The 137,969-nt window shown below is 46.1% G+C and overlaps 4 protein-coding genes and 1 long non-coding RNA gene across 8 annotated transcripts; 4 read left to right on the top strand and 1 right to left on the bottom strand.

Moving 5' to 3' along the window:
- Window positions 1-3,450: 3,450 nt before the first annotated feature.
- On the bottom strand, window positions 3,451-14,817 carry ZNF683 (zinc finger protein 683). The gene is made up of 6 exons (XM_082349183.1): window positions 12,943-14,817; window positions 8,998-9,122; window positions 8,155-8,359; window positions 6,102-6,796; window positions 4,866-4,994; window positions 3,451-3,865 (listed from the first exon to the last, which is right to left on the bottom strand). Exons 1-6 carry the CDS (start codon window positions 12,965-12,967, stop codon window positions 3,542-3,544), a joined length of 1,503 nt encoding a protein of 500 aa, XP_082205309.1. The 5' UTR covers window positions 12,968-14,817; the 3' UTR covers window positions 3,451-3,541.
- A 30,878-nt stretch (window positions 14,818-45,695) lies between these two features.
- LIN28A (lin-28 homolog A) lies at window positions 45,696-62,065 on the top strand. The gene is made up of 4 exons (XM_082349443.1): window positions 45,696-45,899; window positions 46,363-46,547; window positions 56,571-56,755; window positions 57,494-62,065. The coding sequence occupies exons 1-4, from the start codon at window positions 45,869-45,871 to the stop codon at window positions 57,708-57,710; spliced, it is 618 nt and encodes a 205-aa protein (XP_082205569.1). The 5' UTR covers window positions 45,696-45,868; the 3' UTR covers window positions 57,711-62,065.
- A 97-nt stretch (window positions 62,066-62,162) lies between these two features.
- Window positions 62,163-89,868, top strand: DHDDS (dehydrodolichyl diphosphate synthase subunit). Of its 4 annotated transcripts, none has more exons than XM_082349339.1 (10): window positions 62,163-62,269; window positions 62,996-63,111; window positions 65,176-65,292; window positions 67,676-67,818; window positions 70,853-70,969; window positions 71,817-71,918; window positions 77,402-77,516; window positions 80,010-80,117; window positions 87,556-87,795; window positions 88,512-89,868. In XM_082349339.1, exons 2-9 carry the CDS (start codon window positions 63,049-63,051, stop codon window positions 87,793-87,795), a joined length of 1,005 nt encoding a protein of 334 aa, XP_082205465.1. In that variant the 5' UTR covers window positions 62,163-62,269; window positions 62,996-63,048; the 3' UTR covers window positions 88,512-89,868. The 4 variants fall into 4 exon arrangements, 3 of the variants coding, with proteins under 3 accessions (XP_082205465.1, XP_082205467.1, XP_082205466.1); XM_082349341.1 differs by lacking the exon at window positions 88,512-89,868 and adding an exon at window positions 80,836-80,945 and having other exon boundaries at window positions 87,559-87,697; XR_014233103.1 differs by having other exon boundaries at window positions 62,164-62,269; window positions 87,556-88,250.
- Window positions 89,869-91,007: 1,139 nt separating this feature from the next.
- HMGN2 (high mobility group nucleosomal binding domain 2) lies at window positions 91,008-94,796 on the top strand. The gene is made up of 6 exons (XM_082349462.1): window positions 91,008-91,214; window positions 92,223-92,267; window positions 92,473-92,502; window positions 92,869-92,919; window positions 93,352-93,447; window positions 93,942-94,796. Exons 1-6 carry the CDS (start codon window positions 91,200-91,202, stop codon window positions 93,975-93,977), a joined length of 273 nt encoding a protein of 90 aa, XP_082205588.1. The 5' UTR covers window positions 91,008-91,199; the 3' UTR covers window positions 93,978-94,796.
- A 28,537-nt stretch (window positions 94,797-123,333) lies between these two features.
- LOC309608844 lies at window positions 123,334-136,184 on the top strand. The gene is made up of 3 exons (XR_014233110.1): window positions 123,334-123,469; window positions 131,300-131,371; window positions 132,149-136,184. It is a non-coding gene; the product is annotated as an uncharacterized lncRNA (long non-coding RNA).
- Window positions 136,185-137,969: the final 1,785 nt, after the last annotated feature.

The raw sequence follows: 137,969 nt of genomic DNA, 5'->3' as shown, positions 1-137,969 counted from the left end.
GAGACAGGGATGGGATGGGCCTGGGCCTGTATCAGGGCCAGAATACAGAAAAAGGACAGTACCCTAATAATTCAAAAGCTTGCCATTTGCTGAGGCCCACCCTATGCCAGGTTTAGCACTAGGTACCAGGCCTACATAATCTCCTTTAAGCCTCACAAATAATCCTAAAAGGTAGATATTATTGTCCTCATTTTTCAGGTAAGGAACTGAGGTCCAGAGTGGTAAAGTGACTTGCCTGGAGTCACACAGCTAGTGAGCCTTGGAGTTAAGACACTAGGATGGTATCACTCCAAAGGTTGGTTGGGCATCACCATGCTAATGGGGGCAAGATGAGGAAGTGCCTTGGCTGCCCCCTCCGTACACTCTGCCCCCCACTCCAGGCAATCAGCAGGGAGCAGAGGCCTGTGCCTCAGGGCCAGAGTCCCATTCCCACAGCCAGTGAGAACCAAGTCCAAGTGCACACATGGGATGTATCATCACGCTGGCCCAGGAGCATGCGAAGTCCCTACCCTGCTCTCCCTGTCCCTGACTCACCCGCAGCCCTGCCTCCTCTCAAGTGGGGAAAGAAAGGGAGGAGCAGTGCCATCTGGGCCTATAGGGCAGGTTCCTGCCAGACAGGGTAAAGGGAGGGGGTGTGACTTCCAGGGAGGGCACTGGCAGGGTGTGGGCACCCCCGGCCATCCAGGCTTCCAGGTATAGGGTGGCTAGGCCCTCCCCTCCTTTCTCTCTTTTGTGTGAGAGAGCAGCACAAACTCCTCCCCTCACTCTGGCCCCACCACGACTGCCTCCACTCCTCCCAGGGCAGGCTGGAGACAGCCGTGTCATGATAAGATCAGAACAAATTGCCCAGTCTCTGCACAGAGACACAAACACCCCGTGCCTGAGAGCACACGCCATGTTCTTTGCAGATACAGGGCCTGTGAGCTACTGGGGTCCTCTTCGTTATGCCCCTCCCAGCCATTCAGCCTGGCCACCCACAGAGCCTTTTCCCTTCCTCTCAGACATCAGGTAACAGTGAACCAGCTAGGAGAGATGTAGCAATTTGTTCAGGGTCACGTGGCCAGCGGCATCTAGGGTTAGGACAGAGCTCCGGCCCCCTGGCTTGCAGTCCCTAAATTTCTCCAAGCAACAGAGCAGCCCAGTGCTTCAGGATGTGGGCCCTGGAGTCAGACTGCTTAAGCCTGTGTCCCAGCCCCACCACTTCCCAGCTGTGTGACTGGGGCGGTGACTTAACCTCTCTGGACCTCCATTTCCTTATCTGACTCACACAAAATACCCGCCTTGTCTGGCTGCTGCGAGGATTAAATGAGATAATCCAGGTACAGCACCAAGCAAGTGACAAATAAAAGTTTAATGTTCTTACAATCTGAGATGACAGGGGGAAAACTTCTTCATGGCATTTAAGGGCGAATGCAGTGCAGTCTAAGCCAGCTCAGGAACCTGTCATACTCATGACAAAGGGACGTGAAGACCAGAGCTAAACTGGCCTGTGATGAAAGAATCAAAGTCCACAGGGGCAGGAGGAGCCACCATATTTGCCTTTCAACTATCTCTGGAGAGAAAATCAGGAGTTCCCTGGCATGCCACCTGCCAGACTTAGGAAATTGCAAATTTGTTGTAAAGTTTTATAAAAGCACAGGAACTTTATAATATAAAGTCCACATAACCAAAATCGTGGTACACCGACAGGTATATTTTTATGCTCCCAGACACTCATACAGGATATTTGAACATCAGGTACACTCCAAGACGCACACCCACACCCTTGGGCCCAGGGGCGCCCCGAGCGGCCCTCCTCCAAACCCCTCACCTATCCCGGGATCTGGCCTCCTCCGGTATCGGCTTCCCCTTGCACTCCCTCCGGAGCCCTAGCCTGGCCAGGCGGCGAGCCAGGCGGGCCCCCAGGCCCCCGCGCCGCTCGGCCATGGCAAGGGCAAGGTCCCAGGCTCGGGGCGTCAGGACACCTGACCGATCCCGGGCCGCGGGGGCCACCCGGATCCCGCTCATTTACAGAGAAACGCCTCCTCCGGCCCGCCCCCCTGAGCAAACAGCGCCCGGCCCGCAGTGCGGGCGCGGGGTGAGGACCGATCCAGATGCTGCCCAAGCCCCAGGGCAGGGGGTGCGCTCTGCAGGGGTCGTCCCCACCCCCACCCCCGCCCCGCTGCAGCTCTTGGCCCTGTCTGTGCTACTTCTTTAGGCCTCCGGAAGCGCCAGGGGCCCACTGGGTCCCGGTACTGGAAGCCTTCAAGCTGGGCCTGCACAAAGTAGGCCGGAAAGGAAGGTCCTGGGGCTAGAAGGGGCCAGGAGGCTGGACTGAGCCAAGGGTCTTTCCCGCCCCCCCGGAGAAGGAGGAGCTAGAACGCAGGGGCGGAGCCAGGGGCGGGAATGGGCGTGATTGGGGAGGCTAGCCTGATTGGTTGGCATGTTGGGCGGGGCCAAAAGGGTGATAGGTGGGCTTCGAAACTAGACCTCGATACTGGTGGGGACCGACGTTGACCCTGCCCTTACCCTGCCATGGTGGACCCTTATGAGAGTTCTCTCTCGGTCCTGGAGACCCTATGACACAGCAGGAATCTCGTGTGTGGGGGAATCTTCCCCTGGTGGGGAAGCCTATCCGAAACCCACAGGGATGCGAACGGCGATCCCTGCTGGAAGTTGGCCAGCTATTATGATTTAATAATGGCTACTGTTGTGATTATAACCTGGGCCTCCTGTACCCCCAAAGGGCAGTACCCTTTCCCACCTGATGCTACCTCTCTTAACTCTCGGGGGGGCATACCTTGCACATTGGGGGATCCTCTGGGACTGCAGGAAGAAAGACCATCAGGAGGGTCCCAGTTCCCCAGGCTCTCTGCCAGTTCTTCCCTGCCGGCAGTCCTTGTAGGACCTTAACCCCTTCCCCGAGCTTGGTGCCTCCTTAGCCATTTGTTCTCTGTGATGACTGCTCCTGACACACAGGGGGACATCTTGCTTGTGGGTCATGAGTGGACACTGATATCCTTGTGTTCCTGCCTCTCCCACAGGGAGCTCAGATCCTGGCATGTACAGAGGGAGGAGTATGCCGCACCTGACCACGGCAGGGAGTACCAGCTGAGGGAGCACGTAGCAACTGTGAGACAAGAACGTTGCAGGAAGCAGCAGACAGGCATCTGGGCAGGTGCTGGAACATCTGTTCAGAAAAGAGGGCAGTGTGTCCTGTGCTTGGCAGCACGGTCTGCACCTTGCAGCGACCTGGAAGGCTGGACTGTCCATCAGCGAGCTGAGATGGTGGGGCTGGTCCCAGATAGGTCCCAAACAGAGAGTGGAACTCAAACCCAGCCAGAGTAGATGGCTGCAGGCACCCACCCCACGCGGTGGGTAGCATAGTCTCTTCCTGGCTGTGTTCCCTGAATTGCCAGGTGGAGTGGGGTGTGAAGTCTGGCAAATACATGGTGACCTCCCCCTCCACTATTGAAGCTCTGGAGGCCTCAACTCATCATAGAGAAAATCCTTTAATTGCTCTGCCCCTGCCCCCTCCCCAGGGCAGTCCTGGCACCACTGCTCAGGCTGGCTGCCCTTGCTTTCCCCGGGATGCTGAGGACACCTTGACCTTGTCCACGTCCCAGTCTATCTGCCTCTCTGATGGGGCCACCACAAGATCTAGTGCCCCCTGGTGCCATCGGGCAAGGCAGGCAAGAGACGCCAGGGGCAGGTGGGTGTGAGCAAGGCTGCAGGGCCGTGGTGCATGCAGCCGATGGTGTAGCTTCAGGTGAACGTGCTGGGTGAAGCGACTTGGGCAGACACTGCACTGGAAGGGCTGGGCCCCTGAGTGCAGGCGCAGGTGGGTCTTGAGGTTGCTGGAGCTGCTGAAGCGTTTGTGGCACATCTGATGGGAATGGGCACTGGTGTCAGCTCTGCCCACCTGGTTGACCCAGGATCTCTGCTCCCCCTCCCCATCTTGAAAATACCCCCCTACCACCTCCCTGTGATGCAGGCCTGGAAGCTTTCCCCCCCATGATTCCTCCCTGGGACCCACAGTGTCTGGCAGATTGTAGCCAGTCAGAGTGGGTTAGTATCTTGGTTCTTTTACTCCCTGCATGACCTTGTATAGGTGACTTCCCCTCTCTGATCCTTGCTCTCCTTATTGTTAACATGAGAGTATTAATACCTAACCTCATAGGTATGGTGGACTGAATGAGATAACCACATAGAACCCTTATGCGTGGGGCTGCAGCTTCAGTGGGCATAATTAACATTTACTGGGAGCTGCTACATGCCAGGAACTGTTCTCGTGTACTAGTCTTCTCCAGGACTCTGGAGAAGCAGGACTAAGTACTCTCCTAAACGCAGAGGCTCAGAGAAGTGAAGCCACTAGCCAAAGCTCACACAGCAAGTTGGAGGCAGAGATTTTGAACCCAGGTAGCCCGGACTATAACCACTATGCTGCTTTCATTTCTGCCTCTTTAAAACAGGAAAAGAGTCTGGGCCCTTCTGACCTCCCAAGGGACATGGTGAGGCTCAAAGAGGGAGGGCGCTAACATGAGCTGATGTTATAAGTCGTGTTTATATACTTTACACACACTATAGCATTAACTCCTCCAACTATGCTGGGAAGTAGGCAATGGGTATCCCCAGGACCCCTAACTTCATTCTTCTCCCCCCACAAACATACATCTCTTTTCTCCCCTCCAGGCCCAGGGGGTGACCTCCAATATCACGTCCTGGCCCTTCCCTTCCACCTCCCTCTTCCCCCCAACCCTTGCCTCCTGTCCTGTCTCCACTTGCTCAGGATGGTTGGGGAATGGAGGCCACGGGTGCCATCCCCCAGGGGCCTAGAATTCTTCTGCAGCCTGCAGGAGTACAGGGGAGGGGGAGGATGGTCTCACCGGGCACTTGTGGGGCCGCTCCCCAGTATGCACCAGGTGGTGCTTCTGCAGGTGGGCGAGCTGGGTGAAGCTCTTCTGGCACAGGGCACACTGGAACGGGCGCTCCCCGCTGTGCACACGCAGATGGACCTGAGCCAGGTGTGGGAGAAATGCTGCCAACTGCCCAGAGCCCTCCAGCAGGGCCGGGGATCCTCTTCAAATCTCTACCCACATCCCCATAGGCACCAAGGCCTCTCAATCCCCCTGCATCTGTATCACCTCCCTGAAGGCCAATCTACCATTCCCCAGGATCCCCTCACTCTCTCTGCTGCCCTGCAAGAGGGGAGATGGCTGTGGTCAGCAGGCCAGGTGAGGGGTACCCTGTGTATGTGTGTGTGTGTGTGTGTGTGTGTGTATCTTGTGCAGTGCTTCTCGAAGTATGGTCCACAGACCCGCAGCATCACCTGGGAGAGTGTTAGAAATGCAGATTCTCAGGTCCCACCCCAGACCAGCTGAATTAAAATCTCTGGGGCTGAGCCTAGGAATCTGCATGTTTACTAGCTCTCCAGGTGGTTTGAGACTCGTTAAAGTTTAAGAATTCATGCCCTAGAGGATGCAGAAGGGCTGTTCTCCAATAACCCAATAACCGTAACTTTTCCTCAACTTCAGCAGGTGCCAACTCGCGCCTAGCTTCCGGTGTTTGCTGATACACAGAGATGTGCCCATGGTTGCCCCCTGCTGGACGATGCCTATAATGATGTTTACAGCACAGCGCTGATGTGCAGGATTCCACATGAAAAAGGCTGGTTGTCAGGTCTGTGGTCTAGACTCACTAAAATCTACCTGTTCCCCCACCTGAACGTCAAATAAGTAAACAAGAGGAGGCTTAACTGGGAATCAGAGAGGATGATTGCTCAAGAAAGGGCTTTGCTCTAGATGTTGAGAGACTGAGATCAAGACCTGACTGCACCATTAAATCAAGGTAACCTTGGGCAAATCTTTTCTCAGTTTCCCTATTTTTTTTTTTTTTTTTTTTAGTTTCCCTATTTTTAACTTAGAGGATTTCATAGACAGTCTTTTAGTGTGGAGAGGACTCCTCTCTACCGATGTGAAACTGAGGGGCCAAATGAACCAGCCAAGGTCATAGGCCCTAGAGGTTGCCCAGGCGTTCCTTCTGGCTGTAAGGTCCTTGATTCTAGATGGGAGGGGGGTCATTGAAGGATGCTGAGGGGAGCCACTGAGCCCAGAGGTAGATACCTTGAGGTTGGAGATCTGCCTAAAGCTCTTGCTGCACACGTTGCACTCGTACAGGATTTTGCCATTCTCTTTCTTCAGTGGATAAGGCAGCGCCGAAGAGCCCGCCTGGGAGCCCGGCGGGGCCGACTTTGCTGGAACCACCCAGCCAGCACGCTCCAGCCCTGTGGAGTAGGTCCTGGCAGCTGCAGAGCCTGGATTCTGGGCCTGGGAGGGTTGGGTTTGGCCAGAGGCTTGAGAGGCCCCTGGGTAGGGGTGCAGGGTCTCCCCCTGGGTGCTGGAGTGCCCAGCCTCATAGACATTCATCAGCAAGCTGGGCACAGCCATGGTGGTGTAGGAGGTGTTCTGGGGCAGCATGAAGAGGGGGGGACACTGCACAGAAGGTAGGCCCCCACAGGTGACCAGGTAAGGTGAGGGCAGGAGAAGTGGGTATGCAGGATAGAACGGGCGGAGGTGGGATGGGAATTCTTTGGAGATGGGGGTGGGCAGGGGCCAGGAGCAGAAAGGCAAGGGGCTGGGGCTCTTTTTATCTTGCCAAGGGTTTGGGGAAGAGCTGTTGTGAGGAGAGAAGGATGGGTGGGGGGACCCCTCGCCAGCTCTTTCCAGCTGGCTTCCCATCTTGTCCCTGCTCAGAGGGTACTTGGCTGTGAGTTTCTCACCATTGGAGGAGCCGGCAGGCCGCCTTGGTGGCTGGTGCCCTGAGCAGGAAAGGGAAGACGGTCAGGGCCGCACAGACTCGGGTAAAGTTCTGCTCTGCATCAACCTGCCTGGCTCGGAGCTGAGAGACGGCTCTAGCCTGCACGGCATCTCCCCTCTCTGGGCTTTCCTGGTCTGCAATTGCCCTTGCCAATAAAAGAGGCTAGAATTTGTGCAGCGCATAATGATTTCAGAGAGAGAAAACGATTCAAGAAACCTATTAGACGTACAGGTGGAGAAGTCAAGTGGGTAGTTGGGTGAATTGGTTTGGAGATTAATGGAGCAGCCTGAGCTGGAGACATAAATCTGGGTGCCATGGGCCCAAATGAGATCCCATAAAATGTGGTCCTAGATCTGCTGTGTCCAAAATGGTAGCCACCAGACACATTTAAACTGATTAAAATAAGTACAGTAAAAACTTCAGTTCCTCACTTGCACTAGCCACACTTAAAAGGCTCAGTAGGTATCAGACAGCACAAGTACAGAGCATTTCCATTATTGCAGGAAGTTCTATCAAACTGCTACTCTAGATAAAGAGAACATGAGAGGAGGGGGGAAAGAAGAGAGAGGAGAGGAGAAGAGAGGAGATGGGAACAGGGGAGGAGGCGGCTCTGGACTGAGTTCCTGAGCAGGGGAAGACTTAGGAGGTAAGTAATGGAGAGTAAGCAATGGAGACTGAGGTGCAACAGCCAGTGAGGTAGGAGTTAAACTGGGAGTGATATAAAGTAAAATACTAAATATGTATAAAGATTAAAAAGTAGATTGTCTGCTTGGGTCCTCATTTATTCACTCAACCAGCTTTACTGAGCTGCTTGACTCTGTGCTGGGGAAATAAAGGACACAGCAGCATGGTCCCTGCCCTCCAGGTCGAGTTGCATAAGGAAATGGTGTATCATAAGCAATAAATGTAGAACATAGGTTAGTGAGATTGTACTTTTGTGGAAGAAGAAACTGGCCTCCATGATGTCATGGAGCCAGAAAGGGCAGAACCAGGACTCCACCCCCGACTCCCTGACTCCCAGGGCTCCTGTCTTATGAAACAGGCGCCTCTAGCTCAAACGTTCTAGGCAGACAAAGCGCCACTCTCAATCCCTGGGAATAGCTACGCCTACACCAGATCCCATACCCATGCCTGAGAAAACCACTGCTCACCTCCTCTGCTCACCTCTGCTCACGTGTCACCACCTGAGAGCCCCTCGCACCCCCAGGCAGAGCTCCAGCTCAAAATGTGGCAGTAACGCGTGCTTGAGGCTCTGTCCTCATGAGTGACACTGGGTCCGCAATGTCTCTCATCCCCAAACCTAACAGTGCTTCCCACCTCCAGCCTCCACCAAGGTGCAGCCCCGTGCCCTGGGCTTACTTGTGCTCAAGGCATCCTCTCTGAGACCCTGCGGGGCTGTGCCCGGGGGTGCCGACTGCAGGGTGCACAGGTATACGTCCAGGCCCTGAGGGCAGGCCAGCAGGGAAGACCTGGCCAGTGCCAGTGGCAAGGGGCACAGCCAGCTGGCACAGGACGGGCCATGGGCATCCACTGTGTCTGGAAGTGGCCTGAGGGCTGGGAAGACCTGGAGGGCAGGGGGAAGGGGCTTGGGGGCTAGGGACTGGGAGTCCCCTGGGATAGTCCCTTGGGATGGTTCCACCCCTAGTTTGGTTTCCAAACGGGGAGGAGAAGCTAAGACCACCCCCCAACATACACCCACCTCCACCATGTCTGTCACTCAAATGGTTTCCCCTTCCCTCCTCCGCGTTCCCAAGGGACTTACACGTCCACCCCCAGGATTACCCTCCCCCTGCCCCAGAACCCCTCACTCAGCCCTGTTCTTCCTCCTACCCTTCCTTCCTGACCACCCTCAGACTATCTACTTGAATGGAGCCAAGGTGAACTGAGAGAAAATCCTCATCAAAGACTGTGTACCCCACAGGAGGGCCCTGAGCCTCCTCCCTCTAAGGCCCAGGTCACGGTCACACAGCCAAGCTTCCTGCATGGCCCTGTCCCTTCTCATGCCTCACAGGAGAGTCGGGACCCTGGGGCACAGGAGAGTCTCTGGCACTTCCAAGGGCACATTCCCATGATGTGCCGGGATAGGGGTGCTCAGGAACAGGGGAATCGAGGTCCCTTCAGATTTTCCCCCTACTTCTTCCTAACATCCCCACCTTCCAGAAGCAGCCTGGCCTCAAAATTGAGGATGGGACCGCACCTTACCTGATCGCCTTGGCAGAGCTGGAAGTCCGAGTGGGGGGACAGGGAGCCTCCTGTGCTCCCCAGGGGCTTAGTCTTGTGGCAACAACCCAACTCTGGAGCAGGTTCCCCCTTCATGCCCCCACTACCTGCTGGGAAGACAGGTCAGTCACAGGTGAGCAGTGAAGGTCCTCCAAATAAGAGCCTGTCTTCGAGGGCTGGCTCTCCCAGGAAACCACTGTGTGACCTTGAGTCAGTCACTGCCCCTCCTGGCCTCAGTTTCCTTATCTGCAAACTGGGAGAGTTGGACTGGCTGATGTGATAGGACTCTCTCAGCAATGACATCAAAGCCAATAATGCTTTCCTGGTAGGGGCAAGAAGAGGATTGAATGGAGACTGGCCAATCAGAGGCAAAGAGCAGAGCTGGCCTGATCCCCATCCCTGGGGAAGAGAGGAGAGAGGGAGGTCCTCATGGAGGTACTTCCAGGTGAGCTCAGAGATCTGAGGAAACATTCCAGACCTCCTCAGGGCCACAGGGAATTGAGACGCTATTCCAAGACTCTACCAACCTCAGGCTCCGCACTGAGGGGCGCCCCTGCCCCCCCAGCTCATCCACACAGCTTTTCTGGGCAGCTGAGGAAGCCCCAGTGTCCCGCCACCCAGACTTCCCAAGCTCAGCTTCCTCAGCAGGGGCGGTCTGAGCGAGCGGACCCAGAGTCCCCGGTCCTGACTGGGCTGACAGGAGGCTGCCCCGTGCCAGCTGTCTGATCAGCTAGCGCCTCACTTCTCTGCTGCTTTCACTGAGGGCCGCACAGCCCAGGGACCACGCAGCTCGGCAAGTGTCCTGAGGCCCTTCCCCTTCCCCTCCGTAACCCTCCTTAACCCCCGGTGCCCCTCAGAGCCTGGCAGCCTCACGCGGGTGTCTCACTCCTCCAAAACCCGGTCTCCTCTCCCTCTTCCCTGACTCCTCCCAACCTGCCCCAGGTCTCAGAACACCCCAGAAGGAGAGGCGGCCTGGGTGAGGCTCTTCACCTGGCTCGGCAGAAGTCCCCTCTGGCTGGGGAAGGAAGCAGGGGGGCAGGTGGGCAGCCAGTCTCTGTCTGTGTTTGAGTCTCCCGTGGGTGTGAGAGGTGACAGGAAGGTGCTACATTTGAAGTTGCCACAAATAGGAAGGGGGGGCAGGCAGGCGGGCGGGGGCCCTCCGGGACCTGACAAGGGCGAGCCGCCCACCTGCCTTTACCTACCTGAGACAACACTGCCAGAGCTTGGGGCCACAGTAAACTGGAGCTACTGGAATTTCAGTGTGTGGGCTGGGATGGAGTGGGGGTGGTTAACTCTGGCTCTCAGAGAACTCAGATGGCTGAGCAGGAGGGGGACAGCGCAGGGCTCAGAGGCTGGAGCTGGGGTCCTTCCGGGGAAGGGGGCCCAAAGGAGACAGAGACGGGCAGTGATGCTGACAGGGAAGACAGTGACGGGGTTGGCAGGGACAGGAACAGGCAGAGACAAGAGCAGGCAACATAGGGTGAGGCAGGGGAGAAAGCAGGAATCCGATCTCACACAGCAGGGGCCCAGGAGGCAGCGAGTACGTCTTCCTCCTCTTCGTCCCATCTCTGATTTCTCGGTTCTGGGGAATCCTTTCTCTAATTTAGATAGAATGCTGAGGCCCCCCCCTCTGGGCAAGAGATAATTCAAAGACACAGCAGAATGCTTGTAAGGCATGACTCGATATCAAAAGGGAGACCCTTTAGGCCAGAAACAGCTTCAGGCTGAGCAATTTCATCGTTCCTGTGAGCAAGAGAAGGTGCATCGCCCCCCGGCCTCACACAGATTCTGCCCGGTTGGTGTGCCCGCGGTGTCTGGCCCAGTGTGGCAGCCCCATCCAGGCCTCAAACTCCACCTGGCCATGCCACCCAGGTGGCATGGAATGCACAGGGACATCTCGAACTCCCCATTGTAGGCAAGGGGCATAGTACTCTGCCAGCTCAGCCCCTGGTCAGTACTCACTTCCACTATGGCCCCCGTCACGTCCTGTCGTAATCATTTGTCCATATAACTGACCCCTACATGTCTGTGTGTATCTCAAGGTCAGGGACCACTCTTTACTTATTCTTGTTTCCCATGTAGGTATTTGCCAGGTTTTTTGGATGCCCAGCATCTGGAACTTTCTCCCACGTGAGTCTGGAGGGAGGCAGAAGGCACATTCCACTATAAAAGCCAAAATGGCCACATGCTGCATTCCTACCTCCTTGCTCCAACACGTGATGCAGGCACATGACATGGACCAGACTGACCAGATGTGCCCATCCAGACTGTGATCAGAAGCCAGTGGCCCTGGGGCTTCCCTGGTGGCGCAGTGGTTAAGAATCCGCCTGCCAATGCAGGGGGCATGAGTTCGAGCCCTGGTCCGGGAAGATCCCACATGCCGCGGAGCAACTAAGCCCGAGTGCCACAACTACTGAGCCTACGCTCTAGAGCCCGCGAGCCACGACTACTGAGCCTGTGCGCCACATCTACTGAAGCCCGCGTGCCTAGAGCACGTGCTCCACAACAAGAGAAGCCACCGCAATGAGAAGCCTGCGCACTGCAGTGAAGAGTAGCCCCCGCTCACTGCAACTAGAGAAAGCCCGCGCACAGCAACAAAGACCCAACGCAGCCAAAATAAATAAATAAAATAAATAAAATTTTTTTAAAAATTAAAAAAAAAAAAAAAGAAGCCAGCGGCCTTGAGGTGGCAGGTCGGTGGAGCCCACTCTGTACGTAGACGGTGCTGCACCAGCCTCCAGGACAGCAGAGGAAAGAAAGGGGTTCAGAGGGTGTCCCCAGTCCTCTCGGGGCTGGTGCTGGGGGTGTGGTCCTGGGCCTGTTTTCCAAGCCTGGCTCTGCAGCCTTCCCAAACCTTCTCTGAGCTTCCCCAGCATCTTTTAAGTGAATTCCTCCTTTCGCTCTCTCTTCTTTTTTTTTTTCCTTCGGCCACACTGCGTGGTTTGTGTTCCCTGACCAGGGATTGAACCTGGGCCCCAGCAGTGAGAGCCCAGAATCCTAACCACTGGACCACCAGGGAATTCCCTCCTTCTCTCCTTAAATCCTCCTGAAATGGTTTCTGTAGCTTACAACCAAGAATCCTGCACTATACACGTCCAGAATAGATGAAGCGCCAGGCTCAGGTTGGAATACTCTGAGGATTAGAGTAGATGGCTACATTTACAGTTACTATGTGCCTGGCACTGTGCTAGGGGCTTCATAAACATTATCTTATTTAATCTTCACACTAAGCCTGTGTGGTTGGTTTTATTATCCCCATGATGACGGAACAGATGCTCAGAGAGAGTAAGCAACTCACTCAGAGTCACACAGCAAATAGCCAAGAGCTCTCTAGTGCCAACCCTCAGATTCCTCTGTCTCTTGGCAATGTCAGCCCACCCCCAATGCCACTCCCACTGCTTCATTTCTGTTCCCCATGCTCTCTTCCGAAGTGCCATTCCCAAGGCCCAGACCACCCTCCCCATCCTCTCCCCCCACCAACCCTGCACATCCCAGTTGCCCTCTCAGCATCCTTCAGATTAGTGAGGAGCCCTTCCCATGGCACTCCTCGCCATCTTGGTCGACCAGAACTCCACTCCCCAAAGCTGGAGCCCTCCCAGCCTCCCAGGACACAGCCTGCCTCCCCTCCAGCCTTGCCTGGAATCTAGGGGTGCAAGAGCCTCACTGGGTACCCACAGAAGGCCCCACCCACATCTCGAAGGAGGATTCACACACACCTTTGGCTTCCATCTGCCAAGTCCACCCCCTCCTGGCATCACACTCTGCTCCCATCTCACAGAAAAGTGTACAACCTCTTGATTAGGAACAAAAAGGAAAATGGCCTTGGAGATTTCCAGATCTCCAATCCCTGAAAGGCCTGGCTAGGAGTGTCCCAGGAGGAGGGCTGGGGACACAATCCCTCAAGTTCTCACTGGAAACAGCCTCTACCTGCCAATCCCTTCCTTGCTCCCATCTCTTGGGCCTTGCCAGGTCCTCTGTCTTGTCAGCCTCCAGGTCCACTGTGATGTCACCAGCTTAACTGTGATGTCACTATGTCCCACATCCCCCTGAGGGGTAGCACAAGGGGTAGGACCATGGCTTCCTGGGAAACCTGGACCAATGCCTGGACCCAGATGAGAGACCCAGGCCAAGGCAAGTCCTTGGAGACCAGAGGGGGCTTGAGAAATGATCGTGGAGGGGAAGCAGGGTTGAGGAGCCTTCAGTGCTGAGCGGAAAACACCAGGGAGGCCTCAGAAAAGAATCAGCATCTGGAGCAGAAGAGCTGGAGGGGTGCACAGGGGTCTTCAGGCTCCTGGCTCACTGTGCACTTGCTTTCTTCGTCTTTCTGTTAATTACAAAATAATACAGATGAGTGGTCAACGATTCAAGCAACATAGAATATAAAGACAAAAAATGGAAGCTCCCCTCCTTCACAGTTTCCCAGTGGTGAGTGTGAATTGTTTGGTGTTTATCCTTCCAGACATTTATCCATGAACCTACAAACAAGTAAATGGACTTTAAAATTTTGTTTTTATACACAAATGGATTATATGATAGTACTGTTCTGCAGCTCTTTCTATCAACAATCTACTGTGGCCATCATTTCATGCCAGAATGTACACATCATCTGCCTCTTGTTTTTTTCCTGACTATATAGTGTTCCATTGCAGAGGACCACCTATATGTCCTCTGATGGACATAATATGTAGCATTTCTCTGTTGGTGGACTCCAATTTTTCCCTGTTCCACACAAGGCTGGAAAGGATCTCCATGCAGAGGTAATATGCAGAGTGTTTAAGAATATTAGCTCTCAGACACAGAAAGACAAATATTATATGATATCACTTATATGTGGAATCTAAAAATAATACAAACGAACTTATTTACAAAACAGAAACAGACTCACAGACATAGAAAACGAACTTATGGTTAGGAGACGTGAAAGAGGAGGGTGAGGGATAAATTAGGAGTATAGGATTAAAAGATACACACCACTATATATCAAATAGATAAACAAGGATTTACCATGTAGCACAGGGAACTGTATTCAATATCTTGTAATAACCTATAATGGAAAAGAGTTGGAATATATATATTTTTTTCTTTTTTCTTTTTTTTAAAGAATGTTAACTCTGCTGGATTTAAACTCAGCTCTGTGATGTTAGGGCAAGTCACTTAACCTCTGTCCCTCTTTCCTCATCTGTCAAATGGGGATAATAATAGCACTTGCCTCACAGTGTTCTTTCAATGATTCCTCAAGATAATTTATGTAAAGCCCTGAGGACAGTGCCAGGCCCAATGCAAGCACTTGACAAATGTGGGTTACTGTTAATATTGTATATCAATCTTTGCCTAGTTAGGCAAGTATCTGCAAGTCAGCTTCCTAAAAGCTGATGATGAATGTTCCTGGCTCACTTTGGAAGACCAGAATTTGGGCAGCACACTTGGAGAGATGAACTACATTCAGTTTTATTGCTTTATTCATTAAGCCCTGGTTGGAGACCATTGCTCTCCTCCAATGCAGTCTTGCCCTCACACCAGTCCACATACCACAGCAATAGTAGCTCCTGGCATTCGAGCCCTCCCCATGTGCCAGGAACCCTGCAAAGCACTTTGACCAGCTTTGTCTAACTCTATCAACACAATGGCAAGATGGATGCTATTATTTCTGTTTTACAGACAAGAAAACTGAAACTCAGAGAAGGAAAGTGACTGGCCCAAGATCACATGACCCAAGTTGGGGCTGCAATGTCCCAGAAGAGAAGGAGACCTCAGGGAAGAATTCCTGGGGCAATTCAGGGGCACCTATGAACAGACAAAAAGGGCCACAAATGTGGTACAGTAGAGCCTGAATTCCCTTCAGAGGCCAAAGGACCCTCGGAAAAGTAAAGATGGATAGAGACCCAAGTAAAGGACTGGGGAAATGAGCTGCAGAATTAGCATCTGGCACCGTGCAAGCTCCCCAAGAACCTGTCATTCATTCATTCACTCACATATTTATTGATTGCCAACTATGTATCAGGCATTGGACTAGTTGCTGGGAATAAAGCCCATAGGAACATGACACAGACCTTGCAATTTACAGCCCACTTATCAGAAGGCTTGCAGGATGTTGCTGAAATAAAAAGTTGTGTGCAACTATCAAAGCTTATTATCATTAAACGGTTTGGGAAGCAAAGTAGAGCCAGGAGTGTTGGGCTAGCTTTGTGCAGTACAAAGAGAAACAGTGGAACCACAAGCAAAAGCCCCACTTCCTCTTCAAAAACCTCAAAAACTTCTCCAATCCATAACCACTGCCACCTCCAACCTTGAGGACAATCAGCTGAGCTCCTGGCTGGCTCAGTGCCGGGGTCCTGGAACTCTGTTGCATGCATAATTTTTAGGGGGCACCAGATCAGCCAGGTCAGGAGGGGGGTCTGGGACCATCATTGCTTCAGAGGGTTAAGCAGCTCTGTGACTCTGACAGGGTTGAGGGTGGAGAGCTCAGCCCAGTCCACAGTGCGCTCACCTGCCCCCACTCTGTGGTTGACACCTCCCTCCCTCTGCCTGACACCCACTTATCTCATCTCCCCGGACAGCCCAGCTGTCAGTCAGATGCAACGAGTTGGCCTTTGGCTTCACACCCCAGGGCGGGGAGATCCTGAGATAGGGCTCGCCAGCTCTCACATTTGCAGAAAGGGCCTCGAGACTCTTGCATCTTCCCCTGCACCCACACATAAACTTCCAGTCCTTCTGTGGACAAAACTGTAGATATATCTTCAAGTGACATCTGAGGTCATCCCACCCATCCCCTTGTCTCAACCATTCCAAGAGGATAGGAGACAAAAAGAGGTCACACAGCTGGGATTCAAATCCAGTAGCGCTAATATACTCTTAACCACCATATAGCACTGCCTACCATATACATGGATGTCCTATCCAGCCTTGTGTGAAACAGAGAAAAATTGAAGTCCATCTATATGCCCACCATTAGAAGAATTGTACCTATTATGTACATACATGCAACAGAATACTACGCAGCCAGCAAAATGCAAAGGATAAATCAACTGAGTGCCTCCTGTGTGCACCTTTATAGTCGTCTCATTTAATCTTCCTTGAAATCTTCCAAGGTAAGAACTATTAATGTCTCCATTTTATAGATAAGCAAACAAAGATTCAACAAGGGTAAACCAGGTAGCATCCACTCAAATACCTACAGTGGCCATGCAGTTAACAAAGAGTGGTCCAGGAATAAGTATGATGCAAATGGTACCTGACACTCAGCCTTGGTGTCAGGATTAACAAGGAAAGGTGGGGACTGAGGTAAACCAGAGAGCTTAGGCCATTCATCATGACTCAGCATATTAGAGGCCAGTGCTGCCAAAGGCTCTGACTTTTCTAGAGAATCTGAAAATCAGGATTCTTATGTGAAATCTCTAGATTTTTTTTTTTAAAGTTGGTTCAAATGTTTTAAAATAATGTGCCCACCAATCAGAACAGATGTGTGTGTCAGATTCAGCTGCCTCCGTCCAAGGTCCCAGAGCCCTAGCTCTTTCCTGTCTCCAAAGGATATGACCCACATTCCATCAAACATTCAAAGAATATCAGTTCTTGACAAAATCTCCTAAAAAATAGAAAAGGAGAGAACACTTCCCAACTCATTGTATGAGGCTAGTATTACCCTGATACCAAAACCAAAGACATCACAAGACAACTACAGAGAAATATCTCTTATGGATATATATGCAAAAATCCACAACAAAATATGAGCAAACAGAATCTAGCACCACAAGAGAAGGATTATACACCATGACCAAGGAAGATTTATACCAGAAGTGGTTTGACATCCAAAACTTGATTAATGTAACACACTATATCGATAGAATAAAGGACAAAAACCACACAATCATCTCAGTAGATGCAAAGAAAGCACTTGACAAAATCCAACACTCTTTCATGATAAGAACACTCACTCAACTAGGAATAGGGAACTTCCCCATCCCAACAAAGAAAGTCTACAAAAAGCAAGTGGCCGACATTGCACTTAATGGTGAAAGCCTTGTTGCTTTCCCTCTCAGATCAGGAACAAGACAAGGATGTCTACTCTCACAACTTCTATTCAACATTGTCCTGGAGGCCCTAGCCAGGGCAATTTTAGGCAAGAAAAAGAAGTAAAAGTCATCCAGATTAGAAAGAAAAAGTAAAACTATTTCTATACACACATGACATGATCTTATACATAGAAAATCCTAAGGAATCCGTAAAAACATATTGGAATTAGTAAACGAGTTCAGCAAGGTTGCAGGACACAAGATCAACCAATGGTGCTGAGAAAATTGGATATCTGTGTGCACACAAAATTCTCACACCGTGTACAAAACTGACTCAGAATGAGTCATAGACCTAAAGATAAGAGCTAAAACCATAAAATTCTTAGAAGAAAATATAGGAACAAATCTTCATGACCTTGGTTAGTCAAAGCCTTCTTAGATACAACATCAAAAACGTAGGCAACAAAAGGGGAAAGAAAGGTAAATTAGACTTTAAAACTTGTGTGCTTCAAAGGATTCCATCAAGAAATGAAAAGGCTAGGATGGCTGTAATTAAAAAAAAAAAAAAGTGTTGGCAAAGATGTAGAGAAATTGGAACACTCATCCATTGTTGATAGGGATACAAAATGGTTCAGCTGCTGTGGAAAACAGTTTGGTGATTCCTCAAAAAGTTAAAGAATTACCATATGACCCGGGAATCCCACTCCTAGACATATACCAAAAGAACTGAAAACAGATATTCAAGCAAGTACGTGTACACGCATGTTCATAGTAGCACTGTTCACGATAGCCAAAAGGTAGAAATAGTCCAAATGTCCATCAACAGATGAATGGATAAATAAATTATAGTATATATATGCAATGGAATATTAGACAATGTGGATGAACCTCCAAACCACTATGCTAAGTGAAAGAAATCAGACACAAAAGATCACATATTATATGATTCCATTTATATGAATGTCTAGAATAGATAACTTCATAGAGATAGCAGATTGGTCATTGCCAGGGGCTGAGGGGAAGAGGGAATGAAGAGAAATTACTTAAAGGGTAAAGGATTTTACTTGGGAGTTATGGAAGTCTTTTGGAACTAGATACAGGTGGTGGTTGTACAGCGTTCTGATGACAGTGAACTGTTCACTTTAAAATGGTTAATTTTATGTTATGTGAATTTTACCTTAATAAATTATTTTTTAAAGAAGAAAGTGAAAAAGCAACTCACAGAATGGGAGAAAATATTTTCAAAGCATTTATCTGATAAGGAACTTGTATCCAGAATATATAAACAACTCTTACAACTCAATAATAAAGAACAAATAACCAAATCAAAAAATTGGCAAAGGATATGAACAGACATTTCTCCAAAGAAGACATATAAATGGACGATAAACATATAAAAACTCTCAACAATAGCAAAAAAAGCTCAACGTTAAAAGTCATTACAGAAATGCAAATCAAAACCACAATGAATTACTATTTCACACCCACTAGGATGGTTATAATTTTTTTAAAAATATGATAAAAGACAAGTGTTGGTAACAATATGGAGAAATTGGAACCCTTATATATTGCGGGCAGGCAAGCAAAATGCTGCAGCCACTGTGGAAAATAATTTGGTGGTTCTTCAAAAATTTAAACAGTTACCGTATGACTCAGCAATTCTATTCTTAGATAATATATACTCCAGAGAATTGAAAACATATGTTCATATAAAAACTTTTATATGAATGTTCATAACAGCTTTAGTTGCAATAGCTAAAAAGTGGAAACAATATAATTCAATTAAAAAATAAAAAGAAACAACCCAAATGTCCATCAGTTGACGAATGGATAAACAAAATGTGGTATATTCATACAGTGGGATATTCTTCATCTATAAAAATGAAGTACTAATACATGCTACAATGTAAACATTAAAAACATTATGTTAAATGAAATAAACCAGTCACAAAGATGACATATTGTATGATTCCATTTATATGAAATGTCCAGAATAGGCAAATATATGGAGACAGAAATTTGATTAGTGGTTGCCTAGAGCTGGGGGTTGGGAGGGGGAAATTGGGAGTGTTTGCTTTTAGTGTGATGAAGATGTTCTAAAATAGGTCATGGTTGGGCTTCCCTGGTGGCGCAGTAGTTAAGAATCCGCCTGCCAATGCAGGGGACATGGGTTCGATCCCTGGTCCTGGAAGATCCCACATGCCATGGAGCAACTAAGCCCATGCACCACGACTATTGAGCCTGCGCTCTAGAGCCCATGAGCCACAACTACTGAGCCTGCATGCTGCAACTACTGAAGCCCACCCACCTAAAGCCGGTGTTCCGCAACAAGAGAAGCCACCACAATGAGGGGCCTGTGCACCGCGACGAAGAGTAGCCTCGCTCACCGCAACTGGAGAAGGCCCGCACGCAGCAATGAAGATCCAACGCAGCCAAAAATAAATAAAGAAAATAAATAAATTTACAAAAATTTAAAAATAAAATAGGTCATGGTTAAAAAAAAAATAAGATCATGGTGGTTGCACAACTCTGAATATACTAAAAACCACTGAATTGCCCACTTTAAATGGATGAATAGTACAGTATACACTGTATTATATATTAAAGCTCTTAAAAAGAGAGAGATAAGTATATTCTTGCCTTCCTAACACTAGAATGCCTTCCTGGAGTTTCCATAAGTGCCTCCTGCTAGAATGGGAGCTCCGTGAAATGAAGGCTCTAGTGAAGTATCCATCAAAACCTACATGTCATTTCTCCAAAGAAGACATACAGATGGCCAACAAACACATGAAAAGATGCTCAACATCACTAATTATTAGAGAAATGCAAATCAAAACTACAATGAGGTATCACCTCACACTGGTCAGAATGGCCATCATCAAAAAATCTACAAACAGTAAATGCTGGAGAGGGTGTGGAGAAAAGGGAACCCTCCTACACTGTTGGTGGGAATGTAAATTGATACAGCCACTATGGAGAACAGTATGGAGATTCCTTAAAAAACTAAAAATAGAACTACCATATGACCCAACAATCACACTACTGGGTATATACCCAGAGAAAACCATAATTCAAAAAAACACATGCACCCCAATGTCCATAGCAGCACTATTTACAACAGCCAGGACATGGAAGCAACCATGGAAGCAAGGTCCATCAACAGACGAATGGATACAGAAGATGTGGCACATATATACAATGGAATATTACTCAGCCATAAAAAGGAATGAAATTGGGTCATTTGTAGAGACCTGGATGGACCTAGAGAGTGTCATACAGAGTGAAGTAAGCCAGAAAAGCAAATATCGTATAATAACGTATATATGTGGAATCTAGGCACTTACCTGGTGGCGCATTAGTTAAGGATCCGCCTGCCAATGCAGGGGACATGGGTTCGATCCCTGGTCCGGGAAGATCCCACATGCCACAGAGCAAATAAGCCCGTGCGCCACAACTACTGAGCTTGTGCTCTAGAGCCCGCAAGCCACAACTACTGAAGTCCATGCCCTAGAGCCCGTGCTCCACAACAAGAGAAGCCACCTCAAGTGAGAAGCCAGCGCACCGCAACGAAGAGTAACCCCCACTCGCCACAACTAGAGAAAGCCCACGCGCAGCAACGAAGACCCAACACAGCCAAAAATAAATAAATAAAAATAAATAAATAAATATTTTTAAAAAATAACATATATGTGGAATCTAGAAAAATGGTATAGCTGATATTATATGCAAAGCGGAAGTAGAGACACAGACGTAGATAACAAATGTATGGATACCAAGGGGGAAAGGGGTGGGGTGGGAGGAATTGGGAGACTGGGATTGATATTTTTGATACTATGTATAAAATAGAAAACTGATGGGAACATACTGTATAGCACAGGAAACTCTACCGAATGCACTATGGTAACCTAAATGGGAGGGTAGTCCAAAAGGGAAGGGATATCTGTATGTGTATGGCTGATTCATTTTGTTGTGCAGTGGAGGCTAACACAACATGGTAAAGCAACCATACTTCAATAAAAATTCAAAAAAAAAAAAAACAAAACCTGTATGTCAGGCTCCCCACACCTTCAACTTAATGGTATGTGAGCAGGAGCAGGCCCAGAGCAGAGTATTTCCATGCACAAGCTCTGCTTTGGCAGAAATGGTGATGGAAATGGTGGCTTGGCACTCAACATCCCTTGCTCCCGCCTAGCATGCCTTCCTGTACTGCACAGGAGGAACGTGAGAAAACTGCATTTCCCAAACTCCCTTGCAGCTAGGACACTGATTATGAATATGGTTGTGCTAATCCAGATACATTTGGATGAGATTTGGAAGGTGAAAGTGAAGAGGTCAAAGGCTCTAGGTCAGCCTTTTTTACAACAGTATCAGCAGCAGGACCAGAGTTAAAGTTTGGAGCAACTTCTGTTTTCTTTTTCCTTGTGGATCTGGCATAGGTCTGGAGCCAGCCCTTACAGATTCTCCACCTTTCTGAGTGAAGCAAAGGGAGCAGCTCCCCAGCCTGGTCAGTTCTGTAGAGTTGTTCTGGAATTACTCCTGGAGGCCTAGTCTAGAACCAGCTCCCAGTCCCTTCTTGTTATTTTGGAAGATTTAATGCCCTGTATGACATCCCTTTCCAATTGGCAATAGCAGTTTATTTATTTATTGAAACTATCAGATGCTTTTTTTAAAAAAATAAATTTATTTATTTTTGGCTGCTTTGCTTCTTTGTTGCTGCGCGCGGGCTTTCTCCAGTTGCGGCGAGCGGGGGCTACTCTTTATTGTGGTGTGCGGGCTTCTCATTGCAGTGGCTTCTCTTGTTGCAGAGCACGGGCTCTAGCTGCGCAGGCTTCGCTAGTTGTGGCATGCGGGCTCAGTAGTTGTGGCTTGTGGGCTCTAGAGGACAGGCTCCGCAGTTGAGGTGCACTGGCTTAGTTGCTCCGCGGCATGTGGGATCTTCCCGGACCAGGGATAGAACCCGTGTCCCCTGCATTGGCAGGCGGATTCTTAACCACTGCACCACCAGGAAAGTCCCAATAGCAGTTTATTTATTTGCAGCTGAGCCTTAAGGAATACCCCCGCTTCGCCCATGTTGTCTTGCATGAAGACATGTAATCATTCTGAGCCCCTGTATCCTCATCTTTAGAATGGAAGTAAGAATACCTCACTGAGGATTAAATATGAAGTATTTTAAGCTAGCATACTACTTGACAACAATTTCATGAACTGAAGCTATCTGGTTGAGTTCAGGGGTCCTCGTAGCTTGGACTCCTGTGAGGTAACAAACAGACTCAGGCTACACCCTCCCTCCTCCCAGAAGTTCACCCCGACATTTCCTATCTCTGCATCCTTAAAACTCAGAGCCAAGTGGTGTAGGTCCCGTTGTGTCAGGTACGAGAGAGTAGGGCAGGGGAGAGACCACCAGATTGGGGCTTGGACCATCTAGGTGCCAGTAGCCCTCTTTTACAGATGAGAAGACTGACATTTAGGGAAGATAAAGGACTTGCTTAAGATCAACAAGCCACAAAGGCAGAGAATGGATCTGAAGGCACTTTTGTCTGACTGCAGAGTGAGGCCTTTGTTCAGCACACTGTACACAGACCTGTTACTTTTGGCACGTGATCCACTCCCCACTCTGTTTGAGGAAAGGAGGTGGCAACCTCATTTCAATGAGAAATTATCTGGAGAGACAGCCCCCTGGATTGCTCGGTGGGCAAGGACACCACTCCAGAAAACTGGGGCAATTTGGGTACCACGAAGAGCATTCAGAAGGCAGCAGGTCCTTTGCTAGGATCTAGTTGAGATGACAACTCTGATTGCTCACCCAAGGAGTCAGGAGAGAAAGATCTAGTCCCTCGGCTGACATCGACCTAAAACATGCTACGCACGAGGTGCCACAGTGGTTGCGGGAACGTGTGCTATAGCAGGGAGCCCAGGCAGGGACTGTTAGCCCACCCTCACCTGCCCACCAGCAGGCCTCAGACCTTTCCAAAGACACCGCTCCCAGGGCCCCAGGACTTTCACACCTTCAGAGAGGGCCCCCAATCCCCATCCCGCCAACTGCCCACCTTTAAGTTTCAGTGGGCAACTTCCTCCTCTAAGACCGGACCTCAGTTCAGCAACCTATCCCACCTCTGAGGGTCTGCAGTCCTCATTTCAGGCAGACCGCTCCTCAGGGACACAACAAATCCTGCCTTGTGTCATGATTACAGTGGGAAGAATAGGAGGCCTGGGCTGACCTCAAACCTACATCAGCCCCACTGTACTTGTGTGGCCTTGGCCTGTTACTGAGCCGCTATGAACCTCTTTCTTCACCTGTAAAACAGGGTTACTAATACCTACTTTGCTGGAGAGGTAAAGAGGGGTAAGCATGTACCGGGGCTCCTGTTCAGTAGATGGTCGTCCCTCCTCCTGGCCCCTCTCCTGCTATTTCCTTTCAGATTATACCATCCTTCAGGGCAGAGGCAGGACCTTATTATCTCTTTATCCACAACCACACCCATCCACACCCGCACCCAGAGGCTGCCTGACAAAACCTGTTGAATGAGTCAACAACTAGAAGCCTATGGTCTACATCACTCCATTTGTTTCATGCATTCGTTTGTTGAACAAAATTGTCTTGAGTCTTAATCAGGTGCCAAGCCCTGTGCTTGGTGCCAAGGATATAAAACCCGAGAGGCCCACAGGCTGTGATAAAACAGACATTATAGTGTGATATTATAGTCCAGTGTGCTCACTGAGCTAGGGGCATCCAGAGGGGAATGTCTAACCTGGGGAGGTGGGGACAAAGTTGTCAGGGGAAGTTTCCTGGAGGAGGTGGGGCCTTGTCTGACTTCATTTAGTATCTGTGTCTCTCCAGCCATTAGAATGGAAGTACCATGAAGGCAGAGATTTTTGTTTTGTTCACTGCTGTGTCCCCAGCACCTGAAAGACTACCTGGTACATAGCAGGTGCTTGATCAGTATATGTGAATGAATGCATGAAACAGGCAAAGAAGAAGAGTTTTGGGCAGAGGCTTGGAGGCAGTAGACTGCTTGGCTCCTCTGGGTTCCTGCAACACTTGCTCTTCTTTCAAGGGACACCATAACCCCATACAGGGCTCTGCTCCTCACAAAGGCTCTCATATCCGTGTGTCAATCTCACAATAGCCCAGTGAGGTGAGCAGGGCAGATACAACTCTCCCTACTCACCGATGGGGAAACTGATCTTTGGAGAGAAAAAGTGATTGGCCCACGGTCCCATGGCAAATTGGTGGCCTTGCTGAGAGGAGAACTCAGGTCTCCTGGCTCTGAAACCTGGCTCTAACCTGCTGCCCTGAGGGCAGGACTCAGTGCAAGCTGCAGTGCTCAGCTGAGCTGGGTGTCTCAACCTTCAAATCCAGAGAGGGGACCTCAGCAGGCAGTAGAGGAAGATCATGGTCCTGAGAATGGAGACGGTATAATAATAGTAATGAGGAGGAGGAGGAGGAGGAGAATTAGAACTTTTCTATTGTTATGATACATTTTTTTTTTAGTAAGTTCAGTGCTAGACATCTATTCTTTCATTTATTCCTCACCACAACCCTGTGAGGTGGATAGGCTTCCCCCTGTTTAACAGATAAAAAGCTGAGCTCAGAAAGGTTAATTAACTTGTTTGAGGCCATACAGCCAATAAGTGGTAGAGCTGAATCACAAGCCAAGTCTGTTGAGCTTTTTACCATCTTTGCTCATCTACAAAGGGCAAGGGATATGGGAGAGGTGTGATGCTATGATGCTGTATTCATGCTGGGGGCCAGGAGGACCTCAGAGCCCTGGCCAGGAGGCACTGCCGAGGTCAGACGGCTTTCTCCTGGCAGCAGAGTCCAGGGCTTTCGGTACCGGGAAGGTCCACGGTTCTGACACAGAGCTTCTCCTGCTGCCATAGCTGTCACACAACAGACACTTACAGATGCCTAGGTGCCTAGCACAGCTGGGATGTAAATGTAACCCAAACACTCAGGCTTCCCCATTTATTGGGAATAAATGAGGGCATGTTAATAGAAACGACTTAAATTTCACTCCAACCCAACCTTGAAACTGCCCTCATTATTTCTCCTGTGGCAGTTGAGTATTTTGGTTAACAGACCAAGACCCTAAAGTCAACCAGACTAAGTTCAAATCCCGTCTCTGCCACTCTAGCTTGCACCTTGAGCAAGTTCTGTAGCATGCCTCAGTTTGTTTCCTTACCTACTTACAAAATAGGAATTGTAACAGACCGAGGTCTTGGGATGTTAGGAAGATTGTAGCAGACAGTGCATGGAAAGTGCTTAACCCAGCACCTCGCCCAGAGTAAGGGCAGGATGAATGGAGCTGCCGAGAGGATTTTTCTGAGAGGTTCTGGGGACGGCTTGGTGGGCTCTCAGTCATGCCACCTGAGGGATACTAGCAACTGCCTCCATGGGAAGCCAAGGATGCTGCCTCCGGAGCTCCTCCAGCACTGGGCCAGCAAGTCACTCTTAGGACATGTTCTGCTCTCAGTGATGAGAAGGGTGTCCCACTCATGCCCCAGGTCCCGCTTTGTCAGCAGAGGGTGAGGGAGCTGAAAAGGCACCTCTTGCTCTCCCATACATCAGAGCCCATCATGGTAGCAGCTCCTGGGACTCTGACAAGTGGGCTTGTTGATCAGCCAGACCCCGTGGCTCTGGCTCAACAACACGACCATTTCATTCCCCAGGGAACTCCTCAGCCCTCGCACCCATGGGCCTCAGGGGTCCATGCCAGCCCCTAATGTCTGAACTTCAGCAGACTCCACACCTGCTTCTGGCCACCCAAAATCTCCCAGGCTGCGTAGAAAAGACTCCAATAAGTGATAACGATGAAAGCCTTTAAGAGACAAAGAGAGAAACTGTTGCAGGAGCACAGAGCAGGGAGTCTTTTTTTTTTCCTGCCTGGACCAGGGAAGGCAATCTCACTGTGTCACTAATGACTCAAAATGCTTCCAGGGCTCCTCAGACCCCCCGTTTAGCCTATGAGGCCTTATCTGATACAGCCCCTGCCCAGGCCACCACAAAGTGTATATGACCTCGCTTCATCCTGCAGCTTTATTTCACAGAAAAAAAAATAAGGCTCAGAGATTTTAAATAATTTGCTCAAGGTCACAAAACAGGCTAGAATTTGAACCCAGACCCAACCCCAGAGCCTGTGCTCTAAGAATCACAGAGTCATTTTAAAAACTAAATGAGCAACTTGTAAAAACACTTTGGAAAGCATACAAGAGAATTTAAAGACACCATTCGTAGTAAATGTCGTTTGAGTTAACTTGAAAATATTTTCCTCATCTTGATCAAAACCCTCAAGCAATCCAATGATAATATCACCTCTAGATGTGGTCACTCTTAAGACATCAAAGGAGACCAAAGGGGTCAACAAGAGGTGGCTTACAAAACTGAGTGTCCTCCTTTCTGGACAGTGTGGGCAGGCACAGATTCTGGAAGACTGTTCCCTGTGGATTATGGCAATATCAGACTCTGCTCTGCCCTCAGCCAGGAGGAGCTGTGTAAAACCCATTGTCCTGAGCAGCATCAGGAGCTGAGAAGGTACGCTCTTTCAAGACGGGTTCTGGCCAGCTCTTCCCAAAGTTTCCCATGGAACACCTATAAAGTAAGGATATTTTAGCAGAACACTACCAGGAGGTCATGACCTCCAGATTAAAGGAGACAGCCCAGCCTCTAACAAAACAACAGAGGTGTCAAATTAACTGCTACAAGAAATGATCAAAAATTGATTCCTTTTTGAATAGACAGTAAGCGTTGAGTATCGCAGTCACAGGCTGAAATTATGAGACAAGTTGCAAGACATAGTAAAATGATCAAATGTCTTGACTGCAACTTAATATGTGGTTGGTGAATACATTCACGTGGAAGTGAAAATATTTGTTGAAATGAAACAATGCATTTATGCATTGGAGATGAGTTCGTGAAACTCAGAAATTCTTGATGTGTTCGTTCAGGTCCTCCAAGAAGCAAATGTCAAGAGGGGATTAGATGTGGGAGAGATTTATTGGGGAAAGTACCTAAGAGGGAAAACATGCAAGGAGCCAGAGGAAGCTGGGAGAGCCGGCAGACCACAGTGCAGGTGAAATCCCCATGGGGGACAGAGGAAGGAGGGAGGACTGGGCAGGAAACGTCTTAGACTGGAGTGCAATTCTAAGAAAGTTTCAGCAGAGCCAATGGGGAGTCCTCAATGCAAAATTACCCATCACAGGACTCCCTTGCCTTCCAGGATGGCCCTGCCTTCCTGTCCTTGTTGACTTCATCCCTGCTTGGGAGCCACCCATTGGAAGTGTGGCCCCAGAGGTCCTGTGGTGAAGGATTCCGGCCACTATGGTTGGGGCACACATGACACTTGGGTATGGCATACCATTTATTAAAGGCGATAAGTATGTCACAGCAAGACCAACCATAGCAACGTGTTTAGTTTTTATTACGCAAGTATTTTTCCAGTACATTTTAAGAGAAATAAATATCACAAGTCTTATTTGTGTTTTCAGAATACTCCATGAAGTCTCAGGAAACATTTTGGAATATTCTGGATTCCGTGAATTCCTGGCCAAGGGATAATTGGGAGTGCGGAAAGAGGACGCAGGACAGAGCTGGGAGATCTGGGTTCTAGCCTGATCCTGTCACTCACTTGCTGTTGGAGCTTCTTCACGTCACTTCATTAGTTTCCACACCTTAAAATGGGTGTGAGGAAGAGGAGCTCCTACGTGTCCCTCGGAACCTGCTGTTCAGAGCCCCTTAAAGACAGACTCCTGGACAGAGGATTCTAGAGCAAAGTGGCTGCTTTTGTGGCATTAAAACCTGCTGGTCATGCACCTGCACCTTGTGCCCCCATGGGCGTGCCAAGCAGGGACCTTGTTCCCCACCATCCTCTGCCCCTGGCTTCTCCTGAGCAGACTGGCTCGACTTCTGGTCTTGTGGTTTCCCTCTGTCAGCTGTCATAGCAACTGTGGGTGCTGGGAAGGGGGAGGCTCTGGGGGGAGCTGTGGTAGACAGGGGGAAGGTGTCACCTTCCAAAATAACCCCCGAGGAGAGACTGGTGGCCACTTTGAAGCAGATTCTCATCACCACGCTGTTTCCAGGAAACCCCCAGAAGCTGAACAAAGGAGGGGCTTTTAAGAAATGAAGCCTGGTGCAAGATCCTTAGCCTTCCTGGACAGATGGGAGACAAGCCAAGGGTCTAGAAGTCCAACCAGATTTGGAGGGGGATCAGGGAGCAGAATTAGGAGGAGGGGGCAAGGTTAGTGGTGAGAAGGTCAGGGTATGAGATCCCCAAGAGGAGCGTCTGTGTCTTCCCCATCTGCCTAGGGGTTCCTTGAAGGCTGTGTCCTGGTCTCCCCTTGAGATGAGGAGGCCCCACAGTGTGGGCTCTGTATCTTGCGTGAGATAAGGAGTCTCAGCCAGGGCCTCTGAGATGCAGCCTCGTCCACTTGTCTGCCCAAGCCTAGCACAAAGCTGCTTCCTGTCTCCCGGAAGTCTGCCTCTATCAGTGCCCGCACCTCTTATCTGCCCCCTGCCCCGTCCTCCACCCAGGGGTCCAGCCCCACCACACTCTTTCCAGAGCCACTGACTGATTTCCAGCTGCAACTTCCTCCGGACTTTACTGGATTTTACTTTGGCCTCCTTCTCAGCACACTTAGGCCAGTTGTTTTTTTTTGTTTTGTTTGTCTGTTTGTTTTAATCTGTTCAGTCAAAATCCTTCCTTCCTCTGAGAGGGGCAGAGGCCTCTAGCTAACCCATCACCAATGTACTCCTGACAATTAGCTCTAACTCTGAGCATATGCAAATGGTCCACAAAACAGACCGCATCCAGTAAATGATAACAGTGGCCACCCCTGGTTGCAGGCTGGGCGTCTGCCAGGTACAATGCTAAAACTTCACACTTGGCATCTCAGGTCATTCCTACCTTCAAGACTATTACAGAGCTCCCATTGTCCTCCGGCCCTTGCTAGGTGCTGGAGACACTGCAGTCAAAAGCAGACAATGATCCTTGCCCTTCTGGAGTTTACATCCTCACAGCAACTCTGAGGGTAGGCATTATTGCTCCCATTTTGTATTACCTAAGGTAAGAAAGCCAGTAAGCAGACTCCACGCTCAAGCTCAGCCCTTTATAAGGCAGAAAGCTTTTTAAGAAACACGAGATTTTGGACTTTACAAACTGAAAGCACTAGACTAATAGGAACCGGCTTCTGCATAACACTTTCAGTTTGTAAAACACTTGGCTCCTTGAAGAGATGGCTGATCTAGTGCTGGGCTGAGGAAGTACAGGTAAGCCTGGAACAGCTTGCTTTGCCAGAAAGCAAGGAAGTACTCAAAGCAAGATGAGGACACAAGGACCTGGGAACCAGTTTGAAGGGGGTCCCACTGGCCAAACTGGGGGCAATTTAAACATCAGAACAACTGATGGTAATTGATTATAGCCCATTGAAAAATGAGAAATCCATGAATCCATTCTGATATAAATAAATTTATTTTTTTAAAGTCTTTATTGAATTTTGTTACAATATTGCTTCTGTTTTATGTTTTGGGTTTTTTCGCCACAAGGCATGTGGGATCTTAGCTCCCTGACCAAGGATTCAACCCGCACCCCCTGCATTGGAAGGTGAAGTCTTAATCACTGGACCTCCAGGGAAGTCCCCCATTCTATTATAAATAAATGAATGAATAAATGGAGAAGGAAAAGCTCTTCTAACAAATGTAGAAAGATAATGTAATTAGAAAATCACATTTGGTAGACATCAAAATAATAATCAGTTTAGCCAAGGATTAATCAATGGATGCTAAAACTACGGGATGAAAGTTTGTGAGAAACAGGATCTATGTCATCACAATGTGTTTCCCTACAAGATACTCACTGAATACAAAGGGAAAAAAAATAGCAACTTGGCAATGGAGGAAACTGACACCTCAACCAAGTGATTCAAGTTCAACATACAATGGTTCAAATTAATATCATGTATCTCCTGATATGATATACTGAGAAAGATATATCAACTTCTGTGATATTCCTGCCAAAAATGCAAATTTTCAATCTAATCATGAGGAAACATCAGACAAACCCAAACTGAAGGATATTCTACAAAGTAACTGGCCTACTGGACTTCCCTGGTGGTGCAGTGGTTAAGAATCTGCCTGTCAATGCAGGAGACACAGGTTTGACTCCTGGTCCGGGAAGATCCCACATGCTGCAGAGCAACTAAGCCTGTGTGCCACAGCTACTGAAGCCCGCTCACCGTATCTAGAGAAAGCACGCGCACAGCAATGAGGACCCAACACAGGCAAAAATAAATAATAAATCAATTAGTTAATAAAAAAAAAACTGGCCAACTATTTTTTAAAATGTCATGTCACAAAAGACAAAAACCAAGGAATGATTCCAGATTAAAAAGACAGAGATGTGAGAATTTAATGGAATGGGTGATCCTGGATTGATTCTGGACAAGAAATAACATTATTAGACCCTTAACAGGACAATTGAAGAAACTCGAGTAAGTTCTGTAGATTATAGTGTATCATCCTGGCTTTGATAATTACGCTATGATTATGTTTGAGAATGTCCTTGTATTTTTAGAAAACACTCTCTGATGTATGTAGGGATGAAGGAACATTATGTCTGCAATTTACTCTGAAATAGTTGAGTATACATAGAGAGATGGGGAAGGGAGAGAGAATGATAACAAATGAGGTAAATTTTTAACAGTTGGGGAATCTCCGTGAAGGGTATACAGGAATTCTTTGATTCTTCTTGCAACTTTTCTATAAATCTGAAACAATCTCAAAATAAAAAGTTAAAAGAAAACATTTTACCATTAATTATCTCATTGGCTTTTCATGTAGAAGTTAAAAGCGAAGGTCTTATTACATCCTTATTTTACAAATGTGGGTAACAAGAGTTTGGAGAACTGAGCGTACTGGCTCAGGCTGTTCAATTAGTAGTGAATCAGAGTTTGAACCCAGATCTCTAAGCCTCAGAGGTTCTTCCATGTGGGTCTGAGGGATTAGTATGAGCTAGTACCGATGCGGATGTACCCCTCTTTTAGGCTCTATCTATCCTAAGAAATCACATCATTCAAACCATTCTCACCTCTCCCCGCCCATCTCAAAATACCTAAGCAACTCAAGTGGACTGGGCACACTTTGTCTACAACACCACCTGGGAAAGGGTCCATGGTGACACGTCTGACTCAGGACTAACACACATCCATAAAGTAGATGTGAAAGCCACTGAGGCCCTTAGAGCTGCTGGATGGGTCATCATAATGAAGGAATGAACTAGTGGGTGAATGGACATTGGCATGCACACAGACTTTCATTTCAGCCTAAATACCTTGGATAGTTGAAGGTGGCTCCTCTTCTGGGGGCCAGCTAAGGAAGGGCTGGGGAGGGGCAGCTCCAACGCTCTGTAGCCCTCAACATGCTTCTCCATCCCTCTTTCCAAAGGGCCCCTCCCTGGCATTCCTATAACCCATAACCCATGAGCCATCCACCCAATGCGGACCACAGGGAGACTGATCAAAGGGAGAGGAAGGATCCAGGGGCCAGTTAAGGTCTGGAGCCAGCAGTCAGGCTCTGGAGTCCCACTCAGGCAGATGCAGGTCTTATTGGGCCTGGAGCTTTTACAGTTTAGGAGGCCCTCTTTAAGAAAAGAAATACAAGATTATAAATATAAAATATATAACCCAAGTGAACATTTATTTAGAATGAGAAAAGAAGTCATGATGAATCATAAATTTTAACAGCATAAAATATATTTGTATTATATTGGTATTAACTAATATATTTGTATTAACTAATTGTCTGGCACACCTCTATACTACTCTTTAACAGACTAGTGGCTGGTATTTCACATTTCAGATTTCCAACTGTGATTAAATATCTCATTTGTGGGGAATTCCCCAGAGGTCCAGTGGTTAGGACTCCGCATTTCCACTGCAGGAGGCTTGAGTCTCCAATCCCTGGTCGGGGAACTAAGATCCTGCAAGCTGTGTGGCCAAAAAAAAAAAAAAAAAAAATTTCATTTGTTCACATTTTATAAAAATATGTGAGCATATGACTTGGCTCCCTCCACAGCCTTGGGAGCGGCCCTGAGTTTTAAACTAAATCGACTTCTGTTCCACTTCTTCTGGACAAAAAGTTTTGAGCTTAGGGAGGGCATGAACAGGAATTCTCCCTCCCAAGCTTGGTTACTCTAGAAAGGCCCCAGAGACCTGCTGGCTCTCTCTCCTCCCCTTCTCCCCCAAAAATGCAATTCTCAAGAAAACTGAGCCTTGGAAAGCGGAGGGCTCTAGCTGTGTGTGTTCCACAATAGAAGAGGTTAAACCTCTGACCAAAGCTGGATATAGCCACAAGGCAGGCTTCTTTCTTTCCTTCTGAAGGGGCCCTGATCTTTCCTGCTTCAGGTCTCTGAAGCACATTGTTCCCTTTGTCTGAAACACAACCCCTGCACACCCCACCTTCACCTCTTTTCCACATTGTCACCTGGTCAAGATTTAGGCATCTGTTAAGTCTCAGTTTAAAAGGCAGTTGCTCAGGAAGGCTTTGTCTGATCCCCTTTCCCTTAAATTAAATCACAATAATTATCTATTCACTGTAATCCTACCCTGCCAGCACCACGAAGTCTAGGACCTTGTTTGTCTGTCCTTCCGTCTCGTTGGTGCCTGTATTTTTGCAGTCCATGGCATACTGTCTGGTGCACAGTGCCTGGCACACAGTGGTGCTCAAACAATATTTTTGAATGGAAGAAGGAAAGAAAGGACTTGATTCTGATGGGTGAGGAAAGGGGAAATGTGGGGACGGGACGCCCCCTACTGGACACGTGGAGTAGCAGGGACCCAGGACTCCTGCCTGCACTGGGAAGAACAGTGGGGCGGTAAATTTCTTATCTGTGGGGTAGTCTTGGGAAGACTCCTACAGATTTATTCCCTCTCACTTCTATCAGCGCCACCACAGCTCTCCTCCCAAGCTTCAGAGCAGGGTCTGAGCTCTGCACCCATCCTCCCCGACACTGCAGACCACCTCACCCACAGCTCCATAGGGACCATCCCCTGAGCTTCCCCACAATTAATATCCCTCCCTCCTGGGCCTTTAGCTTTCAAGAGAATAGGCCCAGATTCTTCCATCTATCCCTTTTTCTCCTCCTCCCTAATCAATCAATCAGAAGTGATTGGTTAGGGCACTGGGGTGGGAAAGGAATGGTGGGCAGGGAGCATGGAAAGTTGGTGGGATGAGGGATGTGGGTGGGTGAGTATGCTTCCGAAACAGGGTCCTGCTAATATTATGGCCAGAACAATGGGTTTGTTCTTGGAGGGATGCGAGGGATGAGAAGGTACCTGGGACGAGATATTTAGGAAATGATGAATGAGGAATTCCCATCGACTGCCTTGACTGAAAAAGCATAAAATTGTTCCACATTGGGACTTCCCTGGCAGTCCAGTGGTTCGGACTCCGCACTCCAACGCAGGAGCTGTAGGTTCAATCCCTGGCTGGGGAACTAAGATCCTGCGGGGCACAGTCAAAAAAAAAAAAGAAGAAAAAAACTTGTTCCAGATTATACAGCATGGGGGGCCGGGGAGGGAATCATAGAAGGAGTTTGGGCTAGGAGAAATATAGGGTTTCATTGAGGGAGGAATGGGGCTCAGCAACCAAGATGGAGGCTCAGATAGGAGTTTAGGGGTTCAGTGAGGGGAGTCAGGGCTCAGTGCTAAAAATATGGGAGGAGACGGAGAGGGCAGGAGGAAATCTTGGGCGATGGTAAGAAGGGGAAGAGGGTGGGGGTCAAGGAGAGATAGAGGTCTCGTTCTTCCTCTGGTGGGGAGGGGAGAACCGACCACACCTGTGTCTCTCCATAACGGTTCCCATCCCTGGCCCCTCCCCCAGCAGTGCCCCAAGTGGGGCTGGGGAAGAGTGACAGTTACTTAATGACCCTGAGTCCCACTTGCTCTTCTAAGCATCCTGTGGTCACTGGAGGGCTAAAGGGGGCTGAAGCCAAAGCTTGGGTTATTGATCTCTGACCCCAAAGGTCAGCTTCAGGGACAGAGGGAGTGGTGTGGCCACAGTGGGAGCCTCCAGAGACCCCGCAACAGTGGGGCTGTGCTGCACAGCCTGGTTTCCATGTCTGCATCCTTGGCTTCCCATGATCCCCCAACACACACACACACACACACACACACACACACACACACACACACACACACACTCATACCTTCTCCATACAGTCCTGTCTGACACTTCTGCCTCTGAGATGTCTCAGACTTTTCGTGTTTGGATTTTGGAATAACTAGAGAGTATAAAGCAGGGATTTGGATGGAATTATTTACTACTAATCCCACCCCCAGGACAAAGCCCTAGGAGTCCATGAACGCATCGGTGAACTCAGTGGGAAAGCACCAGTCTGGTAGTCAGGAAGGATGGCCACAATTTGCAGTGTGGCCTCAGGCAAACCACTTAACCTCTATGGATCTTAGTTTTCTGATGTATAAAATGAAGGGGTTTAATCAGATGAGCACTAGCATTCCTTCCAAATAAACAATCTAAGATTCTAAGGAATTAAGTGGGAACAGGGACAGTAGGGGTTAGGGTAGGAATTAGGTTAGGTTCAGAAGATGGTAAAAAGAATTCTTGGACTTAGAAATAAAACCTGGATTCTAATTTAGGCCATTATTAACTATGGAATACTGGGCAAGTCATTCATTTATTCATTCAACAAACATTTAATAAGCAATTACTCTATTCCAAGTTTTGTGCTGTATGCTGGCCACACAAGAATAAGACAGACATAGTCCTCATGGAGTTTACATTCTAGTAGCCAGTGTGAGAGAAAGATAAATTAAAAAATATAATAAAGTGGGGGCAAACAGTCTGTTAAAGAAGTGCAGGGTACTATAAGAACACACGAGGGACTTCCCTGGTGGCGCAGTGGTTAAGAATCCGCCTGCCAATGCAGGGGACACAGGTTCGATCCCTGGTCCGGGAAGATCCCACATGCTGCAGAGCAAATAAGCCCGTGCGCCACAACTACTGAGCCCGTGAGCCACAACTACTGAGCCCGCGAGCCACAACTATTGAGCCCACGAGCCACAACTACTGAGCCCACGTGCCACAACTACTGAAGCCAGTGCATCTAGAGCCTGCGCTCTGCAACAAGAGAAGCCACCGCAATGAGAAGCCCGCGCACCACAAGGAAGAGTAGCCCCCGCTCGCCGCAACTAGAGAAAGTCCATACGCAGCAACAAAGACCCAATGCAGCCAAAAAATAAATAAATAAAATAAAAAATAAAAACCCTTCCCCCAAAAGCCATCAGGGAGTTTGGGTCTTTAAAAAAAAAAAAAAAAGAACACATGAGAGTGGTGTTGGGTAAGTGAGTGGGTGGAAGAAGCAAGGAGATCCCTGGACAAAGTGTGACATCATTGAAGCCTAAAGAATGAATAGTGATCAGCAAAGTGAGGTAGGAGAAATGGTGCTGTTGGCAGAAGGTAAGCATGGGAAATGCCAGGCAGGAGAGAGCAAGGCATTCAGAGGCCCTGGAATGCTAACTGTGAGAGGCGTGAGGAACGTAAGTTTGGAGGTAAGTCTGGTATTGGGGTCAGAGACCTGCCTCACCTGCAAAACTGAGATAACCACATGCCAGTCATGCCTCCCTCCTTTCCAGCAGCCCTGTTTTCCAGGGTCTGATGAGATAATGCATGGGAAAACACTTTGTGGTTGGAAAAGCATTGTGCCAAGTAATGCACAGACAATGGAAAGGAGCTATGGATCACTGAGGATCAAGCTAGGTAAATCTAGCTTTAGGCTAACTTCCACAGGAACAGTGGGAAATTAACCAAAACTGAGGCATTGAGCCTCTGGTAAATTTGTCCAAGGTCACACAACTGGGGAGGGGTGGGACAGGGGTTTGAACAGAAAGCTTGACCCCAGAGTCTGCCCAAGAGGGAGGGGACTTGTTCTAAAGACCCCACTGCGTAAAGGCTATCGACATCAGCTTCAATTCAACGGAAGAAAGAACTTTCTAAGAGTCCTAACTATCAGGGGATGGAGAAGGCTTCCAAAAGCAGTAAACTCTCTGTTGCTGGAGGTTTGTAAGCTGAGTCTAGAAAATGGTTGATATCAAGCTTGGGATCTGGCAGGGAGTCAGCCCATCTGTAAGGTCACTTTTGGCTCTGAGAGACATGGACTCATGGATCCTGGGTCTCCTTTCTCTTTGTCCCACACCCCATCCTTTAACAGAACAGCAGTGGGGGCATCTCTTCGCAGAAACCTCAAAGTGCAACTTGCATTCACGAGAGGCTGGAGGAGAGAAGGGACAGCTTCCATGCGTCTGTCCTTCTCTCGCCCTTCTTCCACCATGGCCATACCACAGGAGCCCAGTGGTGAGGAGAGGGAAGAGGTGGTCCCCTGTTATCTGGAGGCTTTGACTCCAGAGTAGCTTATATGGAGTTTGGTGCTGTCTCAGACGTCATCACTGAGATGAAGTGTGGCTTAGTAATTAGGAGCATAGCCTACAGCATCAGACACTTCCTGTTACCCCATTTGAAAATGAAGATAGTCAGAAAGAGAAAGACAAATATCATATGATATCACTTATATGTGAAATCTAAAAATACGATACAAATAAACATATCTATGAAACAGAAACAGACTCACAGACATAGAGAACAGATTTGTGGTTGCCAAGGGGGAGTGGGGCATGGGGGAGGGAAGGATTGGGAGTTTGGGATTAGAAGATGCAGACTATTATCTATAAGATGTATAAACAAGGTCCTACTGTATAGCACAGGGAACTATATTCAATATCCTGTGATAAACCATAATGGAAAAGAATATGAAAAAGAATATATATATGTATAACTGAATCACTTCACAATACAGCAGAAATTAACACAACATTGTAAATCAACTACACTTCAATAAAATTTTTAAAAAATGGAGGTTGTTGGGGGATTACATGAGCTAATGTAGGGTCTTGACACAGTGTCTGGCATGTGGTAAACACTCAAACATTTTAGCCCTTATTTTGTTGTTGTTACTTGCTGGGAGAATTTGAGGAAGTTATTCAAACAGTCAGAGCTTCATTTTTCTCTTCTGTTAAGTGAGGAGATAACATCTACCTCATAGGGTGGTTGGAGGGGGCTATGCTCGGCACACAGCAGAAGTTAACAGATGTTATTTCCTTCCTTCCTCTAATGGAAGGGAGTCAAAGATACCTCGACACCTTTTGTCCTATTCTTGCTCTGTAATTATCACAGATGCAGCAAGTACGAAAAGGCCTTAGAAATCATAAATCTGCACTCCCATTTGATAGATGGGGAAACTGAGGCCCAGAGAAGAAGAGATTTGCTCAAGGTCGCACAGTGAGTTAGTGATAGAGATAGGACTAGAGCCAGAACTTTCTTACCATACAATTCTATCTCTATTATTGACAAAATGTTGAATGAATGTGTGATTGAAGATTGAATGAAGGGAGTACAGGTCTCTCTGGATGTCTTCACACGGATGTGGAGGACTTGCTAATGTGGGAACCAAACTCTGTGGCTGTTCACTTTCAAGCCTCCTTGTTTTCTTTCTGCTGTTCCTTTTCTCTGTAATGCCCTGCCCTTCCCTGGCTTTCAAACTCCCATGCAAGGTCCACTGCAATGCCACCTCCCCCCGGGAAGCCTTCCATAACATATAAAATGAGTCAGCTTTCATTGTTTCCACAGTGCATTACATATGTCTCTATTATATGTCCCAGCCACAATCTGATGGGATATATTAGTTTGGCCAAAAAGTTCATTTGGGTTTTCCGAACAAACTTCTTGGCCAACCCAGTATATCTTTTACATGTCCTTTCCACTAGTTTTCTCCCCACTAAACAGACAGGGAAACCAAGGTACAGAAACCAATCCTGAATTTGAAGCCCCATTCCCTGACTGAAAAGGGGAATACGAGGAAACCTGAGTTTCTAGTTCTTATTATTAACTAGCTATGGAACTTGAACAAGTCACTTGGATTTTAGGTCTTGTTTCCACATTTACAAAGTAGGTTGGGAGAAGATAAAGTCTGAAGATACTAACTTATAAGCCTCTTCTAATAGAAGAAGTGAAGTGTAGATTATTGAATCTGAATGCTAATTCCAGAGTCAACCTACCAGTGTTTTAATCCTGACTCTATCACTTACTCCGTGACCTTCAGGGGGTTACTCAACCCCTCTGTGCTCAGCTTCATCTGTAAGATGGGAACAATAACCATGTCTATCTCGTAAATTTGGTGTGAGAAATAAATGAGCTAATTTATGTAAAGCACTCAGCACAGTGCCTGGCACGTGGAGAACCTTCGAAAAGCGTTAACAGTTGTAATTTTTATCCCATTGATACCTCTGGGTTCACAACCTCAGCACCTAGAAAAGACATCTCCAACTTCGATATCCTCAAAGCAAGCCAAGTGTCTTTTTTCATTTTGCTAGGGGTCAGCAGAGCAGAGTGGTAAAGAGTATGGCTTTGAAACCATCAAAAAAGTAATGTTAAAAAGCAGTAGGCTTGGGACTTCCCTGGTGGTCCAGTGGTTAAGAATCTGCCTTCCAGTGCAGTGATGCTGGTTTGATCCCTGGTCGGGGAACTAAGATCCCACATGCCGCAGGGCAACTAAGCCCGCACGCCACAACAAAAGATCCCTCATGCCGCAACTAAGACCCCACGTAGCCAAATAAATAAATAATTAAAAAAAAAAAAAAAAAAAAGCACTAGGCTCAGACTTATAAGGTCCAAAAAATCCCCCTCCCGTGCCTCCTTTCTTTTCTTCCTTTTCTTTTTTTTTGGCCACGCTGTGCAGCTTGCAGGATCTTAGTTCCCTGACCAGGGATCGAAGCCGGGCCTCTGGCAGTGGAAGTGGAGTCCTAAACACTTGCTCACCAGGGAATTCCCCCATGCAGCCTTTCTTAGGCGGTTACTTGAGGATGCTCATCAAGTGTGAAGCAAGAAAAAAGATCCAGGAAAGAGTGGCTGTATCCACTGTAGTGAGAGGTTGTGAACGTGACAGCTGTGAAGCAAGTCCAGAGAGCAACCAGGAGGGAGGGCTTCAGGAAGGGGCTTAGTGGAAAAGATAATATGATGGAGCCCTTGAAAACAGTTGAGGATATTTCAATGACAAATATTGTGGAGAGAGAGAGGAGGTTAGAGAGTCCAGGGAAAATAAAACAGAGTATAAGAAAAGAAACGTTGTCCTAGTATACTACTTGGCAATGCAGTGAACATTTCCATAATCATGACAATGTAAACACTGGTCATCAATCTAGTTGAAAATGGTGATTTAACTGTACTGGGAAGAAGAGGAAAGGAGAGGTAGGCCCTGTACACAAGTTAAGTCCTCATCCACCATAACAGGAAATCAATAGATAATATCTAAAATTGATAAATCAAGGAACAGAGGTACATGCATATTATTTAGAGACATGGAAATATCCTCCAGAAGAAATGACTTGTGGGAGTGGAGGGGGTAGGGTAGTCAGGGTACTATTGTTTTTCATTATAATTCTTTCAATACTAATTGATTTTTTTAACCACATGCATTAATTACTTTAACTGCTAAAAAAAAAAAAAGAAGAAGAAGAGGAAGAATATTGGAGTGAGCTAGATCTGGGATGCACCCTTTGTGACTTGTGAGTTGCTTAACTCCACTGAGTCTCAGTTCCCTCTCCAGTAAAATGGGATCATAGTAGGATGGTTGAGGACAGAAAGAGACAATATACACAAAGCATTCAGCTCATACCTGGTATATAATCAGCTCTCAAACAGTAACTGCAGCATCAGGGAAGAATAAGTTAAGGACTAGGCTAAAGTAGTTTTGGGGAAATGACAGCATTTGGTGAGATACCCTGCCTTTGCCTCCATGGTACATGACAATCATTGGACACATACAAATGGACACCAGGTGAAAGACAGCTGGATGAGTTGTGACTCACAGGCCAGAGCAGAGTCACAGTGAGGAACATTGAAAAGATCAGCAGCCATGAGGGAAATTACAGTTTGGCTTGGCAAGTTCCACTGCAAGAGGACACCTGGTGAGTTACAGTCTCTGGACAGTGGGCTATAGGAGGCTCATCATTTCCTCCTCTTGCTTGTACTTTGTGGGGGATGTGTCAGAAGGAAAAGATTTAGAGGCTGTCAGGGTGAGGGTCAGAGGTCAGCTGGGGTCAGGAAGTCTATTTCACTGAGGTCACTCTAGTCTCCTTTCAAAGTAATGAAGCCATTATTGGTGAAAGCAAGTGCCTGGCGTCTTGCTCTGTGAAGCAAGGCCCACATGGGGAGCAGGACTGAAAGAAGGAAGGGGACTCCCTTGGCTCATCCTCCTTCTACCAATTCAACAGGCCTAAGAGGTGAGAGGTGCACAGTCCTGCTTGATGTAGGAAGCCCTGGTCCTTGGAGAGGGATGAAGATGACAGCATGGGGTGAAAACAGATTGTTTCTCAGAGCAGTTAAGAATGGGGTCTCTCTCTCTCTCTCTTTCTCTCTCTCTCTCACACACACACGCACACACAAACACACACATCATATCACTTTAGAATGTCAGAAACGGAAGAAACATTTGTCTAAGAGCTAACCCAACTCCCTCATTTTACCCTTAAAGCATAAACCTAGGTGTCTTTCTTGAGATCACAGGACAAATGAACAGGCTGGAATTATATATATTATACGTTTTACTTAATTATTTGTTTATTATCTGTCCCTCTTCTCTAGAATGTAAGCTCTATGAGGGCAGGAACTTCATCTGTTTTGTTTACTGATGTATCCCCAGGGTTGCAAACAGTGCCACCTGACTCATAATAGATGCTCAATAAATATTTGTTAGATGACTTAGTGAATGAACCGATGAATGAATGGAAACACTGCACACATCGTATTCCCTTCCTCATGAATCACAGAGCATGTTACCATACTAAAGGCTTTACAAAGTCCTGTATAAGAAACCTACTTAACATACCATTTTTCAAATGATTTCACTATAGAGACTTTTTTTAAATGGTAAGATGTATTAATGATCCCATGGAACTAGTATCCTGAGGGACACATTGAGGAAAATACTTTTTTCAAATGCACACCATCACTCATATTAGCATATGGTCAAGGTTTTAATTCCAAGCAACCACCCTGGACCTCACCACAGGGTTCTCAAAACACTTCAGAAATGTGAGCTGGATGTGGATGATTGCCCAAAAGAGGACCTGTTTTGGCTCTTGTCAGCTCTTTGATTTAGAAAGTCAAGGAGTTTGGGGGAGGGTGATCAATAGAAATGGCAGACTAGAGCTCTGGCCCAGGGAAGAGGAGTCACAAGCTTGGGTCCTATTTACTAATTATATAGAACATATAGTCTCCACTCACAGCCATTTTGTTTGCACATATCTTGTTCCTCATTGGTAAAATGGGGACAGTACCGGTCATGATAACAACATACTGGGACTGTGGAAAGAATGTGAGTTTTTGAGTCAAACATATGGGTTCAAATATGTCTCTGCCAGGTATTAGCTGAGTTACATTAGCCAAGTTGTATTGATTCATTAGGCTTGTTTCCTCCCCTGTAAGGTAGAAACATTAATACCTATTACTTAGAGTTATTGACAGACTTGAATGAGATAAGAAAATTGCCTGTATTCTTGATAAATAATAGCTGTTATTATTATTACCTATCAGAATATAAGCTCCACAAAGGTGGGATTTTTGTTTGCATTGTTTACTCCCAACACTTAGAACAATGACTGCCACAGAGGAAGTGCTCAATAAATATATATATTTTTTAATGTTGATGAGTTATTATTGTTAGTAAGACCTCTTTCAACTCTTCCTTTTATGGAGATATGAGCCTACACAAGAGAAACTTAGCAAAGTACTTTAAAGGGGAGATGTTCTTTGTGTTGATACTAGACAACTTTGCCTTTTCTAAAGAGCTCCCTTTTCTTCCTTTTACCTAGATAATATTATTCCCAGAAACCAATACACAAGAAATTTGCAATACTTAGCTATATCCTGTCTTGTCCCCCTAACTAGACTGTAACTTCTTGGATGGCAGGAAATATTTCTTCTTTACTTTTGGGGGTACATTTTTGGTCATTACACTACTTAGTGCATATTATGTATCTGATTCCTCCACCAAACGTGTGAGCTAGCACAATGACTGGATCATAGTAGCTACCTAATAAGTTTTCACTGAGATGGGGACCCAAGAAAGGGAGAAAGTTTAGTCAGGAGCCTCCATCTCCCACATGGAAACAACCCAATGCGGATGAGGAATCAGTTATGTTGGGAGCCATGTGTTCCTTCCTAAATCATCCTCTGCCTCCACGTGTGCCACTTTATGGGGTCCTGAGCCTTCCTGGGTTTGTATTGCTTAGACTTGAGAGAGGCAGCCTAGAAGAATAAGTATTATGACTGTTGTAACAACATTCATTATTTCAATCAAAACCTATTCAGACTGGTATATATAGAATGCATAAACAACAAGGTCCTACTGTATAGAACAGGGAACTATATTCAATATCCTGTGATAAACCATAATGGAAAAGAATATGAAAAAGAATGTATGTATATGTATAACTGAGTCACTTTGCTGTACAGCAGTAATTAACACGACATTGTAATTCAACTATACTTCAATAAAAAATAAATTTAAAAAAAAACCTGTTCAGGAAACTCTTCTTGGGTGTCTTCTGTGGGCCAGCCACTGTGCTAAATACTGGTAAGGATGTGAGAGAAGATGCAGAAAGAAATAACACATGGATGGTCCAAATCCTCAGGGAGCAAATGGTCCAGCGAGTTCTAGAGCACAGAAGCTGGTGCACAATAGCTATAATAATAGTAATAATTTTCATTGTTAAGAACTAACTATATGTCAGACACAATTTTAAAAGCTTTACTTAGATGATCTAACTTTATCCTCATAATAACTCTGAGAGTTAAATCCTCATTATCCCCATTGGGCAGAGGAGGAAACTGAGGCATAAAAAAGATAGAGAAGTTGCCCCAGGTGTCAGAGCTATAAATAGATAGATTAAATAGATAGATAGATTCAAACATAGACAATCTGATTCCAACGTCTGTGTTCCCATGAAAAGTGTTAATAATTAGAGAAATAATTTGAAAAAAAAGATTAGTCTCTCTTCTAGTCTCATTTTATTTGAATCAAAAATATTATTTCCGGGCTTCCCTGGTGGCGCAGTGGTTGAGAATCTGCCTGCCAATGCAGGGGACACGGGTTCGAGCCCTGGTCTGGGAAGATCCCACATGCCGCGGAGCAACTGGGCCCGTGAGCCACAACTACTGAGCCTGCGCGTCTGGAGCCTGTGCTCCGCAACAGGAGAGGCCGCGATAGTGAGAGGCCCGCGCACCGCAATGAAGAGTGACCCCTGCTTGCCGCAACTAGAGAAAGCCCTCGCACAGAAATGAAGACCCAACACAGCTAAAATAAATAAATAAATACATTTTAAAAAAATATATTATTTCCTCTTTCCTCACTCTCTATGGCTACTTGCATAGTTATACCCATTTTTCTGAAGGGGAGCTTGAGATACTTGCACTGCTCTCACAGAATCATGTACGTCTGGAAATGCCCTCTCTTTAGCGTTCAGAAAAGTCTGTTCCTTCGTCTCAAAAGTGTCAGGGTCACTGGGGAGTTGAGACGAACTAGGCTTTCTGGGAAGGACTTGGAGGTGAGAACTCAAGAAGGCATTCTCAAAGCTGGGAGCTGGGATCCAGGAGAGCGGGTCTCTATTCAGTACCGTGGACAGAGCTCCAGGCGCCTTCAGGACCCTGGACAGAGAAGCTGGTCGAGCCTGCCGGGAACAAGTGTGACTTGAGAGCAGACCAAGGGAAAGCAGCGCTAAATTCCCTTATTCTCTCTTTTCTTCAGCGAGACCTCAGTCACTTGCTCCTGAATCTTAGGAACAGGGGTACAGAGAGTGAGTATATTTTCAGGGGGTTGGTAACGGGAGGAGATAAGACTTGGGTGAGAAGTATTATATATATAAAAAATGACTTTGGCTGATGTACTCTCACAACTCTTGGAAGATCTAAATCAGGGTCCTCAGATGGGAGTGTGGCATTGTTAGTGATATTTTTTAATGATTTTTATTTTTTTAGGCTGAGTAGCAAAGGGCCACTGTTGTCCTTTTTATCCCAAAGTCCTATCCCCCATCTCATACTGAAGTTTTAGTCTCTTGGAGAACACTCCTGGCAGGAAAGAGAGAGAAATAATCTCTTCGCAGCCCCTTGCTCTCCTCCCCATCTTCCCATTCCCTACCCCCACTCGTCCCCGTTCTCCGTTTCTCAAGTATACACGTGCGCGCGCGCGCGCACACACCCACACACACGTGCGCGCGCGCGGGCGCAGGGTGAGAAGCACGAGAGCTTCCTGCACACTTAGTGGAGATGACTGAATTCCGAGCGAGCGGATGCCCCCGAAAGCAGGCTCTGTCCCTTTAAATGGGTTGTAGCAGTGGGGGAGGGGAACTGGCCGGAGCTGGCATTGTCCAGTTTGAACTGAGCACCGGAAGTGAAGGGGCAGGGCCAGGGCCGTGCACTGAGCCCCGGGCCATTGTCCATCTCCGACCAGGGCACTAGCCACCCCCCTGGCCAACCCTCTTTATCTTCTAGAAGGGGAGGCTAACTCTTCAAATGAGGAGAGCCCCTACTCCAGTTCCCCCACCAACCTCACGATGGGGAAGAGAGCGCACTTCAGGATGGGGCTCAAACGAGGAGGGTCTGGAACCTGAGAGTGTCGGGATCCCAGCAACGGATAGGCATGGGATGGGAATGGGGGCAGGATGAGGGCAGCTGGTGGAGAGAGGAACACCCTTCAAGCCTCTTTGGGTTCCTCCTGTTCTCTCAGGGAACTCCACGTGGGGTCAGTTTTAGACACAGGAAACAAGGAAGGATTCTTTACACAGAATCAATTTAGGAGCGCTTTGAGAGATCCAGAAAAACTCAGTCGGAAACGCAGGGAGGCAGAGACATTCAGTTAGTCAGAGACAGACTTTGAGAGGCTGCACCTAGGTCAGGAGTGGAGATCAGCCCTGTTGGGTCTCCAACCTCCCCCCTGCTTCCCCATCCTAGGCTTCCTAGTGTCCTGAACTCCAGGTCTATCTAAGCACACGGGGGTGGGGGTGAGAGCGGGTCAGCGCTGAGCTGCCGGGTCAGCTCTGAGGCCTGAAGGGGAAGGGAGGGGGAGGGGCGCTCAAGGGCTGGGGGAGGGGGAGGGCTCATCCATTTCTCCCTTGACAGGTGGTTTGTGTCTCTGATTGGCCAGCGCTGCCAGGCTCACACCTCCCTCCCCCAACTCTCTGGAATGTATAATTATCTGCAAGGGGGGTGGGGGTGGTGTGGGAGTGTGTGTGGGAGCAGTCACGTGGCTTTAAAACTACCCCCCCACACACAGGCCCCCCACCTGTATGCTGCTTTGGGGACCCCCAATGAGTCCTTAAAGCGCAGGATCCCCAATTCCCGGGTACTCAAGACTTCTAGGATTGACGGCCCCAATCTCCAGATGTGGGGGGTGGGCGGGGGGGTGTCAAACCTCAAGGTTCTGAGAAGGGACACCCCAGAGGTGTCAGAGACCGATGGGGCGGGGGTGGGGGGTGGGGGCCGGAGCTGGAGCCGGAGGGAAAGGGAGGGGAGAGGAGAGGGAGGGGAGGGGAGGGGGGCTGCCCGCGGGGGGTTGGGTCATTGTCTTTTAGAATTTGGGAGCCTTTGAAAAGCCGTGGGCCCTCCCACCGCTATTGTGCTGGGGAAGATGTAGCAGCCTCTTCTCCGAGCCACCCCTTTGCCTCCGGACTTCTCTGGGGCCAGCAGCCGGCCGACCTGGGGCCCGGGGCCGCGGGCTCAGCCGACTACCATGGGCTCTGTGTCAAACCAGCAGTTTGCAGGTTCGACCTCGGGACTTATTGGGGACAACTTAGGCTGCAGGGGCGCCCAGAAGCCACATAAAAGGGAGGTGGGGGAAGTGTCCCCCAGGCTAGCCGAAGGACCCCAAGTCTGCGGCCTCCTGTTTCAGGGGGCGATCTCTGGAGCAAGGAACCCTGGTGTCCCAGTGGCGTGCAAGCTGAAGCTACGGGGGCGGGGGAGAGAAGAGGAGGGGCCTGTCTGGCCGTCTGTCCCCGGGCAACGTGTTGTGGGAAGATGAGCAAAACTTTCGGGGCACCACTGGCCTCAGTTTAAGCTTGGGGAGCGCGGGAGGCAGCCGGGACAGGTATTTTCTCGCCGGCAGCTTGGTAGCTGCAGCGCCCTGGGTGTCCACCCGCGGGCTGCACACTCGGGTCTCCTTGCCGGGTCTCTGGTGGGGTCCTCCAATTCCGTGGCCCCCCAGCTGAGCGCCCTCCCAATCTCCAGGTGGCGGCGCCAAGGCGCCGGAGGAGGCGCAGGAGGACGCGGCCCGGGCGGCCGAGGAGCCGCAGCTGCTGCACGGCGCCGGCATCTGTAAGTGGTTCAACGTGCGCATGGGATTCGGCTTCCTGTCCATGACTGCCCGCGCCGGGGTCGCACTCGACCCCCCGGTGGATGTCTTTGTGCACCAGGTGAGACCGATCCTGGTAACTTTGCCGCGGGAAGGGGATGTTGGCGCGCGGATCCAAGGGTGGGCGGACGGCCTCGGCTGTTGGGTTGAGGGAGATCAAGGGCCCTCATTGTGCGCTCCCATCTTTGCCGTGGCACCCCAGTTCTGAGTCCCCTTTAACTCCAGCGGGACGAGAGCTGGGGGCAGAGCCGAGTATCAGCACCCCTACCCCCCTCCGGGAACCCCTCCGGTTTTACCACGTGTCTGTTACCTCTTTCCCCTGGGCAGGGGGCAGGGGGCAGGGGGCAAGGAGATGACCCCATGTGGCAGAACTAAGGTTGTATTGTGCTTGCCAGTGGGGGGAGGGCGAGCAGGCGGGCCAGGGAAGCACATGCCCGGTCAGAGCAGAGCCCTGAGCGCCCGCGCCTTTCACTATGGTGTGAATGGAGCTCCCGGCCTGGAGAGAGGGAAGGAAACCACTTTGGGACCCAACGGAGTAAAGCTGAGAAGTCAGCGGGGTCTCCTCACCCAGGTGGTCACCCAAAACTCAAGCTCTGGGGCCTGGGTGGGTTTGGCAAATCCTTGAAGGATCTCTCTGGGGGCTTGAAAGTTCCTCAAGAACACAGTCTCAGGCACATGGTTCACTAGCTGGGCTTTTGCTGTTCATTTCCTATCAGGAAAGAAAACCCAAGGAGCCCAGGCCTTAGATTCCTGGGCCAGGCTCGGAGGGAGTTAGGTTGCAACCCCAAGTTCTCAGTTAAAGCAAGGCAGCACAGTGGGGGTGAAATTCAGTGTCGCAGGGCAGAGGGTGGAGGGAGGCTAGCCTCTGGACCTATTCTCCTCAGCTTGGCATTTATGGCCCCAGACAGCCATTGATTGCTGTCCTAACATTCCCAGCCTCAAACAAGGAACCAGAGACTTCAGGTTTCCCTCCTCCCAGGCCACCCCTTCCTGAATATCTTAGAAGCATTTCTGTGGTCCTGGGCACAAGCCACACATAACAACCACGTAAAGGAAGTTGTTGCTTGTGTTCCCTCCACCTTTGGAGGTTTGGGGCTGGACCTGAGAAGAAATTGCTAATCCCAGGCACAGTAGGTTGACACCCAGGCCGGGCATGGAGGGGTTACTTCGGAGAGGTTGGCTTTAGGAGCAGTGGGGGAGGGGAAAGGAGGATGTGGGGATTAAGGGTTGGAGCCTGAGGGATGGTATTCTGGAGGGGGAGGGGTGGAGATGCTGGGTGGAGTAGTTGGAGGCAGCAGGGAAGTCTCTGAGCATGGCCCTCAACGAGGACACAGAATGGGGGGAACAGGAGAGGTAGAGGATATGGGGAGATGGGGGCCCACCAGTTAATGTTGGGGTCACTGGGCTACTAGAACATCTTTCCAGAAGGGTCGGCAGCAGAATGCTTGGCTACCCCCTTGCTTCACCCAGTTCCTCCACCCCCAACTTTACCCCCTCCCCATCAGACAACTAATTCTGGCTGGTGGCTTTGCCCCCTTCCCTGTCTCATTTACATATGTGAATGATAACCCACAGGAAGTAATTGTGGGAGAAAGAAGGGAATTGGCCTCTTTAGATCTATTAAATCACTTTATTACAGGAACCAGCTTTGAATGGCCCTCCTCAGCGGGGTGGCCAGCTCCCCCACTCTCCCATTTATCTGATCACAAAGAGATTAAAATCTCTCCTGGTCTGGAGATGACTGGACAGCTTCCCCAACTTTGGAAGGCTTGGAATAAAAGAGTCAAACCCAACGTTTTCTTGCCTCCCTTCCAAAGGCTGTTGAATAGGGAAGGACGGAGGGGAATGTAGCCCCTCTGAGGTTCTTTGGTGATATCCAACTCCCAAGGAAGGTTTTCCTGAGCAAATGGATCTGTGCCTCAGCCCACTTACCCTTAGGATTGAAAGCAGCTGGGAAATATTGGAGGGCATAAAGGAAAGCAGGGACCTTCTGGTTTGGGGAGTGGAGCCCATACCACGTTATTTCAGGTGGGTTTGCTGGGAGATAACTGGACTTTGGGGTCTTGGAATGTACAGGGACGTTCCACAGTTGAATAAGTTATCAGAAGGAGTTGAGCTGAGATAAGGAATCAAGAATTTGTCTCCCTAACACCCCCTACTAACAGTCACAGAGGACAATGGTGGAAATTCCCTGAGCCTTACCTGGTAGCTCTGTCTTTAGATTGTGCACTGCTGGGGCTTAGGTTGATCCTCAAACCCTACCATAGCAGTTAGCCTAGTGATTGCAGTCCTGCACTTGAGAAATTTGAAATCTCTCCCTGGGGATCTAATATAGAGGAATTAGGTAGATGCAGGACAATCCTTAAAAATCCTCCTGGGGGAGGGGAGTGTTCCCAAAGTGGAGAGAGAGTAAGACATTTCTCTTTAACAAGAAAACCTCTCCTTTGGCTGCTGGTGGTGGGTACCTTAGAATTGCGGGGTGGGTGGTGAGCAGGATAATTGTCCTAAGATAACATCTGCTAAGGGAGGGGATCAGGGAGCTCCTTTCCTAAGGAAAGAGGAGGGGGGAGCAATTAAACATTTTCTTTTCCCTTCCAAGGTTGGGCCTATCTGGTTCCCAACACACTGTTCACTATTCTTACACTCCCTGTCAAACACAAAGTGCCCCACAGGGGTGGATGAGTGGGAAAGAAAACCTACCTTTAGCTTTTTAAAAAAATGAGTAAATAAAACCCATAAAGCAAAGAGACTTCTGTAACAACCCTTTTACTCAGCCTCAGGTCTTATGCTAGAACTCTCTTCCTGTCCCTGAATTTGGGGGAATTTAAGAATCATAATAATGACAGGTGGCCAGCCCTTAAATCAAGGTTTCTCAACCTCAGCACTATTGACATGTTTTGAGCAGGATAATTTCTCATTACGGGCATCCCTCAGTTGTGACAACCAAAAATGTCTCCAGATATAGCCAAATGCCCCCTGGGAGGCAAACTCACCCCCAGTTGAAAAACAGTTATACATCGCAAGGTGGAACAAGAAAGAGCTAACTACTGTCTCCTGGTCTCCTGAGGTTCACCAAGAATTCTCAATTCTCTGTGGCCATTTTAAGAGTTTGGCTTACCTCATGTTTTCCTGTGGCTCAACTCCCAAACCCCCTAGATTTGTAGAAATTTGAAAATGAGGAAAAGGTCCCCTGCTTTCTCCCACAGCTCTTTGGAACCCAAGTCTGTTTAAAATGGCTTTCTGGCTAAAATGCTGTATTACAAGGCTTGGAGGCAAAAGAAGGGCCCAAATTTGACCGAGGGACCAAGTTTGGGTTAGGAGAAGAAATTTCCAATACCAAGAAACTGCTGAAGCCACGTGGCCTGCTTTTTCTGAAAAGGATGAGCGGAGGTGGGGGGGTTGGCGAGGTGGGGGCGGTGGTGAGAGCAACCGCAGGCCTGTCTAGAGTAGGGCTCTTGGGTTTGGGGGCAGGGAGAATGTAAAGGGATCTTTCCCACCTGGTTTATAACCTTACTAGTGCGTCTGATTACCCACCTTATGTTTCGTTTTTTGATGTACTTATCTTAACCCCTCCTCTAACCTGTAAACTCTTTGAAGAGAGAGACTAGCAGTCTGGTTAGTTTTCTAGTAGGCACTTGGTGGGCTGAAGAAATGAATATGGGTCCCCTGAGGAATCAGGAGTACACTAACAGTTGGGGGGTGCTTGTCAGCAGAAGTCTTCCTCCAGACAAAAAAGGCTGGAGGTAGGGAGGGAATGTTAACTGATAGTTGCTGTCTCTTTCTGGACTAGGGCCTGATTAGGGCCTGGCACTCAGTAGAAACACCATGAAAGCTTGTAGAGTGAATGTCAATGGATCGCAGTTGAGCTCCCGATAGGATATTGGAGGCACGGGTGTGATGGGTCATTCATTAATTAGTTATTTCATTTCCATCTTAATAGGAAACTATTTTTTAAATGTGAGTGGATTTTTTCAGGAAGTTGGCAGAGAAGCACATGAGTTGGTTTGAGCATTATGGGATCTTCTTGGGTCCTTCTCTTTCTGAAGAGACAGGCTTTCTAGACAGTGTCCCAAGTAAAGGCTGTGCCACCATCATGAGCAAAGCTTGTGGTTGGTGACACCACAAGCTTGCCATACAAGTGGTTTTCAGTGATTTTCTCCAGGGCAAGGTTGTTTCTGGAACATTCCTAATCAAACTATCATACTCCTTAGCCTATTGGAATTTGCTGGTGCTTTTTTTTTTTTTCTGAGAAACAACCCTAGGCAAATCACCCCTCCTTTCTTCCTGCAGGCAAGAATAGCAATTACTATCAGTGTTAAATCTGGGAGGTCAAAGGAGGTGGGGGGGAGGAGGAGAAAACTTTCAAGAATGGTACGCACTTAGTACAGAGGCAGCTTGGAGTTAACTTAATTCAGACTGGAAAGGAGGGTAAATGGCTTTTGTCAACAGAGCAGAACAACAACTGTGTTACTGGTTTGAAACTCCCGGACCCTTTCTTCACTCCATGGGTAGGTGGGTAGGAGGTGGGGTGGGGACCTTCCCTGGGATGGGTCCTCATCAGAATTCAGTCTCCTTGCGACTCCATTTTCCTAAGGACCAAGGAGAAGATGCCCACCCTAAGGAGCTGGGAAGATCAATCTAGGTGAACACTTGTGTGCAGAGTTGAGAACCGCGCAGCTCCTTCCTCTCTTCTGCTCCGGTCTCCCTCTGGCTGCCTTTGTGCAGACTGGCTGACAAGCAGCACCATCTGGTGGAGAACTCCAGGCTGGAGCTGGTGGTCCTGGCCGTGTGTCTGAGCAGAGGTGATGTGTGTGGGGTTGTATGCTCACAGCCTTTGGTTCTGCACGGATCTCTTTCCCCGACCCTCCCTGACACACACATCATCAAAATAAACTGCTTCTAATAGAACCCATTGGTTTCCTAGCTCCTTCCAAACCCTACCGTCAGGAATGACGCTTGGGTTGAACTGCGAGGACACCTTGGGACCAAGTCATTAAAATTACTTTCACCTGCTGCTTTTTACGTTTTCATTGTGGCTGTTAGAAAGTTTTTAAACGGCTGTGCGTCTTGCATTATATTGCATAGTGCTGGATATAGAGTGAGGCTAGTTGCAATCAGCTCGGGGCTCTCACACTATAAATTTGGGCAAGGTGCTTCACCCCTCTGCCTCTGTGACCTCACCTGTAACACAGGGGGCATGATAAGGTCTACCTCACAGGCTTGGTATGAGGGTCACATGTGTTACAACATGTAAAGTGCTTAAAACACTGCTTAGCCTATAGTAAATATTTATAATAAAATTAAATATTAGTCATTTTAGATAGTAGAGAACTTAGTTTCTTCTACAAATGTTTGTGCACTGCTAGGCACCTAGAACTGAGGGTATAAACATGCACTAGGTAGTCTTGAGCTGGAATGGCCCTGGGTATTGCAGAAAAGCCAGAAACCCAAGCTTTGATCAAGTCTGATCCCCTGCTTTTACAGATGATTATAGAAACCAGAACTTATTTATCCAAATTTCATAGAGCAAGTTGAGGGAAACTTGGGTTCCTGTGAGCTTTTTACTCCACGTGCCCTGAGTGACCCCTAAGGTCCCTTCTATCTCTAAGTTATAAAGGCATAATACTTGATGTGGGGGAAGCTTAGCGTAGGCAGTGGTGAGGTATTAGGGGAGCAGGAGGCCTAAGTACTGTAACTGGCCCAAGTCCTTCCCTGCCATCCAAAAAAAGAGAAATGCCTCCTGTAACTGTTTTCTGTCTGATTAACTGCCATCTTCCCCTCTCTCCCCACTATAGGCTGCCCACCCTCCTACCTCTAACAAATTGGGAAAGGAAGATGGGAGGCCTGCCTCCCTCCCACCTTTAATATAATTTATCTGAATAAATAACCCTAATTAGGTCCCTGAGTAAAAGGTTTGACTGAAGGCCCTGGAAGGGTGGGAGGGCAGGTCAGAAGGAAAGATGGCTGTTGGCGGCGGTGACTTTGGCAGACCAGCAAGCTTGACTGGGGAAGAAAGGTGTCTCTGTATCCGTTTCTCTCACCGTGACCATAACCCCTATGTGGAGAGGAAGGAAGGAACTGATGAATGCGGTGAATGTGGGGTGGGGGGGAGTCAGGGGGGAATCTGCAGCCTCTGGAACTCCAGGAATCTGACCACCAGAACCAGCCAGTGTCAACTCTTTGTTTCCCCGGAGCTGGGCTCTATTGGGGGAGCTCAAGCCTTGCCCCTCCCCCCCAGGTCTTTTCTTTTTGGAGGGGATGGAGAGAGGGGCGGGGCCAGGGCCCCGCTTTGTGTGTGGCTGGGGGTGGGGTGGGGTGATAGCAAGAATTTCAGGCTCCTTTCCGATGCAGGCCCTGTGAGGCAGGCTCCGTGGGGCTGCACGCCGATTACCTACCTGATAAGAGAGGAATTCAAACTATGTGTTTTAGAAAGGGGCGGGGTAGGCCCCCACCCCCCCCCCCCCCCCCCCCCCCCCGGGAGCCACCCCTGGAGACCACCAGTCTAAATCTTGACCGGTTATGGTGAGGTGCCTGCAGGGTTGGGGGTTTTTTGGTTTTGTTTTTGGTTTTTTTTCACTCTTTTAAAGTCTTAAGCAGACCTCAAATCCTCCAGTGATGGAGTGGGTGAGCTGAGAGGGCTGGTCAATTTCATATGTCCCCATTTATATTATCCTCTGGTTCTCATAGTAAGTCTAGGAGGTGTGGATGGCGGAGAGTGTTGTCCTCAGTAAACTGGAGCTCAGAGAGGGGATGTTTTTCTGAGTTTCCACTGCCAGTTAGTGATAAAAACTAGAGTTAAAATTCCCAGTCTCTTGACACTTCTTTCTCACTGTTACCACACCCTCATCCAGTCTGAAGAGGTTGATGATAATTGCCACTCAGGATTTATGTGTGGCAGGCTATGTGTTAACTACGGTTCATGCATAAACCCTCACAGCACCACCATAAAATTATTATTTACTCCATTTTGTAGGGTAGCACAGAAAGCGGGGACAGGCTGTCAGACTCTAAACCCTGGCTCTTAGTCACTTATCTATCTGCTGAATCACAGCGAGGACTGGGAGTGTTCCAGCCTAAGAGCCCACTAGGCAAATGGGAAAAGCTGGGTTTGCCTGGGTCAAGAATGCTCTTGGTCTGGCTCCTCCAGCACTTCCTGACTCACTGGCTTGTCCCAGCTCAATAAGAGACAAGTCAGATTTAACATCAAATTCAGTGTGGTTGTTATACAACAGGGAGAGGGAAAGAGATTTCACCTTTCTGCAATGTTTTTATTTTCTGCTTTAATGCTCCACATCAAGATTGGTGGAGGGAGTCATCACATTTCTGGCTGTTCCTGTGGGAATAAGAAGAAAGGATCCCCAACCTTTGGAATATTTCACTGATATTTATTGAGCATATATTCTTGATGTTTCCCTACCCATGTAATCTTCATGAAAATCTTAGGTAGGGACTTCCCTGTGGCGCAGTGGATGGGACTCCGCGCTCCCAGTGCAATAGGACCAGCTTCGATCCCTGATCTCAGAACTAGATCCCACATGCATGCTGCAACTGAGAGTTCGCATGCCACAGCTAAGGAACCCTGGAGCCGCAGCCAAGGGGGCCTGCCTGCCGCTACTGGGGAGCCGGCGGGCCACAACTGAGGAGCCCGCCTGCCACAACTAGGACCCAGTGCAACCAAAAAAAAAAAAAAAACCCTAAGGTAGGTTTTTATCCTGTTCTCTGAAGGCTCTGAGGCCCAGAGGTGAGTGACTGACCAAGGTCACACATGATGCTGGAAATTGGTAGAAACAGCATTTCATGAACCATGCGTCTGGCACCTGAGCCTATGCTCTTAACCAATTACCTCAATGGAAGTTTTGTCTTAAGCAGTACCATCTAAATTAAAACAAAAATGTAAATGACTGAGGAATTGGGGATCGCATCTGGCAAAAGAGCATGTTTCACCTAAGTCCCAGTTTGAAATATCCACCCTGCCCCGTCACTACCACCAGCAGCATAACATGCCTCAAGCCAGGACTGGGTGCACGATGATCCCTTTTGCTTCTGAACCGCATTTTCAATGAGGACTGCACCTTGTTGACATATTTGACATGCTCTTTGGTTGTTTTGGAAGCTATCTATAATGAAGCCTATTCTGGGCAGGGTCTGGGAGAGGCTGTCACTCCACTAATGTGTTGTTGACGCAGTAAGTGGCAAGGTGAAATGGACTGTTAGCTTCAAATCGGAAACCCTGGGTTCTTCTGATCCTGGTTTTGCCACTCAACTAGCTGTGTGAATAACTCCTTTTTTTTTGGTTCAAATATGCAGTGTTTTAGTGAGATTGTTCCACACATTATTCGAAGTCCTTTCCTTTAACAATATGCTCATCTTCCCAAGTTAAATAATTAAAACCTACCTCCTTGTTCATTCATCCAAAATGTGCTAGGCATTATTTAGGTGTCAAAATGCAGCAGCGAACAAAACAGGGACTTTACAACTTTACATTCTTTTTAATGGCTTCATGGTATTTTTGTTTCCTGTTGTTTTTTTGAACGAGTGAGATACTGAACGTATGTGTCATGCTAAGCCCTCCTGCAAATTACCTGCTTATATTCTGTTCTGTGATTCTTTTTTCTTACTGACTTATGTAGCTTTTTGTAGTTGATTTTTTAAAAAATTGTCTCAAAGTTTTTTCCTCTTAACACTGAGATATTTAATTCTTCCGAAATATGTTTTCCATACATATGATGCAAAATGTAGATTTCTGGCTTCATTTTCAAATGGATAACTGTTTTCTCAATAGTATTTATGGAATTGTTTTCCTCACCTGTTGATTTCTCCACTTAATCTTGGATCTCCCAGTAGACTTTCCCTTCTAATCCACTGATCTGTCTGCTTGGGTCATACTGTCTTTTCCCTTCAACTTTCAGAAACATTGTTTTGATATAATTTCAAACTTGGGAAAAGGTTGCGAGAATAGTACTAAAAACTCCCATATAACCTTTACCCAGAGTTATCAGTCCTTAATATTTTGTCCCATTTGCTTTATTATTCTTTTTCTTTGTACAGATAGACAGACAGATATCAAGCATCTTTAACTAAATATTTCAGTGTGTTTTTTTCTAAAATAGGGCCATTCTCTTACCTAATCTCAGTACAATGATCAAAATTTGGGAACTTAACATTGAAACATTTATCTACATTCCATATGCAAATTTTGTCAGTTGTTCTAATATTTTTTCCTGTTCTAAGATCCAGTCCAGAATCATGTGTTGCATTCAGTTTCTTTACTTCTCTGGGGTTTGTCTTTCATGACTGACATTTTTTAAGTGTATAGGCCTGTTACTTTATTTGTTTTTTATTTTTATTTATATTTATTTATTTTTATTTAATTTTGGCTGCATTTGGGTCTTCGCTGCTGCATGCGGGCTTTCTCTAGTTGCAGCGAGCAGGGCTACTCTTCCTTGTGGTGCTCGGGCTTCTCATTGAGGTGGCTTCTCTTGTTGCGGAGCACGGATTCTATGCATGCGGGCTCAGTAGTTGTCACTCACCGGCTCTAGAGCACAGGCTCAGTAGTTGTGGCTCACGGGCTCTAGAGCACAGGGTCAGTAGTTGTGGCGCACGGGCTGTGGCTCACGGGCTCTAGAGCACAGGGTCAGTAGTTGTGGCGCACGGGCTTAGTTGCTCCGCGGCATGTGGGATCTTCCCGGACCAGGGCTCGAACCCGTGTCCCCTGCATTGGCAGGCGGATTCTTAACCACTTCACCACCAGGGAAGCCCCAGGCCTGTTACTTTATATTTTACAATTTTACATTGGTTGATTTCTTATAAATGCTATGTTCAAGAATTTTTCTTCTGTTTTATTTTTCGTAGAACTTTGAGAATAGCTGCAAAAAATGCTATGGCATCTGTTTATCTAATGATTGTTCCTAATGTGATGTAGATATTTTGTTCTTAATTGTGATGACTCTTTGAGTCACAGTTTCTTTACCGATAAAATGGAAGTGTTCTTCCAACCTTAGAGGAACATGTGCATGCAGGTTTTTTTGGTTTTGGTGTAATAATGGAGACTAACATTAAAATCTACCATGCTTCCCTCCCCCAGAGTAAGCTGCACATGGAGGGCTTCCGGAGCCTGAAGGAGGGTGAGGCCGTAGAGTTCACCTTTAAGAAGTCTGCTAAGGGCCTGGAATCTATCCGAGTCACCGGCCCTGGTGGGGTGTTCTGTATTGGGAGTGAGAGGCGGCCCAAAGGGAAGAACATGCAGAAACGCAGATCAAAGGGAGACAGGTATGGATTGCAAGGCAGCTTGTGTGGGTTGGGAGGGACATGCTGAGGATGAGGAAAACTCTCCTAATTTTGCCCCTTTCTTGGACCAGATTGCCAAAGGTAAAAGGAAGCCTGTGGCCCCTGGATGTGGGAGGTGAAGAGAGGGCAGTATGTGAGGAGGGTACTTCATGACCCAGCTCTTCTACTTGACAAGTAATTAATGTTCTGTTAGCTCTAGCCTCGATTGCTAAGTGGGGATCACGATACTAACCTCACATGATTATTTTAGAACTAAAAGAGACCATGGATGTGAAAGTGTATGTGGTCAGGACAAGATGGTGTATCTGTACCTGTTACGTCTTCACCACGTCTCCAAATGGCTGGTTTCTTCCATCTTAGTTCTGTGCTCAAACAGATCACATATTCTGGCTCCTTTAATTTCTTCTATATTTTTAATGAATGACAGGTACTCTTTTTAAGGGTATGGTAGTTCCCAACTGGGGTCCAGGATTTCTGTTCTTGGTATTTTCAAGTTGACATGAATCTGAAGATATCATCTAGACAATTACGTATCTGGGAAGGACTCAGAGTCATCTAGTCCTATTCCTCCTTTTCTAAGTGGGGAAATTGGTCTCTAGGAAGGGAAGTGGGTATAGTAACAACTTGAACCAGAGCCCAGGTGTCCTCTCTCAGACAGAGGAAGGCTTGTGGTCTCTTCTCACTCCTTTCTCTCAACTTTACCATCTTGCTTGGTGCTAGGTGCTACAACTGTGGAGGTCTAGACCATCATGCCAAGGAATGCAAACTGCCACCCCAGCCCAAGAAGTGCCACTTCTGCCAGAGCATCAACCATATGGTAGCCTCGTGTCCACTGAAGGCCCAGCAAGCTCCCAGCTCACAGGGAAAGCCAGCCTACTTTCGGGAGGAGGAAGAAGAGATCCATAGCCCTGCCATGCTCCCAGAGGCCCAGAATTGAGCCACAGTGGGTGGGGGCTATCTGTTTGTGATCAGAAAGTTTTGAGGAACAGGAATCAATCGGCAGAGCGGAGAAAGTGGGGGCAGGGTGGGTAGGGGCAGCTGGCACTGCCATATATCTCAGGCCGGGGGCCAAAGCGTCACCCCCTCTTCCCTCTTGGTGGGGGGAAGGGGTGAGGCAAAGAAACTCCAATCATGCTCTATCCAAATGCACGTGAGGGCTTTGGGGGGTAACCCTTCCTGCATGCTTTATCTGAGTCTCCACCCCCAGAATCTCCAGCTTTTGAAAGTGGCCTGGATAGGGAAGTTGTTTTACTCTTCAAGAAGGATATGGAATAATATTTCCTGTGCCAGAGTGAAAAGATTAAGCATGAGACCAGATTGATGGACCCAACCCACAAGCCACTACATTCTGTGGGAGGAAATATCTCAGGGGTAAGGCAGGGTTTTCCACATCTTGTCTCCTCACAACCTCCTCCTGGGATAGAGTGCTGACAGAACTGTCCCAAGCAGTGGGTTGTGATGATAGGCAAAAGGGGGGTTGAGGGAACAGCTGCAGACCTGCTGCTTCTAAGCTCACTCCCACCCCATTCTGGGCCAATACAATTTTATTTATTTGCTCCCTTGGATGACTGTACCTTGGGTCCCACTTTCTCCAGGATGCCAAGTGCACTAGCTGTGTGCGAATGACGTATCTTGTGCATTTTAACTTTTTTTTTCATAATATAAATATTCTGGTTTTGTATTTTTGTGTATTTTAATCTAAGGCCCTCATTCCTGCACTGTGTTCTCAGGTACGTGAGCAATCTCAGGGATAAGTCGGCAGCAGCTCCGGGTCTGCACAGCGGGAATACTTTTTGTTGCTCTATCACCAGAGAGAACAACTATTTGGAGCGTGTAGCCTATTGAACTACCTCATTTTTGCCAATTAGAGCTGGCTTTTCTGCCACAGTGTCCTCTTGAAACCCCTCCATCTTCAATGTTTCATGGGAGACTAGGTTTTAACTGGATTGCCCCATGACTTGGTCTCCTTCTACTGAAAGATTGGAAATTGGTCTGAACAGGAAAAGGTGGTACAGAGAGGTTAGGAGAGGCTGGGCCAGGTAAAAGGTGCAGAGAGGGGAAGCCAAGATTAGGCAGAGGTCATCTGTATGTGTGATAAAGGATTCCTGTTCCAGACCTCTAATCCCAGGGCATAGAACTCGCTTTACATACCAGGTCCATTGTTCACTGGATTGGGCTAGGCCTAACATACACAACAGGGTGTATTGTATGTGTTTTTGTAAAAACTGTGAGTTGGTAAGGACAGGTTTTAAGAATGATATCTCTGTACCCATCTTGAGCTGCCCAGGGATGGATATATGAAGCAAGGACAAGATCCTTAATCTTTAACAATTCTGGACTTTTCCTCCTTGGTTTCCAGAGAGACCATCAGTGATGGCTTCTTTGTGGTTCCCAGAGCCAGTGTCCTGCCCTGCTGCAGCAGTAATTAGTGTCATGGTAGCTAAAGGAGAAAAGGGGGTTTCGTTTACATGCTGTGAGATCACTGCAAACCTACCTCACTGTGTTGTAACGGGGCAAATGCAATAGAACGCATTGGGTGATGTGTGTCTGATCCTGGGTTCTTGTCTCCCCCAATTGCTGCCCCCCTCTAGTTATTGTATTTGTCTGGGCTTCGTAGGACTTCACAAGTAGCTGATTTGGTGATTGCTAGGTGGCCTAGTTTGTGTAAATATAATGTGTTGGTCTTCTCCATGTTCTTTTGGGGTCTTATTGTTTACAAACTTCTTTTTTATATTGAGAAAAATAGCCAAAGCATCTTTGACAAAAGGTCTGCACCAGCCAAAAAGATCTGAAACATAAACTTGGGGGCCCCGCTTCTTGAAGTGGGAGGTCTTGAACTACACTTTCTTTTGTGTTCCCCCTCCCGTTTCCTATTTTGAACAAGATCTTCTGTCCTAAAAACTGTATTCCTACCCCCTCTTCTTTTCCCCTTCGTGCCCCCCCGAAATAGTCCATACACCTATATGTTTAATTTGTGGGGTGTCTGTGATTAAATGACTTGTGCAAAAATCCTGAAGAAGCTAAGAACTCACCATCCCTTGTTCTCAATCTCCTGAGTCATGACCATTCCTTGATTTGATTCATGCCAAACAGACTGCTGTCTTTGGATGGATTAAAACCTACTTTAATCTCTAATCCTAGGGTAGAGAGGAGCAACGAGGGGGCCTTCCATGTAGAAGGTGGGGTTGGGAGACCACGAAAGGAAAGATGAATGTATAGCCAAGTCACTCAGGAACTTTTATGCAGGTGCAAGAAACTTATGTCAAAGTGGCCACAAGATTGTTTAATAGGAGACGGACGAATGTAACTCCATGTTTACTGCTAGAAACCAAAGCTTTGTGTGAAATCTTGAATTTATGGGGAGGGAGGGAGGGTAGAAAAGCATGTACCTGTTCTTCATCCCTTCCCCTCATTACTGAACTGCAGGAGACTGAGCCCCCTTGGGCTTTGGCGACCCCATCTGGGCAGTGTTTATTTGTTGGTTGATTTTGCTGTGCCAGGTACTTCCTTTCCCATTTGCTATCATTTTGTAACACACATGCTGACCCTTTTCCCTTCCCCTTCTTTTCCTTGGGAAAATACAATGAATAAAGACTTATTGGTACCGAAACTGTCATCTCCTTGGTTGATATTTAAGGTGCTTTCTTCCTACCATTATTTCCACTTTCTTGGAATGGGACTCGGAAGTCACAAGAAGAACCATTAAGTTTTCTGTTCAGCCATTTTGTTAGGAGTGAATCTTGAAAGTTCAGTCTTTTTCTCACCTCATTACAGTGGATTTTTGTTTCTAGTTAAGGCCTCTTGTCCTTTCCTTGGAAGCTGCCACATTCAAGAGGGGATTAAAGGCTTGGCATGCATAAGAATGGGGTTGCCTGTGCCACTGACTGGGATGAAAGGATGGGGCCATGGCTTGGGGCATGAGACCCTAATAATACTTTGTCCCTTGCTCCTCAAAGCCCTTTACAAATCTTAATTAATTAACCCCCTTCAGCAACCCAGGGATGGAAATACGGGAAACTGGAGAAATTGAGGCCAGAGGAGATACACTGACCAGCTATAAACACATGTTAACAAGTTCACTAGCCTTCTGATGAACACGGTATTTTTAAACATCTAGCTCCCCCTAAGGGAAGGAGGGTTTAGAAAAGAAAGACTTGATTGGAGGCATACCAACTATCACACAAGGTACAAGGAAACTTTAACAGAACAAGGGTAAGAAGTTTCATATATCCCTCTAGGGACTTCCTACCAAAAGTCAAAGCTGACCTTGGAAGATGTTAAAAGTAGCAAACTACTACTGGACTTAAATAAATGGTTTTCCTGCAAAATTGAAGTAATCAGCTAGGCAGAAACTTACTAACCTACATGCAAAGCAGGAAGGATGGAAAAGCTTAAGAGACTATTCATTGGTGGGTTACTCATCTCTGGAGGGCTTTCTTTGATCATTTCACTCTGTTAAAAATAACCCTTTCATCAGAAAGAGTGGAAGACAAACGTAATGAATCGGGAGTCATGACTGCAGTATCTCTTCCTTGCCTTGTTTCCTTGACACTGCAACCCAAAGTAAGAAACTACAAGAAGGTTCTCTGAAAATGGTAAAGTTGTTTTTTTTTTTTCCCTTCTCTAATTTTGAGAAAACTAAACTCCCAATATCTTTTGTGAGTTAGTGCCTCAAATTCCTGCAACTTTTTCTTTAAAGGTTTGGTACAGAATGAATGCCCTTGATTTTTCTGTCAGGGTTAGTTGATGGCCTTTCTTAAACTTTAGAAGTCATTCTTAGAGTTCTTTCTGGCCTTAACCCTTTTTTGAGTTCTTTGGGTAGGTCCTGAGAATGCAAATCCTAAAATCTTGAGTGCCTTAAATCAGCACAAAATGGACTGATATTAAGTGCCCTGTGAGACTAACTACGGCTAGGAACTTCGCAAACGATAAATTCACTAAATAAGACAAAAGAGTATAAAAACAGGATTTTTAAGACTTGTACCAAAAAAAAAACAAAAAAAACAAAACACTTGTACCAGAGCTCTAAAGCCAGTGCTGCGGCCTTCCAGCTAGCAGGACGCTGCCTTACCCCTTTTCTCAACAGTCCAAACTGCCACCAGTGGCTAAGAAGTCCCTGCATTTCTGAGGTGGGGCTCTCCTAATTCTTGCCCCGTAACCTAGCCCGCCTGACTGTCTACAGACTCCTCGGCTCTCCCAGGTGGACGGAACCCCGCCTTCCCCAGCCGGGTCCCCCGCACGTGGCCCGGAGCCGGGTATCCCGCATGGTTCTCCCTTTCACCCCACCACGCCCCGCCCCAGGAGGGCGAACAGCCGAGAACTCTCGCTCAGCTCCGCTCCTCCTCCGAGCGCGCAGGCGCAGGCCAGGGCCCCGCCCATCAGGTGACGGCAGAAGCGTGTCCCAGCGCCCAACGATGACGTGTTCTTCCAGCGCCACGTCGTGAGGAAGTGTCGGTCCCCTCGGGCGGTTGAAAGGTGCCGACGGAGCCTGTCAAGGTGCTGGATTCAGGGGGGGGGGATTAGAGGAGAAGAGGAGAGAGATGACTGAGCGGGAGGCAGCTGTGGGAGAGACAAAGGGGACAGTGGAAGATACAAGTGAGGGAGTAAATAATTGGGAAATCTCTGGGGTAGGAGGTAACGGGTGCAACAACTGAAGGGGTTAGTGACCCGGAGCCCCGAGAGTGGGAAACAGCCTGGTGGAAGATGGAGAAGGAAGAAGGGGGAAGGATAAGGATGTAGGCACTACGATGTGACAGGAAGCAGACTTACATGTTCAGAAAAAGGCAGTGCAGACTCTGAGAAAAAAGGGGATGGGAGCAAGGTCCACCAAGCCCATAGAACCAAGGAAAGGCCTCTGCCCCAAAGGTCCTATTGGCTTATAAATTCTGGGTGGTGAAAGACTAGAGGCTTAGGACAGTATCTTTTTTTTTTTTTTTTTTTTTGGCTGTGCCGGGTCTTAGTTGCGGCACACGGGATCTTAAGTTGCAGCATGCGAACTCTTAGTTGTGGCATGTGGGATCTAGTTCCCTAACCAGAGATCAAACCCGGGTCCCATGCATTGGGAGCGCAGAGTCTTAGCCACTGGACCACCAGGGAAGTCCAGGGCCAGTGTTTTTGGATTCTAATGCTGGCTGCTCTCTACCGTTTTGGTGAATCCCTGCAAGTCAGCCATAGTTGTTTGCAGGTGTGGTGACTTCTAATTCTCTGTCTTGTTTATACAAGGTTACCTGGTTGGTGTCTAATTGTTCTGTGCTTCTTCTGCTGAGGCAAGAACTATGTCATGGATCAAGGAAGGAGAGCTGTCGTTTTGGGAGCGGTTCTGTGCCAACATCATAAAGGTGAGCAGTGGCCCAAAGCACCAGTTGGCCTTTTGGTTCGTTGGGTAATCTTATATCAAAACCTGTTATTAAAACTGGGTAACCCATGATGTTTATGGATTTGTAGTAGAATTTAACAATGGTATCAAAGAGTCTTAGAATTGCAGGTAACTTCCAGGTCTACATTTCTGGCAGATTATTGTCCTAACTCTCACATTTTCAGGAAGCCTGAGACCTCCCAATATCATTGGGCAGCATAGACTGTTAGATCTTCCTGAAATTTGTTTCCCTAGAACTTTGATCTATTATTCCTAGTACTGTCCTCTGGGCTTTGTTTTGTATTTTTAATTTATTTTTGGCTGCGTTGGGTCTTCGTTGTTGTGTGCAGGCTTTCTCTAGCTGCAGTGAGCGGGGGCTACTCTTCGTTGCAGTGCGTGGGCTTCTCACTGTGCTGGCTTCTCTTTGTTGTGGAGCACGGGCTCTAGGCGTGCTGGCTTCAGTAGCTGTGGCATGCGGGCTCAGTAGTTGTGGCTTGCGGGCTCTAGAGCTCAGGCTCAGTAGTTGTGGCACACGGGCTTAGTTGCTCCACCGCATGTGGGATCTTCCCGGACCAGGGATCGAACCTGTGTCCCTTGCATTGGCAGGTGGATTCTTAACCACTGCGCCACCAGGGAAGTCCCTGACCTCTGGGTTTAGATAAAATAACTAATCTTTCTTTGATGTGACAGTAGAGCATAATGGTTAAGAGGGCTCTGGAGGCAAACATGAATGAAAGTCCTATTCTGTCATTTATTAATCATGTAACTTTATATGGTGGTTTTGAGGATTAAATGAAACTACGTAGAAAACACTCAGCACAGTGTCTAGCAGTTTTTAATTACTATTATTGGGGCTGTCTTTCAACCATTTGAAGACTACAATCACTCTGTTTCCTACACTCCACTTGGTTCCCTAGATCTTCCCTCAGCTTTTTCTCTAGGAATCACAGCAATGTTATATCCTCCTCATATGAAAGGTTTGATATTGGGGCCAGTCAGCTTGGTTTTATTTTTCAGCCACAGGCTGTCAAGCAGCAAGTAGCAGTGAATTTATGAGTAAGTAAGCCTTGTACCCACACATACACTCACACACAAATGCCAGGTGATCTCAGGCAGTCCAGGAAATAGAAAAGCGTCTCCTCAAGGAGCCACTGTGGTCACGTGTTGGGAAGAGCAAGCTGCATGACTTTACTGGAATTTTTTTTTTTTTTTATGGCTATATATGGGGGACAAAAGTAGAAAATGTTGGGAGATGCAGGGGAAGTGGTCTATGAAGAGCCCCTCCAGTGAGGAAAAACAGCCCAAGGAGTGAATTTTTGCTATGATAGACAACAAAAGTCTGCTCGAGGCCAGAAGTTTTGTTTGTTTTGTTTTGTTTGCCCCCAAAATGTCTTTTTTGTTTGTTTTCAAATGGCTCCTGACATTTAAATTTTTATAAAAATCTTGATTGGCTTCTCTTGTAAAATAAGAAGATCCAACAATATGAGGCCCCCATTCCTGTGTGACAGGACTCGGATAAAACTGAGAAGTGTATGCCTCTTTTATGTGGTGGATGGCCTTTACATTTGGCCATACCCATCAATATCCTTCCTGTGCCTTCCAGTTGAAGGCTAATGAAACCAAGGTGGTGGTTAAGGGCATATGGTTAGGAGATGAACTCTGAAAGCACATAGACCTAAGTTTGAATCCCCACTTTGTCTCTTCTTGGCTGTGTGACTTATGCAAGTCACTTGACCTCTCTGAGCCTCAGCTTTTTCACCTATAAAATGAAGATAACACTATTTACTTCATATGTTTGTATGATAAAAAATTAAGATGAAATGTGAAAAGCTCAGCATAGTTACTGGCATGTAGTAAGGGCTCAATAAACATATAAATAAAAATGAATAAAAGTGCTTAATGCTTATGTATTGAGCTAAAAGTACAGAATACCCAGTTCTTTTCCTCAGGGCTTTTATCATATAGCTCAAGCCTGTCAGCTTGGGATATTGTCTCCCTTTATCTCTGAGGAGTATGTGATGTGTTCATTTGTCTTCTTACTTCACAGGCAGGCCCAATGCCCAAACACATTGCGTTTATAATGGATGGGAACCGTCGCTATGCCAAGAAGTGCCAAGTGGAGAGGCAAGAGGGCCACTCACAGGGCTTCAACAAACTGGCTGAGGTGGGTGCACGTGGCAGAACCCAAGGTGAATGGTCTGTGGAGAATTGGATTATAGCTAGAAGACCAGGCCCTGAGTTTGCTGTGGTTTGAGAGTTTTTTTTTATAGCTGTTTGTCTGTTTTATTGCTTGCTTGCTAGCCATAGATCTCATATCAACATTAACAGAAAATTAAGTCATCCAGTGAATCATCGCAAAATATTAAAAATAAGAACAAAATTGTCTCCTCTTACCACTTTAATCAACAATTTATGTTTTTCTGTGCCTCATCCCAATCCTTGTAATATGTTCAACATGACTTAACATTTATAAAATTACATCTATAGCTTTGATAACCTTATTTTTTTCTTCACATTTTGGCAAGTATTTTTCTAGGTTGATCTATAGCTTTCTACCTATATGTTTTAATGACTGTGGAACATTTTTTCTGAGGATCTGACATAGTTTGTTTAGCTGCTCCACTATTATTGGACATTATAAATGGTACTAGTTTACAATAAATTCTTAGAAGTGACATTTCCATAGCAAAGGTAGAGGGTGACTACCCATCCTGAGGTTGAGGTGTTTCTCAGGACACAGGCCTTTAAGTGCTTAAACTAGGAAAAGTGCCAGACAAACCAGGACATCACTCCAACCAAACGTCATCAACGTTTTATGGTTTTAATGCCCACTGCAAGTTGGGAAACAGTAAATTTAACAATAACAATGGAATATGTCGATCTTTGTGAAACTCTGTAGCCCACGGATCCCAGCTTCCTGACACAAGAACACGTCCTGAAGCCAGGGCAGTGATACTTTTTGCCTTGAATGAGTGGTTGTGGGGTTCTCTCCAACACTGAGGTCTTCAGGTTTGTTGATCTCAGTTCTCTTTTGTGACTAAGAGGCAGTTTTTGCCTAGTGCTTAGGAGCTAAAGCTCTTTAGTCACTCAGAACTCATTGGCACCCCTGCTCTGCCACTTCCTGGCTCTGTGACCTGCTGCAAGTTACATAGCTTCCCTTTGGCTCAGTTCCTTCATCTGTAAAATGGGGAGATTACATGAGGATTAAACAAGATGGCACAATGAAAAGCATGTGGCACAAGACCTGGCATAAAGGATGTGCTCAAAAAATTGAAGCTGTTGTTATTAGCCTATATTGACTGAGGTCAGTGGTGGGTTCCGACCCAGGTGTACCCACCAAGTTCGCTGCCTGGTAAGATCTTCAGGGCCCAAGCCTATTCAAGTGTCAGGTTTGCACTGGTAATTTTCCTAAGGTGGCAGTGAATGGGTTTGTATGTCTGATAAGGGATTAGAAAGGTAGCTCTTCAGCTTTATTTCTTCAGTTCTGTTTGAATGTTTTCTGTCCCTTACCTTTAACCTCCAGGCTCCCCATCTCAACACTGTTATTCTCATCTCCAGTTTGTTCTCCGCCTTTAGTAGCACTGGGTTAGAGCAGTACCAAAGGACTGAGTTTAAATTTGAGTTTCACTTCTTTTTTCGTTGAGGTATAATTTCATACAGGGAAATGCACAGATTTGGGGTTTTGACAGTTGCATTCATCTGTCTAATCCACACCCCTGTCAAGATATAGAACATTTCCATCTCTCTAGCAAGTTCCTTTGTGCCCCTTCCCAGTCAAACCCTGTCTTCCCTCCTCTTCTCCTCCCCTTCCCCCTCCTCTTCTGATTTCTATCACTCTAGATGAGTTTTTGCTGTTCTAGAACCTCATATAATGGATTCATATGGTAGAGCTGTGGACTTTTGACTCGTCTTCAACTTTCTGAGCCTCAATTTTACCATCTATAAAGTAGGCATGAAAACAATAATTCCTTTCTCAAGGGGTTGCTTGAAGAATCAAATGAAATAATGTATGTGAAAACCCTTTGCAGACTTAAATGCTACACAGCTGTGCAATTGTTGCTTTTATTCTTATAACTCATCAGCCTCTCAGTCTATTGGAATAATGATGTTATGCTGTGAGTAATAATACCTTGTGTTTTTATGTATCTTTAGCCACCTTGTGAGGGATGGATTGTGATCCTATTTTACAGATAAGGAGACTTAGGCCCTGAGAGGTTAAGTGATATGCCTGCAGTCACATAGCAAGTGCTTGATGGAGTGAGAGACTAGAACCTAGATCTTTACTCTCTCAGTGAAAAGCTCTTTCCAGTAAACCACAATAGCATCAGCATAATAGTACTCATTAAGTTCACATTTTTCAGTCTCTCAGGTGGTGGCTTTCTGCTTATTTGGTTCATTATTCTGACAGAAGCATTGGTATTATCCTAGCTTTACCCAGTTTGGGGAGGAGAAAAGTCTGTCTCTTCATTGAGTCAGGGCTGAGGCATCTCCTGTTTCCCTTCTTGCTCTTTCCTTGTACCCTAGCTCCTTGCCTTCTCCCCTCTCAGACTCTGCGTTGGTGTTTGAACCTGGGCGTCCTAGAGGTGACGGTCTACGCATTCAGCATTGAGAACTTCAAACGCTCCAAGAGTGAGGTAGATGGGCTAATGGATCTGGCCCGGCAGAAGTTCAGCCGCTTGATGGAAGAAAAGTAAGATGCTGTCAGAGGGGGAGCCTGTGTTCTTCTACCACGTCCAGCCTTACCTAACCCTCAACTCTCTTTTCGGAGGCTAGTTAAGGAACTCTAAACCCTTCTACTGTTAGTCAGACCTCTTCAGTGGCAAATATGGCAAGCTAGTTTTTCTTTCTTTCTTTCTTTCTTTCTTTCTTTCTTTCTTTCTTTCTTTCCTTCCTTCCTTCCTTCCTTCCTTCCTTCCTTCCTTTCTTTCTTTCTTTTTTAAAGGGGACATTTATTTGAGGGTATAGAGTTATTTCACAGAATCCAAGGACAAGGATAGCCAGCCTCAGGCAAAACCGAAGCCAGGAATTGAAATCCATTAGGTAGAGCCTCCTCGGACATTTACTTCCTTTGCTCCGCAGACTAACTTTGTCTGCTTCAAGAGAGCAGCTCAGAATGAATTAAAACCCTTAATTGGTCCGCCTTAGTTCAAATTTCTACCCCAGGACCAGTGAACTGTGACCAGGGAAGCAGAGTGAGAGAGACTTTGAAAAAGCCATTTTCTGCTGTGCAAGTCATCCCTAAAAAGTTACTGTACTTCCCTGCATACACCCTTGGATGAGACAGGATGATGCATAAAAGGCCTTTATGGGGATGAGTCAGTACTATTCTTGCTATCATTATGTTTAAGCTTAACTTAGGGAGCAAAGCCAGAATGGGGCAAAGTGGAAGTTTGGTGGAGATTATTTGTTTCAAAGTGTGGAACCCTCTCCAGCCAGGACTGCCCCAAAGTCTTCATTACAACCATTCTCTGCCCAGCTCTTCCCGACACCAGGACCAGGAATATGAGAGAACAGAGAGCTTAGAGCTCTAGTGGAGCTGGGCCTAGGACAGTTCTGTCATTTCCATCCCTGTGTGGGTCAGGGTGCGGGGAGCATAGCCAGGCTTCTCTCTGTCCATATTAGTGAGTCTCTGGGCCACAGACATTACTCCTTCCCGTGTGGCTCAGAATTCACACCCAAGGGGCTGGGGACAGAGGTAATGGGGACACATTCCAGGTGTTCAAATTCTTCAAATTCTTCTGTACTTCACACTAATCTTACCTTTTTTAAGTGCTTATACTATGTGTCAGGCCCTGAGCCTAACATGTACTCTCATTTAAAATTCATATTATCCTGTGAGAAAGATATTATTATCCCAGTTGTAGAGAGGAGGAAAGTAAAAACCAGAGAAGTTTAGGGGTGTATCCTGGGTCACGCAGCTATGAGACAGGCAGAGCCAAAACACACAGGGTCTTTCTGACTCTAGAGCTGAGCTGTTGTCTGCTGTAGAGACAGGAAGCAGTCTTAACACTTCTTACAATATCAAAATGCATGGCAGTAGAGGTGCTCCTGAGATTGTTCTAATCAGTCACGAGTAGAGAAGATGGTCTTAGGTTATGAAGTCCTAGACAGAGCAAGAAGAAACCTTAGTGGTGGTTTTCCAACGAGGTGCCACAGAACCCCATAGTTGTGAGGAGTGGGCATGCAATGGCCTAGAGGGAATGGGGTATACGGTGCTTGTTTGCATTTATCTATTTTATTTATTGGGCTTCTGTTTAAGATTTGATTTGAAGAAAGACTTGTTTGGCTAAAAGAAGTTTGGAAAACCACTGGCCTAGTTCAGTTTCATCAGTTGGGAAACTAATCCTGGTGAAGAGAAGAGAAAGGTTTGCCCATGGTCACGCAGCTAGCTAGTGGCAGAGCCAGGCTGGGAACCCAGATCTCCTGGCTCCTCGCCAGGGCTTTTACACCTTCTTACTCAGGTCATGTGCTTGATGTCTGAGAATAAGCACTTTCACAGTATGGCAGGGGTGGTTATGCAAGGTCAGATAGTAATCGGTGGTACTAGGCACTAGGGCTTGAATCTAGGTATTCTTTTTTTTTTTTGGCTGCACCACACAGCATGCGAGGTCTTAGTTCCCCGACCAGGGATGAAACCCATGTCCCCTGCAGTGGAACCACGGAGGAACCGTGGAATTCCTGAATCTAGGTATTCTTATTCAAATGTTGCCTTAATTTGAATATACATTTGTCTACTCTAACTCAAGTGGGTTCTCAAAGCTAGGTGATTAGATCTTGCTTCACTCTTGAAGAAATGTGGTTGAGGGTTATAGGGTGGATAGGCTGTGGGTGTAGCCTTCAGCTCTGGATCAGGGTTCTCCAGGACGTTGCCAGATACCCTTGCCCCACAGTGTACTTCTTGTTATGAAGCTCCCATTTTCCAAACATTAGTTGTTCAGTTCCTCCATAGCATTCCCAAGTGTGAGAAGCTGGCTGGGGAACAGTGAGTTCGTGCTCACTGTGCGGGGTTTGGGAGTTACCATATGGAGGCAGTGTAATGTTGTGATTAAAAAGACAGGCTCTGGAACCAGACTCCCTAAGTTCAATTTCTGGCTTTCTACTCACCAGCTGTCTGATCTTGAACAAATTTCTTAACCTCCCTGTGCCTCAGTTTCTTCGTCTGTAAAAGGGGAATGAGAATGGTGTCTGCCTCAAAGGTTGATGTAAGGATGGAATGCATGTAAAACACTTAGACCAATGTCTGGCACTTGGTAAACATATAATTAATGTTAGATGTTACAAGAGTAACCAATAATACAACTCCTGCTGTTGAAGAGTTTATTCACCCATCAAAATGGGACAAACAGCACAGAATATGTGAAATGCAACTTGTCGACAAGGACACCCAAGGCGGTGTAATGTGTGGTAAAGAGGTTTGGGTTCTCAAATCAGGCAAACCTGGTATTCGGTCCCGACACAGCACTTAATGGCTGTATGACCTTGGGCAATCCCTATCTAACTATTCTATCTGAGCCTCAGTTTCCTGCTGTAGAACAGGGAATGTAGTAAACTCCCTTCAGAGTTGTTGAGGGCATTCAGTGAAATACTACTTGTAGATCAGTGCCTGACACACAGGAAGGCACTCAAAAACTGGTAATTGAGTATCAGCTAAGCACTTTGCTTTCTCCAGCTCAGCAGGTGCTCTGTCCCACCTCCCAAACCTGCCTCCTTTCCCCCCTGATCAGGGAGAAACTGCAGAAGCATGGGGTATGTATCCGGGTCCTGGGTGATCTGCATTTGTTGCCCTTGGATCTCCAGGAGCTGATCGCACAGGCTGTGCAGGCCACCAAGAACTACAACAAGTAAGTTTTCAGATTTCCCCTTAGGGACCTGTATCAATCTATGACTCCCTGCTAACTTTAGGGAGATGTCCTAGGCCTTCCTTAGCCTGCATTTGGTACAAGAGGTAATGAGGAGTTGGTTTTGGATGCTTGAGACTTCTTCCTCCATCTGCAGGGCAGACCAGAGATGGTTCTGCAGCACCTTGTTATATGTGTGTATACTCACACATACAGTTTCTTATCTTCCTCCTTCATGTGCCTTGCCCCCATATACATATGTATTTTTATATATATATAAATGTGTGTGTGTGTGTGTGTGTGTGTGTGTTTAATTGACAGGGAATGGGGTGGGAATGTAGCAGGCCTTATCCCTGTCTCTGAAGACAGATCCTTCAAGAAATTCTCTTTCTGTCCCACTGCTTTAACCAATAGAGGGGATGACCTTGGGAGGGCATGCAGATGCAGAGGGGAACAGAGTTTAATAATCTAGACTTCATTATGTGTGGCTTTGGAATATAATGCATATTTGGCAGTGGATTTGTTTCACATCAGATTTCCTTCCTATTCTTTGCTTGTTCTAATATCACAGTGAATTCACATCCTCTGAAAGCTGGGTGTTAGCAGAAGGGAAGAAGATTAGGAGAATAATAAGGGTCAGTTAGTATTTTTCTTATTACAAAACTAATATGTTTTTTTCCCAAGAAAACTTGGAAAACTCAAAAAATTAATAATCTCGCTTTTCAGAGGTATCCATGGTTAACATTTGGTGTGTGTTTGTTCTACCACAGAAGGGGTGCTCTGTAATAAGTGACTCCACTCCTTAGCCGCCGCCCCCCTTTGGTAAATTATTCTGTTCTTCCCTTCTCAGGTGTTTCCTGAACGTCTGTTTTGCTTACACATCCCGTCATGAGATCAGCAATGCTGTGAGAGAGATGGCCTGGGGAGTGGAGCAAGGCCTGCTGGATCCCAGGTAGCGCAGTTGTTCAGCATGATAGGGAAAACAGGCATGCACCGAACCATAAAATCCCTCCTAAGTCATGTACTTGGGCCAGAAGTCAAATCGGGAATGTATGTGGAAAGATTTGAGAGGGATGGTCCCCCGCACTTAGAGCTTTGGAATGACTTATTATAGCCTGCTTCAGAATTTCTCTGTGTTCACCACAAACCAAGAAGCTCCAGAAAAAATGGCATGGCTTGTAGCAACACTGTGGCATTCAATAAAACATGATGCCCTCCTGGCCCTTTGGCGGAGTTTTTCTAAGAATGATTTTTCAGGAATGCAGCTTGTTGGGGGTATTGGCCTTTAGGCCTCTCATGTTCCAGTTTCATGCAAGATCCAGGTATTTTTCAAAAAGAAAGTTGTTCATCATTAGCAACACGGTAGAGTTATCAGAGCTGGGAGACACTTTAGAAGCCATCTATCTGCTCAGTCCCTCTCCTGTTATTATTATTGTAACCTTTGGTAATAATATTAGTAAACTAACAACAGCAGTAGTAAAATAATAGTAGCAAAAAACAAGCCAGGCAATGTGTTATGCTCTGTTTATTTGATTAAGTTAATATTCTCATGTTTAAGAGATTTGAGTCTTTTCTCCATTTTATAGATGAGAAAACTGAGCTCACATTGAAATGACTGTCCCAAAGTCATTCTGCTAGTAAGTGCCAGAGCTGGGACTCCTATCAAAAACTGTCTGATTGTAGAGTTTTTGTCCTTACCTTTATTATATATGGGATTGTGGGACCCAGGAGTTTTTCTGACTCCCTTCTTGGGTGTAATTCGATTTTCCTGGGAAACTAAATTAAAAATGAAGAAGTTTCTCAGTGAGAATGAAATTAGATAAGAAGAAAAGGAGACAGTTTTTAAGGCTATTTTATGAATCCCTCTCCTCTCCAACAGCTGAGTGATCTTTCTGTGCCACGTAGTTTATTCATTCAATCAGTCATTCATTCGTGTAACAAATATTTTTTAAGTGCTAACTAAAGGCCAGACACATTGCTGTATATAGGGGATACAGTGGTAAAAATAAAAAACACATATTTCCTGCTTTCATGGCTCTCTGGTAAGGGAAACAAACATTATCAACATTATACAAATTAGCATAAATTTATAATGATGATAAGCATGATAAAGGCATTGGTGCATGGTTCAACAAGAATTTATAATAAGAGGAATGGACCTGGTAGGGAAGGCTCCCCAGAGGAAATGATAAGTGACCTAAGAAGGGGGTGAGAGGATAAGCAGTAACTGGGGAAAGAGGCAGTATTAGGAAGAGCTTGTTGGTTGCACAAATACTGTTGGAATAATTCAAGTAGAGAGTACTTGAAAGGGAGCTTGGATTATGGTGGTGATGGTGGAATAGACCAAACAGACTGCATTAAGAGCTGTGAAGCAGATCAAATAGAGAGGACTTGGTGGGGGAGTGGTGGGATGAATTGGGAGATTGGGATTGACATATATACACTAATATGTATAAAATAGATAACTAATAAGAACCTGCTGTATTAAAAAACATAAAATTCAAAAAATAAAAAAAAAGAAAAAGAAAATATTGAGAGAGGAAAAAAAATCGAGAGGACTTGATGGATTGACTCTGGGATAAGGATGTGTTATGGGTGACTCCAGGGTTTTTGACTTATAAAACAGTAGATAGTGGTGCCCTTCGCTGTGCTGAGAACCCTGAGAGGCTGCAGTTTGAGGAAGAAGGTCAGGAGTTTGGTTTGGGATATATTGTAGATGTTGAACACAGATATCAGGTTGACAGTAGAGAGAAGTGGGGACCGGAGATAGCAGTATGGTAACTGAAGCAAAGAGAGAGCATGAGGAATCTAAGGAGAGTCTAGAGTGAGAAGAAGAGAGGGCCTACGATGGAGTTTTGAGAAACTCATAAGTTTTACTGGCTGGGTAGAGGAAAATGAGCCTTAAGGAAAAAAGAGAATCAACAACCAGAAAGGTAGAAACAAAAGGGCTGCCAGTATTACAGAAGCCAAGAAAAGAGGGTGTTTGTTAGTGCAGGTGGGGTGGCGGGTGTGCATTGGTGGGAGCAACAGTGTCAAATGCTGTAGAGAGGTCAGTTAATACGTGGATTGAAAATTAGCTGTTGGGGAAAAAACATTAAGATATTGGTTAAGTTGGCAGTATGGGGGCTGGGCAGGAAGATGAGATATAAGTAGATGAGGGATATATAAGTAGATGAAAGTTATTGATAATTTTCTGATTCTTGGCTTGGGGAATGATTTCATAGTTCATTATATTCTTAGTGCTTTACGATTAATGTTTTATATAATTTTTTGTATAAATTAACATATTTAAAAAAAATAAGGGACAAATGTTTATGCTAAAAAGAAAAAAAGCTATTTAGCAAGCAGATTTAATATGCATTCATGCCTGGAACTAGAACTCTGATCTTGCCTCCTAGTGCAGCGTGATTTATACTGATAACACATTGCAATAGCCACTGACCCCCTGCTTCTTGCCCAGCTAGTTTTCTCATATCCGTTTTCTCTGCCCTGCATGGTTTAGTAACTTACCTGTGTGGGTTAGCCAGGCAGACATGGCGTGGGCTGGGCGGGTTACTAGGGTAAGGAGGCTGATATCTCAACCCATCAGCTCAGGAAGCTTGATGTTCAACTCAGACTGGGCTGATCAGGGCCTGAGGCAGTGCTCTTTACATTATTCAGCTTTAGACAAATCCATATTTATAACAGAGAGTCAATGAGTTAATTACAGTCAGGCTCTACCCTTCCCATAACTGGAATTTTTCTGTTTTCTCATCACCACCATCCAACTCCTCATTTTCCTTTCTTCCAGGGTAATATATTTTTTTCTAGCAGTCATTTTAATAGATTGTTTTTTGAATCTCAAATTACAGAAGAAGGAATTAGGTTTAGCATAAATGATAGTTAATAAACTCTCTTGAGCAGGTCTTGACCATCTGTAGGCCTCTGTCTTCCTCTTAAAACAATAGTGTTAGTAATAATTGCTAATGTTTACTAAGCATTTACTCTGTGCCCAGCACTTGCTAAGTATTCCACGTACATTATTTCATTTAATCCTTAGACCCTTTGAGGTAGATACTGTTTTTATAAATTGAACCTTGCTGTGAGGTTAAATAACTTGTCCAAGTTCACACAGTTGACCAGGATTTCCAGCCTGGCTCCAGAGCCTGTGTTCTTTCACTCTGGCATACTGACTGCCTTATAGGAAGGTTGAAATGAGCAAAAACACAGTATAAAAATAAAAATTAATAACTAATAGTTACCAGGGACTTCTGTGACTGTCCAGTGGTTAAGATTTCGCCTTCCAATGCAGGGGGTGTGGGTTTGATCCCTAGTCAGGAGCTAAGATCCCACATGCCTCGTGGCCAAAAAAACAAAACATAGAACAGAAGCAATATTATAACAAATTCAATAAAGACTTTAAAAAAAAATGGTCCACATCAAAAAAATATACTAAAAATAAATAAATAAATAATAGTCATCAGATCTTATTATGAGGCAAGCACGAGACTAGTAGGAGTTTATCATGCATATTCTCATCTAATTTTCATATAAGGTAGTGACTATTATTTGTCTTATTTTATAAGACCAGGTAACCAAGGTTTAAAAAGTTTAGTTGACAGGCTTCCCTGGTGCTCCAGTGGTTAAGACTCCACACTTGCACTGCAGGGGGTGCGGGTTTGATCCCTGGTTGGGGAATTGAAATCTGTACGTCATTCTGATGCTGCGCGGCGCGGCCAAAAAAAAAAAAAAAATGCAGACACATTTGAAATTCAGAGGGGTTATGTGGGGATTCAGAGGGGTTATGTGGGGATCCAAAGTCCCACATCAGGGTAGTGTGTCTGGAAATAACCTTTATTCCTCTTATTTATGTAGTGCTTTATAGTTCCCAAGGTACACTCAAATCTGTTATTTCATTCGATTTGACTCTCACAATAACCTATAAGTAGATAGGACAAATGTGCCATTTCAAAAATAAGAGAGCTGAGAAATTGTTGATTGCACAGGGTTTCACTTTTTTTTTTTTTTTTTTTTTTTGGGCTGCTCCATGTGGCCTGTAGGATCTCAATTCCCTGACCAGGGATTGAACCCAGGCCATGGCAGTGAAAGTGCCAAATCCTAACCACTAGACCACCAGGGATCTCCCAGGTTTCACATTCTTAATTAAAGAATTAAGATCATGCTGTCAAGACAAGACTCAGGGAAATTATCAGGGAAATCTGAACCAGAGCCCTTCTTATTGCCCAGTCATAAGTGAATATTATTTACCATATGATGGTACAGAAAATAAAGCTCCCTCTGTGGTTTGCAAAAAGATGACTGAGAGATGGAGTAACTTACCCAAAGGCACACAGCTAGTAAGTGTAGATCCTTGTTCTGAACACTCAGCCCAGATCTCTGCTTTTTTTTGACTATGCTCCCAGAAAAATGTTCCCACCCAGAAATTTTGTCTTCTAGACCCTTCCTAAGATGCAGCTGTTACCACCTGGAGATTCTGAATCCTGCCTCTGGCTACTTGGCAGGATAGGTAAACAGTATTCTTGGAACCACCACACACCAGTCTTGCAAATACCCTCTTTCCATGGACAGGAGAGTTTAACTTAAGATAAATGCTGCCAGTGCCCATTCTTCCTTCATTCCGTCTCCTTTCTGAGTGTCTGCTTGGGAAAGTAGCTCTTATCAAACACAAGAGGGCTCATCATTTTGCTGTTTTTTCAAATCCTAAGTAAAGTGGATTTTTTGAAGTGTTTCAGGGTCCATATGACTTAAATTTAAGGTTTTAAAAATGTTCTCTATAATAAATTCAAACAATAACAGAAGTATATAAAGTAAAAAGAGATAGTATTTCCTTCTTATCCAGCCTTCCAGAGGTAATCACCATTAATAGAATGGTGTATGCCTTTCTAGATTTTCTTCTTTGTTTATATATACATGTATTCACACGTGTGAGTGAGTGTGTGTGTGTATTTTCCACACTGTATTTTTTCTGAAACGTGCTTTTTTTCATCTAATATTACATCTTAGACATCTTTCCAAATCAATGCAGTTAGATTTATCTTTATTAAAAACAGTTGCATAGTATTTCATCAAATTGCAGGGTCATAAGGTGTATCCATTTTAAAAACAAGATGTTTTAAGTGAAGGACAACACATTCTGGTGGGTGCATCTGGTTTTAGGCTGCAACTAAATGGCTTTGGGCAAATTTTTCATCTTCTCTGAGCCTCAGTTTCCTTATCTATAAAGTGAGGATAGAAGTACCTAATGTAGTTGTGAGGATTGAAACCATTCATTAATTTATCAAGCATTTGCTGAGGGCCTTCTACATACCAGGTAGTATTGGCTAATGTATTTGATGGTGTTCTATAAACTGGGAAGCTTTATGTAAGGAAGTTCACCATGAGAATAATCCAAAAAGAGATGTGGACTTATCTTTGTCTCTTCCCCACTCACCTTAGCGATGTCTCTGAGTCTCTGCTGGATAAGTGCCTCTATACCAACCACTCTCCTCATCCTGACATCTTGATACGGACTTCTGGGGAAGTGAGGCTCAGCGACTTTCTCCTCTGGCAGGTAGGTCGTTTCCAACCATTGTTCTGTTTGTGTCGAAACTGAAAACTGTGACTGCACCCACAAAACAGGTTGGAGGGTCAGCTAAAATCCAGAGAAATGTCTCCAGGCTGTGCCTGGTAACTTTTGCTGTCCCTTCCTCATCTGTCCCTGGCTTTGTGAGCCTGTGTAGTTCTTGCTGTCTAAAGTGCCCAGGGGAAAAATCAAGGCTATCCAGCTGTGGTGAAAGCTTTACTTGTACCTCTCTTCAAGGAACTGGACTTCTGCCTTAGGTCCCTGAGCATAAACTCCTGCCCTGGTAACCTGCCATGTCACCCAGCACCTCTGGGCTAGAACCTTGCCTTGCGTTTACTGATTTCTCGCCTTTAGAATAAAGGGCTGCATCTACACAAGCACAGGCCACAGGAGATATAAACTGTATGCAAACTCTTTCTTCGGGGCCTGCCATTGCCTCTCAGCTCAGTTATCCCAGTGTAGGTAGTTCTCTAAAAGCCCATATCCAAATAAGTTTGTCTTTGCTTGAAAATCTCCATCATCTGTTAACTTGGCCCCTGGGTAGCACTTGGCTGGGGGAAATCTTGTTCAAGGAGAGGCTGAAGGGAGAAACTCGGCTTGGAAGCAATTCACATGGTAAAGTTCTGGAAATTTTAATGGACCATAGTCTTAAGAGTGAACTAACAAGATTTAGCTACTGAAGATACTTTTAGTCTTTGGCTATATTGAAAGCAGTATAATGTGCAGCTTGTGGTTTTATGGCCCATTCTGCTGGTCAGATTACGTCTGGAGAGTTTACTTCTGGGTACTGAGTTTTAAGAGATTGCACTGGTAAACTAGAGGACTTAGCAGAAGAGGCCAACCTGGATGGCAAGGAGTCTGAAGCTCATGTCCTATAAGGCAGGGGTCCCCAACCCCTGGGCCGTGGACCACTACCAGCCTGCGGCCTGTTAGAAACCGGGCCGCACAGCAGGAGGTGAGCAGCGGGCGAGCAAGCGGAGCTTCATCTGCCGCTCCCCATCGCTCGCATTCCCGCCTGAACCATCCATCCATCCCCCCACCCCACGCTGTCCATGGAAAAATTGTCTTCCACGAAACCGGTCCCTGGCACCAAAAAGGTTGGGGACTGCTGCTATAAGGAATGAGTGAAGAATAATGGTCTGGAAAAGAGAAGAATGGTGATAGTTTATTCTCTTGGGAAAAAAAATATTGAGTTCCTCCTTTGTGCCGGGAATATGGCAGTAACCAAGTTAGAAATAATCCCTACTATCATTTATTTATTTATTTACTTACTTATTTATGGCTGTGTTGGGTCTTTGTTGCTGTGCGTGGGCTTTCTCTAGTTGCCGCAAGCAGGGGCTACTCTTTGTTGCAGTGTGTGGGCTTCTCATTGTGGTGGCTTCTCTTGTTGCGGAGCACGGGCTCTAGGTGCGCGGGCTTCAGTAGTTGTGGCGCATGGGCTTAGTTGCTCCGAGGCATGTGGGATCTTCCCGGACCAGGGCTCGAACCCGTGTCTCCTGCATTGGCAGGCGGATTCTTAACCACTGCGCCACCAGGGAAACCCGATCCCTACTATTTTAAAACTTAGAGTTTGTTGGAAAAGACAAACTGAACAAGTCATTACAACCTTGGGAACAGATAACAGGCAGCTCTAAGCTAGCCTTCAGATATTTGAAAGAATGTCACTTTGAAGAAGAAATAAAGTTGTTCCAGAGAAAAGACCTGAGACCTTGGTAGGTGACATTGGTTTAACTTAATGAGCTATCTGACAGCTAAAGTTATCCCCCTTGAGGCACTGAATTCCTCACCACTAAAGGTGTCAAGCAGTGGCTGTCAAGAATGTTCCAAAAGGGAGTCTTATATCAGTGATTATTGTTAAAAGTTCACCCAGCTCTGTGCTCTGCTTTATGTATGTTATCTTGTTAAATTTTCACAGTACCTTAAAAACTAGTTATTCTTATCACCCAGTTTTACAGTTGAGGACACTTAGGCCCAGAGAAGTTAAGCAACTTGCCTGAGGTCAACTAGATGGTAAACGGTGGAGCCAGAATTCAAAGCCAGGCAGTCTGGCCCCAGAGCCCATGCTCTTAACCATTGTCCCACACTCTGCTACTTAAAAATAACAGTGGCAGCTACCACTTGTTCATTGCTGACTTTTATCAGACACTGTGTCTCCCAGATGACCTCTAAGGGCCAAGAGCCAATAACATAATCTAGATGTTATTTCATAGTCCTAAAATTGGCTTAGAAAAATCCTGGTGGAAATGTTGATCTAGTCTCGCTTTAGTTCTGCCTTGCTACAGGCAGGTGATTTTACTGCCTCAGATGACCCGTCCCCCTATTAGTGAGTGAATCCGGGCTGGCAGCAGCAGCTGCAGCTCAGGATGCCTGTCCAACCTCATCTCTGGGTGTGATCAGCCTGCTCTTTCTTTGGAGCCTGACCAGGGATATGTTCCAGTAACGTTATTAAACCATACTCTCTTCCTTCCCCACCTTTCCCAGACCTCCCACTCCTGCTTGGTGTTCCAGCCTGTTCTGTGGCCAGAATACACGTTTTGGAACCTCTGTGAGGCCATCCTGCAGTTCCAGATGAACCATAGCATGCTTCAGGTAAGAGTTCAGGGCTGGCCTGACTGGATGGAATGGAAGAAAAGGTTAGCATTGATTGACCACCCACGGCTATATATGTCAGGCACTTGCTAATAATCATGGTAATGATAATGATGAGTAGCTACCACTTACTGAGTATTTACTATGTGTCAGGCACTGTGAACAGTTTATGTGCACTATCTCATTCAATGTTCCCAAGAACCCAATGAGCTAGGTATTATTAGCCCCATTTGTGCAAATGAGTAAATCAAAATTATTTAGCTAAGGACACATAACCAATAAAAGACGGAACTGGGATTCAAGTTATAAATCTTTAATCTCTTTACTATGGAAACCCAGGAAAGGCTTCTCAGAGAGATTGGCCATTATTCCCTGAAGGAATTAGCCTAATAAAAGATTGTAGAAGTGGAAGTATACAAAATCCAAGACGCTTCCAGAGGGATTAAAAATGAAATAGCACTGTCTTTCTGTTGTATGAAACCGTGTTCTACCAAGACTTGAAGTTCTGCTTTCAGTTTTGATCACCAGATCTTGAAACAGGTTTCATTAGGAGGCAGAGTCACCTACGTCTGATTAGGACTCTTAATAATAATGGCAGTGTGTGTGGTGGTGGCAGCTAACGTATTGAGGGTCTACTAAGGCACTTTGGTGTTTTCATGTAAGTTTTCTTATTTAACCCTTCCAGCAATCCAGCAGGCTTGGTGTCCTTGTTTTTCAGATATGGCAACAGAGGGGCAGGGTAACTGTCCCAAGGTCACAGAATTTTAAAACCAAAGCTGGTGCTGCTTCTTGAGTCTGGAGAGATAATGGCCAGGAGGAAATAATGATGTAAGTCAGGGCTTTTCGGTCCCCTTGGCATCGCAGACTCCTTGGAGAAGCTAACGAAAGCCGTAGACCATTTCCCTAGAAAAATTGCAAAGATCACTCTAACACATGGCATTTTGCATAGAATTACATTAATCCCTGAAACACATAAACTACTTCTGGGGGTTCACATAACTCCCGAAATCGTTCCATGAATCCCAAGTCCAGAACTCCTGGAATAAGTCAATCAAATCATGACGGTTTGGTCATGTGCTTGATCATTTAGTCTCAGAATATGAGGAAATTGAAAAAGGAAGTTGAGTTCAAGTAAAAGGAAAAACAGCAAAGTCTCAATTGTCCACTGTCAGGAATGAATATCAGATTTTTCCGCATGACCAAGTCTCCCTTTAAGAACTAAAACATTTTTTAATCCTATTTTGATAGAAAACTTTCTGAAACAGGTCTTGTGCATAATTCATTAACACCTTCTGTATACCAGGCACTTGCTAATAATGATGATGATTAGAATAATCACATTCTAATGATGCTGATAACGATAATATTGTTAGTAACTGCCATCTTGAAGTAACTTCACTGTGCAGGATGGCCTTGAAGGGTGGGACTCTTTCTCTAAGCTAGATTGTCTCAAAATACTTGGCTTTGGGATTTCTTGTATATGGTCAATGGCTAATTTTGACAGCATCCCTTCTTCCCTTCTCTTCCTATTTCTAGTTTTAAATCAGCTACAGGCAAGGAAACCAGGCATCCAAGCTTGTTAGAGTTATGTCTGTAAAGTGAGAGTAAACTGGCCTTGCATGAAGCCCAGAGGATCTTGGTGCACGAGCTTTTGTGTATGGATATTCTTGTCTCTAAGTTGGCTGCTCAGAAGTCTTTTAGTAATTTCAGGTTTCTCAGATACTTTCCCACATGGCTATCGGAGGAATTACCTCAAGTTTCACTCATTTCATAAATGTCTATTACTGAGTACCTGGTCTGAGTCAGGCACTATGTTAGTATTAGGCACAAGAGAGTCAAGCAGTTAGTTGGCCAGACAAGATCCGTACCTTCATGGAGCTTATATTTTTACTTGAGGAGACAGATAATAAGTAAACAAGTATATACAATAATTTCAGATTGTAATAAGGCAATGAAGAAAACAGGGTGATATGCTAGAAAGTAATGAAGAGAGCAGGAGGTGCTGAATAAAGCAGTCAAGGAAGGCCTCTCTAAGGAGGTCTTTTTTAAGCCATTATATTAAAGATGAGAAGGAGCCAGACGGGTAAAAATCCAGGGGGAAAGAATTATTCTCTGCAGAGGGAGCAGCAAGGGCAAGGATACTAAAGTTATAAAGTTTAGGTCTTGGAAGAACAAAGAAAGAGGCCAGCACACATGAGGGAGAAGGATGTGGGATGAGGCTGGGTAGGAGTCAGGCCTCTGATCACTGAGGGCCTTGTAGGCCATGATGGCACATCTGAAGACTTCTGATCAGGGGAGTGACAGGATCTGATTTACATTTTGTAAAAATCACTCAGGATTTTCAGAGGGCAGGAGTCAGAGACCAAACTTCTACAGTAGTCCAGGTGGGAGAATGTGCCTCGAGGTGGGGTGGCAGCTGTAGAGAAGGGGAGGGCTGAGTGGACTGAGATGGAGGCAAAACAAAAGTTAAAACAGAAACAAATGAAACTAAGTTGATAATATAACCCCCAGAGAAAGGGATTAATTCCAGTTACCTGAACATAGTTCTCTGACTATACATTTTTAGTGGGATATATTCTAAGGATAATACAAACTGGAAAGCTAACTTAAACATTACTTAAGAGGTTTATTAGTGGTAATGTTGATGATGTAACTCTGAAACTCTTTTATGCATCTTGTAGGATAAAACAAATGAGTACAACTGTTAATGTTATTAGGAACCAAAACATTTAGGTTTTGGCCTGGGCAGCTGGGTAGATGGCTCTGCTGTTTCCTAGGATGGGGTGGAGCGTGTTTGAGGACAGCCATTAAGAGTTTCATTTGGTACCTGAGAATCATAATTTCAAACATTTATTGCGTTCTTACGTGTCAGGCATCCTTTTACTTAGATTCTATGTAGTTCTATAAGGTACATACTATTATTAATTGCCCCCATTTTTAGAGTGAGGAAACCAAAGTAATAACAGATATTGACTGCCCTGAACCTTTTTTCAGCAGACCTCATAGGGGTTTTGGCCAGATTTCCTCTACCCAGGAGCCCTCAAACTCTGTTTCTAGAAATCTTAGCACCTCAGCAGAAGCACTAAGCGTACAATCCAGACTGACAACATCCTGGCCAGTTTGGCCTCAGACCAGAGAGCTGATCTTTCTAATATCTCCCTTGTATGTATCCTGTATCATCACCAAATTGGACTCTTCACAGTTCCTTGTTCCCATACCCTTTGGTATTCTGCCTCCACATCTGCGTTCTTGCCCCATCTCCCAAATTCCCATTGTTAAATTCTGAGCTGCTCTGTCTCTAAGCCCAGCCCAGTATGTCCCCATTCCCTGCAGGAAGCCAGGGCAGGGAGTTGGGTTCTTGATCTATAGTAGCTCACTGGGATGAAGGCAGCTGATGGATGCTAATGGAAACAGGGACTCAGCTACAACTTGTTGGAGGCTAGACCTTGGTATCTGAAGGGACCATGGCAGTTTCCAGGTGGTCACCCATCAGTCTTACAGAATGGGGGCTGGCAAATGGAAGAAATCTTGACTATGACACAGTAGGACAGATACAAAATCAGGGCAAGGAAGGGGTGGGCAGCAGTACAGGGCCACTGATCCTCAGTTACAGGCTGCATGGATGGTAGGTCCATGGGGAGATCATTGACAGAGATGAGGAATAAGTGTTCGGTCCACTTAATCTGTAATGATATAGAGGGAGAATACACATATTCCCACTAAACTTCCTTTGATGCATTTGTCAGAGGTTAAACGCCAGGGTGGAACAATCATCCATTTTATTTCTAGTGCTCTTCAGGTAGTCACTACCTTCTTCTCAAGAGAAGTTTAAAACTTCAGCTATTGTCTCAGACATTCCTGACTTTGAGTCATGGCACTGCCTTCTAGCTGTGTGACTGACTGGGCAATTACTTAACCCTTCAGAGAATCACTTTTCTCATCTGTAAAATGAGAGGAGTAATGATAATAATAATACCTGCCTCACAGGTTTGTGATAAGTCTTCAGTAAGCTAATACACTAAAAGCGCTGGAACAGAGTTCATTTTCAGAGACTGGTGGCCTATATCGTTCACCGTGTATGTCTCTGGGCTCTTCAGACTTCATCTGTCTCCAGAAAAACCACGGACACTTAGCACCCCGCTCATCCCATCACCAGTACAGTTCCCTTAGCAGGGAGACTCTGGGTGCTCGTCAAAACATCATGTTTCCAGCAAGAGGTACTGTCTCTAACAACCCTCAGAAATGCACCCCCCCATGCTACTGACCTGGGCATATTGATTGTGGCAAATGGGAACTTATGGGAAGACTTGTCATTAACTAATGAATGTTTTGAAACCCAAGACCTGAATCCTCTCCATGCCCCAGTGAGGTCAGAGGACTTGAGGGTTTATATACTGGAGGGGCTATTACTTTTTTTTGGGGGGGGGCTATTACATCTTGTTCCCTAATTCGGCTGAGGAGAGAACAAGAGCAGAGAGGCTTAATGCCCAGGAGAGATTTATATTAATAGGTTAGGGCCCCATTTCTCAAAACGAGCTCCTTGGAGCCCTTACACCAAGACCACATAAGGTCTGCATAAGAAGTGTCTAAGGTAATTATTAACGCCCTCTCCCCTGATTGGTCATTATACAGGGAGAGTAGACAGTATGGTCAGGGAGAGAGAAATTGACTATTAGGACTTCCATTAGCCTAGATTTTCAGAGGCTGAGTACCTGAGAAGAACTTACAACACCTTTGAGATAGGGAGGTAGATCCAGACCATGTGGAGGTTGCACAGAGGTGCCCACATGCAGGCCACTGGTTCCCCACTCCACCCCTAGAAAGTACAGCTTATCCAGAGGCACGAAACACATTTCCCAAAGATCTTTCAAGAAGTTATCTTAGTGGAGAAACCAAGGAAACTTCAACCCACTGTGTGACCTAGGCCAAGCCCCTCCGCACCTCAGCCTTGGTGTCCTTGTCTGTACAATGAGAAGGCTAGAGCTGATGGTCTTTACGAGCTCCCCTGACTCTGTCGTCCTAACAGTGAATCGCTGATTCCTGGCAAATTAGGGGCCAGGATCTGCTTGGCTGCAGCCTCCCTGCTCAGCACTCAGTCTAGGGCTGCCATTTGGAAAAATCCTGAGCCTCATGGAGCAATTTTAACCAGCTCCGCATTTCCTCCTTCTGTGGCTCGGTGCCCTCATCCTTTCTGTTCAGCCAGGACTTAGCCTACTTAGCCCTAGCCACAAGCAGTGGTGACAGAAGAAGGGCTAACTGTTAATAGCCAGGCACCAGATTGGGCACTTATTATCTCATTTTTCCTCAAACCACCCAGTGAGATGGACACTATCATCCCCATTTTGCAGATGAAGAAATAGGCTTGGAGAGGTGAGGGAGTCCTCTGGACAGAAATTTCTCAAACCCCATTATTCCAGGCAGACTCAAACTGGCCTGATCACGCTCTTTGATTTCCTGAGTCTTTGCCCATTATTCCCCCGCCTGATATTCTCCTGCCCCCATACACTCTACCTTTATCTGAATCTTCCCCATTGGTTAAAGCTCAGCTCAGATTCTGCCTGCCCATGAGATTTCACTGTCCCCTTGAACTTCATCAACCACAGTTTCTTTCCTCTGAACTGCATGGCCCTTTCTCTTACCTCCATGATGATCCTTACCACATTCCACCTTGTATTATGGTATTTGGGTGCATCTCTGTGTCCTACTCAGCCTGTAAGCACATGGATCGCGGTGACTACGTCCTGTGCATTTTCATACCCGCAATAAAGTCTTGTATGTAGGACCCAGGGTTCCTCCTGACTAAGGCCAGGAAGAAGCCCTTCTAACAAGATGAAGACCCTTAGCAGCAACTTTTTAAGCTTGTTTTAGTCTTCATAGCTCCATATGGGAGTTCGTTATCATAGCAGAAGAGTACCCTTGAATGCCTTGGATCTTTCAACAGCCTGGAGGGGGGATTTTCCAGATTCTTCATTTGTCATCTTTATTCATGCAGTAAGTCTTTATTGCTGAGAGACCCTAGCAAATCACGTCCCTACACTGAACCTCCATGTCTGTCTCCAGCAGATAGAAAGTACCTCCCTAGCTCTTTTGGGAGGGTCAAGTGAGACAATAGATGAAGTGCTTGTGTACATGTAAGATATTCCTTAAAGGATTAAAACAAAGCAATCCAGGTGTTCACAGGCTGAGTAGGACACAGACAGGTACCCAGATACCACAGTACAAGGTAGAATATGGTAAGGGTCACAAAGGGTATAGGATACCAAATCGGCAGCAAAATGGGAGTTTCTCACACATGGAATAGGTTTGGCAGGAGGGACTCTGGTGCTAAGGTTCTGCAGCCTGTTAGAGTGGCAGGAGCAGAGAGCATCAGTGAGTGAGGCACAGCAAGGCCTTGGTTCTGCTCCAAAAGGGTTTTCCCCTTCTGTGCCAGGAGCATCCTCCGTGTCCTCCTGGGATCATACGGTCAGCGTACTGAGCACTTCACACGTACAGGGTGCCCCAAGTGCCAGAAAGGAAAAGCCACAGTCTCTGTCCTCTAGGAGTTTATGGTTTGTCTGAAGACACACAGGGTATGAGAAGTGCTGCCAAGGAATATAATCACTTACCTGGTGTCAGAACTGGTTCCAGGAGCCTGAGGGTTTCACTGAGCCTTCAGGGGTTCATTTTTCTAACAGAAAATGTGGACTATGGACACTAGTGCCTATTCTAGAGGCAGGATGAAGTAAGTGGCTTAAGAAAGCTGAACCTGCTTCTCATAATGTTCACAAGAGGGTCATTTGCTGGGCGAGTCAGCCTGGTCTCCATATGACAGGCAGTTCTGGATCCAAAGTCTGAAAGATAACTTTAGGGAGTTGGGAGGATGGCACCCTTAGCGTGACCTGGGAAACCAAAGAAATGACCCACTGGATATGCCCCAGGCAGGAATAGAACCTTCCTTGCATCAGAGAATAGGCAGTAATAACTTGTAAAATTGCTGTTTCTGTTTGAGAGCCTGCTAATATGCTGGAGGGGTTTTGCATATATTATCTCCAATCCTTAAAACCACTCTTCAAGGTAGGCACAACCCCCGCTTTACAGATGAAGAAGTGAGGTTAGGAGAGGATTTGCCCAAAGCCACAAAGCTAGGTGGTGGGGGAACCAGAAGTCACACCCACATTTGTCTTGTTCCCTTCCAAGTGCAAACCTGAGAAGAATTTCAAGAAATACAGAAACTCCCACCCAAAACAAACCAAGATGGATCCAGAACTGCCACTGCCCTGCCTATACAACATGGGCACCACCCATTGCACACCTACTCCCAGATCTTTCCAAATCTGCTACAGACTTCCCACTGTTCCACTTAACTTGGCCTGTCCTGTGCCCCACCCCTACCTCCTCCATCCCAATTCCACCCACGCCTAAAAATGATCTCCCCACCCCAATCCCCACTTTTCTCTAGCAGAAGGCCCGAGACATGTATGCAGAGGATCGGAAGAGGCAGCAGCTGGAGAGGGACCAGGCTGCAGTGACAGAACAGCTGCTGCAAGAGGGGCTCCAGGCCAGTGGGGACGCCCAGCTCCGACGGACACGCTTGCACAAACTCTCAGCCAGACGAGAAGAGCGGGTCCAAGGCTTCCTGCAGGCCTTAGAACTCAAGCGGGCTGACTGGCTGGCACGTCTGGGCACTGCATCAGCCTGAGTGAGGCTGGCATCCTGCCACTTTGCCCTGCCCTCTGCCTCTAGGGCCCCACTCCCCTTTCTTTTCTTGGTGAAAGGTACCTCCCTCCTGATGATGAATTGTGTTTCCTTTGCTTGGCAAGGGAGCCCCAGAGGCCAGGTTTGCTGGCCATAGATATCTTTGGGCTGCCTGGGACAGTGCCCCTGGTGAGGGTTGAGGGTGAGAGTCTCTCACAAGTACACTAAACCTAAACTCTGATCCAGGTCAAACTCTGATCACGAATAGGTTCGGAGAGCAGAGGGCCCCAGCCCTTCCATCATTGCCACCTCTACCTGTACTCCTAGGTGCACTTTCTTTTTCCACCAGCACATCCTTCAACACAAAGAATTTCGGGGAAGAGGTCTCCCCAGAACCTTAGCCCTTTACCCATCCATCTTAGTCTTCACAAAAGATGTGGACCCACCTTGGATCTGCTGGTAAATAGCTAATAGGCAGCCAGCGTTATTTAGGCAAGGAAGGGGAGGGAGAGACAGAAAGAAAATTTGCCCATCTGCTGCTCCTCCCCCTTGGCTCTCCACCTGGGATTTGCTATTGAATCTCTACCCCCTCCCACCATACAGTGCTGACTGCTCACTGAAAGCAGCGCCCCCAATGGTGCACGGAAGCCAGGCGGGTGATTACAATCCAATTACCTATTGTTGACTCAGCCCACACAAGCTTTTCTCCTCCTCTTGCAGGGCATGGGGCCAGGCTCCACTCCCCAGTGAGACCGGTCCCCTCCATGGCTACAGGGTAACAGAAGACCTATAGGCCCTGGTGAATCTAATCCAGCACAGGCCACCTTCCCTGGATCACATCAGGACCAAGAGCACAGAAGCAAGCACTTCTCCCAACTGACTGCCTCCTGCCCTCAGCATCTCGGACTCTGCTTCCCACCTCTACAGCCTTTGAGGCTTTTCTCAGCTTTTGACCTGGCCCCCTAAGTAGACCGTGAGACGATTTATTCCCAGCATGGCAGAGTCTCAGTTTGTGAGGGCCAAGGTTGCCCAGCAGGGAGAAGAGGGCCGAGTCAAGGGCTGTGTCCTTTTCCTTACCTCTCCCTGCCAGGCCTCGCTGCAGAGCTGCTGAGAGGATTAGTGCCTTTGAAGAGCTGTCTGAGCAGCTCTGTGCTTCAGGTGCCCCAGAGCAGCAAGCACCAGCGGGTAATACCAACCAAAGGCTACTCTGTTTAGTCTTCCCGTTTTACTCTCTGCACACTGTTTCCCAGCACCTCCCTCTAGGGGAGAGGTAGGATCTTGGAAGCAGTGCTAAGAGCATATTCTTTAAAACCTCTAACTTCCCTATACTCCAGTCTCCTCCCCTTTCTGTGCCTGGATACCTGGCACAAGAGACCCTTTGGCCATCATCCCTGCTCCCAGAATCAAGCATAAATGCCCGGCACTGCGATTGAGAAGCCAATCAATGCACCCTTTGGCAAGTCCCCCACTCACACACCTGGCACTCCCCACTACCAATCCCTGGCACAGGGTTCCCAGAGAGCAGGTGCTGTACATTTTCCAGCTTTACAATGGGGCTGTTGACAGCCTTAATTAGGGAGGCATGAATTATGCGGCTATAATGCAGAGCCCTGCAATTAAGGCGGGAATGAGGGGCTGGAAGCAGCAAATGGAATCTGCCCTGTGAGCATGGTTGTTGAGTCCTGCCTCCTTTCTGGGTCTGACTTTCCCTAACTATGATTGGGGTACAGCAGAGGTGATTAATGAGGCTGATATCTTTGGCCTGAGGTCCTGTATTCTGGGAAAGGTACACAGTGGGGAGGGGTGAGGAGTGGCTGCCTCAGGAGGCAGTGTAAGGGGTGGAAAGAGGAGGCCGAGGGATCGCTGCTGCTCAGGAACAAGAGCTGCAAATAGTTGATATGAACTCTCAATGATTGCTTTCTACCGGTGTGATTCGTACAAACCAGCTCAACCCTTGCCTCAAGAAACTCGGTGAGACCTATTTAAATGTCCTCCCACCTGTGAGCCAACCCCCCCCCAGTTGAGGATATTTATTGTGTTGAGTTCTCTAGGGTGTCAAATAGAATTTTAAAAATTCTTTTAGATGTAAAACTTGTTTGCGAACAGTGCTACAGAAGATCATGTTTTGCTGCAGCAATTGTCTACCTCCCTCAGGTGCACTTGGCTACCTCCAGGATCCCTAGCTTTGGGGGCGGGGGGGGGGGGGAGCCACTTGAAGAGCCCTTTTTCCATTGCAACACCTGTACCTCTACTTGTTTCCTAATGCCCGGACGCTTTCCTCCACCCTCCTTTTCCCTCGCGCAAGTGAAAGGAAGCCAGCCAGCCTGCCAGTGAGGAAGGAGGGGTTTCGCCAGCTGCGTCTGCAGCGCCCAGGGTTGGTGGCTGCATCGGGTGGGGGCAGCTGAGCTTCATGTCTCCGAAGCGGGTAAAGCTTAGAGGGAGGGGAGTGCTAGTAGGCCTTCTTGGCGCCACTCTCTGTCATTCGGTGGCGGGGTTCTGAGGTCCAGGAATACAAGGACCTAAGAGAGCCAGCCACCCGACAGGCTTTGGGGGGGCTTCGTTGGTGTTTGGGGAGGCGGCTGAGCAACGGGTGCTGAAAGGACAGCTCCTACCTGCCCCACTGCACCCGAAAGGCACCTCTGCGTGTAAAGTCTGCCCCTGGAACCCCTACCCCACCTCGAGTGGACCGCCTTCCAGGTGAGGTGCCCGAGAGGCGTCCTCCGAGTGGCAGCCTGGAAGGATGCACGTCCGGCTGCACCGAGCTGGCTTCCCCGCTCTTTCCCCACTTCAGCGTCAGCCTTGGCCCTGGGAACTGCAGCCTGTGCCTCCAAGCCGCGCGCTTCCTCCCGCCTCCAGCGGAGAAGGGCAGTGCGGCCAGGCCTAGCAAACCCTTCTTCTGGGGCCCCCAGCGGGAACAGGAAGGAAAGCGGCTGAGATGCGCCCTAAGTGTCGCATGGCTTGGAGAAGTGGGTAGCTCGGTTGCATAAGGTGGAAGGAACTTGGTAGTTTGCAAAAGCCAGCTCTTGGCGGGAGCCGAAATCCAGAACCCGCCGAGTCGCACCACCCTCCCTCATTTATTGCCCTCGACGCGCGCCTCCCCCACTGCGCCCCCACCCCCTAGGCGCGCCGCCGTCTCCCGCGCCCTCCCCCCCATACCCCCCTCCTCACTCCCTCCAGAGGAGGTGAGTTTAAACCCCGCCCACGTGACCCCAGCTGGGCCAATGAGCGGCGGCGGGAGGTGAAATCCGGTTCTAACCGGTCCGGGGCTCCCAGCGCTATAAAAACTTTATAAACCCCCCCGGAGCCCGAGCAGTGTGAAGAAGAGGCGAGAGCGACCCCTGGACTGGCCAAAGCCGCGCGCCACTGCATCCCCGTGTCCAGCGCCTACGTCCCGCCGCCGTCGCCACCATGCCCAAGAGAAAGGTACGTGGCGCGAGGGCCCCAGGCGCTGGGCCGCCGCCGCCGCCACCACCACCGCCACCACCACCACCACCACCAATGCAGCAGCCGCCGCCGCTTCCCCGGCTTTGGGAAGCGCGAATCAGCGGCGAGCTGGAGCAGGCTCAGCCCCCCGGCGCGGTAGCTCGAGGCGGTGTCAGGCGGCCCCGGGCTAACCCTGCGCGGCTTGGCTGCCCGCGGGCGCCAGAGGCCATATTGGAGGAGCGGCGGCCGCGGCGGGAGGAGCCATGTTGGCGGCTGTTTATCCCGCTCCCCTTGGGCTCGACGTGCCCGCCCCGCGCCCCCTCCCCCCATCGCTAGGTCCCCCCCCCCTCCTTTCCCCGCGGGCGGGCAATTCAAACCCGAAAGGGCGGGAAGGCGGCATTCGGGGTTGGCGGGCGGGGGAACGCGCTGCCGCCAAAAAACCGCCGCCGTGAGGGGGCGGGGCCCTCTTCCCTGGGGGCGGGACTTCGCAGTGTGGCCCCACCTCCACCGCGCGCCGCCCACGGCCCCCGCGCACGAGACTCGCCCCGGTGCGCGCCGCTGCCGCCCACGAGTTCCCCCGGCTGCGTGCACCTCCCGTCTCCCGCCCTCGACGGCTGCCATGGCAACGGCGCTCGGGCCCCGCCTCCGGAGGGGTTTGTTTGCTCCTTGTGCAGCTGTTGCTTCTGCCTGGCGCGGCGGCGCGGGCTGCACTTCGCGCGCCTCGCTCCAGCTTTGCGCGCGCTTCGCGGGGCCCCGCCGTCCCTGCGCGCTATGAGCCAGACCGGGTGTGAAGCTGACACTTAAGAGCGTTCCTAGAGCTTTCTGAGCACTTCGGGGATTTGCATAGGAGCTGGGGATGCCACAAACTGAGGATTTGTATGTCCTAGGAAAGTTGTGTACAAGATTCCCTTCGATTTTTTTTTCTCCCTTTAGGACTTTGTTAAGTTTACTGAATCATTAACTGCTTCAGAAGCTGCAACTTTCTTAGCCTTTGCTTGTTTTTTATAGGCTGAAGGGGATGCTAAAGGAGATAAAACCAAGGTGAAGGATGAAGTAAGTCTTATTCTCACTGCTTTTGGAGTCTCACAAAGCTATGGGCTCCTTTAGTGGTAATTAGCCATATTCATAGTCCTGAATTTGCCTCAGTAAGCTCTTTTTACTTCCTATAGTCTAGAAGAGTTTAGCTCCAAAACTTTTTTGTTTTTAAGTGGTTCAACTGTCCTATTTGTAACTTTCTTTATTTTTTTTTTTTAAATAGCCACAGAGAAGATCTGCCAGGTTATCTGCTGTAAGTGTGTGTGCTTTTAAATTTTCATATTATTCCCTGAAGCTAAAAAGCATTGAAAAACGATTCCCTTTGCTTCCCATGAATTATGGTCAGTGGCTGGTATTGAATGACTTACTCTGCTATGGACTCTTGCCCATTTGGAATTTGCTGGTTCTGAAATTGTGATGGCTGTAGCCAAAGTGGGACACTTCCAAGTGTTACTTGAGTGGGTTTCTGAAGATATGAAGTTCTAATGGAAAGCCCGCCACAAACTTTACAAAGTAGGAGAAACTTCTATGCCAGTGGTGCTGTGGTTTGGTTGTGGGTTGTTTTCTTTGGTCCATTGTACTAATGTTCTCTACTTCCCTTTTCTCCCCCAAATAAAAGAAACCTGCTCCTCCAAAGCCAGAGCCCAAGCCTAAAAAGGCCCCTGCAAAGGTGAGTAGGACAGTGAGACAAACATGCGTCTAGGATTTACATAAACGCCTGAACAGTTTCCCATGTTGCTGACAGGGAGACCTGCTATATAACAACTTCATCTGTTGACACAAAGTTGAGATTTGACAAAGTTAATAGGACTGGTCTTTAACCAAGAACTCTGTCTTCAATTTACAGTAAACTGTACACTAGGGTATTAAACAAGTGCAAGTGTTTAAGCTGTCTTATTCTATTATTTACACTCAGATAAAGAATTCCGTGTATTGAAGACCACAATTTGGCCTTGTTTTTGTAAATGGGGGAGGGTATATAGTTTATGTGTGTATCTTATATTTGATAAACAATCCTACTTGTGCAGAGCTTTGTAGACTTGTATCCCGATGATATGAAATGAGGAGAAACAGCTTTTTTCCCCCCATCTCCCCATTTTAGAAGGGAGAGAAGGTACCCAAAGGGAAAAAGGGGAAAGCTGATGCTGGCAAGGATGGGAATAACCCTGCAGAAAACGGAGATGCCAAAACAGACCAGGTACAACTATTTTCACTTTATGTTAAGTCTGCCCATTCAATCAGTTAATGATCCCAAAAGCTTTTATGGCCTTTTTCTTGCATCTGTATCACTCCAAGTGTGCCTTTTAGTCTGGAGTTTGCTTGTGTTTTTTTTTTCTGTGAGTTTAATCTGGATTCTTGAAGTCTCTGCTGTCCAATAAAGAGAGCTGTGGTATGAGCCTTGTCCTGTCCTTAGGTGTTGCACTCATGCTACACCATGGTTTTCAAGTTGGGAATAACCTCAGATCTTGTAATACTGGTGTGCCCCCTTCCCCAATTTTACAGTAAAGTCCAGAGGGGAAGTGACTTAGCAAAGTTACCTGCCAAGTCATTTTCAAAAGAAGTACTGAGTCTCAGTGTCAAAGTACCTAAAACCTGAACTTTGGCCTGGGAGCAAAGAAATGGTATAAATGAAATATGAATGAAGATAGTTTCCACGTCTACATATTGTATTCATCTGTCTTTTTCTTCTAGGCACAGAAAGCTGAAGGTGCTGGAGATGCCAAGTGAAGTGTGCATTTTTGATAACTGTGTACTTCTGGTGACTGTACAGTTTGAAATACTATTTTTTATCAAGTTTTATAAAAATGCAGAATTTTGTTTTACTTTTTTTTTTTTTAAGCTATGTTGTTAGCATACAGAACACTTCATTGTTGTTTTTTGGGGGAAGAGCACATGTCACTAATAGATTGTCTCTGAAGCTGGATTGATGTGGGAAAAAAACACCTTTCCCTTCTGGTTTTGAGAGACTTCCTCTTGGTTCCCAGGAAGGAGGGGTTCCTTGATGTTGACACACAGTAGCCACCTTGGCACAAACGCCTTGTGGTGTGGAAAAACTAAAATTAGTTTTTATGTCCTCTTCTCCCTCTCCACCTTCAGCATAGACTTGACTCCCTTAAACCCAGAGACCTGTTGGAACCTGACCCCCCAAAATTGGTTACCAGTATGTCAGGCAATCTGGACTTTGCATTGTCACCAATGAGATGGCGTCCCTCAAAAGAGCAGCGGTTCCTTTTTTAGATTGTGGATCTTCAGATTGATACTTTTGCCATTTTCATTTCCATTTCCTGAAAGTCAGGGTCGGCTTGTGAAAAGTTGTTAAACAACATACTAAATGTGAAATGTCAGCCCTCACTCTAAACTTTCCCTGTTCAGAGCATCACATGAAGACTTCATTGGGTTTTATAGTGGCTTTCTGATTTTGGTAGTCCATTGCAAAAGGGAGTTTGAAAGTTGTTGTATACTGTTAACGATTGTCTGCCCATGTCCTGCCTGAAATACCATGATTGTTTATGAAAAGTATCTTTAATAAAGCTGGATACAGTTTGACTTGGAATGCTGCCTCTAATCTTTTCCCAGGAGTGGGGGAGCCTGGTTTCTCCAAGTCTCTTGGGACAGGGTGCATTCTGGTGTGAGGTGTAGAGGTTCCGTGCACAGTCAGTCTTTATGGTCCATCTGTAGAACACAGTGCTATTGGGAAAGATCCCAGGAGTAGACTGGTGGTGAGAGGCTGGGAGCAGAGAAGTGGTTTCTGTACTTGGTTGTGTAGCACTACCTGAAGTGTATTTTTAAATGCAGGTATTTGGTAGATCTGAGGTTTTGGCCTTGCAGCTGATAGTAAAAGAGCCTTTCCACTTCATTCACATTTAAAATCTCTGTAAAATTAGCAAGTTAATAGATATGGCTATATAGTCCTTGTGCGAGAAGAAAATGCCTCTGTGTCTACACAGTTGGCCATAAGATGTGTAAGGCAGATGGCATCCTGCTGTTGAGCAGACCTGCAAGTCTTCTGTGAATTGATTAAATTCTTGTCCTTGCTGGTAAACTGCTCTAGCTCCAAAAGCAAAGATGTTAATGGGGACTTTGCTGATTGCCTTATTCTGGAGACGCTGCAGAGAACCCCTTTCCTCTAGGGAAATAGCAAGAAGTTATCTGTTAGGAAATAGAACTTGTAATAAATTGATGCTTGCAATTTGAATTTGCTTTCGTGGGTCACCTCTATTGTTTGAGAGGTATAAAGTAAATTGGAGGCTATTTAAAAAAAAAATCTTACGTTGCTTTGTTTATGCCTTTAGTCAAAACGGTAGAGCTTTCATATCAGTTAAGCTCTTCATTGATAAGTTTTCTGTGTATTATCTCTGATCTTCAGTTTTGAGACAAAACTTTGAGTTTTGTGTAATGCAGTTGTGTAATGTTGTGTAATGCAGTTGTGTAAAGTGTTTAACACCCTTTTTACCAATGAGGAAACGGCTCAGATGAAGAGACTTGTTCAAGGTTATGTGTACATCTAAAGAGAAGTGGTTATGAGTACATCTAATGAGTAGCAAAGTCCTGGTTCAAACCCCCAACTTTAGTCAAGAATAATTTCTGAGTTCAACTTTTAAGGGGCACCTTTTAGATAAAGTTTGCCCACTTAGGCAATTTCCAGGCATTTGCTTCCATTATTGCTGAAATAATTCTAGGATGTAGGTTGTTAATTTTTATTCAGGGATGGTGTCATCTTCCAGAGTGGAGCCTGATAGAGCTGTTAGGAGTAGGGGTATGGCAACTTGTTACTTGCACAGAAGTTGCAGGATTTGAGGAAAGCCACAGTTGGGGTTATCTCATCAGTATTTGTTAAGAGTTCAGGTTGTCAAGACGTGTTGAGCCATGGACCATGCTAGAAGTTTGGCCAGATGCTCTCCTTTAATCTTTGGATCAATCCTGTGTAGGTATTACCCCCATTTGATAGCTAAGAAACAGACTCAGATATGAAGTGACTGACTTGGGTTATACTCAGTAGTAACCATTTTTTTGTGTTACCTAGAAATTAGGATGAGGAGAGTGAACTTGAACTTTTTTTTCCTTCCCAGAAAATATTTGCTGATTTGACTGGCTGTGGACCATGAGAGTGCCTGGGCTTAAAAATCAAGAAACCAAATGTGAAAACCTGGTGAGGACATTTAAGACAGCCATAATAGCTTGATCAGTGGCAGTCCTGACCTGAACTAAAAATAATCAGATAATATAAAAATGGATTCCCTTCCCCTTAGTCCTGTCTCCAAGCCCATTTGGGAAGAGTCACCAGTAACCTGCATTAGGCTGCTTTGGCTCTTTAAATTTAAAAAAAGTCAAATGTCTAAAACAGGAGGATTTATCTTCCTAAGAGAAGTCCTGAGGTAGAGTGGTTCTAAGGACCCGGGTGGTTCTTTCCAACTTTGCTGCTCTGCTGCCAGAACATTGTCCACCCACCTCAGCCTCCAAGTCAGCTGCTCCAGACCTCAACTTGACACCAGTCTCCAGAGGCAGAAGATTGTTTCTTTTTTTCTCCTTAAGAAGAGTGAATTATACAGGACTTCCCTGGTGATCCCTGGCTGGGGAACTGAGATCCCGCGTGCTGCTTGGCGTGGCCAAAAAAAGAATAATGAATTATTTCCCAGAAGTGCCTTAGTAGCTTGTGTCTAATTGGGCAGCAGTAGGTCACCTGCCCAGTCTTAAACCAATCATGGCAAGAGGGATGGAACCACAGAATCTGTTTAGGTTTCAGCCAGGATTATTGAAATTAAGTAGGGGAGGGATAGATGATGACAGAAGAAGGGTTGAGTGGACAATTACTGCTACACTCAGATCCTGTGATGTCTCCAAGCCTCACCTTGCACGGCTTGACACTGCAGTATTTGACACTGCTGAGCACAAGCCCCCCCGCCCCACCTTTATTTTAAGTTGAGAAATAATTCACACACCATGAAATTCACCATTTTAAAGCCTGTAGTTAAGTGGTTTTTAGAATACAAGGTTGTGCAACAATTACCAATAATTCCAGAATATTCTTAGCACTCCAAAAAGAAACCTCATACCTATTAGCAGTCATTCCCCATTCCCCCTCCCCCCAGCCCTAGGCAACCACTAAGCCACATTGTCAATTGTTTAATTTTTTTAATTTTTTTTTTTTTTTTGCTGTGTTGGGTCTTCGTTGCTACGCGCGGGCTTTCTCTAGTTGCGGTGAGCGGGGGCTACTCTTCACTGCCGTGCGCAGGCTTCTCATTTCGGTGGCTTCTCTTGTTGTGGAGCATGGGCTCTAGAGTGCATGCTCAGCAGTTGTGGCACACGGACTTAGTTGTAGCATGTGGGATCTTCCCAGACCAGGGCTTGAACCCGTGTCCCTTGCCTTGGCAGGCGGATTCTTAACCACTGCGCCATGAGGGAAGCTCTCCACGTTGTCTTTAGATTGGCCTATTCTAGACATTACATCTAAATGAAATCTTAGGGTAGGTAGTCTTGCAACTGGCTGATTTCACTTAGGATGTTTCCAGGGTTCATCCGTGTTGTAGCATGTACTTCATTTTATTGCCAAATGTCCCTTATATGGATGATATACCATATTTTATCCATTGATGAGTTGGACGTTCAGGTTGTTTTCCACTTTTTGGCTATTATGAGTACTGCTATGAGTACTGTGTACAAATTTCTGTGTGGACATGTTTCCAGTTCTTTGGGGTATATACATAGGAGTGGAATTGCCAGGTCACATGGTATCTCTTACGTTTAACTTTTTGAGGAACCAACAGTTTTCCAAAGCAGCCGTGCCATTTTACATTCCTACCAGCGATGTATGAGGGTTCCAATTTCCCCACATCCTCGTCAACACATACTTTCCTGTTTTATTATAGGCATTCTGGTGGGTATGAAGTGATATTTCATTGTGGTATTGATTTGCATTTCCCTAATGACTAAGATATTGAGCATCTTTTCAGGTCCTTATTGGCCATTTGTTTTTGTTTTTTTTGGTTTTTTGTTTTTTTGTTTTTTTTGCCGCATGGCATGTGGGATCCTAGTTCCCTGACCAGGGATCGAACCTGCAGTGGAAGCATGGAGTCCTAACCACCAGACCGCCAGGGAAGTCCTTTTTTTTTTTTTTTTTTTTTTTTTTTTTTTTTTTTTTGAGAAATGTTTATTGAAATCCTTTGCCCATTTAAAAAAAAATTATTTATTTATTTGGTTGCATCGGGTCTTAGTTGCAACATGCAGGATCTTTAGTTGCAGCATGTGGGATCTAGTTCCCTGACCAAGGGTTGAACCTGGGCCCCCTGCATTGGGAGCATGGAATCTTAGCTTATTTAATTTTCGGTTGCTTGTCCTTTGGTGTCATATCTAAATCCACCATTGCCTAGTCCAAGGTCATAAAGATTTACACTTACGTCTTCTAAGAGTTTTAAGTAATTTTAGCTCTTAAATTTAGGTTTTTGAACCATTTTGAGTTAATTTTTGTATATGGTGTGAGGTCCAAGCATTCCCTCCTTTTAAAAACTGTTCTAGACCTCTTTCTGGGCCTTCTATTTTCTAAGACACCGTTTGTCCTGGTCTTTGCCTTATGACCACTCAGACCCCTTTGAGACCCCCTTTTCTACAGTTTCTCATAGTGATGTCATCCAGTGATTCACATGTTCATCTTCCACCCACATCTCTTTTTTTTTATAAATTTATTGTTAATTTTTATTTTTGGTTGCATTGGGTCTTGTGTGGGCTTCTCATCGCGGTGGCTTCCCTTGTTGCAGAGCACGGGCTCTAGGCGCGCGGGCTTCAGTATTTGTGGCACACAGGTTCGGTAGTTGTGACACGCAAGCTCTAGAGCGTGGTCTCAGTAGTTGTGGCACTCGGGCTCAGTAGTTGCGGCTCGTGGGCTTAGTTGCTTTGCAGCATGTGGGATCTTCCCGGACCAGGGCTCGAACCCGTGTCCCCTGCATTGGCAGGCGGATTCTTAACCACTGCGCCATCAGGGAAGCCCCCACGTCTGTCTTGAGTTGAGTATTTCCACCGACTTCCTGTGCAGTCCCACCTAGACATACCACAGGACCCCAAATTCAGCGTGACCAAAATGGAACTCATCTTGTTCTTCACAAACTGACCTCCGCTGCTGGTCCCACATCTGGTAAAAGCATCCCTCAAGCAATCATCCTGAAAGTTAGCCCAGCTACCCACCTCCCTCCCCATCATCACTCATTTCCAGTGAGTGCCTAAATCATGGTGAACTTTGGGAAAATTTTGTTTCATTTTTTTTGTCATGGAAAATTTTAAATATGTGCAAAAGTAGAATAATGTAACAAACCCCCATGTACCTATCACATAGCTTCAGTAATTATCAACTCGTGGCCAGTCTTGTTTTATTTAATACCACTGTCTGCTTATTCCTCTTACCATAACCTGACATCATATTTCATCCATAAATACCTCAGTATATATCTTTAAAGCATATGGACTTTTTAAAATACAATACATTAGCATATCAAAAACATTAATCCTTAATATGAAATACTCAAGTTCTTAAATTTCTAAGTGTCTTTTTTAAAATAAATTTATTTATTTAATTTATTTTTGGCTGTGTTGGGTCTTTGTTGCAGCAGGCGGGCTTCTCATTGCAGTGGCTTCTCTCATTGTGGAGCACGGGCTCTAGGTGCGTGGGCTTCAGTAGTTGTGGCACACGGGCTCAGTAGTTGCGGCTCACGAGCTCCAGAGCACAGGCTCAGTAGTTGTGGCGCACGGGCTTAGTTGCTCCGTGGCATGTGGGATCTTCCCAGACCAGGGATCGAACCCGTATCCCCTGCGTTGGCAGGCGGATTCTCAACCACTGCACCACCAGGGAAGCCCCTTTTTCTTTTTCTTAAAGTAATTTTTTTGTTTGAGAATCCAAACAGGGTCTCATATTGCAATTGGCTTTAAACTTACTTAGTATACTTCCTCTCTGTGTGGCTTGCTCCTAGCTGGATACACATTTATATTATTAACCTGTTTTATTTTTCCATTCTTTAAGAATTTTTTAGTTTAATTTTTTTTTTTTCCTGCACTGTGTGGCTTACAGGATCTTAGTTTCTTGACCAGGGATTGAACCCATGCCCCCTGCAGTGGAAGCATGGAGTCCTAACCACTGGACTGCCAGGGAATTCCCTAGTTTAATTTTGCTTATGTAAAGTAATTACATAGTTCCAGGTCTAATCTACAAAACAAGATGTATTCAGAGAAGTCTAGTTTCTGTTCCTGTATCATTCTCTGCCTTATGCCCTCCCTTCTCATTGATGGGCCTTTTTGTTGGATTTAATCTTTCCTTTAAAAAAAAAAATTTAACAGATAAATAATGTTATATTCCCCCTTACATTTCCCTAAAAGATTCACCTTTCCTCTCAGATAACCTGTTCCACACCTTTACCTCATCTCCCCTCTGCAACACCCCATCTCCGTCTTCATCAGTGACTTCCCCTCAAGCTTCGTAGTCATGGAAGATGCAGTCAAGAGGAGCCCCGTCATCTTCCCACCTCCTCCCCTACCACCTGCATCCCCTCCTCTTACGGGGGTAGACCTCTCTTCTCTAAGTCCAAGCCTTCAACTTGTCATCCAGATCCATCCCTCTCAGCTCCTCTAAGACTAAACCCATGCAGGTGTCCCCTTTCTCTCTTGCCTTATCCATTTCTCCTCTACTGGATTATTCCTGTGGACAAACACCAAGCCTCAAAAGCATCTTCCCTTGGCCCTCTTGAGCCACCACCCCATTTTTCTGCTCCCCTTTACAGCAGAACTACTCAAGGAAGTTGTCTGTTTTCTCCATCACCACTTCCTCTCCCCGCAGTCTTTCCTCAACCCACTCCAGTAAGGAGGCTTTTGCCTCTCCCCCACCTGTTAAACAGGCCACAGTGGTGTTCATCTTGCCAGAGTCAAAAATTCTCCCTCATCTCCTTTTTCCTCTCAACCAACCTCTTTTCTTAGGTGTCCACAACCAGTGTTCTGATTTTAAGTACCATCTACGTGACAGTGACTCAAATTCTTATCTCCAGACAGAACCTCTCCCCTCAGATCCAGACTTAGACCACTTAATAGACTTCACCAATCTAACAAAAATTTATTAATTTTCCTAACAAAGAATCTTTCCCTCAAGCTTTCCCCATCTAAGTAAGTGGCACCATCATCCACCAAAACAATTTCTCTCTCCCAGTCCATTAGTCCATTCATGATCAATCCATTGATAAATTCTATTGGCTCAATTTTTAAAATCTGTTTTGGACCCAACCAGTTTGCATCATCCTACCTACAGTGGATGCAGACTCTATGAGGTTCCTCAGCTGCCTCTTCAGCTCTCATTTGGATCCCATGTGCACCAAGCCAGCCCTCCACTTGCAGACTTGGATGAAAGACCACTCCTGGGCCATGAGATCTGGCTTCCTAAAAGGCAGCCAAGTGGCTGGTTGATTTGGTCCAGAACTGTGGAGTCATTAGCTCCCCAGAGGCAGAAGTTGAAAGATAGCAAACAGGCGATGAAAGGGGAGGGAACTGGGCTGGTAAACACCTCTGTCTGCCTCCAAGTTTCCTCCTTTCAGCTCTTCCAGGAAAGGCTCTTGTGCCAAGCAGATACACCCTCTGAATGGCCTGCTGTGTCTCTGGGGCTTGTTGGGAAGCAGTAGCCAGTGTGTAACGCATCCCATTTCATGGCTCTGCATCTTTCCTTTTCCTCACCCTCGTCACCCTGGTCTTGCATCTCCCAAGTAAAGGATCAGCACTTTAATCCTTTCCTCAGCCTTTTCTTTCTCAAGGAAGGTTAATGCCAGGGTAAGACACAACCCCAGTCCAAGCCACTATTAACACTCTATGGGGCAGTGCCTCAGAATACCTGTGAACTTGTGAGCAGTGCAGGTCTGGAGTCCTACCCCAGACCCACAGACTCAGATTGCTGGAGAAGGGGCTCAGGACTCTGTGATTTTAAAATCTCTTCAGGTGATTCTCGTGTCCACTAAAGTTTGAGGAAGAAAGTTTCTAAAGGAGAAAAACTTGTTGCTGTCTTCCCCCTGCTTACTCCCTGCTTGGGTGGTGGCCTATGACAATGTGAATCTTGGAGTTGCAGCAACTAGTTTGTGACCATAAAGCCAAATGTTGCCAATACACAGGGGATGACAGAGCAGAAAGCCTGGGACAGCACTGAGCTGGTGAGCTCATTTTAGAGCTACTAAACTCCAGATACTTCTGTGAGATAATGAGACGCCTTTATTTTTGTTGGGTAATCTGTTACTTGCAGCTGAAAACAGCCCTGATTCCATACATTGTTTCATTTTATCCTCACATTAATGAGAAGTGGGAATTCTCAACTTTATAGGTGAAGAAACTGGGTCTCGGAGAAGTTGAGGCCTTACGAGGTCACACGTGCTATAGTGGCACAGCCAGGAGTCCTGCACAGGCCCATCTGGCTCCAGAGCCCCTGTATCCCAAACCATGGCTCTGTCCTGCAAACTGGCTCAGACAACATTTAATCTGCAGTGTGAATGAACGAGTTGAGCTTGGAAATGTGAATGTAAAGTATCAGCCTGGACTGAGCTCTAGACGGGAAGGCTGAAGCATTATTGACTGACCACAGCAGAAACGTCCTCTTCATTTTCCCACAAAAATGCAGGGAGTAGAGAACGTTTTTCTCAGTTATTCAAAAACTTTATCTTCTTCAGGGCCACAGGTAGAACTGAACAGGAGGGACGGATCTTAAATCACCTTCTGAGAAGTCTGGGTCAAACACTTGAAAGAATCAGAAAGAACCCCAAGTATCACCTTCCACTCTTGATGATGCATACAGGAAATAGCAACAACTCTGCATCCTTACTGAGGCCTCTATAAGCCTGATATTCTTCTAAATTCTTTATTTGAATTATTTAATTCTTACAACCTAGTAACATCATTGTTCCCATTTTACGGATGGGAGAATTGAGGCACAGGAGAGTTAAGTAACTTGCCCAAAATTGCATAATTGGCAAGTGACTAAATCTGACTTGAACTTGGGTGGTCTGAGCCAGAAGGCTGCATTAGAAACCTCCACACTATTCTGAGTCCCCAGGCGCTCTCCCTGGGCCACATCTCCCTGATGGCAGAGTGAAGACCAGAATCTACACCTGCCTTCACTGGTCTAGTCCGCATGATATGCCCCAGCCCTTAAAGCTGCCAACTCCCACCCCACCACCCACCATTTTTCTACCACTGAACCTCTGAATGTATCCAGCTTCCCTGCTGGTGCCACCACCCAACACGGGGTCTCCAGTAACTCTGTCTCCTGCTGCTGCTATCAGACAAAACTGGCCCTTGGGACCCCATCTCTTACCCACTATGTTTAACAGAAAAAAACTTTACCCCCTTTCACTTCCTTTACCAGGGCTGGAGGTTTAGCTGAGCAAAGACTGGTTTCTGGAATGTTCTTATTCTTACTAAGATCACTTTGTGCTAAATGTACGACATACATTATCTCAAACCCTCACAACAGTATTTTACAAAAAAGAACACTGAAGCCCAGAGCAGTTAGTAAGTTGTCCAAACTCCTGACCTCTGTGCTGGGAGAAGGCAGTGTCCGCGGTGCCGCAGGTGGGCACTGCTCCCATGCTCCTGGCATAGCCCCAGTTGAGCCCAGCAGGCACCATGCCAAAGCAAGGGCCCCATTTCCACTCCCAGCACAGGGGCCCAGATCCCTCTCAGTCCCTGGGCCCAAAAGGAACCTTTTTGGCTACTCTGACCTTTGGCTGCTCTGGAGCTGGGGGAAATGGTGGGGCCCCGACAGAGCCTGCGTGGCAGGGGACCAGCCGGAGGCTGGATGCTTCCCCAGAGAGTTTTAGCAGTTGAGGACACAGTGGTCACTGCTGGGCAGTGGAGTCAGCAATGACTTTTGTTTCTTATTCTTACCTGCCTGCCCGTATGTTCTAAATTTTCCACTCAGCCCGTGTATTCCTTGAATGGGCTGGGAGGGAGGTGTGAGGGGAGTGTTTTCTTTGCCTTCTAAACATAAATGTATTGCCTGCTCACTATAGAAATATTCTTTGAAACAATTCAAGTATTAGAAACATAGAGGAACTGTGAAAACCCCCGTCACCTCCCCAAACCCACTGTCCTCCCAGAGGCAGCTGCCACCATGTTGGTGTGGAGCCCTTGAGCCCCAAGAAAGGCATGGGGGGAAAGAGGTGGGCCCGAATGTGTCCAGTCTCCAGTCTCCTCCGTCTCCAGCCCTTGGTTCTACCCTTGCCGTCTCTTTTCTCTGACCCAGGTGAGAAGCTCAACCCCTTTCTGGATTCTACCCTGAAACTCATGCACCCAGAACATTGGTCGGTCAGCCAAGTAGACTTCACAAAGGGTTCGGGGGTTCCTTGAAGGGTTCACATTGTACCCCATGCGGCAACCAATTTTAAGCATCATCTCTGTGATGGGTTCAAAGTCCTTTCAGCCACCCCTGCCAATAAGAAATACCCCCTGCCTGGTCCTTTGCCCCATACATCCCACCATCTTGCCCCTCGCCCATCCTTCCCTGGCTCGGGAAATTCAAATTCTCCTCCTTCCCTTACCCAAGCAGTTCAGCTCCCCAGCTCCTTGTGGAGCCAACACAAAGGCCTTCCATTGTCCTGGGCCCACCCTCCTCAGCAGGCATCTGTGGTTGTACGTTTCATTTTTTCCTGCTGCTCTCATGGATTGGGATTGGAGCTCTCATTAGGAGGCTTCTGCTTACATCTGGGTTACATATTTAACATATATCAATAGTTTGGAGGTGGGGTTTTGTTTTGTTTGCACAAGTGAAATCATGTTGTATCCAGTGGTCAGTGACTGGCTGGTTTCACTCAACCTAAAGCACAGACATCTTCCAGATCACCAGTAATAATGGCTGCACTTCTTAAGAACTTAGCTTGTGCTGGGCACTTTAGATCTTTGCTGTCCCAACCTGATAGCCACTAGCCACTTGTGGCTACTCAGCTCTTGAACTGTGGCTGGTGCTACTGAGGAACTAAGTTTAAATTTTTATTTAATTTTAATTAAATTAAAAAATATTTGTCTGCTAAATACAACTTTATTTTTTGGTAGGACTATGTTTTACTTTATTACATTGCTTAAGATATTGTTGTATAGCTAAAATGTGCTATAGGTGTAAAATACCAGATTTCGAAGACTTAGTAGGAGAAAAAGAATGGAAAGTATCTCAATAATTTTTATATTGATTTCATGTTACAATGATATTTTGGATATACAGTATTATGTTCAAATATATATTATTAAAATTAATTCTACCTGTTTCTTTTTACTTTTTTAACATGGCTACTAGAAATCTTAAAATTATATATGTGGGTTGTATTATATTTCAGTTGGACAGTGCTGCTTTATATACATTACCTCATTATTCCACAGATTTGTTCAACAAATATTTATTGAATAGCTTCTTTGTGCCAGCACTAGGCTCGGCACTGAGGATACAGCAATGAATAAAACAGACCAAAATCCTGCCCTTACAGAGCTTCCATTCTAGATTGCAAATTATTTACAATAACTATACCAGGTAGATACTATTGTTAGCCCATTTTATAGATGAGGAAACTGAGGCACAGAAAAGTTAAATAATTTCCCCAAAGTCACAAAGCTAATGAATGGTTGAGCTGGGATTTGAATTCAAGCATTCTGAGTCCATTGAGGTTAATTTTGAAACCGCTGTGCAACCCTGGATATCCGGTATTATACAGTATTAATGTCTTATAATTTATCCAGCCAGGCCTCTACTGTCCTGTATACAGGACCGAAACAATAAATGTTATGAGAACAAGTAAACTGTGGGTGAGGGCAAATATAAGATGTTGAAAAGAGACAAGCTTCAGGTCTGAGATCATAAGCAAGGCCAGAGATGAGACAATGAGGGACATGTTCAGAAAAATGCTCAATATCACTCATTATCAGAGAAATGCAAATCAAAGCTACAATGAGGGGGCTTCCCTGGTGGCGCAGTGGTTGGGAGTCTGCCTGCCAATGCAGGGGACACGGGTTCGAGCCCTGGTCTGGGAAGATCCCACATGCCGCGGAGCAACTAGGCCCGTGAGCCACAACTACTGAGCCTGCGCGTCTGGAGCCTGTGCTCCGCAACAACAGAGGCCGCGATGAAGAGTGGCCCCCACTTTCTGCAACTAGAGAAAGCCCTCGCACAGAAACGAAGACCCAACACAGCCATAAATAAATAAATAAAAATTAAAAAAAAAAAAATTAAAAAAAAAAAAAAAAAAAGCTACAATGAGGTATCACCTCCCACTGGTCAGAATGGACATCATTAAAAATCTACAAATAACAAATCCTGGAGAGGGTGCGAAGAAAAGGGAACCCTCGTACACTGTTGGTGGGAATGTAAGTTGGTGCTGCCACTTTGGAAAACAGTATGGAGGTTCCTCAAAATAATGAAAATAGAGTTGCCAGAGTTGCTGGATTGATCCAGCAATCCCACTCTTGGACATATATCCAGACAAAACTATAATTCAAAGAGATACATGCACCCCTATGTTCATAGCAGCACTATTCACAATAGACAAGAAACCATGGCTGGTTTCAACCATGGAAACCATGGAAACAACCTAAATGTCCATCGACAGATGAATAGATAAAGATGTGAGATATATATATAATAGTAACAGTGTTTTCTATGTGTCTCATTTAATCCCACAGTAACCCTATAAGGTAAGTACTATTATCATCCCATTTTGCGGAAGTGAAAATTGAGGTATAGGAGGAGGCAGCAGAGCTGACTTGAACCCAAGCACTCTTAGATCTATGCTTCTAACCATTGTGCTCTACTGCATCTCTCCTGTTAGTACAATATGACCAACCCCAGGGCACCCAGAAGAGAGCTTTGGCTAAGAGAAGCAGCCTTGATCCCCCAGGCTCTCTGTCTGCCTGCTCAGCCTTTGGGGTGCAGTGAGGAGAGTGGGCTTGAGTCGGCAGACCCAGATTTAATTCCCTGATCATGACTATGGGCACTTTGCCTCTGTGAGCCTCAGTTTCCCGTCTTTAAAATATGGGGTACACGACCAAACACAAGGTGGTAAAGGAGAGGTCTGTAAAAGTACCCAGCACAAAAAATCCTAGAGGACTTCCTGGGGGAGCTGAAGGGAGGAGAAGAGGTTCCTGAGTGGAAAAGGAGGGCAGGCTCGGCTGGGGGGAGGCTGCACGAAGGCAGGGAGTGAGGCGAGGCATGGAGCCAGGACAGCCTGGTCTCAGTGGCCTGGAACCCAGGCTAGGGTGTGCAGTGGTGGGATGGCAGGGCTGGCTGAGGGCTCTGCAGTGGCAGGAGTGAGCCTGAGACGCATGCCATACTCCGTCCCTCACCCTGGGCCCCCTCACAGGTCCCTAGCCATCCTCCAGGATCCTGGTCACTGATCAGTGTATCTAAAGCCCAAGTCCCCTGCCTCTGGCTGTGGCCCCACTCTTCAGCCATTCAGCCAGGCTCAGAACCTTAGAGACCTTTGAATCACTCCCTTCCTCCTGGCCATGTCTCCCTCAGCTTTCAAAGTCCATCTCCAGGGCATCCTTCTCCAGGAAGCCTTCCCTGATGCCCTCACCAGCATAGTTCATAGCTTATCTCACCAAGCCTGGAGTTACAGGCATTCACATTCACCTGAGTCTGCAGAGCCCAGGCGCAGGCCCAGGCCCAGCACCAAACAAAGGCTCAGGGCTCGTTTCACTCAACTAGAGCCCAGCAGGCACTGAGACCTGTCACTTCCTCTCTCAGGACTTCTGCCCCTTGCCTGTGCTCCGGCTGTACCCTCTCCCTCCCAAGTCACTGCCATACCTCCTCCGTGGTCTCTCCTTCAAACTCTTCTCCATCCCACCATCTCGGCGAGATGACACCTACTTTCATTTGGTTCCTTCAACAATTATTGGTATGGTAAATGACTATAGGTAACAATACTGTATTATATATTTGAAAGTTGCCAAGAGGGTAGATGGTAAAAGTCCTCATTGCAGGGAAAAAAATCGTTGTAACTGTGTGCTGATGGATGTTAACAAAACTTATTGTGGTAATGATTTGCCAGTATATACAAATATTGAATCAAATAAAACTAATACAAGGTTATATGTTGATTATATCTCAATAAAAATAAATCATTTAAAAAAATTTATCAAGCCCCCTTCTGCAGGCTAGGCTTGGTCCCAGGTGCTAGGGATACAATAGCAAATAAAACAGCCAGGTTCCATCCCTCACAGAGCTCATATTCTATGGGGGAGTCTGACGTTAAATCCAGAAGCCCCTCAATGGCCATACAACTGCAAACTGATGTAAGAGGCCTGCAGAAAAAGAATATGGTTTAAGACTCAGACTGTGGGTGGGGGAGGGATAAACTGAAAGATTGGGATGGACATATATACACTACTATATATAAAATAGATAACTAACAAGGACCTACTGTATGGCACAGGGAACTCTACTCAGTACTCTGTAATGACCTATATGGGAAAAGAATCTAAGAAAGAGTGGAGATATGTATATGTTTAACTGACTCATTTTGCTGTACACCTGAAACTAACACAACATTGTAAATTCACTATACTCCAATAAAAATTATTTTAAAAATAGAATAGAAAAGCATGATTAATAAAAAAAAAAAAAAAATCAGACTGTGGCCTCCTGAGGCCAGTATGGGAGTGTGGAGGGGCCAGGTGAGGGGCTGAGGCTGGGGAGAAGACACGTCAGGCAGAGGAAACTGCTGGAGGGGCCAGAGTGGAGTGTGATGGATGGAAGACAGGCTGGAGGGTGAGGGGTCATGTGATACAGGTCCTGTGTGCAGGTGAAGACCTGCTCTCACCTGCTGGTCATTCCCTTACTCCCAGACCTTCTGTGGCTCCCTTTGGCCGCACATTCCACGGCCCTTAGTTGGCCTCTGAGGTCTACACTAGAGGGAGAAAGGTCATTCTCATCTCCTCTCCCCTCTTCACCCACCCACGTCCACACACAAACATTTATCAAATGTCTCTGGTAACCAGACAGCTGGGCATATATACACAATATGCATATCTGGGTTTATATACAGCAGGCAACAAAATGGACATGGTGCCTGCCCTTTGCAGGTTACAGTCTGTCTACGTTCTACATGGTTCCTTCCAGCTCTACAGCCATCACCTTTCCAATCCAGCCAGCATTCACCTTGATCTCCAGTAGCTTCCTCACTGTCTCCGACTCCATGAATGTTCCTCACGTGTCTTCTCTACACTGAAGCAAGGTGCATATTTTATTACTTTTTTAAAGTAGACGCAAGATATGTCTTAATTTTCTTTCTAATATTTATTTATTTGTTTTATTATTTATTTTGGCTGCGATGGGTCTTAGTTGCGGCATGAATGCGGGATCTAGTTCCCTGACCAGTGTTTGAACCTGGGCCCCCTGCAGCGGGAGCACGGAGTCTTACCCACTGAACTGCCAGGGAAGTCCCTCTACACTGAGGCAAGGTGCATATTTTAAAGATACAGCTCTGCATTTCTTAAGTCTGAGTCGTCTTGCCATTGTTCTTGTCTTGGCCTCATGTTTGTTTCCTCTGTAGCTCTCACAGTCTGTAATTATTAATCTGTTTACTGGTTTAGGTAAAAATTGAAGCTCTGAAAATTATGGCAAATTGAACATATGCATCTAATTTCAGTCCCTCCCCAAACTCCACTAAAACTACAGAAAGAGGGCTTCCCTGGTGGCACAGTGGTTAAGAATCCGCCTCCCAATGCAGGGGACATGGGTTCGAGCCCTGGTCCGGGAAGATCCCACATGCTGCAAAGCAACTAAGCCCGCGAGCCACAACTACTGAGCCCATGTGCCACAACTACTGAAGCCCACGCACCTAGAGCTTGTGCTCCGCAACAAGAGAAGCCACCACAATGAGAAGCCTGTGCACCACAACGAAGAGTAGCCCCTGCTCGCCGCAATTAGAGAAAGCCTGCAGGCAGCAACGAAGACTCAACACAGCCAAAAGTAAATAAATAGAAATAAATAAAAATTTTTAAAAAAAGCACAAACCCACTGAGACGAGGAGAATGAGGGAAGCTGGAAAACAGATGGTTGGGTGGTAACTACACAGCAAACCCAAGGAAACTACTGCCTAACCTGGACGTGGGAAAGGAGAGCCAACCCAATTTAGATCACAGACTCCCCCAAAAGGCTCAGGTATCTGTTTAAACGGGGGTGGGAGTATTAAATAAGGAGAAGAGGTTGGAAGATGTTCCGGGATCAGAATTTTTAGGTCCCTACGTCCCTTCCCCAATCCTGGCAGGACACTGGAGGTTTAATCTCTAAAGAGAATTAAACAATCAGTGGGATGGGAAACTGCAGGCACAGTGGAGGTCGGAGGTATCTTTCCCAAATCAGGCGATGAAGTGACCATATACACTGTGATGGCTGAGACACCGCCCAACCTGTTTCCTCCCAGAAAGCTGGCACCCATGGCTTTGCTCTCTGGGCAAGAGGATCAGAAAAATTTCTCTCAAAGCTAATCTGACCAGGGTGAGAGGAAGGATGTATGGTCACATCTTCAGAGAGATAAGAAAACATAGTGCATCCAGGATGCAAGAACAGGATGTTATTTTATTTTTAAAAAAATAAATTTATTTATAGATTTATTTTTGGCTGCATTGGGTCTTTGTTGCTGTGCGCGGGCTTCTCATTGTGGTGGCTTCTCTTGTTGCAGAGCACAGGCTCTAGGTGCAGGCTTCAGTAGTTGTGGCTCGCTGGCTTCAGTAGTTGTGGCTCACTGGCTTCAGTAGTTGTGGCTCGCTGGCTTCACTAGTTGTGGCTCGCTGGCTTCACTAGTTGTGGCACACGGGCTTAGTTGCTCCGTGGCATGTGGGATCTTCCCGGTCCAGGGATCGAACCCGTGTCCCCTGCATTGGCAGGCGGATTCTTAACCACTGCGCCACCAGGGAAGCCCCAGGATGTTATTTTAAAAAGAAACTAACAAGGGACTTCCCTGGAGGTTAAGACTCCGAGCTCCAAATGCAGGGGGCCCGGGTTCAATCCCTGGTCAGGGAACTGGATCCCGCATGCCACAACTAAGAGCCTGCATGCCACAGCTAAAAATCCCACACGCCGCAAGGAAGATCCCGCGTGCCGCAACTAAGACCCAGCACAGTTAAAAAAATAAAAAAAGAAAGAAAAAAAAAAAGAAACAAACATCAACAACAAAAAGCCCTTGCAATTAAAAATTCAATGGAAGGGTTGGAAGATAAATTTGAGGAAATCTTCCAGAAAGTAAAACAAAGAGAAAAAGAGATAGAAAAGCAGAGAGAAAAATAGAAAAGAAAAGAAAAGAAAACTCGAGTACTGGTCTGGGACACTCAACATCTGAATAATGGATATTACAGAAAGAGAAAGCAGAACAGAGAGGAGTCATCAATTAAAAATGGAACTGAAGGACATACGGTTCCATGTTGAAAGGCATGTCCAAGTGCTCAGTGCCATGGGTAGCAACAGACCTGTCCCAGAGGTACCAACGTGAGATGTCAGAACCATGGTGGTCAGGGAGGTGTGGAGGGGGACACAAAGAGAAGACCCTGTAGCTTCCAAAGTAGAAAAGGGACTACACACAAAGCACCAGGAATCAGGATGCTTTGGACTTCTCAATAGTAACACTAAAAGAAAATAATCTCCAAAAAGAGTTGGTTTTTTGTCTTTTTTTTTATTTAGGCTGTGCTGGCTCTTCATTGCGGCACGTGGGATCCTTCGTTGTGACATGCGTGCAGGATCTAGTTCCCTGACCAGGGATCAAACCCAGGCCACCTGCATTGGGAGCACGGAGTCTTACCCACTGGACCACCAGGGAAGTCCCTCCAATGAGAGTTTTTTATAATAATGATGGCAAAACACCTATAGAACTTCTTACGTGCCAGGCAACGTTCTAAGAGTTTTCATATATCCTGTACCGAACCACATTATTAAGGGGAAGGTAGAATGAAGGTATTTGCAGACTTGCAAGGTCTTAAAAATGTCACCTCACACACTCTCTTTCCCAAGAAAATGTTGGAGTAGGTGCTCCACCAAAAGGAGAGAGTAAAGAAAGCAGCAGTCCCAGGGAAATCCAACACAGGAGCGAGGTGACAGATGCTCATGAAGACCCCAGGATCAGAGGCGGGCTCACCTAGAAGCCTAAGCTTCTGCTTCCTGCACATTCCGGGGGCTGCTGGGAGTGCTGGGAGTTGTAGAGGGTTCTCTAGGCAGGTGGGAGAAACCAATCAGAGAGCACTGTTGCTAGATTGCTCAATGAGAGCTCAGAAGAAAAGGTCCTGAGTCTCTAAGGGATCTCAAGCTCCAGGAATTTATTGATTTATCAATCCAAATAAATTACAGCTAACTTTGTATTCCTTTTTTTAAAGGGCCCCCAGATTGTATAAACTTTAAACCCTACAAAGTCTGGATCTTTCCCTGCCCAGAATAATAGCTGTTCACCAGATATAAAGGGCAAATGCTCCAGACTGGAGAAGAAGAAAAGTTTCCTCAAGAAGATGGAATTGACAGGGACTTCCCTGGTGGTCCAGTGGTTGGGACTTCACCTTCCAGTGCAGAGGGAGCTAAGATCCCACATGCTGCGCGGCCAAAAAACCAAAACATAAAACAGAAGCAATACTGTAAATTCAATAAAAACTTTTAAAATGATCCACACTAAAAAAAAAAAAAAGATGGAATTGACAGAACACATGATGTGGTAGTCATGGAGTTTGCCTCCCAGAGTCCCCTTCAAGGAAGGGCTTGTGGCCCAGCTGTGGGGAGTTTGGGCAGCAGACCACCTCCAGCTGTCAGCTCCTTCAGGATCGGTCTCTGATGCAGAGACCTACCTCGCCGAAGATCAGATCCTTCCTGGGGTAGCCCATAGGCAGGACTGAACCAGGCAGGGTATAAAGGCCTGGCCATTTCAGCAGGGCTCAGGACACTCATGATGGGCCATACTTGCTCCAGGGCTCCCTGCCAGGTGGGCGGAGGTTTTCCAGGTCTCAGTGCCGTTCCTCTGCCTCTGCCCAATCCTGCTTCCGCCCACTTCCTTTCATAGGTGTTGATCCTAGTAAACATCTCTATCTCCACCTCTGCGTCCAGAGACACCAATCTGAGACACCTGATATGTAGGAACCTCTTGAGAAGAGATTTAGATAACTGGTGGAGGGTGGAATACATAGAAACTAAGCAAGTGACACAACACGACAATTGTTGACTCTGGGGAAAACAAAAAGTTGCACAGGAAAGGAAAAGTAATCATAGCTTACATATAATAATGTAAACAAAGACTACTGAACGAACCAAAATTATGTTGGCAATTTGAGGATGTGGGGATTATGTGTATGGTGGGGCAGGTGATGGGGAAAGACAATTAAAACTTTATCTTCCATAGTAGAAAGTCAAGAGATAGTGTTTAAAACTGAAATGTCTAGAAGTGGCAAAACAAGATTATTAGGAGATTGGTTCAAGATGGCGGAGTAGAAGGATGTGTGCTCACTCCCTCTTGCGACAGCACCGGAATCACAACTAACTGCTGAATAATCATCGACAGGAAGACACTGGATCTCACCAAAAAAGATACTCTACATCCAAAGACAAAGGAGAAGCCGCAATGAGACGGTAGGAGGGGCACAATCACAATAAAATCAAATCCCATAACTGCTGAGTGGGTGACTCACAAACTGGGTAACAATTATACCACAGAAGTCCACCCACTGGAGTGAAGGTTCTGAGCCCCACGTCAGGTTCCCAACCTGGGGGTCTGGCAACGGGAGGAGGACTTCCTAGAGAATCAGACTTTGAAGGCTAGTGGGATTTGATTGCAGGAATTCGACAGGACTGGGGGAAACAGAGACTCCACTCTTGGAGGGCACACACAAAGTAGTGTGCACATCGGGACCCAGGGGAAGGAGCAGTGACCCCATAGGAGACTGAACCAGACCTACCTGCTAGTGTTGGAGGGTCTCCTGCAGAGGCGGGGGGTGGCTGTGGCTCACCGCAGGGACAAGGACACTGGCAGCAGAAGTTCTGGGAAGTACTCCTTGGTGTGAGCCCTCCCAGAGTCGGCCATTAGCCCCACCAAAGAGCCGGGTAGGCTCCAGTGCTGGGTCGCCTCAGGCCAAACAACTAACAGGGAGGTAACCCAGGCCCACCCATCAGCAGACATGCGGATTAAAGTTTCACTGAGCTCTGACAACAGAGCAACACCCAGCTCTATCCACCACCAGTCCCTCCCATCAGGAAGCCTCCACAAGCCTCTTAGATAGCCTCATCCACCAGAGGGCAGACAGCAGAAGCAAGAAGAACTACAATCCTGCAGTCTGTGGAAGGAATACCACATTCACAGAAAGATAGACAAAATGAAAAGGCAGAGGACTTTGTACCAGATGAAGGAACAAGATAAAACCTCAGAAAAACAACTAAATGAAGTGGAGATAGGCAACCTTCCAGAAAAAGAATTCAGAATAATGATAGTGAAGATGATCCAGGACCTCGGAAAAAGAATGGAGGCAAAGATCTGAGAAGATGCAAGAAATGTTTAACAAAGACCTAGAAGAATTAAAGAACAAACACCACACCTAGGGGCTTCCCTGGTGGCGCAGTGATTAAGAATCCGCCTGCCAGTGCAGGGGACACAGGTTCAAGCCCTGGTCCAGGAAGATCCCACATGCTGCGGAGCAACTAAGCCCGTGCGCCACAACTACTCAGCCTGCGCTCTAGAGCACGCAAGCCACAACTACTGAGCCCACGTGCTACAACTATTGAAGCCCGCGTGCCACAACGAAGAGTAGTCCCCACTTGCCACAACTAGAGAAAGCCCATGCATAGAACGAAGACCCAATGCAGCCAAAAATAAATAAATTAAATAAATTAAAAAAAAAAAGAACACCTAGAAGAATTAAAGAACAAACAAACAGAGATGAACAATACAATAACTGAAATGAAAAATACACTTGAAGGAATCAATAGCAGAATAACTGAGGCAGAAGAAAGGATAAGTGACCTGGAAGACAGAATGGTGGAATTCACTGCCACGGAACAGAATAAAGAAAAAAAAATGAAAAGAAATGAAGACAGCCTAAGAGACCTCTGGGACAACATTAAACTCAGCAACATTTGCATTATAGGGGTCCCAGAAGGAGAAGAGAGAGAGAAAGGACCCGAGAAAATATTTGAAGAGATTATAGTCGAAAACTTCCCTAACAGGGGAAAGGAAATAGTCACCCAAGTCCAGAAAGCACAAACAGTCCCACACAGGATAAACCCAAGGAGAAACACTCCGAGACACATAGTAATCAAAATGGCAAAAATTAAAGACAAAGAAAAATTATTGAAAGCAACAAGGGAAAAATGACAAATAACATTTGATTATATTTGACAAATAACAGCTGATTTCTCAGCAGAAACTCTACAAGCCAGAAGGGAGTGGCATGATATACTTAAAGTGATGAAAGGGAAGAACCTACAACCAAGATTACTCTACCCAGCAAGGATCTCATTCAGATTCGATGGAGAAATCAAAAGCTTTACAGACAAGCAAAAGCTAAGAGAATTCAGCACCACCAAACCAGCTCTACAACAAATGCTAAAGGAACTTCTCTAAGTGGGAAACACAAGAGAAGAAAAGGACCTACAAAATAAACCCATAACAATTAAGAAAATGGTAATAGGTATATACATATCGACAATTACCTTAAACGTGAATGGATTAAATGCTCCAACCAAAAGACACAGGCTCACTGAATGGATACAAAAACAAGACCCATATATATGCTGTCTACAAGAGACCCATTTCAGACCTAGGGACACATACAGACTGAAAGTGAGGGCATGGAAAAAGATATTCCATGCAAACGGAAATCAAAAGAAAGCTGGAGTAGCAATACTCATATCAGATAAAATAGACTTTAAAGAATGTTAGAAGAGACAAGGAAGGACACTACATAATGATCAAGGGATCAATCCAAGAAGAAGATATAACAATTATAAATATATATGCACCCAACATAGGAGCACCTCAATACATAAGGCAACTGCTAACAGCTACAAAAGAGGAAATCTACAGTAACACAATAATAGTGGGGGACTTTGACACCTCACTTACACCAATGGACAGATCATCCAAACAGAAAAGTAATAAGGAAACACAAGCTTTAAAGGATACAATAGACCAGATAGATTTAATTGATATTTATAGGACATTCCATCCAAAAACAGCAGATTACACTTTCTTCTCAAGTGCGCACGGAACATTCTCCAGGAGAGATCACATCTTGGGTCACAAATCAAGCCTCGGTAAATTTAAGAAAACTGAAATCATATCAAGCATCTTTTCCGACCACAACACTATGAGATTAGAAATCAATTACAGAGAAAAAAACGTAAAAAACACAAACACATGGAGACTAAACAATACATTACTAAATAACCAAGAGATCACTGAAGAAATCAAAGAGGAAATCAAAAAATACCTAGAGACAAATTACAATGAAAACACGACGATCCAAAACCTATGGGATGCAGCAAAAGCAGTTCTAAGAGGGAAGTTTATAGCAATAGAAGCCTGCCTCAAGAAACAAGAAAAATCTTGGGCTTCCCTGGTAGCACAATGGTTAAGAATCCACCTGCCAATGCAGGGGCAGGGGTTCAAGCCCTGACCTGGGAAGATCCCACATGCCGCGGAGCAACTAAGCCCAAGCGCCACAACTACTGAGCCTGAGCTCTGGAGCCCATGAGCCACAACTGCTGAGCCCATGTGCCACAACTACTGAAGCCTGCGCGCCTAGAGCCTGTGCTCTGCAACAAGAGAAGCCACCACAATGAGAAGCCCACGCACCACAACGAAGAGTAGCCCCCGCTCACCGCAACTAGAGAAAGCCTGCGCACAGCAATGAAGACCCAACACAGTCAAAAATAAATAAATAAATTTACTTAAAAAAAAAAAAAGAAAGAAACAAGAAAAATCTCAAATAAACAATTTAACCTTACATCTAAAGGAACTAGAGAAAGAAGAACAAACAAAACCCAAAGTTAGTAGAAGGAAGAAATCATAAAGATCAGAGAAGAAATAAATGAAATAGAAACAAAGAAAACAATAGCAAAGATCAATAAAACTAAAAGCTAGTTCTTTGAGAAGATAAACAAAATTGATAAGCCTTTAGCCAGACTCATCAAGAAAAAGAGGGAGAGGACTCAAATCAATAAAATTAGAAATGAAAAAGGAGAAGTTACCACAGACACTGCAGAAAGAAATACAAAGCAGCATAAGAGACTACTACATGGGCTTCCCTCGTGGTGCAGTGGTTAGGAACCTGCCTGCCAATGCAGGGGACACGGGTTTGAGCCCTGGTCCAGGAGGATCCCACATGCCATGGAGCAACTAAGCCCATGAGCCACAATTACTGAGCCTGTGCTCTAGAGCCCGCGAGCCACGACTACTGAAGCCCGTGTGCCTGGAGCCCGTGCTCCACAACGGGAGAGGCCACCACAATGAGATGCCCACACACCGCAAAGAAGAGTAGCCCCTGCTCACCGCAGCTGGAGAAAGCCCACGCACAGCAACCGACCCAATGCAACCAAAAATAAATAATAAATTAAAAAAAAAAAAAAGACTACTACAAGCAACTCTATGCCAATAAAATGGACAACCTGGAAGAAATGGACAAATTCTTAGAAAGGTATAACCTTCCAAGACTGAACCAGGAAGAAATAGAAAATATGAACAGACCAATCACAAGTAATGAAATTGAAACTGTGATTAAAAATCTTCCAACAAACAAAAGTCCAGGACCAGATGGCTTCACAGGTGAATTCTATCAAACATTTAGAGAAGAACTAACACCCATCCTTCTCAAACTCTTCCAAAAAACTGCAGAGGAATGAACACTCTCAAACTCATTCTATGAGGCCACCATCACCCTGATACCAAAACCAGACAAAGATACTACAAAAAAAGAAAATTACAGACCAATATCACTGATGAATATATATGCAAAAATCCTCAACAAAATACTAGCAAACAGAATCCAACAACACATTAAAAGGATCATACACCATGATCAAGTGGGATTTATCCCAGGGGTGCAAGGATTCTTCAATATACACAAATCAATCAATATGATATACCATATTAACACACTGAAGAATAAAAACCATATGATCATCTCAATAGATGTAGAAAGAGCTTTTGACAAAATTCAACACCTATTTATGATAAAAACTCTCCAGAAAGTGGGCAGAGAGGGAACCTACCTCAACATAATAAAGGCCATATACGACAAACCCACAGCAAACATCATTCTCAATGGTGAAAAACTGAAAGCATTTCCTCTAAGATCAGGAACAAGACAAGGTTGCCCACTCTCACCACTATTATTCAACATAGTTTTGGAAGTCCTAACCACGGCGATCAGAGAAGAAAAAAAAAAATGAAAGGAATACAAATTGGAAAAGAAGAAGTAAAACTGTCACTGTTTGCAGATGACATGATACTATACATAGAGAATCCTAAAGATGCCACCAGAAAACTACTAGAGCTCATCAATGAATTTGGTAAAGTTGCAGGATACAAAATTAATGCACAGAAATCTCTTGCATTCCTATATACTAACAACGAAAGATCAGAAAGAGAAATTAAGGAAACAATCCCATTCACCACTGCAACAAAAAGAATAAAATACCTAGGAATAAACCTACCTAAGGAGGTAAAACACCTGTACTCAGAAAACTATAAGACACTGATGAAAGAAATCAAAGATGACACAAACAGATGGAGAGATATACCATGTTCTTGGATTGGAAGAATCAATATTGTGAAAATGAGCACACTACCCAAAGCAATCTACAGATTCAATGCAATCCCTATCAAATTACCAGTGGCAATTTTTACAGAACTAGAATAAAAAATCTTAAAATTTGTATGGACACACAAAAGACCCCGAATAGCCAAAGTAGTCTTGAGGGGAAAAAAAGGAGCTGGAGGAATCAGACTCCCTGACTCCAGACTATACTACAAAGCTACAGTAATCAAGACAATATGGTACTGGCACAAAAACAGAAATATAGATCAATGGAACAGGATAGAAAGCCCAGAGATAAACCCACGCACCTATGGTCAACGAATCTATGACAAAGGAGGCAAGGATATACAATGGAGAAAAGACAGTCTCTTCAATAAGTGGTGCTGGGAAAACTGGACAGCTACATGTAAAAGAATGAAATTAGAATATTCCCTAACACCATACACAAAAATAAACTCAAAATGGATTAGAGACCTAAATGTAAGACTGGATACTAGAAAACTCTTAGAGGAAAACAGGAAGAACACTCTTTGACATAAATCACAGCAAGATCTTTTTTGATCCACCTCCTAGAGTAATGGAAATAAAAACAAAAATAAACAAATGAGACCTAATGAAACTTAAAAGCTTCTGCAAAGCAAAGGAAACTACAAACAAGACGAAAAGACAACCCTCAGAATGGGAGAAAATATTTGCAAACGAATCAATGGACAAAGGATTGATCTCCAAAATATATAAGCAGCTCATGCAGCTCAATATTAAAAAAAAAAAAACCCAATCAAAAAATAGGCAGAAGACCTAAACAGACATTTCTCCAAAGAAGACATACAGATGGCCAAGAAGCACATGAAAAGCTGCTCAACATCACTAATTATTAGAGAAATGCAAATCAAAACTACAATGAGTATCACCTCACACCAGTTAGAATGGGCATCATCAGAAAATCTACGAACAACAAATGCTGGAGAGGGTGTGGAGAAAAGGGAACCCTCTTGCACTGTTGGTGGGAATGTAAATTGATACAGCCACTATGGAGAACAGTATGGAGGTTCCTTAAAAAACTAAAAATAGAATTACCATATGACCCAGCAATCTCACTACTGGGCATACACCCAGAGAAAACCATAATTCAAAAAGACACATGCACCCCAATGTTCACTGCAGCACTATTTACAATAGCCAGGTCATGGAAGCAACCTAAATGCCCATCGACAGACGAATGGATAAAGAAGATGTGGTACATATATACAATGGAATATTAACTCAGCCATAAAAAGGAACGAAATTAGGTCATTTGTAGAGATGTGGATGGATCTAGAGACTGTCATACAGAGTGAAGTAAGTCAGAAAGAGAAAAACAAATATCGTATATTAATGCATATATGTGGAACCTAGAAAAATGGTACAGATGAACTGGTTTGCAGGGCAGAAATAGAGACACAGATGTAGAGAACAAACGTATGGACACCAAGGGGGAAAAGTGGCAGGGGGGTGGGGTAGTGGTGGTGGGATGAACTGGGAGATTGGGATTGACATACATACCTGCTGTATAAAAAAATAAATTAAATTCAAAATCTCAACAAACAAACAAACAAACCAAGATTACTTAGAGATAATGGAGATAAATCTAAAATACAGTCAGCTAAAAAAGTTGAAAATAGATGCCTCTGCAAAAGTGGAAATGGGGGAAAAGGTAGTGGACTGCCTTCTGTTTTCATAGAAAACCTTATAATACTGGTTATTTCTTTAAACCATGCATATGTATAACTTTTATTTGTAAAAGAATGTAAGTTTCCTGATGGCAGGGACCACGAGAGTCTTCTATTAAAATCCCCAGTGCTCCACCTGAAGTAGGTGTTCAAAAAGTATGTTATTCAAGTAACTGAAGTCACCGTTCTTGAGGCCCTAAATGGCTCCGCGTAAGGCACAGCATTAAGATCGCAATGCTTGTGTTGCCTCCAGGGACTGCAGGCAGGGTCTGGCCCCTGCAAACTCCTCTCCCGGACTCTTCCTCTAGTGCCTCTTTCAGGTGCTCACATGCACATTGTTCCTTCCTGCCTCGGGAAATTTGCACTTGTTGTTCCTTCTACCTGAAAGAGCTCTTCACCACCATCACCTAGTTCTCTCCCATAAATCCGTTAGACTTCAGCTCAGTTGTCACTTTCTCCAGGAGATCCTGTCTCCTATCTCCCTCTCTTCACCAGCCTGATGGGGTCATGGTGGGCCTACCCCAGGATCCCCAAGGACCTTGTAGGTTATGTTAAGGTATTTACTCTTCTATCTAGAAGAGAATAAGGAGCCACCAAAGTGTTGCCAGCCAGGAAAGATAAGATCAAATATGCTGGTAGGTCTGGGGCTCAGAGAATTATGAACAGCAGCAAGCAGCTTACCTGGGACACAGATGACCCTTGCTCAGCAAGCAGTGGCCTCATCCTACCTCCCCAGGGTACCTCCAGTAATTCCCTATGGTAGTGTTTTCCAGAATGGGGCATGACTATCACCAGGGGCTCTAGGGATAATTTTAGTGGCATATAACCAAATATTTTTCAAAGATTAACATATTTATTTCAATGGGGATTCAAAAATAAAACTTGCATTCTAAACCCATGATTTCATGGCTATTATTGCTTAGGACAAACTTCATGAGGTTGATACTCAATTGACTAAAGCTTGGGGCCTCTTGCTCAAGTCAAACTTGCCAAGTACCCTGAAAATCCCTCTACATCTTTCTCTATGCAACTCTCTGCCTGAAATGTCCTTCTTACCCCCTTCTTTGGAAATTCTACATACCCTTCAAAGTCCCAGTTGAATCCCTGCTCAGGAAAGTGGCCTTATAATTAGGGTAGGAGATTGACATAGTGGTTAAAAACTAAGGCTTATCAAACGTAAATTTTGGACTTTGGGTGATAATTATGTATCAGTGTAGGTTCACTAATTGTAACAAATGCACCACTCTGGTGTTAGATGTTGATAGAGGAAGTTGTGTGTTGGCACAGGAGGCATATGGAAACACTGCATCTTTGCTCGATTTTGCTGTGAACTTAAATATGCTCTAAAAAATAAAGTCTATTAAAAAAAAAAAAAGCCAAGGGGGTTCCCCGGTGGCCTAGTGGTTAGGATTCTGGGCTTTCACTGCAGGGGCCAGGTTCAATCCCTGGTTGGGGAACTCAGATACTGCAAGCCCCACGGCTCGGCCAAAAAAAGAAAAAAAGTCAAGCCAAGGCTTAGAAATTCGATCTAGCTGTGTGACTTTAGGCAAGTTACTTAACTTCTCTGAACCTAAACTTCCTCATCTGTTGGATAGGAATAATAGTGCCTACCCTTAGAGGATTGTGGTGAGAATTTAATGTTATCACGCATATAAAAGTACTCAGTAAATGTCTGGCATACAGTAAGCCTCCCTAAAAGTTACCTGTTATTTTCATGAGAGTGGGGAGCCACAAATATGAGAGGGCTTTCCCTACTTATTTTAATTATTCATCTTTGTACGCCTTTCACATAGTAGATGCTTAGGAAAAGCTGGTTGGTTGTTGGAGGCCTTGCTGCCTTTGGGAGGGATCATTCTCATCCACATCTCCACACCTCCTTATTCAGTGAGCAACAAGATGCTGGCGGAAAATGGGTGTCCACACCACAATCCCACGCTGTCCTGAGGAGGATTCACAGCGGCTGGAGGAAGTCCCGGCGACTGCTCCGCCGCCGCCATAGCAACTTCAACCCCATTCCTGGAACCCAGCTCGGGAGGAGCAGGGTATCGAAAGTCAGTCTCCCCAAGGGCGGCTCTCTCAAGGTTTCCAGGACCTGGTCCCCCGCCCCAGCCCTGAGGAGTCTCCGGGTCCAGGCAGGCGCTGCTCCCTGCGGCCACACGGTGGCGGCGTAGAGTCGAGCTCCGCGCCCCACCTGGGAAGCGCTAATGAGGCACAGCCCCAACGGTTGGGCCTCCTGCTCTCCACCCTTGCCAGGACAGGTTACGGCATCCAGGCCGAGAGAGCCGTTGGGCCTAATCTCACCTCACCTCAATACCTCCAGCTGGACCCTCGATTCCCGATACTAGGCCGGGCACTCCCAGCTCACTTGACTTGCCCTCCACCCCCGACAATGGCTCCCGGGGCCACCCCGCCCTGCCGCCAGTCCTGCGCAGCACACCTGGCGGGTACAGGGCCAGCCCTTGCTCAGATTCAGGCTCGAGCCCGCCGGACCCAGACCGAGCGTCTCATCCCACTCCCAAGTGCGCCGGCCCGGAGGGAAGGAGGTGGGCGTGCGCTCTAGCTTTGTGGTCCTCACTGCCCCGACCTCTGGCCCTCTCCATTCACTGCTTCCGCTTCCGGGCCTGCATCTTCTCCTAACTTCTCTGAACGCCGCGAACCCCCTTCCCGACACTTCGAATGCAGGTCTCAAGGGCTGATAATATGGTCAGGGATTGTCCTGTATAGGGGTCCCCTTACAGGCACTGAGAGGTAAACAAGCTAAGCGCGGGCACGTGCCAGGGCGGGGCTTTGGGGCGGGGCATCAGAGGGGCGGGGCCTCGGGGCTTGGGTTCCCGCGGGCCGAGGAGGTACCCGAGGCGCGCGCGGGGTGCCGGGAGTGCAAACTAAGCGGAAATGGGGTGGGGGGAGGCGCAGAAGTGGGGGCGGGGCGGGCACTGGGGGTGGTTTGAGGGAGCGCAGGGCAGACTAGACTTGGGAGCTGAATGGGCTGGCCGTGGGGTTGGGCCTGAACTGGGGCCCCAAAGCGAGAGGGGCCTGAGTGGGGAGGGGAAGAGGAGGCAGGAACCCCGCCCACTTTCTAGGTTGGGTTCTTGGAACTAGTCAGGAAATCCTGGGACTCAATCTTGGGGCTTGATCTTCTGTAGGCGATGGTTTTTATAGAGAGGGCTGATAGGGGCCCCCAAGTGGTTTTTATAGAGATGGCTGATAGGGCACCCATTTCCCCCACATTCCGGGAACTGCTCAGGCTTGTCCCCCAAGAGTTTGGGGGTCAGCAGCTTCCTCCCTCCACACGCTGCGGGGCGGGTCCCACCGGGCGGGTCCCACCCTGAGAACCCGGCAAGGCCCTGCGGTCCCTCCAGAGCCCCCCCCCCACATCTTCAGTTTCAACAAGATTGGGGGAGCGGGGAAGTCTTGGGGGTCACAGGCCACATACATCTAGAAAGGTCGTCAGGCCCCAGGGCCTTCTCTTGCCCCTGCCCTCTTCTCTGCTCCAGCAAAGCTTACCCCATAATTCATTTGATCTTCTACTGATAAACATTTAATCTTACGCCTGTGTTTATAATGATCTTTATTTTGTTTTATTTTTACAAATATGTACTTATTGTCAAATTTTTTAAATAAAATACTGATAAAGGCAAAAAATATGGATAAAGACAAAATAAAGTTCACCATATTCCTACTATCTACAGGTAACTAACTCCTTTATTTTGTAAGCTACACTTTATGGAATGTTTGCTATATGCCAGATACCATGCTAAGTCATTCACGGAACAGCAATCTGAGGTTTGGAGAAATGTCTCCAGTGAGGCTTGCCCAAGGTCACACAGCTAGAAAGTGGCAGAGCCAGGACCTGGACCCAACTTTATCTGATTCCAAAGCTTTGCTGGCATCTTCCTGTTAACATTCGGGTGTCTTTCCTTCCAATCTTTTTTTTTTTTCCAGGCAAAGGGACAAAAATACTCACATGTAAATATGCACTGCTTTTCCTCCTTCCCAGGCTTAGGAGCCTTTGTAAGGAGGGCAGAGGGAAAGAAATAAACCTAAGCAAAAGAGTGGAGAGACCTGGAGGAATTTCCTCCCAGTCCCAATCAGGAAAAGCTGCTTCTGAGAGAAGGGAGGGGAGTGAGGGAGCTGGCAGAGTTTGGGTGGTCAGGAATTTGGAAAAAGAGAAAGAAGGAAGAGGTTTGGGGAGCTGTTGTAATAGTGTGGAACTTTGAGGAAGAGAGATTTAGGAGGATTCTGAAAGGATGTCTTGCCGTGAGCTGTGCCATGTAATCCCTTTGCAGTGTCCTCCAGAGACCTTTGGTAAAGACTTTTGTTTCCTGTCAGTGCTTTTTGGAATTGGATCGATTTCTTTTGGCGAAGAGGGAGCAAATAAAAGACCAGCTTTCTTCAGGTTCACATACATTTTTTGTATTTTTTCTTTTATGAAAGTGAAATAGCCTCTCTGCCTTTGCTCACCCAGTACCCTCCCCCTAGAATGCCCTGCCTTTCCCATGTCCTTCTCCATTTCCCTCATCCTCCAAGGTCCACCTCTCTCCACCTCTTTCCCCTCCTTCTGTTGGCCCTAGCTCTTTGCAAGTCCTTCATTATACCCCAAATCAGGACAGATGACTGGCCCCCTATTGATAGGCCATATTGAGTAGGAATTTTGCCACCACTGGAATCTCTTTGATTACAAGAAACTGTGCTGGTTTGTTGGTTTTAGAAATCTCTTTGTGTCAAGTGGAGTACCCTTGCACCAGTTATAATTCCCAGGGGAAGACTCTAAACACTTCTACCCATTTCCTCTTGGTATCTGAGTAGTCAAGGAAGACACAATGCAGTCAAGCACCGGATGGAACAACGCTTTACTCACATAGAGAAGAGACAGAGCAGGATCAGCTTCAGTAGTGGGTGTTGGTCCCTCATTGCCGGGGGATCTCTCCCAGTGATCAACACAGGGCATTTCACCTATGCTCACCCTTCTTGTGCCATAGTGGAAGGACCCTATCCCCTCCAAGAGGAGGACAGATAATAACCATGGGGTTGGCTAGATGCCATATGACCGACATGCTTTAAGCAGAGACAAAAGAGTACTCATGACACCTGAAACAAGGAAAGATACTCCCACACAAGGTGATAAATCCAGCACAGGCTGTGTGGGCTCTTTATCTCTTGGTTAGGAAGTGTTCCAGGCCCAGGGCCCATTCTTACATGATTGAGTAAGGGTCAAAAAACTGCAGGCATGAGACTGTCTTTCTCAACATTTGGCCATCATGACTCTTGTTTCCCTCTTTGTTTTGGCTGCTAAGAAGCTCAGAACTATTCTATTTCTGGATCTGTATTTCCTCTTTGTCCCAATTTTCTTAATTATTTAAGCCTTAAAAAAACTTTTTATTATGGAATATTTCAAACACATGAAAGTAGAGAGAATGTAATAAACTGTTATGTACCTGTAACCCATCCTCAATAATTATCAACATTTTGCCAATCTTGTTTCCCTTTTCCCTCCCTCTGAAGTATTATAAAGCAAATCCCAGATACCATATCATTTCACTGGAATTATTTCAGCATATATCTTTAAAAGATAGGGCTTTTTCAAATATAACTACAATGCCACTATCATACCTAACAAAATTAATACAAATTCCCTAAAATCATTTAATACCTAGTTCATGTTCAAATTTCTTTAATAGTTGGTTTGTTCCAATAAGAACTCAAATAAGGCTCACACATTTCATTTGGTTGATATGTGTCATAAGTAACTTTTCATCTATAACAGTTTCACTTTTCTTTCTTTTTTCATGCTATTTATTTGTAAAGGAAACCAGAGCATTTGTCCTGTAAAGGCTCCCATATCCCAGAAGATTTGGCTGATTGCTTCCTGATGGTGTAGTTTAACTTGTTCTTCTGTCTCTTGTATTTCCAGTAAACTGAAAGTTAGATCTAGAGCTTGATTAGATTCAGGTTTAATGTCTTTAGCAAGAATACCTTATTGGCGATGGTGCTGTCTACTTATTATTATGTCTCATCTAGTGGCACATATTTAGTTGAAATATTTTTATTGATTGATCCATGGTTTCAGGGCTCTTGGCCTGCTCTTTTCATTATAGAATTCCCCATCAACCTTTTATCTGTTGGTTTTAGCATCTGCTGATGGCCCATTATTTCATTAGGTGTTGCAAAATGGGGACCGGGCCCTGGCAGTGAAAGCGCCAAGTCCTGGACTGCCAGGGAATTCCCCATGACTTTCTAATTCTGTCATTCTTTTTTTTTTTTTGGCCGCGCCCAGCAGCATGTGGGATCTTAGTTCCCTGACCAGGGATAGAACCCGAGCCCCCTGCAGTGGAAGCACGGAGTCGTAACCATTGGACCACCAGGGAAGTCCCTCTGTCATTCTTTTTGCATTCATTAGCTGGAATTCTTCCATAAAGAACAACTTTTCAATAAAAATTATTTTTAAAAATAAAATTAAATTACAAAAATAATTTAAAAATAAAACTTAAATGAAAAAATAAAAGAATAACTTTTCCTCATTCATTATTTGATTTTCCTGAAATAGTTGTATAAGAAAGACAGGATAAATGCTTGATTTCTTTCATGTATTTTTATAAATTGCCTGAACTCCTTTGTGGAACAAGTTGTTAAAAAAAAAAAAAAGGGCAAGCAGAGTTGTGGAATAGAAAGAGCACAGGCTTTGGACTCGGACAGAATCCTGATTCCATCACTTCTTACCTGTGTAACCTTGGGCCATCCATCTGAGCCTCAGTTTCCTTAACTGCAAGCTGGGGACCAATATCCTCAACTTCCCCAAACTTTCAGTAGAATCATTTCCAGGCCTAGATCAAGCAATTCCTTGTATAGGAAGTAAAATATAGTCACTGTGGAAAATTTAGAGGATGCAGATAAACACAAAGAATATATAAGCTTTGTGAAAAGCATCTAGCATATGCTTGGCCTATAGTCGGTATTTCTGACAACTCCAGCTTGGCTCTCGGGCTGCCCTGTGTTAGAATCCTTCTGGAAGAGAGTAAGTTTAGCCAGCGGAGACTCCAGCCTCAGTCCAAGAAAATCCTAGTAAGAGTCAGAGAGGGTGTCTTGGGGAGAGAGCAGGAGGTGGATTCCTCTGGTCTTATGTCAAGAGCTAGTTAACTGAAGTTAGACCTACCACAAGCTTGCAGTGAGATCCTGGGAGAGTCACTTAACCTCCCAAGCAACAGTTTCTCACGTGTAAGATAGAGGTTGTCAAGGCTGACCTGCCAGAGTTGTTGGGAGGGCCACCTGAGATGTTGATGTGGAAATGCCCACCTTGGAGGCAAAAATTGGGCGGTGCTCAGCAAATAGGAGTTAGCTTGATCTGTCTGGGAACTCCCTTTCTGAGCTCCCATCAAGTGTAAAGTTACAAGTGTCTCTTGTCACTGAAGGGATGTGTGAGGCCTGGCTTGGAGCCCAGGCTCCAAGTGCTGTGTGAATTGGGTAAACCTCTTCCTCTCTGGGGCTTGGATTCTTCCATCTGTGAGATGGCCAGCTTAGGGGTCCAAATCTAAACGCCCCCAGGAGCAGACAGGTAGCAAGTGAATGAAATGGGGGAGGCAGTGAGATAATAGTGGTGGAGACTGTGGTGATCTGATGAGCTTGCTTTATCTGAGAGAGGCTGCCACTCCATTCTGCTGCTGGTCACAAAACTGGAATGTGAGCCCAGGTGGCCTTTTTTTTTTTTTTTTTAATAAATTTATTTATTTATTTTTGGCTGCATTGGGTCTTCCTTGCTGCACGCGGGCTTTCTCTAGTTGCGGGGAGCGGGGGCTACTCTTCATTGAGGTGCGTGGGCTTCTCATTGTGGTGGCTTCTCTTGTTGCGGAACATGGGCTCTAGGCGTGCGGGCTCAGTAGTTGTGGCGCACGGGCTTGGTTGCTCCGCGGCATGTGGGATCTTGCCGGACCAGAGATCAAACCTGTGTCCCCTCCATTGGCAGGCGGATTCTTAACCACTGCGCCACCAGGGAAGTCCCTGGCCTGACTTTTTTTTTTTTTTTTCATTTTTTACACTTTATTTAGTCTTTCAACAAATATTTTCTAAGTATCGATTATACATCAAGGACTGAGCTAGGCACTGGAGGTTCAGCATTGAACAAGACAGACATGACTGCTGTCACGGTGGAGCTCACATTAACTACACAAAAACTTTTTTTATTAATGTACAGAAAACTAAGAATACAGCCCTTGCACCATTTTCATAGTACAGCTCACCATGGCAGATCTAATGTCTTCCATGGTGTGATGCATAGATGTCAGAAACGAGAAGGATGCATTAATTTACTGTAGATAATGACTAGACTTTGAAAAGAAAGTATGAAATCACTGATCTATAGTAAAACCAGCAACTGACTTTTCTTGCTATTCAGAGGACGTGATAATCATCACTAGCACTTAGAAACAGAATGCCTGGCCTGACTTTTAAAGAGGCTGGAAAGCTGTATTTTAAATTTTCTTCTTCCTTTTTTTTTTTTTTTAAATACCTTCTTTTTACAAACCCTCTGTCCAGGGCTGACTTTCACTAGATCCCAGCGAGGGAGCTGCTCTGTTATGTAGGAAACCCTGACCCAGAAGCAGGTCATCTATGAGTGGTTTAGCACCAGGTTCCCCACCAATGTGTGCTGTGTGATAGGTGAGGGGGCTGCTGCCTTTCTGGCCGCGCCCCGTGTCCCAGGACCAAGGGGTCTCCCAACCCGACCCCGGTCCTGAGGGGCTGCGGACTGCACTGTGCTGTATTTTTAATTTTAAATTAAAGTGATGGCAAGTTATTTGAGATATTTAGCAGCCTGTATGGACTAAACAAAATGTAAAGTAGGGTTAAGAGCATGGATTCTAAAGTAAGAGAAGTTCATGCACCAGCTTTACCACTTAATTAACTGTATGTCCTTGAGCAAGTCATTTATCTTCTCTGTGCCTCACTTTTCTTATCTGTAAAATGGGGGTAATTATTGCACCTACTTCACGTGATTGTTGTGAGGATCACATGAGCAAGGACAGGACTAGGGAGAGGTTAACAGAATGAGGTTAATGAGGAATCATCTTGGGTGCAAAATTTAAGGGGGTGCCAAAAAAACTCAACAATCAAGATATATTTTTAAAAGTTAAAAGTAATGCAAAGGGCTTCCCTGGTGGTGCAGTGGTTGAGAATCTGCCTGCCAATGCAGGGGACACAGGTTCGAGCCCTGGTCTGGGAAGATCCCACATGCCACGGAGCAACTGGGCCCGTGAGCCACAACTACTGAGCCTGCGCATCTCTAGCCTGTGCTCCGCAACAAGAGAGGCCGCAATAGTGAGAGGCCCGTGCACCGCAATGAAGAGTGGCCCCCACTTGCCGCAACTAGAGAAAGCCCTCGCACAGAAACGAAGACCCAACACAGCCAAAAATAAATAAATTTTAAAAAAAGAAAAAAAAGTAATGCAAAAAAAAAAAAAATCCATAATGACCAAAATAGCAACATTTTAAGTGAAGACAGGATATGACCTTGCACTTGTGTGACTTGGCCTTAACTCACCTCACCCTAACCCTGGGTCTGTGGGGTCCTGGCTTTATTCTTAAAATAGGATGGTGCACAAGGAGAACACCCATCCCACCTCCAGGCCCAGTGGTTCACGGGTAAGAGAGAGAAGGCATTTGACTTTGTTCACTGCCATATCACCAGCATCTACAATGGTGCCTCACACATGGTTGGATCTTAATAAATATTTGTTGAATGGGGAAAATATTGGGATGATACATGTCCAACCTTAGAACAGTGCCTGGCACCAAGTAGGTGCTCAATAAAAAAATAATGATGATTATAATTAAGAAGATAATGATGTCATTGTGGGTCCTATTCTGTCTTTAAGCCAATGGTGAACCTAGTGTGTTTGACACCCAGAATGTGGGGTTTTTTTCCAAGTTATCAAATTTTATTTTTCTTGAATTTCTCTTAGATTTTCTGGTAATGTAAAAAAAATGTTTTTAAATTTTTATTTGTATTGGAGTATAGTTGATTTACAATGTTGTGTTAGTTTCAGGTGTACAGCAACGTGATTCAGTTATACATATATTAATTCTTTTTTAGATTCTTTTTTCATATAGGTTATCACAGAATATGGAGTAGAGTTCCCTACTGCTACACAGTAGGTTCTTGTTAGTTACCTATCTTATATATAGTAGTTTGTGTAGAAAAGATCATTTTTTTAATCCCAACATGACAAGAGTTATCTTCAATAATAATCATGAAATAAAACAAATAATAATAATGGCAGAAAAGCAACAGAGACAGTAAAAACTTGCTTTTATTGAACTTCATATATATACTCAGACCAATAAAATTTTTTAAATAAAATAAAAATTATAGTACAAATGGGAAAAAAGTAAAGGACTAATAGTTTATGGTTATATTAATGTATTTTTTTAACAAAAAGGTACATACACACACACATGAAGAAATGCCTCTAAAAGAGGCAACTTGGCAGGTTCAGAGAATGACTTGCACAGAGAATGACAGAACTACAGTAACAGTTTTACAATCACTGTGCTATCACCATTGATTTCAAATCTGCTGTTTAAATGCAGGGACATGGGGACATGAACGCTCCTGGTGTGAGCGCCAATGATGCTGACCTGCTATGAGCTCTCAAATTGAAGGTATATGTTGGCGCCAGTTGTGTAACTGAGAGTTCTTCAAATTAGCTTCCATGTAGAATATGTTATTAAAGGTTAGGTGATAAAATGTACTAATTTGAAGTATATATATATATATATATATATATATATATATATCTCCCATAATAATCGCGGCAATTATTTAGAACTTAGACCAAGAAAGATCTCTTCAGGAGGGAGGATTTTATCACCAACGACATTGTTTAGAATTGCCAGGGCACAGTGATAAAAAAAGCAGACCCACCCAGTTTCATTAATGTTTTAAACTTCTCTACAGATAATGCATGCCTTATTTCTTGCACATGGAGGACTGGCCACCACCCTTAACTGATTCACCTCCACCTCAGGCCATCAGTTTCCTATCTCTGGATGAGACAGTCCCAAAGGCCCTTCCAAAGCTGACATTGCACTACTTTCTAATTCTGGCTTTGCAAGCTATTTCAAGCTATGTGACCCTGGGTAAGTCAGGTCATTTCTCCAAGTCTCAGTTTCCTCATCTGTGAAATGGGAACAATAACCCCAAGCCATGCCTTACCCCATAAGGGCTCCATGAGGTAGTGTGGAAGAAGACTTTTTGTAAAGAAGAAGGCACTGCACACAAGTGGCAGGAACACAGGTGGCAGGCCTTGATGACAAAGGTGATGATGTTCCTCTGAAGTCATAAACAAGTTGTTCCTAGATTGAGGATCTGGGTTAGGGGAAGGGGAACCAGTGGGTGCTGGACTTTGCAAATCACTGACAATGACTTTTTTCTTCCAGAACAAGTCTTGATCCTCTTGGCCCAGAAGCAGGGGGCTGATCACAATGACCCCAGTTCCTCTGCTGCTGTATTACATCCCAGCTGGATGGAGCACTTCGCTTCCAGGGGAAGGTGGCTGAGGCAGAAGCAGGGTTTGAGAAACTACTGATGCCAGCTGGCTCTTGTCCTCAGAAGCACTCTGAAATTAGCTTACCTGCTTGTTTAACCAAAGAGAATGTAAGTTCCTAGAGCAGGGGTTGACAAATTTTTTTCTGAGGAGCCAGCTAGTAAACATTTTAGGCTTTCTCAGCCATATGGTCTCTGTTGCAACTACTCGACTCTGCTGTTGTAGTGTGAAAGCAGCCCTAGACCATACGTAAACGGAGCGTGGCTGTGCTCCAATAAAACTTTATTTATGGATACTGAAATCTGAATTTCATATAATTTTTGCACATTATGAAATATTCTTTTGATTTCTTCAATCATTTAAAGATGTAAAAGCCATTCTTAGCTCATAGGCACATAAAAAGAGGCCAGATTTGGACCACAGGCCGTTCATAGTTTACCCACCCTTATTCTAGAGGGCAGAGACCCTCTCTGTGTATTCCTTTGCTGTGTCCACAGTGCCCAGAACACTGCCTGGCACATAGCTGCCCATAAGTATCTGTTGATGACCAGCTGCTTCCTCTTCTGCCTCCAATTCCATTCCCATCTCTTGCTGCTACTATATCCACCTCTACTTCCAGCTCCTATTCTCTGTAACCAGCAGCAACAAGCTTCTGTTCCCCCCACCCCTGTCCCTGTCTCCAGGTCAGTGGAGGAGCCCACTAGCTAGTTCTCCAGTAGCCCTGGGACTGTCCCATCTGGATGCTCCCATTTTTCCTCTTCTTCTCTGACTACCCTATCTTTGGCCTCATTCTTCTTCTTCTTCTTTTTTTTTTTTCAGCATCCAAAATCTTTTTAATAACAAGGCAGGATCTGGGGTTGGTTTTTGTAGTGGCAACTGGCCTGTCGGCCTCTGGTGCTCTTGAACTTCCAGCCCTTGGAATGTAGGGTTTGGTGTTCCTGAGGTCTTGCCGAGATGCCTGTACACCTCTTGGCCTTTACCAGAGAGTAGGCCAGCGGCACAGCCCTTGGGAGAGTCCAGGGCCAGTTGGTCGAAGGTGAGGATCTTGCCCCAGGCCTTGGGGATGTGGCTCCGGGGGCAGTGCACACACCTTCAGTTCGGGCACCTACTGGGCATGCACATCATCAGTTTTAGTCCCTATAACCACAGCTGTTTTGCCTTCCCCTCCAGGAAGCTTCATCTTCCGGATCATCTGGGAAAGGGATAGAGGCCACCAGTTGGTGCAACTCACGAACAACCTCTTCAGCACAACTTGACTGAAGGAGTTGGTTGGTCTGGCCAGAAACCTGTACAGCTTGACCAACAGCCTTAGGTAGCTGTCCTAGCTCTTGGCCTCATTCTTTTTTTATTTTTTTTTGGGCCTTGCCACGCAGCTTGCAGGATCTTAGTCCCTGACCAGGGATTGAACCCATACCCCCTGCAGTGGAAGCATGGAGTCCTAACCACTGGACCACCAAGGAATTCCCTTGGCCTCATTCTTTTTTTTTTTTTTTTGAGTAGGAAACTTTTTTTTTCTAGTATTTATTTGTTTATCATTTATTTGTTTTTGGCTGAGTCGGGTCTTAGTTGCAGCATGTGGGATCTTTCGTTGCGGCGTGCAGGATTCTCTCTAGTTTTGGTGAGCGAGCAGGCTCCAGAGCACGCAGGCTCAGTAGTTACAGTGGGTGGTCTCTCTAGTTGTGGCGTGCAGGCTCCAGAGCACGCAGGCTTCGCAGTTGTGGCACGTGGGCTCTCCAGTTGTTGCGCTGTGGGCTCAGTAGTTGCAGCACGTGGGCCTAGTTGCCCCGTGGCATGTGGGATCTTAATTCCCCGATCAGGGATCGAACCCGCATTCCCTGCATTGGAAGGCGGATTTTTTTTACCATTGGACCACCAGGGAAGTCCCCACACAAGCATATTTTGAAGGCTTGCCATATGTCAGCTGTAGCCAGCGAGATAGCAATAAACAAAATAGACAAGTCCTACCTCATGAAGCTTTGTTCTAGTGGGAGAAACAAACAATAAACAAACAGGTAAATATACAATATGATCCCTGGTAGAGAGGCATGCCATGAAAAAAAGATAACATAAGATGATACTATCAATGGGGAGCTATCTTAGATAGGGTCAGTCCTCTCTGAAGAGGTGACGTTTGAGCAGAGGTGCGAATGAAGTGAGGGAGCAAACTCTTGAGAGCTGAAGAAAGAAACGTTCCAGGTGGAGGGCACAGCAGGAGCAAAGCCTGAGGTGGGGGTGTATGTGGCACGTCAGTGAGCAGGCAGCAAGCCTGGTGGCAGGGGGGCAGTGAGTGAGTGAGTGGTAGGAGAGGAGGGGGCAGGGGGAGTAGGGGGCCAGATCCTGTGGGACTTTGCAGGCTCAGCAAAGTCCTTGGAGTTTGTTTGAAGTTTGTTTGATGGGGGAGCTACAGCAGGGTTTCAAGCACCTCCATCCCTCAGACCTGGATGGGGCAGACAAGAGAATCCACCCCCTTACTTGTTCACCACTACCCACCTCTGCATACTGAGTACCCGTGAAGCCCCTTCTGGGCTGACAGTGTAGTGAAGTGAATAAGAGCACTGGATTTTGAGTCTGAGAGAATTGGGTTCCCAACCTAGCTGTAATACTTACTAGCTGTTGGACCATGGGCAATCTCATCACTCCTGAGCCTCAGTTTTCTCATCTGGAAAATGGGGACAATAATTTCTGTCTCATGGTGTTGTTGGGGTGACTGGATGAGCTCTTGCCTCTAAAACACTCACAGTGCCAGGCAGGTCACATAGTTCTCTCTCAATCAGCTGTCATAGTTGATGATGATTACTATTTACATGCTGACCCAAGTTCTGGCATTTTGTAATCACTTGTTAAAGGAAACTGCCATTATGATTGTTCCCCTCATGCTGTTCCACCTGCTGCCAGGAGACACGTGTGCCAAGACCCTCCTCTACTGAATGGCCAAGAAAGAATAATGACAGACTCTCTTCCTGTGGGGCAGGGCCCATCCAGGACCTGTGCTCTTGAACATTATAGCAAGCACATGCCCAGGTTGCGGTAGAAGGACCTAAAACCCAGCGCTCACCCTGTCAGCTCAGCCCCCTGCTTCATGCCAGAATAACCTCTTCCACAAGGTACAGAATAAGAACCTCACTGTGTCCAGCAGAGCCCTTTCACACTTATGAGTCATTCCCTTAACAAACACCTCAAGTGACTGCCCAGAACAGCCTGTTTTCACCCCATTATGAATAATAATAATAGCTAGCATTTATCCACGACTCAGAGTGTAGCATTTCAGAGCATGAGGATAGATTGCCTGGGTCTGAGTCCTAGACTTACTGTCTTGTAGCTAGATGCTGTTGTACATATCACTTAGCCTCTTTGAGCATCTACTATGTGCCAGGCAGTGTGTCAGGTGCCAGGAAGACAATGAAGAGCCAAGAAGACCCGATTACTGCCCTCTCACAGCTTCCTGTCTAATTGGAGAGCTAGATGTTAATCAGGTAATCACAAAGACAAATGTAAAAGTACACCTTGAGCAGCACTAAGGAGAAGTATCCATTGCCATGAGTGTATATAACAGGCAGGTAAGGGAAGATGTCCTGGAGGAAGTGATTGTGGAGATAAACTGGCTTGAGGAAGACGGAAGACAGTTTCAAGAACAAGGAGCAAGGGCTTCCCTGGTGGCGCAGTGGTTGAGAATCTGCCTGCTAATGCAGGGGACACGGGTTCGAGCCCTGGTCTGGGAAGATCCCACATGCTGCAGAGCGACTGGGCCCGTGAGCCACAACTACTGAGCCTGCACGTTTGGAGCCTGTGCTCCGCAACAAGAGAGGCCGCGATAGTGAGAGGCCCGCACACCGCGATGAAGAGTGGCCCCCGCTTGCCACAACTAGAGAAAGCCCTCGCACAGAAATGAAGACCCAACACAGCCAAAAATAAATAAATAAATTAATTAATTTTAAAAAAAAGAAAAAGAAAAACCACAGAAGTGAGTCACTTTTGTTTAAAAAAAAAAAAAAAAAGAACAAGGAGCAAGGCCCTGGGGCAGTAGAACTGAAGGAAAGTCAGTGCGGCTGCAGCCTAGAGAGAAACAGAGAAAACTGTGAGCTGAGGCTGCAGCAGGATCAGCACATTGTAGGCTATGATTGGTCTCTTTAGCTCTCTGCTGAGTGACTGCAACATCCCTTCAACAGTGATGGGCAAGCTGACCTGCCCAAGCTCCCAGGCAGGGCCCAGGTGTCCTCTGGGCAACCCCCTTTTCCAGCATAACCCACTCATAACCCAATACTCTTGGGAGAGAGGACACAGGAAGTGAAACATTCATAGGAAAGCACAGTCACTACTGGGTCCTTAAATTGAGATGATGCACTTGATATGGAATCCTTTCCTGTAAGAAGGGGAAGGAAGAGACCAGGAGCCCCAGGAAGGGGGCAGACTGAAGGTAGAATCACTCCAGTTTTCCCCTCACCCATGCCCCTCCCACCCATCCACCTCATTTTCCTCGCCCAGCAGTCCTTTGCCCTCATTCTCTAGGTCTCAATGTCTCTTCCCAAGTTTAACTTAAACCAGCTTGCAGCCAGATATTTGGCACCTGTGTGCAATCTGTTCTGAGCCCTGAGTAGGATGACTAGATTTAGCAAATCAACAGGACACCCAGTTAAATTTGAATTCAGATAAACAACAACCATTTTTTCGTCTAATTTTTAGTCTAAACATTACAACGCTAGCCGTGATCAGCAGGGGTTGGGGCATCGGAAACTGGCTCCAGGCAACTGATACTAACACTGATGTCAATAACAGCTGCCAACTTTGGCCCAGGTTGCCTCCAGTTTAGCCCTCATTAAGGAGGTAATAGAGTGAGTGAACAAAAGAATGAACTCTAGGGACTTCCCTGGTGGCGCACTGGTTAAGAATCCACCTGCCAGTGCAGGGGACACAGGTTCGATCCCTGGCCCGGGGAGATCTCACATGCCATGGAGCAACCACATGCCGTGGAGCAACTAAGCCCATGCGCCACAACTACTGAACCTGCGCTCTAGAGCCCGTGCACCACAACTACTGAAGCCCGCGCACCGCAACTACTGAGCCCGTGTGCTGCAAGTACTGAAGCCTGCACACCTAGAGCCCGTGCTCCACAAGAGAAGCCACCGCAATGAGAATCCGGCGCATCGCAATGAAGAGTAGCTCCCACTTGCCACAACTAGAGAAAGCCCATGCGCAGCAATGAAGACCCAATGCAGCCAAAAAAAAAAAAAAAAAAAAAGGAATGAACACTAGGCCTAGACTACCAGGGTTGTCTTTCAGCTCTGCCATTTTCCAGCTGTGTGACCTTGGAGGGACCCAGAAAATGAAATGCTTAACTTCTCTGTCCTTGGTTTCCTCATCTATACACTGGAGATAATAACAGCACCTACCTCATAAGGTTGTTGTGAGGATTAAATGAGTTTACAGGTAAAGTGCTTAGAATAGTGCCTGGTCCATAGTAAGTGCTATGTTAATGTTAGCTCTAATAATTTATCTAATCACACCAGACTGAATGTAAACTCCATGAGAACAGGGACTTTCTTTTGTTCATTGCTATATCCACAGGAACAAGGAGCAGGGCTGGTTTATAATGCATGCTCAAGAAGAGGGCCTGGCTCGTAATATATAGCCATAAATATTTATTGAATTAAATCTAGTCCTCAGGATATACCTGAAATATTGGAATTGTATTAATAATTCCCCTTTTACAGATAAGG

This window comes from Balaenoptera borealis (genome assembly GCF_965194805.1).
Source record: "Balaenoptera borealis genome assembly, chromosome: 1".
Classification (NCBI taxonomy): Eukaryota; Metazoa; Chordata; class Mammalia; order Artiodactyla; family Balaenopteridae; genus Balaenoptera; species Balaenoptera borealis.
The sequence above is the reverse complement of the archived record's forward strand: the minus strand, read 5'-3'. Positions and strand labels throughout refer to the sequence as shown.

What these genes read in the sequence shown, in the direction of transcription:
- ZNF683 (XM_082349183.1), bottom strand. Translation starts at nt 12,967, where the DNA reads ATGGGAGCAAGGAAGGGATTGGCAG. An exon ending in AGAGGATGCCTTGAGCACAA is followed by an intron (nt 6,797 to 8,154) that starts GTAAGCCCAGGG and finishes TTTCCTGCTCAG; the next exon opens with GGCACCAGCCACCAAGGCGG. An exon ending in AGCGGCCCCACAAGTGCCCG is followed by an intron (nt 3,866 to 4,865) that starts GTGAGACCATCC and finishes CATTCCCATCAG; the next exon opens with ATGTGCCACAAACGCTTCAG.
- LIN28A (XM_082349443.1), top strand. Translation starts at nt 45,869, where the DNA reads ATGGGCTCTGTGTCAAACCAGCAGTTTGCAG. An exon ending in GTCAAACCAGCAGTTTGCAG is followed by an intron (nt 45,900 to 46,362) that starts GTTCGACCTCGG and finishes CCCAATCTCCAG; the next exon opens with GTGGCGGCGCCAAGGCGCCG. An exon ending in TGGATGTCTTTGTGCACCAG is followed by an intron (nt 46,548 to 56,570) that starts GTGAGACCGATC and finishes TCCCTCCCCCAG; the next exon opens with AGTAAGCTGCACATGGAGGG.
- DHDDS (XM_082349339.1), top strand. Translation starts at nt 63,049, where the DNA reads ATGTCATGGATCAAGGAAGGAGAGCTGTCGTTTTGGGAGCGGTTCTGT. An exon ending in TCTGTGCCAACATCATAAAG is followed by an intron (nt 63,112 to 65,175) that starts GTGAGCAGTGGC and finishes CTTACTTCACAG; the next exon opens with GCAGGCCCAATGCCCAAACA. An exon ending in GCTTCAACAAACTGGCTGAG is followed by an intron (nt 65,293 to 67,675) that starts GTGGGTGCACGT and finishes CTCCCCTCTCAG; the next exon opens with ACTCTGCGTTGGTGTTTGAA.
- HMGN2 (XM_082349462.1), top strand. An exon ending in GATCTGCCAGGTTATCTGCT is followed by an intron (nt 92,503 to 92,868) that starts GTAAGTGTGTGT and finishes CCCAAATAAAAG; the next exon opens with AAACCTGCTCCTCCAAAGCC. An exon ending in GAGATGCCAAAACAGACCAG is followed by an intron (nt 93,448 to 93,941) that starts GTACAACTATTT and finishes TTTTTCTTCTAG; the next exon opens with GCACAGAAAGCTGAAGGTGC.